General features: G+C 34.1%; 4 protein-coding genes and 1 pseudogene across 9 annotated transcripts; 2 read left to right on the top strand and 3 right to left on the bottom strand.

Annotated features, from left to right (window-relative positions):
• Positions 1 to 4,198: 4,198 nt before the first annotated feature.
• Positions 4,199 to 4,627, top strand: LOC115986010 (secreted RxLR effector protein 161-like). The gene has a single exon (XM_031108880.1). The coding sequence runs from the start codon at positions 4,199 to 4,201 to the stop codon at positions 4,625 to 4,627; it is 429 nt and encodes a 142-aa protein (XP_030964740.1).
• Positions 4,628 to 22,967: 18,340 nt separating this feature from the next.
• Positions 22,968 to 24,272, top strand: LOC115986009. The gene is made up of 2 exons (XM_031108878.1): positions 22,968 to 23,524; positions 23,759 to 24,272. Exons 1-2 carry the CDS (start codon positions 22,968 to 22,970, stop codon positions 24,270 to 24,272), a joined length of 1,071 nt encoding a protein of 356 aa, XP_030964738.1.
• A 1,289-nt stretch (positions 24,273 to 25,561) lies between these two features.
• On the bottom strand, positions 25,562 to 28,234 carry LOC115987667. Of its 5 annotated transcripts, none has more exons than XR_004091180.1 (5): positions 27,793 to 28,234; positions 27,414 to 27,464; positions 26,128 to 26,196; positions 25,953 to 26,040; positions 25,562 to 25,851 (listed from the first exon to the last, which is right to left on the bottom strand). XR_004091180.1 is itself a non-coding variant. In XM_031111258.1 (5 exons), exons 1-5 carry the CDS (start codon positions 27,748 to 27,750, stop codon positions 25,679 to 25,681), a joined length of 402 nt encoding a protein of 133 aa, XP_030967118.1. In that variant the 5' UTR covers positions 27,751 to 28,234; the 3' UTR covers positions 25,562 to 25,678. The 5 variants fall into 5 exon arrangements, 2 of the variants coding, with proteins under 2 accessions (XP_030967118.1, XP_030967119.1); XM_031111258.1 differs by having other exon boundaries at positions 27,730 to 28,234; XM_031111259.1 differs by having other exon boundaries at positions 25,953 to 26,030; positions 27,730 to 28,234.
• Positions 28,235 to 55,461: 27,227 nt separating this feature from the next.
• On the bottom strand, positions 55,462 to 88,983 carry LOC115986008 (annotated as a pseudogene).
• Positions 88,984 to 100,261: 11,278 nt separating this feature from the next.
• LOC115987461 (guanine nucleotide exchange factor SPIKE 1) lies at positions 100,262 to 131,035 on the bottom strand. 2 transcript variants are annotated; one of them, XM_031111003.1, is made up of 30 exons: positions 130,595 to 131,035; positions 130,352 to 130,514; positions 129,700 to 129,809; positions 129,417 to 129,520; positions 129,150 to 129,205; positions 128,915 to 129,018; positions 128,656 to 128,793; positions 126,762 to 127,073; positions 124,253 to 124,540; positions 122,285 to 122,452; positions 121,974 to 122,165; positions 121,772 to 121,815; positions 120,681 to 120,750; positions 118,227 to 118,388; positions 116,040 to 116,147; positions 115,817 to 115,854; positions 114,072 to 114,216; positions 111,156 to 111,282; positions 109,925 to 110,118; positions 108,851 to 108,981; positions 107,661 to 107,736; positions 107,336 to 107,446; positions 105,562 to 105,744; positions 104,690 to 104,833; positions 104,291 to 104,464; positions 103,806 to 104,153; positions 103,401 to 103,733; positions 102,163 to 102,348; positions 100,988 to 101,962; positions 100,262 to 100,798 (listed from the first exon to the last, which is right to left on the bottom strand). In XM_031111003.1, exons 1-30 carry the CDS (start codon positions 130,652 to 130,654, stop codon positions 100,544 to 100,546), a joined length of 5,499 nt encoding a protein of 1,832 aa, XP_030966863.1. In that variant the 5' UTR covers positions 130,655 to 131,035; the 3' UTR covers positions 100,262 to 100,543. The 2 variants fall into 2 exon arrangements, with proteins under 2 accessions (XP_030966863.1, XP_030966864.1); XM_031111004.1 differs by having other exon boundaries at positions 128,921 to 129,018.
• Between the last annotated feature and the right edge of the window lie 13,144 nt (positions 131,036 to 144,179).

The following is a 144,179-nucleotide window of genomic DNA, read 5'->3' as shown; positions in this document are numbered from 1 at the left end:
TACAACCTTATAAGGGGATGTGGCGCATTGATTATAAAGATGATTCCATAAATTACTAGTCCCATCCCTTTTCCCACGACATCCATAGTCTTTACCACAGTAATTACATGCTGCTCTAGGGTTATTAGGATCACAATCACCCATCATTGAAAAGTGATCCCAAACTTCAGATTTTTTCTTTTTAGGACGCTTAGGAGGAAGTGCATTGGTATTACCTGTGGTTGGAGACTCAGTTTTGTCATTGGGTTTTTCATTGTGGGCACCAGATGTTTCACTCTCCATCACCTATTAAAAAAATTAGACAAAGACAAAGAATAAGATGAACCGTAAGAATATGTAATATATAACAATATAACATATTAACTTGAATATACAATGAACAATAAATACTTGAATATACAATAAATTGCCTCTGCCAGAAATAGAATGGCTTTGCATGTAATATATTAACACTTTTTATATTATATAAATTAATCAAATGATGGAAACTGAAATAAGAAAGACACAAAAACTAAACAATAAAAGACAAAATAGCAAATAGGCAATTACCTTTGTGCTACCGGTGAAGAGTTGAAAGGATATAAAATAAGTTTCAAAAAAGTTAAAGAAGAAAAAGGGCAAAACAGTGGCTGAACTGAAGGTGTCGGCAGTGAGAAGAAAAAGTGAGACTTAGAGCATATAAATACCAATAGTATAAATATAATGTATATACGGCTGAAGCAAATGGGGTGGGTGATAGGTAAGAGTGTTTAGGGTTTCAATATTGACTTTTTAGATTTTGTTTAAGGAATTTTTTGAAGGCTGATCTGTTTAGGGAATTGATGATTAATTAGCTGTAAAAATTTATTAGGTGAATTGATTAACTTTAAATACTTAACAATTTCAACTAATATATTTTTTTTATGTATGTAAAATTATTAATTAAGCGGGCGGGTTGGGTTGTAGCAGGTTGGCAATTTTTCAATCCATAACCCAATCCAATCCGCAATTTTTGGGGTCTAACCCGCCCAACCCAAACCGCCTAACTTAATGACCCGTACATGGCGGGTGAGTCGGTTGCGGGTTGGACGGGTCGGCGGGTTAAGCGGATATTTTGCACACCCCTAATTTTATTAACTTTAAAAAATCATTATTTTTATTTTTACATAAAAAATTTTAAAAATAATTTTTAAATCTGGTATATTAGTTAACTTTTCCCAAAAAGCAACTAAAAAATGAATAAAATAAAAATTCTTCGGAAGCAGAGAGCCAAAGACAGGAAATCTATACTAATGTCTCATTAAAAGCCTCTTTCCATAGTTCCCAAATTATAGACGGGAGAGGCTTGTGTCCAGTGGTCAGTTTCACTGGACACATTGGAATGTAGACACGTGTTCAGTTTTAGACATGTGTCTGTATCCTAGCATAATGTTCCACCATCCACTTCCACATGTACAGCTATCCGGAAGGCACAACTAGTATTTTTTATTTGGCTGAATTGAAGGTAACAATAGTGCTTGCTGAACGAGAATTCCTAGATAGCAATCTTTTTTCGTAGCGAAGCACAGGTAATAAAACACATGGTTCAATGCGAAGGGATATATTTTATGTATTTGTCTATGGTTCTTGTTAACGAGTGCTCTTTAAGATATTTCTTATTTGGTCATTTTAAGAAAGTTTTAATACTATTTTCTTGGAAATATAAAAAAATTATCAAAATATTTAGCTACTTTTTTTTCTAATAAAAAATTTCTAAGAATAGTTTCTAAACTAATATGGCATCCATTAACTTTTATCTTTGTATATTATAATATATTATAATAATATTATATTATAAAACTATTATATCTTATTATAAGCATGGTTAATGGGTCCTCTTGGAAAAATTATTAATAAATCAATACTCTTGTGGTGCGTTTAGATGACATGATTTGGACATTTGAATTTGGATTTAAGTGATTGAAATTCAAATATCTTGTTTGGACAATTTAAAAACGATCAAGGATTTGGATTTCACAAATCTACCGAGGATTTTAAACCTTTAAAATGCTTGAATTTAACATAACTCCTAAAATCAATGAATGGGAAATCAAGACATTTAAAATCTATTAATTTAAAATTCAAATCCAAGTCTAAATCCAAGTTTCCAAACACAACCTTAGGTTGCATTTGGGAACTTAGATTTGAATTTGGATTTTAAATTAATAGATTTGAAATTAAGGGATTTCAAATCCATTGATTTTAGGAGTTATTTCAAATCCAAATCTTTGACCTTTCTTAAACTTCCCAAATAAGTTATTTGGATTTTAATCATCCAAATCCAAATCCAAATCCAAATGCCCAAATCATGTTATCCAAACACACCATTAGGGTATTTGTTACAAAATTCTATGATTATTAAGGGAAAAAAGCACTTTCTTTTATGTTTGGGAGAATGTTACAAATTTTCCCCTAAAATTTACAATCAAACAATTTTATTCTTTTTGGAAATAAGCAAATATTTTCATTTCGTTACAACCTTTTGTCTATCTTTCCCACAATTTTACAAACGCTCTTTGGACAAAATTTAGCTACAAAATTTATTGTAGCCTAAGGCTACAACCTTACTCAATAAAATAAACATTCCTGCGTATTTTGAAAATTTAAATGCTAAATTACATATTCTTTACGCTCTTAATACATATAACAAATTTAGTGTCAATCAGATATTATTTACTATATGATCTATAAGCTTATATTTTATGTATAATTTTAAACAATAAAAACTTGCAATTTAAACAATTTATTGATGACATAGCTATTTGTAGGGTCGCAGTTCGGGGTCCAGGCCCAACAGGTATAGGGTTCTGGCCCAAGGAGCCCGAAACAATGAATTTATAGAGAGTGGGGTCACAGAACTAGGCCTTAATGAAGTGCATACTAGTTAGCATTGGGCCATACAACAATTGAAAATAAGAAAATCTTCTTCATGTCCATTAGATATTCAGTCCGAGGAGACGTGGAGGATGTATCTCAAGAACTTAGAACAGAAGAACAGGGTGAGAACCATAGCCTTTGAGCAGGAACAGAGATACATCCTCCACGTCTCCTTGGACCGTATATCTAATGGACATGAAGAAGATTTTCTTATTTTCAATTGTTGTATGGCCCAATGCTAACTAGTATGCACTTCATTAGGGCCTAGTTTTGTGACCCCACTCTCTATAAATTCATTGTTTCGGGCTCCTTGGGCCAGAACCCCATACATGTTGGGCCTAGACCCCGAACTGCAACCTACACTATTGATCTTTAATTTTCTAGAAATTTTGCAAGCATGGAGAATATAAGAAGAAAATGTAATCCAATGGTGAATTTGTCAAAATTCATCTCCAATAAAAAGATATTGAGTAAGGTTGTAGCTTTAAATTACAATCAATTTTGTAACTAAACTTTGTCGACACTTTTTTGCAAACAAAATAAGCTGACCCTTTCCAAACTTAGCTACCCCTGCTCTGAGCCAATTATTGCCCAACTTATAGATAGCGGCGAGGACTTTAATACATAAGCTATTTTTTCGGGACAAACACAAAACCCTCCATGTAAGCTTCGCTAACAAAACAAAGTTACCAAAATTTTTAAACCCCAATTTTCCTTCATTCATTGGTCCACAATGCTCAGACTTGGCTGAATGAGCATAAAAAAACTACCTGTGTCTTTCTTTGGTATCCACCAAAAGCGTCAAACCAAAGAATCCTTATCAATATAAGCATCAAACTAAAGAATGTAACATCGTAGACTAACAAATGCGTTCAATGTAAATCTTACATTTTTAGTACAATGTAAACCAATAATTATCCTTATATAAATAGGTGAGACTTGTACCACTAAATTAATGAGAGTTGCTCTTCCCATTCACGAAAAGCTTTTGCTTTTCCGTGAGCTAATTTTGCCTCCAGTTTTTTTTTTTTTTTTTTTCATCAAGAAAGTTGATAGAGAGTCAGTCATAGCTCAAGTCTATGTGGATGACATCATCTTTGAATCTACAAAAGATGAACTTGCTCATTTCATTTCAGGCATGATGTAGACTGAATTCGAGATAAGTACGATTGGAGAGTTGAATTACTTTCTTAGTATCTAGATTTGATAAAGTAACTCAGGTATTTTCATCTCTCAATCTAAATATGCAAATAATCTTGTGAAGAAGTTTGGTCTAGAGTCTACTAACTCTGTTGTAACTCCTATGAGCCCAAATGTAAAACTCACTGTTGACTTGTTAGGAAAAAGTGTTGATCCCACTCTCTATAGAAGCATGATAGGCAGCCTCCTTTACCTTACTGCTAGTGGACCTGACATTAGTTGCAGTGTAGGAGTGTGTACTAGATATCAGGCTAATCCTAAAGAATCTCACATTACTGTGTTGAAGCGTATTATCAAATACGTTAAGTCCACTAGTAATTCTGGAGTTTGGTATGATAAGGACACTAATGATGTGTTAGTTGGATACTCTAATGTGGACTGGGCTGGTAATGCTGATGATCCTAATAGCACCTCCAGAGGGTGTTTCTACTTAGGTAATAATCTTATTTCATGGATGAGTAAAAAGCAGAATTCCATCTCTCTCTCCACTGCTGAGGCAAAATACATTGCTGTTGGTAGTTGCCGCACTTAACTCCTTTGGATGCAAAAACTTATTCTCGATTACGATATTTGTCAAAAACATCTCACCATATATTGTGACAATATCAGTACCATCAAAATTTCTAAAAATCATGTTCAACACTCTCGAACCAAACATATTAAAATCAAACATCATTTCATTCGTGAGTTTGTTGAAGATGGTATTCTAACTCTTGAGTTTATTCACACTGATGATCAAAAGGTTGATCTTTTAACAAAACCCCTAGTTGGTCATCGCTTTGAATTCTTGCGCCAAAACATTGGTGTTACCTCCTTGGAGTGATTCTCTTCTCTTCTCCTCTTTTCATGCATTTGCATTGTCAAGTTTTTGGTGTTGTTTTTGTTGTTTGTTTTCTTTATAATTAAAAAAAAAAGGGAAATTTGGAAAAATACAAAAACAGTGTGTGTTTGTGTATAGTGGTACTTGTGTACCTTGATGGCCTTGGAAACAAAGTTTTCAACTTTGTATCTCTTGTAGCTTAGATGAGCATCTTTATGCACAACTGAGAAATGTGAGCTTTATGGCTCATTATGTGATTTGTATGATTATGGTTAATCTTTTATCATTCATATATGCATCACTCTTTTTGACAGGAAGGACTAAAAAATCCTAAGAAAAAGGCATACATAACCATCTCACCACTAAAACTCGTTAAAAGCTCAGATTTGTGCTAAAACATAAGAGCTTGTTCAGACTCCCAATTAAAAATTACGGCTAGATTGGTTTTACTCTAACTTAAACTAAGTGTGGAACAAAAGTAAATAAGCACAATGAACCAATAGCACTACCCTAAGCCATATTCATCCATAATCAACAATAAAATGAAAGTTTAAAGAGTAGGGAAGAGAGATGCAAACACAAGATAACACCAAGACGTGTTATCGAAGAAAAAACCAAAGAACTTGGCGAAAAACCTTTCCGCGACCCTCCAAGTCGAAATCGATCTATTAGTGAATAAGTTGGAATACACGAATAACAAAAAACCCTCCAAGCCTAGTTTACCCAGTGTACTTGAGCCCTCTAAGCTCCTGCTACCAATGGACTTCTCATAGTTTTGTCTTCACTAGTTTCCGGATCCCGCAATACCGCCCGATTGCATCCACCAAGCCTCACCGGCTTCTTTTTTGAAAATTCCCAAAGCTTCCCAAGCTTCAAAACACTCTCTATACTCTAAATAGGTGTGAGTTGTGTTTGGGTACAAATCTTCTCTCAAGGTATGACAATGGGAGAGGAAAGGAGAAGAGACTACAATGATTTCTCACTAAAGATGAGTAGCTCTCTCTCTAAAAGGTAGGTGTGTTGTGTTGTAGAAACCTATCTAGGATTTTCTCTCTAAATAACTGGCTTTACTTTTGTGAGTAATAAAGGTATATATAGTATGGGAGAAAGGTAAGAAAGTCACATCTAAAAACCTCTAGGCAAAGCGTTTCGCAGATACCTCACAAGATGGCCTATCTCGCGAATTACTCGCGAAATACAACCTGGCACTTGACTTTTTAGCTTCCAACATGTGCTTCTCACGTGGTCTTTTCGCAGGAATCTTTCTCTCGAACTTCTTGCGAGCTAGTCGCAAAACTGCACTAATCTTCATTTCATGCTTGATTCTTCACCAACTTAATACTAAACTCAATACAATAAAATCCCACAAATACAAGGGACAAAAATAATGCAATTACCACACTTTTTTTCATAGAATAAAGCCAACATAAAACATGGCTATAAATCACAACTTTACCCTTGTCAATCATGAAACATCTATGTGCATTTCATAAAAGTTGTGCTCAGTAAGGTATAGCACTTGCACAGTAAGTAAAGAATGTTTGGCTAACATAATTGGGTATTTCTTTTCTTTCTTTTATATGCTTATGCATGATATGTCTTTATGCGCTTAAAAGAAAAATATGCAAAGAACATGAAAAGTAAAAAGAATCAAAATACTTTTACATATGGTAGTAAATGTGTTTCTAGGAGATGTGGGAGTTATATAATGTACCTCAAAGGTGATGGTCCCTATCAAATAGTTATGATTATGTATGGATGTTCTTGATTTTCTTGTATCACTACCTGCATATGATGAGACACTTGTGCTTTCTTGCAAAAGTTGCACATACAGCACGCGTACTTTTAACTACTTTCGATATTATTATACAGGTACAATGTGATTTGGCCATCACAAGGGATACATGAAATATTATAAGCTTACTAAACTATCATAACTTGTTTTTGAAAATAAAATTAGTTAGACTTGTTTAGTATGTTGGATCTAGGATTGCTTAGCATCTAGAATGCTAAAATGTTTAAGTGCTTAAAAAGCTTCTTTGATAGTTGTGCTGGTATCTATCTTGCTTGCTATCACATCATGTGTTTTTCCTCCTTAAAAACCTTATTTTAGCCTGCTCGACACATTCTCGATACCTCTCGACACATACAGTTTCTATCGAGGTTTTTTGGGTTTCTCTCGACGGCTTCTCGACATATACCCCAATCTATCGAGCCTCTTTTCACAAACTCTCTGGTTGCTTGACAGCATCTCAATACATTCTCGATTCGTCAAGATTTTTCTGGGTTTTCTTGATACCACTCAATAGATATCTCGATACATCGAGCTTTTTCTTTTGAACACTCTGTCTACTCGACACATCCTCAATACATTCTCGATTTATCGAAGCATTTTCGCCATCGACACTTGTTCGATACCTCTCGATCTATCGAGCTTTAGTTCTTGATACATCTTGATACATTCTTGATCTATCAAGCTACGCAGATCTATATATAATTGAGGTTCGACACGGCTCATTTCTCACTCAAACATTTTGATATCTCTCTCTCTTCTCTCTCAATCTAAACCTCACCTTTTCACCAAAATCCTTCATTCCTTCAAGTTTTTGGCCAAAACCAAGCTTCAATTCATTGGTACGTGTTCTAAAACTCATCTTTTCTTCATCATTCATGCATTTAGACCTAGATTTCAGGTTTTTCATGGGAAATTTTGGGTTTTTGTGACTTTGTGAAAATTTTGGGTTGGGTTTTGATCTTATGGTTATCATATGATCATGCATTGCATTCATTAGCATTTTATTCCCATGTTCATGCATTCTAGGATTGTGTGACTGATTATATATTGTGAGTGCTATAGTTTGGATTGGGTTTTTGCCCATGATGCAATTTTCTTTGCACGTTACATGCTTATGCATTCCCATGCATTATTCTTTTCTTCTTTATCCTTCCTAAGCATCTCTTCTGCTGTGTTGGTGTTTTTTGTTTTTGTTCTCTCCCTCAAAAGTTTCTGACTATGGCACCTAAAAAAAATTTCCCTTCGAAGAACCCGAAGGTCATTTTGTTTTTGTTCTCTCCCTCAAAAGTTTCTTCGTCTCTTCCTTCCATTCTTGCTAGAGATAGGTTCCGTGATCCTGAATCCCAAAAGGATTTCATTCAAAACGCCAAGTCATTCTGCCTAATTTTCCAGACACTCTCTACTCGATGTGTTTCGTACTTAGGGCTGGGAATCTCTCTATGAGAAACTCGTGAGGTGTCCCAACGTGTTTATACAGGAGTTTTACTCCAACATACATGATATCCATACCTCTGTCCCTTGTTTTACTACGGTATTCCAAGGAACACTTATCGTAGTTACTCTGGAGCTCATTTTTGAAGTACTACATGTCCCTACGGTAGACCATCCAAACTATCCTAGTCACCCTCGTCTCCATTCCATATCTCGAGACGAGTTAGCCTTATTATTTTGTGAGCAAGTCGTGCTATGGGGTTGACTTCTAAACTTCACCACATATAACTTTGCTAAGGGTCCAAGAATCCTTAATATGGTGATGACATTTGTTCTCACTCCACGCTCTCACTATAACACCATCACTAAATCTCGTGCCCGTTTTCTTCTCTCTCTCTCTCTCTTGGTGGGTCTCTCTACAAACTTTCCTTCACACATGATAGAATCTAATATAGATGTCTATCATGACACTACCACATGTGATAAGCTAATCTTTCCTTCAGCTATCACACGCATCCTCACACACTTGCACGTCCCTATTCCTCCCTTTCCTCGCTTTCTAGGCATGGGTGCTATCAGTTAGAATTCTTTGAGGAGAAGCTGCACAACATGCAACCAAGCGGCCTCGCCATAAGCCTTCTTCAGTTTAGCATGAGGAGGCTGAGTTTCGTGATGCCAAGGATGCTGCTTATGTCCCTCGACCCCCTTCCACATTTGCTCCATCTTCCTCTTCTTCTGGAGTAGAGGCATCTCTTGCTACCATCCTGGATCAGCTTCAGCAAATGAGTGTTGCCTTTGGTAGTCAACTTGAAACTCTATTTGATGAGGTGTGTCATATCAACATCAAAGTTGGTCGTATTGCTCATTGACAGTCTCGTCTTGGCGGCTTCGCTCCCTCACCCTCTCCCATGTGTGATCCTTTCGAGGAGTCTTCAGCTAGTGGAGATGATGATGATGCTTTTGGCTCAGAGTTTGACGACGAGATGACTCTTTTTCAGTTATTCACCCTTTGTCACTCGTGACAAAAAGGGGGAGTAGTTTTGGTTATGAGAGAGTAGTCTTGTTGTTAGGGGAAGAGTATTCTGAGAGATGTAGTGAGGTTTTTATTGTAGCTTTCTCACTTCACGTACAATGGTCTTGTGACCACTTTACATACATTGTACTTCTTTTGATATATATGATGATGATGTATGTTTCTCACCTTTATCTCACACGTGTTGTTTCAATTCTCTCTTTATACACGTGTTTCTTAGTTTATATAACTTGTCTACATTTCAGCTAAGACAGGTTGCAAGTCTTTCATGTTGTGATCTCTCTTCTCGAAAAGTTTTTCAAGAGTACATTGTATTAGTTTGACTTATGTACTTTTTGTGTAATAGTTTTGGAGATTGTTGTTTTATATTTCTCTCATAATTATGCTTGTGGTTTTGTCACAGATTGACAAAGGGGGAGATTGTTAGGGTCAAGTGGTAGTATTAAGGACATGAAGATTTATCCAAGAAACAAGTGAAGAAAAGTTGTTTACTTAAGCTCGACAGATATCTTGACAAATAGCTGCTATCGAGAATTAATGGGAATCTCGAAACATAGCTTGACACAAGCTTGATCTATCAATATCTATGATTTTAAAATTTCCAGATCTGAAATTCGACTCATGTTGATGAATTTGTTTAGAGTTTCTTTTCTCATAACCCTAGACATATACAAGGCTTATTTTATAAGCCTTCATACATGGATACAAGACCAAAAGCTTAATTTTCTCTGTGAGAAGCTACTGCGTTTGTATATCATAGGATTTTGTAACCAAGTGCTTCTTGATCTGCATTGTTAATGAAGTGAAGAACTTTGTAGCCAACAACATTCATTCAAGTTACTGGAGTTAGTCACGTACTGGGATCCATGCAGAAGAGTTAGTCACAAATTGGAGATTTGTGCAACAAGGGAAAGAAGTCTACTACAAGATCAAGTCCAATTAGGTATTAAAGCGAAGGTTCAAGTATAGGTTGGTATGTGGGGATAGGCCAGGGTAGTGGTAAGACTCCTTATACTTGTAATTGTTTTATTGTTGATTAGTGGATTCTTGAGAATGGTGACCTTAAATTCACTTGGTGAGATTTTTGCCTTGCAAGAGGTTTTTCCCATTCGTCAACAAATCACCATGTCAATTTAATTTCCGCTGCATTTAGTTTATTTGGTGATTTGTTGGTGCCTCCACGATTTGCATGTAATTTAACTTAATTAATCAACTTAGGTAATTGAATTAATTAACCGGGGTCAAGCTGTCTTAACCCAACAAGCAGTATCAGAGCAGGCACACTAAGATTAAGTTTAATCTATGCTATAAGGTTTTTTTTTTTTTTTTTTTTTTTTAAAAAAAAAAAAAAAAATTGATGGTTAATGTGTGTGTGTGTGTGTGTGTGTTTTTTTTTTTTTTTTTTTTTTTTTTTTTTTTTTTGAGTTAATGTGTTATATTTTGAAAATAGGTTAATGTTAAATGTTGTTGAAAAACATAATCGAATGACATTGCTCCATTAACTTCTCAACTATTGCCTCACTAAATTGTAAATGATTTTTTACAATGTTTCTAATGTAGTGAATTTTTATACAATTTTAATGTAACAATTTCAAGAGTTGTTACATTGATCTATGATCTATCAACTTCTTCGTAATATCTTGCATAAATATTTGTACATGCAATTTTAAATAATTTATAATTTATTTGATGCTTCAAATAATGCTAATTTATATATAAATTATATTGCAATTACACCAAAGGCACTAATTATGCAGCGCTATATTATTGGAAAAATGCATTAATAATAAAAAGCATAAAAAACTGATTACAATAAGGACAAACGAATGGATGTGTAAGATTACTTGATGAATTTTAATGTATTGTTATGTGAAGTTGATTGGATTTAAAATATGTAAAACGTTCTTGCGCATTGTGCGGGTTAAATACTAGTTTTCTATAAAACTATCTCATTTTCCTATTTTTGGTAGCAAACTTAAATAAGTTGAAAAACAATCATCTAATTTAATGGGAAAAAAATCCCTAAAAATAAGCCATACTTTTTTTGTTAACAAAAGATAGTTTTCCTTTAACTTATTTTTTCTGATACTATTAAACACTGAAAAACATGGAAAATTATTTTTGCACAAGGTTTTATATCGAAACAAACAAAGCATAGCATTAGTTAATTTATGAAAAATAGGATTGAAGAAAAACGCAAAAGAGGGGAGGGGTTAACCAAAGATAGTTTTCTTTTAACTCATTTTTTCTGATGCTACCAAATACTGAAGAACACAGAAAACTATTTTTACACAAAATTTTCTATCAAAACAAACAGAATATAGCGTTAGTTAATTTATGGAAAATAGGATTGAAGAAAAACGCAAAAGAGGGGAGGGGTTAGTGTACTTAAAAAAAATAATAATAATAAATAAATGAAGCATGTCCCATTCAATTGCAATGATTCATGTTTGGTGTTGATTTTCTCTTCCATTAACATTGGCGGATTCTTTATGTTTTTTCAAGTTCGTTTGTAGTATTTTTTTAGACCCCTATGTCTTACTTTGAATTTTTATGTTCCTGTCTCTGGGAATTGATGACAAGCAGATCCAGCTACCTAAAAGTGTACGAGAAATTCACCAATGAGTATGGGCTTTGCGGTTAAGGGCTAAAAATGTAGAGGCACGTATTATTATTTCTATAGTTTCTCCTATTGTGTTTCTAATTATGGTTTTTTTTTTTTTGGTTAAAAGTATTTGTTACCCATATGCTAGCAGTGTTATCAATGTATCTGGTTAGACATGTTTTAGTTTGGTTAGAAGCTCTCCAGCCCTTTTGCTTTTTGCCTAACTTTTTATTTTAATAAAAAAGCAATAAAACCAGCTTTTTTCCAATCAAAAAAAAAAATGTAAACTTTTTATCTTTTTTTAATTTTGACTCACTTTTGACAAATAAGAAACTATGAAAAGCCATAGTTGAGTTTTGTGAATATATATGGTTTGTGTTGTGAAATTTATAAGTACTCGCAAGTATACGAACCGTGACGAAATATAGTTTGACAATAATGAGCTCAAATTTAGAGGAACTTGTATGAATATAGGAAAATTAATTAAAATTTAATCAATAAATCCTAATCTAGTTTAATAAAAATTGGATGTTTTGAAATTAAATAAACTAAAAAAATAATTAATCTAATCAAATATATTATTAAAGTAGTAAAAGATGTAAAGAAACAAGATAAAGGAATTAAGGTTTCGAAAACTACTTTGTTAATTCATATCAATATATATTCATGATCATTAATTTTTTCCAGCCCACTGCATGATAATCTAGAAGTCGTCAATCTTACTATCATGAAAAATATTATCATTAAAACCTCTATTTAAAAAATCTAAAGTATGCTTTTCTTCGCTTCCTAAATATAAAATCAAATCATCAATTGTATAAGTTAACAAACAAATCACAAAAGATATCCAATTTTAAAATCAAACGATTATAAACCAAGCATTCAATTAATTAAGATAAATCCAAAATCATGAGAAAAACATGATTATATTGAGCTCATATTAAGAATCTCATCCTAGCCAATTGGTATGAAGCAAGAACAATTTAAATCATTAAATAACAACTATTGTGAAAAAAAAAAATAAATTACATAAATAATACTGATAATCTTAACCCTTATTGAAAATTTAACTACTCATGTTCATTAAAATAAAACATAAAATAAAATACTAAGAATTAAACTAGACAAATAAATTAGAGAAAGAAATAGTCACAATACATCCCTAGCCCTTCTTCTTCTTCTTTTTCCTTTTTTTTTTCCCTGGTTCATGTACAAACTAACCTAGGGACCTCTTTTTTTTTTTTTTTTTTGGTAGGGAACTGACCTAGGGTGACCTAGGGACTTATATAAGAAAAGAGCCACTTGACACACTATCGAGGTCCAAAAAAAATCACAATGATTGTACCAAGGCCCAAAACAGCGCAAAGGATTGAAATCTCGAAAAGTAAAACATTTGGGCTTCAAGTAGGAGTGGTCCAAACACATTAAGGATCCATAAGGAGGGACCTAAATCCATGAATGGGCAAGTTTCGAACTTCATGAAACAAAGGAAAGAAAAAGCCCAACCCAGCCCAGTCCTCAAGGGTTAGAAAAATCATTGGGGAGTCCAAGAAAATAACTAGGCCAGGATACCTGGGGATTCCTAAGAGTTTGGGATCCTCAGGACATGCACCAAAACCAGGTTGGGATTAAAATAGTTCAAGGGGGCATGCAAAGAAACACAAGGAACAAGAACAGAGATATGTCCCTATCAGCCACCCAATGATGCAGAAAAGGGGTCAGAGGGCTTGGGAACCAACAACTCATGAGTAAGGGTCTGATACCTTGGGGAACCTAGGAAGAAGAGTCATGAAGGAAGGTGGCTTGGGATCTTACATCATGACAGAAAGGAATCAACTTACTTGGGAAAAATGACAAAAGGGAAAACAACCAAAAGGTGGGTTTGAAAAAGTGGAATCTAGAAGTTTTGGAGAATGAACGAACAAAAGTCAGCCTTCTAGGACCCCCAGAACGGAAAAGTCAGCAAGAGGCCTTTTAAAGAAGGAACTTCAAAAAGCTATATTCCCAAGTTCATGATGGGAGAATACTAGAAATAGTATTTGTTTTTAATTTTCCACTCAGGATCTTTTTCATGTTACTTGTAAGCTATATTCCCAAATTCATGATGGGAGAAAACACCAAGATGGTATATAATTAATCAGAAATAAAACATAAACAACTGGATAGACCACCAAAACTAACCGTAACTCATTCTTTTCCTTTTTTCTGTTTTTATATGCTGAAAGCAATTTTTATCATCATCCGTTTACAAAATCATGTGACTACCAACTATAGAATTTACACCAGTGGTAAAATTATTTCAAGTAAGGCAACCACGAAAAGTCAATTAAAGAAAAGGTTTAACCATTCTAATCCCTTCACGTTTACAACATACAAAATATATATATATATATATATGCATAATTCTTTTATATCTCTTGCCATGTATAATTCTTTCATCGTCAATTATTGTAATCCAATTGCTTGCTATGTGTTGGTATTAGTTTTGGTAAAAATATATACATATATATTACCTAAAGAAAGTTGATTTTGCTTCTGCTGCAATTGCCTTCGCTAGAAAGTTCTTCCCTTTTGCAGGTGGACCATATATATAGTAATACTGCCCTCCATGGTTTTCGATTCCCTAAACAGGCGAACAAATGATTATTTTTATCCAAAACAACTATATAATATCCACATTGGTGGTCACCATTAGTCCAGCCATTGTTATTAGCATTGAAACTAAGAATATCCGGATAAACTATCTAAAAGCGGAGATTAAAAAACCCAAAAGTTAAATACAATGATAGTTGATGGAGGAGGAACTTACTAGTAAAAAATTGAGCACACTTTTTAGGCTATAAGGTAGCTTCTGTCAAAACCTCTAAGTTAAATAAAATGATGGTTGATGGAGGAGGAACTACTATTAAAAAAATTGCGGACACATTTTAGGCTATATGGTAGCTTCTATCAAAACCTCTTTGCAAGTCTCAAGTCCGCCCACATCATTCAACTTCAGGAACGAGTCCGTAAGGTGAAGCCCGAATTCTTCTGTGAGAGTTATAGAGGATTCAGGAACTCTAATAATGGGAAAGAAATTTCTTCTCAAAACTGCTCAAAATGCCTTCAAATAAAGTTCATAAGACTCTTGTTTATCTTCGTCGTTACTGTTTTCATCTGCCTTACCTGCCTTAGCCAGTTTGCAATGAAACTATTCTCTTAAATTATTCTCCCAAAGGCCAAAGCGCTATTTTTGATAATAAATAATAAAAATAATACTATTTTTTTCATAAAAAGGTTTGGGGATTTTTTTTTTTTAAATCCTTTATATTATTTTTAAAGATATAGACTATGAAAATAAGTTTGGTATGTTTATGACCTTAGAATAAAAGTATGGAACAAATGGCGTAAGAGGAGATAAATTAGATAATACAAAAATTATGATCAAGATCACACCTAAATCAAGCACTCAAAGCCCACTAAAGACCATGAACATATCTCAAAAATATTACACAGACCCACCTACCAGCTTTTTGCAAAGTAAGTCCAAATTAGTTATTATAATAATAATAATATAATTTTTTTTTTTTAAAAGAAGGTGATGACCTGCATAACACTATATGTTTTTGCTTCCAAAAAAGCGTGGTGCTAAATCAAAGCTTTTTGACAAAGATATTGTTTGTAAGGCAAAATTTAGATATAGTATTTAGGTGCTGTTTTATAGATTCACCTCTTAAAATTCAATTATGTGACTACTTAACTAAATATAAACTTTTATCCCATAAGAAAAAAATCGCATGACTGAATTTTAAGAAGTATTCTTAAAAAACAACACTTAAGGTATTGTGGCTAAGTTTTGTTCATTTCTAATTGTGATGTGGGGTGGGATTGATATTATTTTTTAGGAACAAAACTAAAATTTTACTAAGAAAAACCGGCTTTATCAACCTAAATTACAAAAGAAAGTTGTGCAGGAACATCTTCCATCCACACAACACATTCCGAACTAGTTAAAACATACCTAGTCAAACTTTAAGCAACCTTATTACCTTCTCTCTTAATGTGAGAGTAAAGCAATTGAGTAAAAAACCTAGAAAAAATCATTGCATCTCGAACCAAAAGTTCTTAGGGAGCCAAAGACCTACCCTTCTCAACTATAGCCTTCATTATCACTTCCAGATCCCCTTCCGAAATGGATTGAGCAAACTCAAGAGCCCGAGCAGTTGCCAAACCCTCAATTTCCATAGCTTGAAAAGCTTGAGGAACCTATTAAGATAGAGATGCTATGACCATACCTTGATTATCCCTAATGATCACACCAATGCCTGATTTATTTTCAACTTGGAACACGACATCATCAAAGTTTATTTTATATAAATTAAGCTAGGGGAGGTAACCACCAGACATGAGGCTTAGGAGGCAGAGGGTGTGGGAGAGGTTGGATTGCTATGAGTTCATCAGACCTTTCCTTTGAAACCCGAGCAATCTGATCAACGCTACAACTAGGTTGGTGTAGTCTAACCTAGTTTCTTAATTTGAGTCCAAATTGACCATGCTATCATAGTAAACCATTCTAAGTTCTTTTACTTCTGCATAATCCATAAGACTAGTTCGTTGAAGTCCGAAAAGCAAGTGAAGATGCAAAAATCCCAAGAGTTAGAGGCATTCCACACATCATCTAACATAGGACAAGACCAAAGAGCATGAAGTGGAGCTTCTAGGGCCGAATTACATCAGTCACAACATGGACTATCAGTCACCATTCTATGAACCAGGTTAGCTTTGGTTGGGATAGAATTTCGGCAAGCTCTCCAAATAAGATTCTTCACTTGTTTGGAGAATGTAAAGCCTATATATTCTTCCAAAGTCTAGTATCATGTGTATGAGGATCCACTCTATGGTCAAGCTCTGTCTCCATCCTAAGAAAACGATAGCTAGACTTACAAGAGTAATTCCCATCCCGTGCTAGATGCCTAAAGAGAGAATCGGCTATTGTATGGTAGGCTAAGGGTATTTCTTGATAGCTTCAGCCTCCTATTGAACAAAGATGTCATCAATCATATCTGTGACCTATTGTCTCACAGAGGGATCAATTAACAAGTTGACTGTAGCCTCCTACAAAGATTCCACAACAAGGGAAGACACCATAGTAGGATGCTAAATTAGTAACCAGAGATGTTTCCAAATTTTCACCGACTTACCATCACCAATCCACCAACAAGCACCCCGTGCAATGACATCCCTACCTTTTAATACACTTTTCCAAGAATAAGAGCCCTTCCTTGAATCGTTAGCCTCCATTATGGAGCCATTTGGGAAGAATCATGCCTTAAAGACTCTATAAAACAAAGAGTCCCTATTATGCAAAAGCCTCCAAGCTTGTTTAGCCAACAAAGAATCAATAAAAATGGCTAAATCTTTAAAACCCATACCGCTCACCATTTTAGATTTTGTCATCTTAACCCATTTGAGCCAATAAATTTTTCTAATATCACCACATTGTCCCCACCAAAACTTTTTAATTAGGAAAGGAAGTTTGAAGTAACCTATGGCATATATTGAAATACCTTGAATGAAAGCTTTAAGCAAGACCTCCCACCCTGCTTAAGATAACAACTTGCCCTCCCAGCCTTGTAGCTTCCTCCAAACTCTCTCCTTAATGTAATTGAAACTTACTTTCTTCCCCTTACCCATCAGAGATGGAAGATCCAAATATTTCTCATATTGTTTAATCTCCTGGACCCCTAAAATACCTTTGATAATTAGTCTCGTAGCCTTCGGAATAGACTTGCTAAAGAAGATGACAGTATTATTTCGATTCACTTTCTGGCTAGAGGCACCCTCCTAAGTAGATAACATATCCAGGACTTGGTCATACTCCTCAATTCTAAGGTTGCCTTGCCAACAAAAAAAAAAAGGCTATCATCTGCGAAGAACATATGTGTTAGTCTTGGTCCCCTTTTGCATAAAGAAAAAACTTTTGTTAGGTTCTAAAAGCTTAGAACAATTGGCAAAACGTGAACACTAACTTGTCTAAGTATAGATTCCTAAGTCTATAGGTTTAATTAGAAAATGATCAAGGTGCTGCAAGTTTGAATACAAGAATATGAAAGCTACAGAAAAGAAGAATTCAATTTCTGAAGAGTTTGATCGATCAAAAAATAGGTTCGACCGATCGAAAATCGCAGACATGAAATTTCTACAGAATTCTATTTTAGCCCAAACTCTGCTTTAGATTTAGGTTTCAAGTGAAACACTTCTAGTATATAAAGGAAACTCTAAGGCACGTTTTAGAGAGATTTTAAGAGAGAGAAGAGTGCATCTTGTGCTTCCTATTGTAGATCTAAGGTTTTTGTACCCAAAGCTCTCTTAATTCTTCTACCGTGTTATTCCTTGAAGAAACTCAAGATCCGGTGTTGTAGAAGTTGCTGCCATAACAAGATCAACTACTGTTGATGATCTAGACCTTTGAGGGAGATCTCAAAGTCACAAACGTGGGTTTTTTTGTGTTGTAGATTTAAGATAGAAGAGTCTATGGATTTGGAGCTGTACGTGGTTGTAAGTTCAACAAGAGGTAGTTTTAGATTTTAGAGAGAAAATATATTGTAAACTTTCATTCTATCATAATGAATTTGTTTACCTTAAGGATAGCTAGGTCAAATCCTCTCCAGGTTTTTTAACTTGAAACTGGATTGTTTCATTGGTTTTCCTAGGTAATCATATCGTTTTCTTCTTTAGTTTTCCATACTGCATGATATGATATTTTGTTGTTTAACCTAGATCAGATAATTAACCTAAGTAACTACTTGGCTAATTCACTAGGGTTAAACAATCTGTTTTAAGGGGTCTAAACAAACAAACAACTTTAATCTCACCCCTTCTAGCTACTTGTTTAATGATCCCATGCAAACTTTCAGTGAACAAGATAAAAAGAAAAGGGCACAATTGATCTCCTTGTATTATTCCCTTTGATGGATGAATTAAACCTTTGGGCTCTCCATTAACAAGGATTGAATAAGAAATTGTTTTCAAACAAAACATAATGAGATTAAGCCAATGGTCACTGAAACCCATTCTCCTTATAAGATTCTCAAGAAAAGCCCACTCAACTCTATCATAGGTCTTACTCATATCTAGCTTAAGTGCCATATAGCTAGATTTGCTTGAATTATGAGTCTTCATGCAATGCAAAGTCTCAAAATAGCAAGAATGTTATAAAAAATAAGACAGTCTTTCACAAAAGCCATGTTGCTTTGTGATGACCCTTGGTAAGACCTTCTTTAATCTATAAGCTAACACTTTTGAAAAAATCTTATATAGTGTGGGCGCAAGCACCCCCATTGTGTTGGGCGGTAGTGGTTTCCTTATAGGAAGTACACCTCAGCCTAGTGTGGACCAAGCGGAGGGTGTAAATGGAGTCGCCACCTAGATTAGGTCTAAGAACCATTTATATAGCGCTCTTGTGGAATGACTAATCTTTACCAGAGCACGTGTTCGAAGTTTAGATATGGGGATAAGAAGGTGTTAGGCACCCAACCCCACCCAACCTGTGGGTCGGCCTCCACTCATTGTGTTCCAAATCCTAATCTTATAAAAAGGTCTCCTAACATATTATTCTAAACTCTCTCTCTCACACACACAAACACTATAATATCCATCTTGAGCATTTAACATGGCATATCATCCCCAAACCCTAAACATTAATTTATTATGGCATTCAAAAGTATATTCCAAGGGCAACAAGCATGTCACAAGGCAGTAGCATCAACAAGGCAATAATCAAGAATTATCACATGCATATTCATCATAACAAACATGTCCAATCACTCAAGCATGGCATCCTCATATCCAATCATGCCATCATTCAAAAGATGCATGTTCATATTCATATACATGACTTATCTCACTTACCTCATTGCACCACAGCACCTATGCATCAATGTATGTTCATGTCATTATCAAAGACTACCCTAATCATTCATCTAATAATCCAAGAATGCGAAACATGTTATTCTGCCAATCCTAATGCTAAATATGTGAAAACTAGGCTAAATAGAACCTAAACATGTAATTTAAAATAGAAAAAAATTGAAGAAACTTAAATCGAGGTTTCTGGGCACAAGTATGCTTGTGCATACACGGGGAGTGCGTGCGCATCCCATGTGTATGCGTACGCATACTACGAGTATGCGTATGCATGCATGAAGCATGCGTACGCATACACGCTAAAAACACAAACCCAAGAACACAACACAGATAATTTAAAATAGGAAATCTAGCAAACTATCATGCTTATAACACGAACACTAAACAAGTTAAACTAAAGACAGGGGAAATAAAGCAGTAAAACAAAACAAAAAAAAAAAAAAAAAAAAAATGAAGAGATGAAGTTTGAACCTTTACCTCAACATTAAAATTCTTTAGAGTTTTGATTTGATCATTCCCCTCAGTCAATCTAATCAAGAACAAACCAAGAAGATTAGTATGCTTAAAACTTGAAAATTAAGACCAAAATAGGTCCCAACCAAGTAAACTTTTACTTGAGAATGTTTTAGTATAAAAACTCTCTCTTTGATTCACTAGTTTCTAGTGAATTCTGCGCATATTGTGTATATTTGGTAAAAGAGCCTTTGGGTTTTTTTATAGTGATCATAGAGGGATATAGGATGGCTCCTAAATGATGTGAGATTCATTCTACATGAATTTATGTCCAAAAACTTTCCTTACAAGTATTCTGAAACCCTAAATACGTGTGCATACTCTAGCATGCATGTGCATACTCGAGCATGCATGGGCATGCTCCATGTATACGTATGCACACTTTTAGCATGCATGCGCATATGCGTGTATGCGTATGCATACATAGGGTTTTCTCTGCACATTTGCTTTACCAAATCATTCTTGAAGTCAAAGTTTTACAAGATTAGGCCCTAAATCAACCTTGGGCCTCCAAGTGATGTTGTCATTGGGGAACGGTAGCTCAAGTCGTAAGGGGTACAAAATAAAGTGTCTACATAAAGGACATTACACAAACTAATGGGGCGATATTCATGAACATGCTCGGGATTTTTGTTTTAGGTATAAGAGTAAGGAAAGTATGGTTCACAAGGTGAGGAACGATACTTGTGTTCTGCCATGAGAGAATGGATTGAGTAACATCTTGGTCCACAAATTGCAAGAAGTGTTGATAGAAGAGAGGTGGCTTTCCATCCAGGCCAAGAGCTTTAAGTGGGGCCATTTTTTTTAAAGCAATTGCCACTGTACACTTCCAAAATTTTGGGGGTGGGATTGATATAAATGATACTTATAGCAACTTGTGTCTATGGCATATATTAGAGTATCATATATTCATCCAATTTCCAGAGCAAAAGTTATTTTTTCATTTTGTTTGCTTACTTTTTCAAAAATACCTTCTAACTGACTCTCTATTTTCTCAATCCTAATTAAATATTATTTCTTTAATCTTCCTTGGTTCTTTTTTATAATCTTTCTCCATTCTTGAAAGAATAGAGGAAATAAAAACAAATATTTTTTTTGACTTCAGCAATTTTTTTATCTTGAAAATTTCTTTTGTTAATGAACAATAACTCTACAAACTAAGAGAGTGACTATTCATAAGCGAAAAACATTTTGCAATTTTGAGAGACAGTTAGAGTTGTATTTTACATCAGCCTCTCCAATTTAACATTTTAGCAAATTTTTGTCTAAACCTAACCAAGTAAGTGTGCATTAGTCTCACTAAGTTAACAAAAGTTTTAACGATGCACAATATTCTTGCTACTCGTAGTGAGGCATTAACCATCGCTAAATTAAAAATAAATATTTTTTATTCAATTCCATACTCTCTCTCTCTCTCTCTCTCTCTCTCTCTCTCTCTCTCTCTCTCTCTCTCTCTCTCTCTCTCTCTCTCTCTCTCTCTCTCTCTCTCTCTCTCTCTCTCTCTCTCTCTCTCTCTCTCTCGTGTGTGTGTGTATGGTGGGTGAGGCAATGGATCAATGATGGTGCAATTTGGTCTGGTGGTAGCGCAGTGGTGTTTTTGGTGGGTATGGTGGTGGATTGATGGTGGTGTGATTTGGTTTGTCTCTCTTCTCCCTTCACATCGTTAGACAATCAATATAAAGCATGACATTAGACTCATGTATATATTTTCTTTTATTGAATTGTATATAATTTTATTTTTTTTAAATCTAAGATAGAAAACTCATTCTAGTCTAATATAAATGCATATGTGTGTGAAACTCTCGTGGAGACTTAAGTCCTGATTCTTGCCTCCTATCTTACAAGAACTTACACTTGTAGAGAGACTATCATGCGAAGGATACACAATGATGTATATCATGTTAATAGACATATATCGCATATAAATATAATAATATTGACTATGTTTAACAATATTACCCCATATAATATTTAGCATGAAACCACAGGATTTTTTATCCATTAAATAAATTCTATAATTTTAGATAGAATCAACGTGATAATAGATAAATTAGATAGTACAATTACTAATTCTTGGAGAAAACTTACTCTGTGTTATATGTCACCCAAATAACCTTTGGGTTTGAAAGACACAATGAAAACAACTACCTTTTATAAATTGGACTGAGCTTGAATTTGAATAATTTTATGTTGATCATGTATTATGAAATAAAAGAAATAATTAGTAAGACACGGAAATATGAAGATGAATATGAACTTCTCAAGTGGTCATCAGCACTTTTTGTTTTTCGAAAAAAAAAAAGTGGTCATCCACACTTTTCAATTGATACGAGGATATAAGTTTGATATATAGCACTTGAGTACAAGTGATATATATATTTTTCAAGTGATATATATATATATATATATATATATATATTTTTTTTTTTTTTTTTTGAGAATCGAGTACAATTGATATAAACTGCTTTTTTTTTTTTTTTTGAAAGTTAATTGATATAAACTGCTTGATACAATATATTATCCCAAATATAAAGATGCTTGAAGTTGATTGGAGCTTTGGAAGAAGGGTGCCGAACAAGACAAATGATGGCGCCCATGATATTGTGATAAGATTGTTTCTTTTTTATTTTTTCCTTTTGCGTGAAAACATTATTAAAAAAGAGAAAACATTAGACCATCCTGCTTGGTTTTGGAGAAATATTGTGAATGTCAACCCAAGCCGCATCAATCTTGGTTTTGGAGAAATATTGTGAAACAGGATAACAGGAAAATGAAAGAGGGGAAGTGGTGGGTGGGTAATGGCACTAATATTCCATTAGACCATCCTGCTTGGTTCCAAACTCCTAATTTGCATAACCCAAACCTTATCACAGGTACTGTGGCTGACTTAATTGACCAAGCCACTCACTCTTGGAAACCTGATCTTGTTAGATACCTGTACCCCCCCTCTATAAGTTCTGAAATTCTAAGCATCCCAATCTCTAAGACCGATTCTGTGACAGATTCTCTTATGTGGAAGTTTTCAAACTCAGGGGATTTTAAAGTTAAAAAGGCTTATGAGATTCTTTTGGAAGATGCTAATATGTCAGCCAATGCAACTCTTAGACCCCTTGTTATCCCTGATGCTGTGTGGAACACTTTATGGAAGGTTAGACTTCCCTTGAAAATCTGCAACTTGGTCTGGAAGGTAATCCATGATAGCTTGCCAACATTTCAGACTTTAAAGGGGAGGGGAATTCCAATTGCTGCCCTCTGCCCCTTTTGTGACTGTGATGAGGAGTCTTCTAGCCATCTTTTCCTTCATTGCCATTTTGCTAGAGCTTGTTGGTATGGTTCAGCTCTAGCCCTGCATACTTCCTCCCTTGGTCCTATAACTGTTCAGCAGTGGATCATTAATTCCATTAGTAGACATCAGAGATTGGATGAGAGTGACTTGGAATTTTTGCAGCGGACTTTCATTACTCTTTGGGCTATCTGGAATCATAGAAACCGGGTGATTCATGAGGGAGTTACTCCTGATCCAATGAATGTCATTTTAACCTCTCAAAATCTGTTTTGCAGGTACCATGAGATCTATCAAAAGCATTACTGTACTGAGCATAGGATATCTAGGCAGAAAATTATGGAGCAAGGGTTTCAAGGGCAATGGAGCATCATCCTCAAGATTTCTGGTGTCAAGCATGGAAGAAAGAAAAAAGCTGCTTTTGCTTATGAGGCTAGGAACAGGCAGGGTACAGTGGTGTTCTACGGATGCAGCAGCAGTGCCGCTAACTCAGTCCCAGTTGCTTTGCTTGAAGGTCTTAGAGAAGCAGCTGTAACAGCTTTTAGGCTTCAATACAACCAGATTTTGGTTTTGAGCAATTGTAATTTTTTGGTTCAGTTGTTTAACACAGGCAAAGTACCGGATTGGGAAGGAAAAACCTTGTTTGCTGATCTGCAGTCCTTAAAGCAAAGGGGTTTTTGTCTTTCCTTCCGTTGGATCCCTGCTTTTGTGCTTGTTAATGTATATAATATGGCTGCTATGGCCTCCAGTGCTCCCATGCACTTTCAATGGCCACAGCACCTAACGTTGTAGTGCTCTGTTTCCTGGTTGTTTATCAAAAAAAAAAAAAAGAGAAAACATTCTATCAGCCTGTGGCGTAAAACCAGTGTTTTACGCCAGCCAATAGACTCCTGCCACGTGGACTCTCACTTAAATCCCTCTCCAGGCAGAGAACGAAGAAAGAAAACCACAGCCTGAAGACAAACGCTCACGCCATTCACCTCTGCTTCCTTCACGCCGAACCTCCACCACCGCCACACAGATCGCCGGAGCAGAAAGAGTTCTCACCGTGCCGTCCTTTGCTTGCCCAAACCTCCACCACACCACACACTGAAGCTCACCGCCACAGAGGCCGCCGGAGCTGTGCGTGGAGCTTTGAAACATACCGGAGCCGCCGTGACCACGATCCAAAGGTTTGTTTTTCATGATTTTCCCTTTTCCCCAATTTGGATTTTGAATTATTTTGGTTTTTCTGTTTTCTGGGTTTATGGGTTCAGTACAGTTGTGTTTGGGATTTTGGGTTTTGGAATTGGAGTTTAAGGGTTCTGGAATTGGAATTGGAATTGGTTTTCGAATTATTGATGGGTTTTCTGGGTTCATGGGTTTCTTTGGAGCCTCATGAACTCTATTTGTGTTTGTGTTTTGGTTTCTTACGGTTGTGGTTGATGACGTGGCAGGCTATGGCCTCGATTGCTGCCTCGTCTGAAGCGGATTGGAATGCTATGAAAATGAGGTACATACAAACAATTCGAATTGATTTTCAAAGCTCTCTCTATATGTAGATAGTATGAACTGTAGGGTAGGGGTTAGTAGGCATCAAAGAATTAACTAGAAAATCAAAGAGTAATGATTTGTCATTGAAGATGGAGCATTGATCCCATCTGAAATTTGTACTCACAACTTTGTTTTCCACAATATCTGTGGTGGAGTCTATACAAGTGAATACATCAAGTTACAGTTATATATTGTTAATACTTCTCATTTCTATAGTTATTTCTTCTTTGGTGATTATACATGTACAGCACAGTGAATCAAGTTATAAGTTTGTCAAACATTGGAAAGATGAGAAAATGTTTATGTTTCCCGTGTATGAACTTCCAAACATAGAGAATACACTCACCTGAAATAAAACCTATCACAATTTTTTTGTAAAAGTTTCTAATTGAGAATACATTCACCTGAAATAAAACCTGTCCCATTTTTTTCTATAAGAGTTTCTAATTGAGAATACATTCACCTGAAATAAAATCTGTCACAATTTTTTTTTTTATTATCAAAGTTTCTAATTAAGAATACATTCACCTGAAATAAAACTTGTCACAATTCAATTCATAAAAGATCATATGATTGACCATACATCTTGATATAAAATTTGTCACAATTCTTTTGGAAAATTTCTAATTGAGAATACATTCATCTAGAATAAAACCTGTCATAGTTCAATATACAAAAAAGATGACCCTACGTTGTAAATACAAAAAAGAAGATGGTTCTATTTCTATCCACCACAATTTAAACATTATATAACCAAAAAATATTTGCTTCCCAATCCATTCTCTTGGACACAAAACTTGTTTGTACATCAACTTTCTTGGAATTGTTGTAATGGATCCTACATAAAAAAAATGAACTACAAAATACTAAAAATAAAATTAGAATGAACACAGTTAAAAGAAATTCAATATGTTCTAATTAAACGCTAAGTGGTCATACCATAAATGATGACTGGTTGGGATATATATGCATAGTAGATGATGATGTAGAAGGATATGTCACAGTTGGCAAAGAGTCCTACAGATGACTGACAAATAAAAAAAATGAATAAATAATAAAAACATCTATTACAGAACAATTTATACTAAGTAAAAAAATCAAATACATCATATACCTGTACAAAACTTGTGGAGCACAATGCATTTGCTATGACTAACGGGTTCAACCTTGCCATCGAAGACTCCTAATTAAAAAAAGTAAAGGTTTATTTTTGAAAATATCAACAAATGTATGTATTATTTTGAAATTGAATAATTGTAACTAAATAACCTCATTTTGACTTTGTTGTTGATGCACTGACTCCCAATGTAAGAAAGATCTTTGAGTGTGTCTAAGCTTCAAGTTTATTGAGAGAGTCTTTGTACCACTATTATAGTTCCCTAATCAGCTCACCAATCATTTTGTCTATCATCATCATATCCTTTAGGACACTCTACACATTCACTCAATTGCTTCTCTTGATCAGCTCACCAATATTTTACTAAATCACTTCCACTAGGCTGCTTTCGCAATTATACATCCAAACTCGGTATCTCTTAACCCATCTTGAGTTCAAGTTGATTGTTGGAATATATCAAGTAGGCCCATACTATTGAGTACCACACTGCCTTGTACTTTTATACAATAGGTCTATAGGTGTAACTTATACTATCCTAGCAAGGTTAGTAGGCATATATACAGTGGCTCTCATGCACTTTATATTTAATTTTAATTATATTACTCAGTTTTTTCATTACCAAGATAAATTTTAAAAAAATTAAAGAATCTGTGATACCATCTCTCCAGAGCCACTTGAAGAATGCTACTTAATGTCCTAATCTTTTTAGTGGACAGTCTGAAATATGAGTACATTAACTTCTAAATTCACAATCCAACTGACTCTTCCTTATCAACATATGTCCTCTAAAGTTATCAATTTGGAGTTTCAATTTTGACCCCTCACCACACACGCAGAGAGACCTTAAACCAGTTTAAGGAATTCATAGAAAGAATAAAATGTGTTAATATATTAGAAAGTTTTTTTTAACTTAACCAAAAACAATTAAAAAAAGAAAATACAAATGTAACAGAAGGCTACAACCTAATTTCTTGCACTATCTCTTTCCTCTTTAAATGGTACATGCCAAGAAATTGATTAGATGACAAAGATTGTAACATGCATCACTTCCATTCATGCAAGATTTTCCCCAACTAGTTCTCAGAATTTCCTTGAATGTATCCCAATTCTTCATAAATCCAACACGCAATAATTAATAGACACAACATATATAATCAATACAATTTCTGAACCAATAAGATGACCACTAGTTGAACTGTTGCAACATTTGGACCAGAGTCTTGACAGGTCCAGGACCAATTGAAAACTGAAGAAATAAAAAAGCTAACTCTGGAGAGGATTACCTGTACATCTCCAGCAGCAAATAAACCTTCAACTGAAGTTTTTGCAATACCCTATACGTACAGCAATCAAAAAGCAATCAGAAAACAGAAAAACCAAAATAATTCAAAAACCAAACAAACCCCAATCAAGCATCCCTAATTCAAAAACCAAACAAACCCCAGATCATATCAAAACCCAACACAGCATCTTTCATTAGAACAATACAAGATATGAGAGAGCTCACATTCAAATTTTCCGGTTTTGAAACCAAATCATCAAAGCTTAGATTAACTAATAGTAGCAATCATGCAAATTCACTTAATTGAGAGAGCTCACATTCAAATTTTCCGGACACATAGAAGATTTTCCTCAAATCAAACACACCGTAACCAAACAAACCTTTGCATCGCAACACCATGCTCACGGTGGCTCCGACATGTTTACAAGCTCTAGCAACGAATCCGGTGACTTGTGTGGCGGTATGCTTCGGTGTGTGGTGTGGTGGAGATTTGGGCAAGAGGAAGTAGAGGGTGGAAGAGGGAGGAAGCAGAGGAAACCAGAAATTTTTGCCTAACTTGTTCTGGTTCTGATTTGGGGTTTAAGCGAGCTGTACTATTTAGTGGCGATGGTGGAGGCATGAAGGAAGCAGAGGAATGGCGTGAGAGCTGGTTTTCTTTCTTCGTTCTGCTCCGGCGATTAGAGGAATGGCGTGAGAGCTTTGGGGTTTTTCTGTTTTCTGGCGTGAGAGGTTTTGGTTGTTTGGAGAGGGATTTAAGCTGGGAGCTTTTTTTTTCTGACGTGGCATGGTCTGATTGGCTGGCGTAAAACACTGGTTTTACGCCAGCTCTGGACCTAATGTTTTCTCATTCTCAAAAGAAAAAAAATAGTGGGTTAATTTTACATTGAAAAATGAGTGTGAGTTAAAGAGATTTAAAGTCTGTATTGTGTATTTAAGAGTTAGACCATTTTGGATATACACCACTGTAAATTTATTTAAAAACCCTTCTCCCTTCTTTCCGTATGTATATGTTAAAAATACTTAGTATTCTAAAAAAAATTATAAATTTAATGATTTTTACTAGTTCAATAAATACAAACTGTAGTTTTTTTTTTTTTTTTTTTTTGTAATTTCTATTATTTTAGTTACCTTAGACTCAAAATTTTCAAATCATAATAATTGAATTATATATTATAAACATTTATTATATAATCATCTCCACACTTAATTATTTCAAAAATTGAGATCCTATTCCAATTAAAGGCATTAATTACCAATTTTTTCCTTCTTCGATTAAAACTCTTGCGATTGCTTTGGGGTTTAGTAGCCCCCAATTCACGTGGTCAAATGGGAGAACTGGTTGGGAAAACATAATGGAAAGATGAGATGGAGGGCTTTGTAACATGGATTGGCAAGGCCTTTCCCTAAAGCTGGGGTGAAACATGATTATTGCACCCACTTCATATCACAATCCTATTTTATTAGATAGGCACATGATGAGGAACGTAGGTGTCAAACTTTTTCGCTTTGAAGCTACGTGGTCAAAAGACCAAGCTAGTTAGAGATGGCTTAAAGTGAGAGGGGGATGCATGTTTCCGTAACACCATATATCACCTCTCAAAAATTAGCTAGCTATTTTATAGGGATGATGTCATTTTGTTTTAATTGGATGGCAAAACTGGGGGAGTCAAAAATTGCAGCTAGTCTAGACAATCCATGATAAGGAATATTTTGGACGAGAATTATTCTAAGTTTCTAAGGCTGTGTTTGTTTCATGTAAATGATTTTTCGGAAAATACTTATTTTCTGAAAATGTTATTTTCCGGAAAGGAAAATAACTTTACGTGTTTGGTTGCATTTCAGAAAATGTTGTGAAAAATATTTTCTAGTATTTGGTTATATGGGTGAAAATGCTATTTTTCTACAAAATTTCACACGGCAATTCATCCCACGGCAAGAAACACCGGCAATCAAAAACCACAACCACCAAAACACCACCACCACACCACCACAACAACAACAAAAATCAAAATCACACAGAAAACACATTTTCACACCTACCAAACAAATATTTCATCCCTCAATTCAAAAACCCAAATAAAACCCAGGAAAATTATAAATCATAATCCGATCACAGAGAGAAGAAGGAAGAGAGAGAGGACGATCGGTTTTGGGGTCGAGGACGATCGGTTTTGGGATGCGACGATCGCGATCGGGGACGACGAATCTGGGTTCACGATCGGGGACGACGAATCGGTGCTACGACTGCGATCGTGATCGGCGCGAAGGCGAAGTCGAAGGGCAAAGTCGAACGGCGAAGTCGACGGGCGAAGTCGAACGGCGAAGTCGAACGGCGAAGTCGAACGGCGAAGTCAACGGGCGAAGTCGAACGGCGAAGTCGACGGGCGAAGTCAAAGGCGAGATGGCGATCGGCGCGGCGTTGCGACGATCAGACCCGGTGCTACGACGATCGAGTCGTTCTTTCTCTCTCTTTCTCCCTTGCGCGTCTTCTTTCTCTCTGTCTTTCTCCCTTTACGCGTCGTTCCGGAAGTGATTTGAAGGTAAAATAAAAACGGAAATGATTTTCCAAAATTAGAGGACTTATTTTACGGTCAACGGAAATTATTTTCCGTTTGACCCAATTTTCCAGATGAACCAAACAGCCTATTTTACGGAAAAACACTTCCGGAAATGCTTTTCACCCAAAACAAACACAGCCTAACTCTTTTTACCCTTCGTATACAAATGCCCTTCGGCCTCTTTTTACGTACCTTTCAGATACTAGGTTCTTTTTGGGTTGATTACGATGTAACATCGGTCATGCTCCCCACTCACATTCACCGTTGATAGGAAAGTATTCGTCTGGTTATCCGATATCGATGATAGATCACACTTAGCCGATATGTCATTTGTGCGTTCTCCACACATACATCCCTATATAGAAAGAACTTGTACACCGATTATTCTACATATTCATTTCCTCCGATATCTTCCCTACAAGGAAAGATTCTATGTTCAAGGGATTTTGGTCAACCTTACATTACTCTATTAGTACAAGTCTCCCCTTCGCCATGGTACGTGAATTTTCCTAACTCTTACACTTTTGAATTTTTGGAGATTTTTCTATTATTAACTTAACTTTCGGAGGGTTTTGGCTTGACTATAAGTTCTTCATCCTTTTTGTCCTTTAGGTACTACATTCAACATGCGTGCGAATTTTCAACTTACTAACGATTTTTGTGCATTATCAATCCATAAGCTTGGATAAATCTAGTTTGTTTGCTTCAAATTAGGGGAGTTCAATCTTAGTGTCTCAAGAAATTAAAGAATCAACTAGCTAGGCCTAAAGATAATTACCTTAAAGGCCAGGAATTTGGGAGTTCCTTTGTTTTATCAAGTGAAAAATCTTAGGATTTTTTGTATGTGAAAAAAAAAAAAAAAAAAAAAAAAAAAACTAGAGGTAAAATTAGCTCATGGAAAAGCAAAAGCTTTTCGTGAATGCAAGATAATTTACATTGAACGTACGTATTTGTTAGTCTACGATGTTACATTCTTTAGTTTGATGCTTATATTGATAAGGATTCTTTGGTTTGACGCTTTTGGTGGAAACCAAAGAAAGGCACGGGTAATTTTTTTATACTCATACAGCCAGGTCTGAGCATTGTGGACCGATGAATGAAGGAAAATTGGGGTTCAAAAATTTTGGTAACTTTGTTTTGTTAGTTAAGCTTACATGGAGGGTTTTGTGTTTGTTCCGGAAAAATAGATTATGTATTAAAGTCCTCACCATTATGTATAATGTTAGGTTCTAAGACTTTAGGAACTAATGTATTAGAACTTCAATTTGTATTATGTTGGCAAATCTTGATCAAAACATTGAGTCTAGGTTTAAGCTTGCTCAAAGTATGTTTAATTGTAAAATTGGAATCGAGTGATTGCAGAATTTATTGGACTAAATCTGCAAGGCTCGATCGATCGAAAATTAGACTCAATCAATTGAACCACATGCAGATTTAATTTTCTACAAAGTTCCAATTCAGCCTAAACTCTACTTAAACGTATTTGGTTTCAAGTAAAATACTCCTATATATAAAGGAAACCCTAAAACGTTTTTATATGTTTTTTAGAGAGAGATTAGAGTGCCTCTTGTGTCTCTTTTGTAGATCTAGGGTTTTGTACCCAAAAGCTCTCTAAGGACTTTGTTGCTCCATATGCTGTGTGTGTGAATCAAGAGGTGATTGCTTTCACACATCCTTAGGGTTTCCAAGTTTCAAGATTATGTCAAGAACTTGGTGATCAATTCAGTTATTGCATTAAGAGCTTAAAGATATACAAGCGGGAGTGCTTGTGCTTGCTGTGAATTCAAGAAAGAAGTAGTCCGTGGACTCGGAGCTATCATAGGGTCGTGGTAGTAAGTTTCCTACTCGAGGTAGTAATAGGATGTTAGTGGTCTAAGTCGCTATTGTGTAAACTTCAATTCTTTCATAGTGGATTCAGTTTTACCTTAAGGATAGCTAGGTTAAATCATCTCCAGGTTTTTACTAGTTTGGTTTCTTGGGTCATCATATGTTTGTGTTCTTTATTTTCCGCACTTTACATTGATATGATATATTTGTGTTAACCTAGAACTGATAATTTGACTAAGTAATCACTTGGCTAAAAAACTAGGTTAATTTGATTGTGTTTTAAGGGGTCTAAAAACAAACATATAAGGTGGGCAATAATCGGCTCAGAGCAGGGGTAGCTAAGTTTGGAAAGGGTCAGCTTATTTGTTTGGAAAAAAAGCGTGGACAAAGTTTAGCTACAAAATTAGTTGTAACTTAAATCTACAACTTTACGCAATATCTTTTTATTAGAGGTGAATTTTGACAAACCTACCATTTGATTACATTTCTTCTTATAGTTTAAAATTATGCATAAAATATAAGTGTGGGTACCTAAGGCATGCTTGGCAACGTCCTAGGCATGCTTGCAACGTCCTCGGCCGTCCTCAGCATGCTTTGCAACGTCCTCGGCATGCTTAACAACGTCCTTGGCCGACCTTGGCATGCTTCGCAACCTAGGCGTCCCACATTGAAAGAAAACCCCCCCACTTTCTGCCTTATAAGCTGTGAAGCAAAGGGAGTAGTGTACCACCAAGCATCTTTATTGTGGGGGCCGTTCGATCAATAGGCCCATTAAGTTCAGGATTGTTGGGCCTGTGGCCCATCCGAGAATGCATATCCGTTCGAGGAGGCCAAGTCAAGTCATAAGGTAATTACTGAAGGGAGTGGTAGTCAATATCACGAGGGTAGAGTTCTATATCCGTCTGAGGACGTCATATTCCTCGGCAGTATGCGTCCGAGGACGATTAGGACGCGGTCTTGTTACAACCAGACCTCAGAACTAAGTCACCACTAAAGATAGAATAACTGACCAAAGATGAAAGAGATAAGGCAAACAAATATTTGTAACTACAGCTGCCTCCGCATTAATGACCTCTCAACCAACTCTCTAGCCGCATTAATGTGAAGGTGATACATGAACAGTAAGGAAGCAGCCTTACAGCTGCCCATAGGAAGTTCCAGGAGGTGCTAGATGGGACAGAAAGAAATCCTCCGAACCCAATCTACACGTGTGCGGTGAGGATGGAACACAAAGGGGGGTATATAAACTGAAAGAAGAACATGCAGAAAAGGGGGATCAGAACAAAAAAAAGAAAAGAAAGAAAAACACAGACAAAAGAAGAAGAGCAAAAAGAGAGAAAAAGAACTGTATTGATTACCAAAGAAAACGATCGTTGTGCCAACTTTAGACTTTCAATGTACGTGAGAGTGAATCTTTTTATTATACAAAAGTTAACCTAGTTCTTTACACCCACGCTCTACAAATCATATTGTTTTAGCATTTTTACGCGCGAACCCAACACTATTACGGGTCGTTACAAATCGTGTCCTTACAATAAACTTATAGATCATATAGTAAATAATATCTAATTGACACAAAATTTGATATGTGTATTAACAGCGTAAAGAATATGCAATTCAACAGTTAAATTTTCAAAATACGTAGTAATATTTATTTTATTGAATAAGGTTGTAACCTTAAGTTACAATCAATTTTGTAGCTAAATTTTGTCCAAAGAACGTTTGTAAAATTGTGGGAAAGATAGACAAAAGGTTGTAATGAAATGAAAATATTTGTTTATTTCCAAAAAGGATAAAATTGTTTGATTTTAAATTTTAGGAGAAAAATTGTAACATACTCCCAAACATAAAAGAAAGTGCTTTTTTCCCTTAATAATGATAGAATTTTGAACCAAATACCCAAATGGTGTGTTTGGATGACATAATTTGGGCATTTAGATTTGGATTTGAGTGATTAAAATTCAAATAACTTATTTGGAAAGTTTAAAAATGGTCAAACATTTGGATTTGACAAATCCGCAATGATTTTAAATCTATAAAATGTTTGGATTTGAAATAACTTCTAAAATCAATGGATTTGAAATCCCTTGATTTTAAATCTATTAATTTAAAATCCAAATCCAAATCTAATTTCCCAAACAACACCATAAGAGAATTGATTTAGAAAATAATTTAGAAAAAAGTGATATTAAAAACTTTTTAAAACTAATTTATTAATAATTTTTCTAAAAGGACAAATTAATAGTGCTCATAATAAGATATTGTTAGGTTCTAAAAATTTAGAACAATTGGCACTTGTCTATATATAGATCTTAGAATTTATAAGTATTATTAGACAATGATCAAGTTGATATAAGTCAATATTCAAGAATATACAAGCTGCAGAAAGAAAAGTTCAGAAACTGCCCAGTTCGACTGATCGAGAAACAGGCTCGACCGATCGAAATACAATTCTGCAGAATTCTATCTCAGCCCAAACTCTACTTAAACGTATTGGGTTTCAAATAAAACACTCCTAATATATAAAGGAAACCATAAACACGTTTTTACAAGGTTTTTCAAAGAGAGAAGAGTGTGCTTCTTTTGTATCTAGGGTTTTGTACCCAAAAAACTCTTTCATGTCTTCTACTGGTGTTATTTCTTGAAGAATCTTAAGATCTGGTATTGTAGAAGTTGCTGCATTCTCTAGTCATCAAAGATGTTGATGATCTAAACCTTCAAGGGTAGTCTTGGAGTCACAAACAGGAGAGTTTGTGTTGCTAAACCTTTGAGTGGGATCTCAAAGTCACAAACGTGGGTGTTTGTGTTTTGCAAAGGCCAAGAAAAGAGGTAGTCCGTGAACTCGGAGCTGTCACATGGTCGTGGTAGTAAGTTTACTACTCGATGTAGCAATAGGATGTTATTGGTCTAAGTTTTATTATACAAACTTCAATCCTTTCATAGTAGATCTTTTTTACTTTGAGAATAGTTAGGTTAAATCCTCCCCAGATTTTTTACCGGTTTGGTTTTCTTGGGTTATCATATTGTTGTATTATTTATTTTTCTGCTGCTTTACATGATATGATTGTCATTATTTTAACCTAGATCTGAATAATAAATCTAAGTATTCACTTGGTTAATTAATTAGGTTAAACAATCTAGTTTACAGGAGTCTAAAAAAGTACAAATATAATAATATTATATTATTATAATATAATATAATATAATATACAAAGGTAAAAGTTAATTGATGCCATATTAGTTTAGAAACTATTCTTAAAAAAATTTTATTGGAAAAAAATGTAACTAATTTTTTGATAACTTTTTTTTTATATTTCTATAAAAATAGTATTAATATTTCCTTAAAATCACCTATTAACAAATTTTTAAGAATATGCGTTAACAAGAGCCATAAACAAATACATAAAATATAGGAACTACAAGAGAGCCAGAAACAAATCCATAAACAATTAACAGTAGTCAATTGAGCCACGTGTTTTATCACCTGTGCTGCACTACAAAAAATGATTGCTATCTAGGAATTCTCGTTCAGCATTCACTACTGTTATCTTCAACTCAGCCAAATAAAAAATACTAGCTGTGCCTCCGGATAGCCGTGCGTGAGGAAGTGGATGGTGGGACATTGTAGGCAGTCTATAATTTGGGGACTATGGAAAGAGGCTTCTAATGAGACATTAGTATAGATTTCCTGTCTCTGCTCCAGAAGAATTCTTATTCTATTTATTTTTTAGTTGCTTTTTAGGAAAAGTTAACTAATATATCAGATTTAAAATTTATTTTTAAAATTTTTTATGTAAAAATAAAAATAATTATTTTTTTAATGATTTTTTTTAAAATTAATAGAAGTTTTAAGAAAATTCGTTTAAAATATATTTTTATAAACTTTTTATGAAAAAAAAATAAAAGTAATATTTTTTTTAATAACTATTTATATTTCTCATATAAATAGTATTAAGACTTTTCTAAAATATTAATCATTCATGCATTAACATGATTTATAATTTATTAATAAGAATTCAGTTGATGTATGCCATTAAGGCTCAAATTAATTATTCATTTTAGAAAATCTTTTATGAAAAATTGAAAAAATATCAAAAAAAATTTTTTTTTTTCATAAAATTTTTTCTTAAAATAGTTTAGTAATATATACCTTAAGTTAAATATGAAAGTCTATTAATAATTGGAAAATGTTATAGTGCCTGTTAAGAATGATTTATTATGATAACCATCTAATAAAATACTTATACAAATTTATAAAATAATTAAAAATAGTACTGAAATGATAAATAAAATTAAAAAATTTAACTTTATTAATTCTATGTTCCCTAAAATTGCTTAATTGGTCTAAGCAATTATCTTAAAAGTACTGCTTCTGTTTTTTCCATTTTCTTTGTTCAATGTCCTTCCTCATTAATTGCATAGATCAAATCACAGTTTTTATTGCCCAATGTGACGTGTGGTAATGTGACGTATGATTGGGAGAAGAGAGAGACGCAAGTACGCAACCATTGTAGGTCAATATATAATTTTGTAAAACCATTGGAAAATGGAAATGGAGAAGTCCTCCTTGTTGATTCCCATTTCAGGTTTTTCAAACTTTCAATAAAAATAGTCATTAAGAAAAATTAAAGTGGGGAAAAACCGAAAAAGTACTGGGTTTATCATGCATTAAGTTTTTCCCTTTGGGTTGACAAATGTACCGGTTGCCTTTATGGATTTAATGAACAGAATATTTCAGCTTTAAATTTTCAATTTCAAAAAACGAGTTTTGGCTCAAGGGAATGGAAACAAACGCACACTTACTTAGACTAGTTTGTAGTGATATTTATTGATAAAATTTTGATTTTAAAATACTCTAAGAGTCAGGAAGATCATAAGAAGCATTTGCAAACTGTATTGTAAACTTTAAAGGATAAGCAACTCTGTGCCAAACTAAAAAAGTGTGAATTTTAGTTGGCACAAATTTCTTTCTTGGGCATGTAATATCAAGGGCTAGAATTTTTGTTTTCTTTTTTTGGTTTTTCTTTCTTTTTTCTTTTTTTTTTTTTTTTTTTTGAGAATGGTTAGAATTTCTGTTGATCCAAAGAAGATTGAAGCTATAGTGAATTGGGAAAGACCAAAGACTGTCACGAAGATTCATAATTTCTTAGGCTTGGCTAGTTATTTGGCGGAGGAAAAATCGTGACTTGAGATACAATTATATGAGAGGGAAAATAATTTTATTATTTATAAATTAAGTATAATGATTAGCATTTATCACAAAAACAAAAACAAAAAAACAAAATTCAAGGACAAATTTTGACCACAAACTTGGTTATAGTTTAAAATTACAAATCCAACTAAAACAAATTAATACACTTATATATTTTGAAAATCTAACCGTTGAATTGCATATTATTTATGTTTTTAACATAAATGTCAATATTTTTGCTAATTAGATGTTATTTACTATTCAATTTATAAACTTATTTTTTATATATAATTTTATATTACAAAATCTTAAAAATTTAAACATTTGATTTAATATATAAGTATTGATTTTTGATATTTTAGAAATTTTGCAAGCATATATATAAAAGATATAAGAAGAAAATATAATAGTAGATTTGTAAAATTCACATTTAATAAAAATATATTTTCTATAAAAAAAAAAAAAAAAGACTACTTTATAAATAAATAAATAAGTAAAAAAGGATTGTGAAGTCTAGAATTACGTACACATACTGTTGGGTCATGTGTGCGATTGCATGCCATATTTACATTTACATTTTAGTACGTAAAAAAACAGTGAGTCTACAAAAAGACAGAGAAGCCTATAGAGAAAGGGTATGGATCAGGGGTGGAGGGTGGGGGGCAGCTGCCCCCGACCTTCTCAAAAATTCCCTATATATTAGTAGTAAACTTTTAATAAACATAGTAAAAGGTTATTTGCCATTCCTGATAGAAACAACTCTTTAATCTTTACTGGTTATATTTGTATTAGCTAACTTGTCAACGAGAAGACAATTTTACATTCACAAAGCACTGAAACTGCACTTTTATTAAATAATGGGTCTCACCTACTAGTACATTGTTTTTGCACACAACTTTGTCGAATAGGACTGGAAAAAAAATATATAATGATACCAAACTATAGCACCTCACCAGTCCGTCTCTTATTTCAATTTTTTTTCCCTTGTTATCATTTTCAACCTCAACCTGAGTTTTTGCTATTCTTAAAATAAATAAATAAAATAAAATAAAAAACTCAAATGTCTATATAACATTTTAAAAGCATTCATGGCATTGAGTAACATATACAACTTCATAGTAATATGTCCAAGTAAAATTCTAAACAAGCTCGTATCAAAGTAAATTTTGCAATTGGGTAAATTAAATTAGGAACAAAAAATATGAATTAAAGTAAAATTTTATATTAGATTATGTATGATAATGACTTTGGCATATATTCGTTCTTTGATTTTGTTATTAGTATCAATTAATATTTCTTAGATTAATTTTACCTTTAATCTTGTCTTTTAATCTTCCCCCGACTTAAAATCCTAGCCCGCCACTGGTATGGATGGTATATTGGTGAAGTTTTGGATTGGGAAAAATATTCTCTTACCGTAGCTGGGACCACCTACCACACAACGGTTACTAAAGAAACTATAAAAAGCATAACTTCGTGGCTATTTTAGTGCAGACAATCTTCACCTCCACCTCCAAAATCCAAATATTCCATGACCACCACCATCTCACCACCACCCCCACCCTTCCCACCATTTCCACCCCCCACTTTGCCTCCACCCTTACCCCTATTTTCCTATTTACTCCACCACCACCAGTGCCAGCATTTGAGTTTCCTCTATTCCCACCAGACAACACATGGCCACCACCAAGTCAACCTATGAGAGACCGCGCCCCTGCTCGTTTTTTGGTGTTGGGCCAAACTTACGTGAATGGGTGGAGTCGTGTTATTGCCTCTCAAAATGGAGGTTCGACTAATTATATTTTCCCCTTTAGATTAAAGGTTTTACAATGGATTCACCACTTACTTAATTATTAGAATAAATAAGAAAACCAAAATTGAAAAATTCCTCATTTTATTGATTTGCAAATGAATTTACATTGATCTTAAGAAATTACATGGCTTTAGTCCTAAATACAATCTAAGATAAAGTACATGACTTTGTTTCCTAGTTACAATCTAGAAATTGAAAATTACATGGATAAGCATTGATCTATCAACCCTTAATCTAAGTTCGGAGGTTATATTACAAGATGGGAAGGTGTTAGGCACCCATTTCACCCGGTGAAACCAGTCTTCTAGACTATAGTGACCAACATTCATATCATATCATCGAATATGTTATCAATCAATTTGCATGTTGAATTTAATGTTTGTTCATGTGATAAACCCTAATTCAATTTATTAAGTATTGCATTTGAATTGAAAAATAAAGTCTAGTGAATGTTTGTGGATGGTAATATCGTAGATTCAAGGATTTGAGAGAATCATGAAACAAACATGTTTTTTAATATTTTTGATGTAGATTTAAGATCAAAGCTAGTGTTATGCATGAACATGTGATGAACAACCAAAAATATGTGAAAAATGCATATGAACATTTAAGAACATTCAAACATATTCAAATAATTTAAATAAACACTAGCATGCTCTAATCTTAATTTCATCATAATAATATAAAAATAAATAAATAAATAAAACAAGTTAGGAAAAGAAATTATACCTGCATGTAAGATTCACACGGTGAAGGAGGAAACTTTTGATAGAGATCCTATGGGTGCAGCAAAAAAGAAGAACTAGGAGAGGGAGAGTGAGTCTTACTGAATACCTTGAGTCTCAGGAAGATCAAGATATGACAAAATCACTCTACTTCACTAGAACTTAAGAAAGGAGAAGAGATGGGGTTTTTTGTAGTGGTGGAGAAAATATGAATAGAAGGTCATTTAATGAGGGTTGACAAAGGATCAAAAGGAATCATAAACCTAGACCCTATTTCAGACTTTGGAAAAAGCTAGTGCATTAAATGTAGAGATTAATGAGAGTGATGAGAAACACATGAAATACCCTAACAAATTGTAAACTTTATGTAGATGCAACATCAAAGTAAAGAGTAGCATCTTCAATGTGCTCTGATATCCAAAGACAAAGGTGAATAAATAATATTAGAATAGATCAGCTAAATGTTGGACAAAAGTAATCACATGTCAAGTTGATCCCATCACTAAATCCAAAGCAATTGCAATATTCAACTCTACTCGGTGCCTCTCAAAGGCAAATACAAAGAAGAAACTTCAAAGTAGAAATGCATTCAAATACAAACATATTAAGAAAAAAGAAAACTATTTTTTAGCTAAACAAAAGCTATGTTAGTGATCAGTAAATTCTCATTAGATTGGTGCCTATGCCTCTAGTAATGTGTAAGGATATCAAATTTGACACACATAGAGAGTGCTGAAGGCATTATTACTCTAGGATAAAATTTGTTCAAGGTATAACTTATAGGGCATAATTTGTTTCACAACGTTCAACACATTTTGGTCTTAAACTTTGTGGTGTCTTCAACTTGAAACACAAATTCATTTAGATGCCTTATAATTGGTCCTTGTTGAAAAAGACTAAACCCTGTAGCCTAGGTGTCTCCTCTATTTTCCAAAGAAAATAACAAATGGACACTAAGAAGCAAACATCACAAACCTCTAACATATGCGGGTTAGATTTAAATCAGACTACATAAATCCCAACTCTGATTAAGCAACTCAAAATGTTCTTTATAAAATTAGAGAGCAATATATTTTACAAAAATGTTTTATATAGAAAATTCAAAGAATGATTTAAAAATCTGAGACCAAGAACTTAATTTCTACAAAATAAAATAGCCCAAAGAGAGAGGAAAATTCCCTTCAAAAACTTTTCTCCACAACACTTGCAATGCCATTATAATCTGCCAACCATTAGGGTTAAGTTGGTTGGGAGCAATGCCTAACATAGTTACAATTTCATTGGAAAAGGCATTCAAAGGAAGCCTAAGACCACCTAACATACAAGCATCATATATACCTAAAGCAGGAGAATTGGGAGTACAACACCATTCCCCAACAGCTGGAAGATGAGTCTGGACGTCGTCTCGGATTTGGTATTTATCCCTAAGTTTGTGAAGTTTATTTGCGTCTATAGAAGGTGGAATGTTCAAAGCACAACAAGCCAAAACGTCATCAGTTGGCTGAACAAGAGGAATGGGTGCTGGAAGAGCAGTAGACGGGCCAGCAGACGACCCTGATGCTGCTCTTTTCCTCATTTCTTCTTGGAAAACCTCTAAGGAAACCCTAGGTGTACCAGACGAGTAAACCTCGTCTAAATGGCTACTCTCATAATTACTCTCTCTAGTACTGCTACCCTCACTACTATTACTCTTGTCATTATACTCGTCTATCTCCCTATCATCCTTATCGCTAGACGAGGACACTATATTTTTAGCCATTTGTAATGAATTCTTAAAAAGAAAACCTATAGACGGAGAGGAAGAGGATACTTAACGCTAGACAAAGAGGACTAAGGATGGAAGAAGACTACTAGATGAAGCTTGAAGGACGAGCATAGACTAGAATGTCTGAAAAGAAAATATGAGAAAGTGAGAGGGTAAGAGAGGGATTGAGCAATTTATAGGAGACCAAGAGGGTCACTGAAGCGACGTGAACCAACCAAGAAGCACTACGTGGCAACTTTTTTGAAGAATAAAATGACGCGACGTGCAGACTGCCAGGTTCAAGTCACGTGTCTACATCCAGGACGATGAATCTCAAGCCACATCAAAAATGCCATGTGGAAAATCTATGAACCACTTGAAAATTGCCACATGTAAAATAATAATAGTAACAATCATAATTTTTACAGTGGTATGGATGACACAAGGACAAGGGGGCAATTGATGGTGGGCTGAGTAAAGTCCAATTCGTCCATGATAGTCATCCATGACCAAACCACATCCAAAACAATTCACGAGGGGGGCCAACAAAAAGTATCATGAATATGAATAGGGTTCATCTACAAACATGATGATCATCCAAGGCAACCTAGTCATCCATGCCATACAGTGGCATAGACGACCAAGTAACACTTAATAAAAATTTCAAAGGATTTTTCTACAAACTCTATGCAATCAGACCACGATCTGTCATTCTAGAATGTGGGGAGGATTCCCCGAAATCTGCTCCATTTTCTCCATTAACTCCACACATCTCCCATGATGCTATTGGATCCGAACAAGTAGACCCACTCCTAACTCTCTATAAAAGGATCAAGTCTCATTCAACCAAGGTAGGTTTTTACTATTCACTAATTCACCGTCCTTGTGTTCTAAAGAGAAAATTGACTTAACAGTTAGAGGGTCCTTGGCCAGTTCACCTCAATCACCCTTGACAATCTTCTTTTCTCTTCAAGTCATCAAGCCATCACCGCAACCTAGAGCATTCAACCTATTGATTTTTGTGCATCATTAGGTATGATAAGGACACTAATGACGTGTTAGTTGGATACTCTGACGCAGATTGGGATGGTAATGCTGATGATCGTAAGAGCACCTCCGAAGGGTGTTTCTACTTAGGTAATAATCTTGTCTCATGGATGAGTAAAAAGCAAAATTTCATCTCACTCCACTACTAAGGCAGAATACATTGCTGCTGGTAGTTGCTACACTCAACTCCTTTAGATGCAAAAACTTCTTCTTGATTACGATATTTGTCAAAAACATCTCACCATATATTGTGACAATACCAGTATCATCAAAATTTCTAAAAATCCTATTCAACACTTTCGAACCAAACATATTAAAATTAGACATCATTTCATTCGTAAGTTGGTTGAAGATGGTATTCTTACTCTTGAGTTTATTCACACTATTGATCAAAAGGATGATCTTTTCACAAAACCCCTGGATAGCTATCACTTTGAATTCTTGCGCCAAAAAATTGGTGTTATCTACTTGGAGTGATTCTCTTCTCTTCTCCTCTTGTCATGCATTTTCATTGTCTAGTTTTTGGTGTTGCTTTTATTGTTTGTTTTCTTTATAATAAAAAATAAAATAAAAAAAGAAAATTTTGAAAATTCCAAAACAATGTGTGTTTGTGTATACTGGTACTTGTGTACTTTCATAGCCTTGGAAACAAAGTTCTCAACTTTGTATCTCTTGTAGCTTAGATGAGCATCTTCATGCACAACTGAGCAATGTGAGCTTTGTGACTCATTATGTGATCTGCATGATTATGGTTACTCTTTTATAATTCATATATGCATCATTCTTTTTGACAAGAATGACTAAAAAATTCTAAGAGAAAGGCATAGATAATCATCTCACCACTAAAACTCGTCACTCATGAAACATCCGTGTGCATTTCCTAAAAGCCATGCTCGGTAAGGTGTAGCACTTGCACAGCAAGAAAAGGATGTTTAGCTAACAAAATTGGGTATTTCTTTTCTTTCTCTTATATGCCCATGCATAATATGCCTTTATGTGCTTAAAAGAAAAATATGCAAAGAACATGAAAAGCAAAAAGAATCAAAATGCTTTTACATATGGCTGCAAGCGTGTTTCCCGGAGATGTAGGAGTTATATGATGTACTTCAAAGGTGATGGTTCCCATCAAACAGTTATAATTATGTATGGATGTTATTGATTTTCTTGTATCATTACTTACATATGATGAGACACTTGTGCTTTCTTGCAAAACTTGCACATAAAACATGCATACTTTTTGCTCCTTTCGATATTATTGTACAGGTATAATGTGATTTGGCCATCACAAGGGATACATGTAATAGTATAAGCTTACTAAACTATCATAATTTGTTTTTGAAAATAAAATTGGTTAGACTTGTTTAGTATGTTGGATCTAGGATTTCTTCGCATCTAGAATGCTGATATGTTTGAGTGCTTAAAATGCTTCTTTGATAGTTGTGTTGGTATCTATCTTGCTTGCTATCTCATCATGTGTTTTTCCTCCTTAGAAACTTTGTTTTAGCTTACTCGACACATTCTCAATACCTCTCGACACATACAATTTCTATCGAGATTTTTTGGGTTTCTCTCGACAACTTCTCGACACATACAATTTCTATCGAGATTTTTTGGGTTTCTCTCGACAACTTCTCGACACATACCCGATCTATCAAGCCTCTTTTCACAAACTCTCTGGTTGCTTGACAGCATCTCGATACATTCTCGATCCATCCAGATTTTTCAGGGTTTTCTCGATACCACTCAACAGATATCTCGATACATCGAGCTTTTCTTTTTGAACTCTTTTTCTGCTCTACACATTCTCGATCTATCAAAGCATTTTTGCCTTCAATACCTGCTTGATACCTCTCGATCTATTGAGCCTTAGTTCTCGATACCTCTCGATACATTCTTGATCTATCAAGTTGCGCAAATCTATATATAGTTGAGGTTCGACTCAGTAAATTTCTCACTCAAACATTTTGATCTCTCTCTCCTCTCTCGATCCAAACCTCGCCTTTTCACCAAAATCCTTCATTCCTTTAAGTTTTTGGCCAAAACCAAGCTTCAATTCATTAGTATGTGTTCTAAAAATCTTCTTTTCTTCATCTTTCATTCATGTAGACCTAGGTTTCAGGTTTTTCTTGGGAAAATTGGGTTTTTGCGATTTTGTGAAAAAATTTGGGTTGGGTTTTGATCTTATGTTTATCATATGATCATGCATTGCATTCTCTAGCATTTTATTCCCATGTTCATGCAATATAGGATTGTGTGATTGATTTTATATTGTGAGTGTTGTAGTCTGGATTGGGTTTTTGCCCATGATGCAATTTTCTTTACACGTTACATGCTTATACATTCCCCTGCATTGTTCATTTCTTCTTTATCCTTCTTAAGCATCTCTTCTGCTGTGTTGATTTTTTTTTTTGTTTTTGTCCTCTCCCTCAAAAGTTTATGACTATGGCACCTAAAAAAAAAATTATCCGTTCGAAGAACTCGATCTCTCGTTGTGGTTCTTCATCTTATTCATCTCTTCCTTCCATTCACTGTTTGTAAATATTTTGTTTAACAAATTAGCAATGAATTATTATTTCTTTGTTATATGATGTTCCTAGATACTAGAGTAATTGTTTTAAGTGTTTACGAATATCTGATATTACACTTCATCTTCCTTATCTCATTGGTGTATTTTTAAAGATTTTTAAGAAAAAAAATTCAATTTTGTATTCAAAATTTTGTATTTATCTATTTATTATTCACATATTAGATTAGATTATGACGATATTTACACAACACTTCTTCTTTTTGTCAAAAAAAAATTCGTTACTTTTTCCTCCATTGGAATTGTAGTCTTGGTTTATTGATTTATTTTTACATTTTTATTTATTTATTTTAATATTATTAGCAAAAGAAATTTTAAAATCATTACATATAAAGCTACAACCAACACTTTTGCTTAGAATCAACCACCTATTTCTATTTTGTAACTTCAAAACCTTATTAAAAATTTTAAATTTAATTGTGCATTTGATATTTGGCTTGATTACATCACATTTGATACGTTTTACATATTGGGAAGGAGTTTGATTATGATGTGAGTTTTATTTTTCCCTTTATCTTTTTTTTTAAATTGTAGTTTTGTTGAGTTTTATTAATATTTTAGATATATTTTTTTTGTGTTTTTGGTGTGTAGGATAGAAGAAATTGGGTTTAAGAATTTTCTTTATAAACCTAAAAGAATAATTTCTAAATTTTATATACTTTTTAATGATATACAAAATATTATAAGTAAGTTCTATAATAATAAAAAAAATGAATATTTTCACTAACTTACCTTTTGAATTTTTGAGAAAAATTGTATTGTTTTCATTTTGATACAACAAAAATTATATATTACATTTGTGATTTTTCCTATATCAAATGAAAATATGATTATAAAATATGTTATTCTTCTTTAAATTAGTCCAATTTTCAAAAATTAAAAAAAAATAAATAAATAAATAAAACCCTTAATGAGACCACCCTAAAAGCATTATCACACGCAACGTGCGAAGCCACGACTACTAATAATAATTTATAAAAATAAAAAAATGTGATGACCAGTAACACTGTTTGTTTGTTTGTTTTTTTTTTTTTTTTTTTTTTTGAACCTATTTGGTAACGCTGTTTAAACAACACAACATGTATTTCCACAATACTTTATCACCCACACATATTTCCACAACACTTAAACAACATTACTAAAAAAATGTTACCAAACGGGTCCAAATTAACTCTGTTTCTTTTTACTTCCAAAAGAGCACCGCGTTAAATTAAATGTTCTGAGCTCTGAAAAAGATATTATTTGTAATTGTGGTGTGGAGGATGGGATTAATATAAATGATACTTCTAGCAACTTGCGTTAGGGGCATGTATTTAATTTTCAGGGCAAAAGTTACTTCATCAATTTGTTTTCTTATTTTCTCTCTTTTTTTCTTTTCTTTTTTTTTTTTTTTGCTATAAAAAAAAATAAAAGGTCTTCAATGTGGGATCACCAACCCCATGCCACATGATAGCAATGGATAATACCACGTGTACCACACAGATCTTGCTAGGGCTATCACTCAAACTACTTCTCTCAAAAATACTTTTCAATTGACTCTCTACTCTCTCTATTGTATTTAAATATTATTTTTTCTTTATTTCTTTATTCTTATTTTAATCTTCCTTAATTATTTTTTATAATCTTTCTCCATTCTCGTAAGAAGAGAGGAAAGAAAAACTTTTTTTTTTTCACTTCAGTAATTTGTTATCTTGAAAATTTCTTTTCTTAAAGAACATTAACCCTACAAAGTAAGAGATTGACTATACATGACTGAAACTTTTGCATTTTAGAGAGATGGTTAGAGTTGTATTTTAAGAGCATTTACATCAACCTCACAAATTTAACATTTCAGCAAAAAATTTTCTAAACACAACAAAATAAGTGTGCATCAATCTTGCTAAGTTAACAAAAGTTTAACGATGCATAATATTCTCGCTGTTTGTAATGAGGCAATAACCATCAATCACTACATGAAAAATAAATATTTTTTATTCAATTTTAGATTCTCTCTCTCTCTCTCTCTCTCTCTCTCTCTCTCTCTCTCTCTCTCTCTCTCTCTCTCTCTCTCTCTCTCCTCCTCTCTCTTCTCTCTCTCTTCTCTGTGTTGTGTATGGTGGCAAGACAGTGAATCGAAGGTGGTGCAATGTAGTCTGGTGGTGGTGTAGTGGTGGGTCAATGGTGGTGCAATTGTAGTGTGACTCTCTCTCTCTCTCTCTCTCTCTCTCTCTCTCTCTCTCTCTCTCTCTCTCTCTCTCTCTCAGATCTAGTGATTTGGTATTATTGGTGGTGGTGTAATTTGGTTTGGTGGCGGTGTGATTTGGCTATTCTGGGATTGTTATGGTGGTATAATCTGGTTGTTCTAGTGGCGGTTAGATATTTTTATTTTTATTTTAGTGGTTTTGTGATTTGGGTTCTTCATGGAAATTGTGGCTTTTGGCATTTGTGGGTGGGCTAGATCTACTAGGTTATGGTTGTGCTCAATGGTTGTTTGTGGTAGAATTTGGGATTAAAATTGTGAAAGGGAGGAAATCATATTTAATTCCTATATAGTATTGAGGCTAATGTATGTGTTTGAAAAAATAGATAGTTAAAATAAATAAATAAAAGGGTAAAGTTTTTTGGATTGGTTTAGCTAAAATTTTAAGAAAACTGATGTGAATGCTCTAATGGTTTACTCTTTAAAATAGAGATAATTTTGGCTTTAGCTAAGCTATTGGATGGTGGGGGTTATAGGAAATTTCTATAGGGTAGTCATTAAAACACTTAAATTATACAAAATGTAATAAAAAGAGAACTGTAATATATTTACATCCAAAAAAAAAAACACACAGACACAAAAATACATGAAATTTTATAATTTCTTTTAACTAAAAAAATAAAAAATAAAAAAGGATCTAATGATAGATAAAGTAAGAACTGAGAATGCTAACATGAGTCATGAGTGTGTTAAAGTGAAAGAGATTTGAAGTGATGAGAGAGAGAGAGAGAGAGAGAGAGAGAGATTAGTATAAAATTATGTAATTAGATGTGGTATTATAGCTAAGAAACTTCATAACTTAATTGGTACTTCTTAATTTTTTTTAAGACTCATTCAAAGTTCAAATTATTTTTCCGTTGAATTATCCAAAAAAAAAAAGAGGTATTATACAAGCCATGTGTCAATAGTTTTACATGGAGAGTCTCATTCTTCAAGAACAAAATTAAGAAATCAAAAATAATGGATAAAAATGGGCACCACAATTGCTACTGGTTTAACGTTGTACCTACCTCAACATTGACTAAAACTTCAAAATTGTTTCTCTTTTAAATAATAATACTATAACAGTAACACCAAGAATTTTATAGTTCAATTAGTTAATAGCTCGTAATGTTTTCAACGAAAACATCTAAAATTCAAATTTTTCCTCTCCCAACTATCGAATTATACAATAAAAAATAATTAAATATAAACCCATAAAAGATATGAGGAAATGGTTAATTGTATGAGAATTGGGAATCTTCAATGTTAGATTGGTTTATTTCAAAAACAAAGTTTGGCTATAACTTCACTCAATATCTTTTTATTGGATGTAAATTTTGACAAATCCACCATTGGATTACATTTTCTTCCAATATCCTTTGTGCTTGCAAACTTTCAAGAGAATCAAATATCAATAGCTACATCATCAATCAAATATTTAAGTTTTAAGTTTTTGTAGTCTAAAATTATGCATAAAAAATAAGTTTATGAATCAAATAGTAATTAACATCCAATTGACATGAAATTTACATGTTTGCTAAAAACATACAATTCAACCCTTAGATTTTCAAAATATATAGTCTGAGTTAATTTTTTTAATAAGCGTTGTAGCAACACTTAATCTTTATTTTGATATGATTGACATGCATTTTGGGTAAGTTGTAGTTTAATATTAAAGTTTAACACATATAATATAATAAATTCTTCCCTTTATTGGGGCAAAAAAAAAACACTCTTCCCATCAAGTTATGTGCCTAAAATCTTCACAAGGGGTGCATGTTTAGCCCCTTGCCCCTAGTTAGACCAATAATCAATAGAGTGGGGCAACGTAACGACCCAAGAAAAAGCGTTAACTACATTTGTTCTATACCTCAAAAAGATTAGTCATAATTAAGGCTCCTTATAGTTTTTAATAAAACCTAAATCTATCCAATAAATGCCTAATGTGTGACTCATCACACACCCACAAAACACACACAATCAATTAAATTGAAGCATCAAAAGTAGCATGCGAGAGCACCTTACATTTAATATGGTACTGACATTGGCTTTGGTTAATGAACTTCATGATCGTTGTGATCACTAAAATTCATTTCAATTCCTTTTTGAAGAATTATGAATACATCCCTTGCTATCAATTGTTCCAATCACGTCCATGTCCACAACTACAATTTCCTTCATAATTATCAAATGATGATCCATTCGCTTAAGGGAGTGGTGTAAATTGGTCGGGTGAGAATATTGTTTGGATTTTATTAAACACTTTTTATTTTGTATAGCCATTAGAAGACAATAAATTAGTTCTGGATATATTGACTATATTTAGGAATATTACCAAATATAATATATTTAGCATGAAACCATAGGACTTTTAATCTATTAAATAAATTCTATAATTTTAGAAAGAATCAAAGTGATAATAGATAGTGGATTCCAGTTAACTCAACTGGTAAAGTCTCTAATGGTTGTATAAGAGATTTGGGGTTCAATCCCCACCTACACCAAAAACTAATTGGTGTCTTGGTCTAATGATAAAGAGCTATCATCAAGGTTTTCAGATCTAGACCAGACTGGGAGGTTGGACCGTGAAAATAGGGAACCGGGATGAAAACCAGTTTTTTAAGCATAAAGAACCGGATTTTTTGTTAATTTCGTAAACCCCTAAAACCGAGGTTGGTCTGCACAAACCGGTGGCAAGAACTGTGAACCCCTTAGTAATTTTTTTTTTTTTATTTATTTATAAAAACAACTTAACACAATTTTGTTCTACTTAATTAAATTATCCATCTCTTACAAGGAATAAAAAAAAAAAATTATAATTAAAATCCTTCAAAGATATTCAACTTTACTTCAAAAATTAATCATAAATTTTAATGTTTTCATGATTATTATTTTATTTTATTAACTTTCTTATTTAATTATTAAATATATGCTTGAAAATCATTAAATTTCCCTCACATATATAGATATATTGTCAATTTTGCTAGTTTTATAAATTTAATAACTATATTTAAGCTTTAATTAATTATGACGTCATCACGGTTCAACCCCGATTCGACCTCGATTCGACCTTAAAAACCTTAAACTTCTCCCTTTTACGGTTCAATGAATAGTCCGGGTCTGAAAACCTTAGCTATCATCACGAGTAAACGTCATAGGTTAAAACTCTCAACCAAAAAAAAAAAAAAAAAAGTGATAATAGATAAACTAGATAGTACAATTACTAATTCTAAGAGAAAACTTATAGTGTGTTATATGTCACACAAATGACCTTTGGCTTTGAAAGAAACAATGAGAACAACTACCTTATATAAATTGGATAGAGCTTGAATTTGGACAGAGTTTTGTCTTGATATCGTGTTGTGAATTAGAATAAATAGTTAGTGAGACAAGGAAATATGATGACATGAATATGAACTTCTCAATTTAAGAACAAAAAGTATATAAATTTCTCTGAGCCATCATCCACACTTTTCAATAGAAATGGCAAATAGGCGGGGCAGGTTACATGTCAAAACGGGTTATTTTAAGCAGGTTAAAAAACGGGTCAGGTCAGATTGACCCGTTTTTTCACATGATTTTTTTTTTCTTTTATAAAGAAAACAACATGTATTTGCTATTTGGAAAGTCATGCAACAAATTACTTGATATATAATGCATTAGTTTGAATTCTCCACTTATATCAAGAATGAGCTCAACTAAACAAATTAATACTTGTTCAATAATTTTAAAATTATACAAATCCCAACATTACTAACTAAAACAAAATAGCACAAGTGATAAGTAAAACAAATACATAAGTTTCATTTCTACGTAATATCAACATCCCAAAACATAAAACAAAATTACAAATGCCTTATTGGATAACTAACTTGATAAAGAATAAAAGCATATAAGAAAGTTATAATCTTGAAAACTAATTTGATAATCTATTATCAACTGTGGTTGACACTCTCTTTTAATTTGAGAATATATATTAAAGTTTGATTGTTTACTTAATTATACATGGTCTCTTTTATTAATATCATATTATTATTAAGCAACACACACTCTAGAAAATATCATAATTTATTTTGAAAAGCCATTTATTTTAGACATGAATTGTTACAAAATAGGCCTAAGTATTCATAATTTATGCTAATTTCATTGATACTTTGGCTTCAGTATTTTCACACTTATGAATGTTTCTCATATATGTCTATAATTTTAAATAAATGTTTTTAACTCTATTGTAACCTGATTATCTTGGCATGTACTTTGTTATCTGATATCCAAAAATCTTTACTCATTACAGAATGCTTCAATCATTCATCTTTTAATTCATTTGCATGTTGTTATGTAAATATCTCAATTGTTTCCTTAAGGCTAACAGCAAACAATTAAACCAATATTGTTCTAATTTTTTTTAAAAAAATAAATAGTTTTAAACAAAATTTCGGGTCATGGATCGGGTCGGGTTGACCTGTAAAAAAAAAAAAAAAAAAAAAAAAAAAAAAATTCGGACAAGTCACAAGTTAACTTGTTTTGCTTTAGGTTAAAAAATTTAGGTTCAGACGATATTTTTCAGATCTAGTCAGAAAATTCTGACCCATTTCATCATGTTTACTTTTCAATTGATACAAGGATATCTCTTTGATATATAATACTGAGTACAAGTGATATAAACTACTTGATACAATATATTATCCCAAATATAAAGATGCTTGAAGTTAATTGGAAGAAGGGTGCTTTCATTGTTAAGCAATAGATACCGCCTATGATATTACAATAAGATTTTTTTTTTTTTTTTTTTGCATGAAAATATTATAACAAGATTCCTGTTATGTCTTAGGGGAAAAGGTTACCAATTATTAACCATACGTCACATTACCACGTCACATTGAGTCTTAGAAACTGTGATTTCAACTACCGCGCACTTTTGGTGTGGTAGTCATTTTACAAGTACAAATACTTGTAGGGTGTGGGGAGTAAAGGTTGGGGTTCAAGTCTCTAAAAGGGAGCTTTACACACATATACACTTAGATTAAATTAGATTAGAAATTCTATCTTGCATTAAAAAAAAAAAAAAAAAAAAAAAAAAAAAAAAACTGTGATTTGATGACATTATTGAGGAAAGACATTAAATAAAGAAAATGGTTAATAAATTATTCTAAAAAATTTTGAAACTATATAAAAAATTATTAAAAATTATTATTATTATTATTTTAATCAACCCCGCTGAAGGATTAGTTAACTTTTCCCAAAAAGCAACTAAAAAATAAAAAGAAGATTCTTCTTGAGTAGAGAAATTTAGATCCTGTTTAGTAATGGTGTTTAAACAACGAAAATTGTTACTTAAACACCACAATACATACTTATACACATTTTTTATCCACACATATTTCCATAAAATTTAAGCAACTTTACTAAAAATCTCTTATCAAATAGCCCTGTGTTCTTGTCTCATTAAAAACCTCTTTCCACTTCCACATGTGCAGCATCCAGAAGGCAACTTTTGTGTGTGTGTGTGTGTGTCTTTTTTTCTTTTTCTTTTTTTCTTTTTTTCCGAGGTAACGTAACTAGTGCTTGCTGAATGAGAATTCCTAGATATCAATCACACTTTTTGTAGTGCTGCACAGGTAATTAAGCACGTGGCTAAATGTGAATGGATACATTTTATTTATTTGTTTATTATAATACTATCATATATTATTATGAGTACGGTTAATACTTGCTTGTAGGGATTTGTTAATAATTTTTTTTATATATAAAAAATTCTTATATCATTTTTAATGGAAATATAAAATAAAATTTGTTATTTGACATTTATGACCCTATTTCTGAATAAAGTTACCATTCATTAATGAGTATATTTTTGAACCACATAAAAGTCCAATTAAAAGAGGAGAATCATCTCATATATATATATATATAAAAGCAAAATTTAAGTGCTATTCATTAGGTTCCCCTTTTAAGATTCTGCTATATGTATTTTTTCTCATGAGAAGTAAGTGTATTTTTTAATTAAGTAGTCACGTGACTAAATCTTAAGAAATGAATCTAAAGAACAGCACGTAAAGTACTGTACCTAAGTTTTGTTATATATATATATATTCACATTAAATTAAGATTCCTTTTATCCTTTTTGCTATTTTATGTGACACAAACAAAAGCAACGACAAGTACTGTACCTAAGTTTTGTTATTTATATATATATATATATATATATATATATTCACAATAAATTGAGATTCCTCTTATCCTTTTTGCTATTTTATGTGACACAAACAAAAGCGACGACAATCTCAATACTCTATCCTCTAGTGGAAGTAGATTCCTCTTATCCTTTTTACCATTTTATGTGCCACAAGCAAAAACGATGACAATATCAATACTCTATCCTTCTAGTGGAAATAGTGGATTTTGTAAGACCATTAGAAAATGGAAATGGAGAAGTTCTCCTTGTTGACTCCCTTTTCAACTTTTTTTAACTTTCAATAAAAATTGTCTTTAAGCAAAATTAAAGGGGAAAGAAGTAGTGGAGTTCTTTTATTTTTTAACTAAATAATAATACTTATTAGAACAGTTAGCACATGACAAAGACTAATATATAACATACCACAAACTCCACTCAAAAGTTAACTCGTTTCTATAAAAAAAGAAAATAGTTATGTTAACTTTTAAAGAAGAGTAAAACAAGTTATACTATATACAGTACATTCACTTAAGAAATATGAGACATTTGCCCTTAAACAATTACCAACAGCTGCATCCTACATACACCCATAAAGAAACATTTCTTCCTATCACAATACCTTAGAACAACAAAAAAGCATCTCAAGAAATAAATCCTAAAAAACAGAAACTATCAATTTGACAATTAGCTAGGATTTCCCATTTATTTTGAAGTCCATATCAAAAGACCAACAATAAAAAGAATACAACCAAAAATTAAATAGAAACCAGTCTTCGAGTATAGTCCAATTGAAGTACAGAAAACCCCCAAATCTCAAACTACATGAACTATATCCAAGATAATCAACTCATTCAGTTAAACGAATTCTCTGGCTATCACTATTGATATCAAAAGACTAAATTAAAATTTGAATTTCAAAATCCCTCAATTAATCTCAGTTTCCAACTGTCAAAAAATCAAAACCAATGGGGAAAGAGTGTGGGAGAGGACTACGGTAGCTTTACCCTATTAATCTGTTAAGATAAGATAAGAAAAAAATGTTAGATCTACAATTTTTTTTTTTTACTAATTCCTGATGTAGTGAATTACTCTTGATAAGTAAAACAAAACAAAAAAAAAAATGTCAAAAGTTGGTTCAAGTGAGAATTAATAAAAGTTTATTATATCAATAATTTAGAAAAATATTATAAAAAAATTTGTTTTGTAGTGTTAGTCTAAAATAACTAAATAAGTATCAATGGTGGGTTTCAGTTAACTTAACTACTAATATTTCTGACGGTTGAATAAGAGATCTGAAATTCAATTCTCACTTACACCAAAAACCGATTGGTATAATAGGTTGAAGCTTAAAAAAAAAATAATAATAATAATAATAATAATAATAATAATAATCAATGATTTTTATCTTCCACGAAATGTCACAACATGCTTTATAAAAATAATAAATATAAAGGCCCATGTGGCAATTGCCCATGTGGGCTGTAAAGAACGAGCCTCTTGTTGAGGGGGTATTTTAGGCTTTTTGCAGTTTTAGCATAGGAGTATTAAAAAATAAACATGCTAATGCAAAAGCAAATAATAGAATAAAACATTTATCTATTTACCTGCCTTATCAAAAAAATTTCAGTTCTAACTAAATAAGTTGTTCCTATATGAACTTTAAAGTTGCATTAGGCATTAGCTTAAAAAGCTAATCTTTTTTTTACTATTTAACTTATTTTTACTATTATTAAGTTTATTTTTTACTACTATTCACAGGTTTCATTACACTTTTTGATAATATTCATGAGTTTCATTATACTATTTTAACTAATTTTTACATTTATCTACAGTACTTTTAGTAAAAAGTTTTTACTTCTCCTAACTTCTAGGATTTCACTCCTGCACTCCAGATTCTTGAAATGGCTCTTTCCATCCTTCTACGGTAAAAGAATATGTCCAAACCTCCATGTTTGACCAATAAATAAGCTGTTCTCCATATTCAGCAAATAAAAAAAAATTGCTGTTCTCCATAGAATAAGACTGAGAAGCCCACAAGGAAAGAGTAACGCCGGTGTGAAGGGCCTGTTTTGGAAAGGAAAAGCATTCTCTTACATTAGCTGAGACCACCCTACCAAACAACGGTTAGCCAAGCAACTATAACAAGCATGTCTTTATGGCTAATTCAGAGCAGACGACCTTCAGCTGAATATCCTCCACCCCAAAAATCCAAATATTTCACCACGTTTGCCCTGTTAATGTTGTTTACCACCATCACCACCTTCGCACAACCACCACCACCACCCTGCCCCCCACCTCCCCCCCTCACTCTGCCTCCACCTCTACCACCATTCCCCCCATTTTCCCCCCTTACTCCACCACCGCCAGCGCCAGCATCTGAGTTTCCTCCACCCCCACCTTTTCCACCATTGCCCGATTTGCCGCCTTTCAGTGCATCACCACCACCACCACCACCACCCAAACCTCCGTCACCACCAGACAACACATGGCCACCACCAAGTCAACCACAACCACAACTACAACCCGTGCAGCTTGTGCTGGGGTGTATCTTGGCTCTAACAATAGTAACCAGCATCCTCACGCTGATGATGTACAATCGTCTACACAACCCGCCTCAGAGACACGCAGAGAGGACACGGGACCAACAGGGGCTACAGCTTCCACCGATACCTGAATTGCCTCGGATCGAGGCAGTGAATACACTTGAACTAAACAAGCTACCGGACCCTGTTATACTTGAACAACCTAATTGGCCTATATGGGAGACCGTGTATAAGGGTGCCGGACTCGATCACACAGTGACCACCATATATAGTGACTGGTGAAGGTAATTCTTTACCTCCCTGTTTGGACTTTTTTTTTCTCCAGATTTTACCATTTGGTCCGTTATGACTATTTGAGTGTTAGAGGTTCTGTAATTTTTTATTTTTTTTTAATTGGAATTTAGTTTTGGAGTTGCTGTATTTGGGTGAAATGTTGTATATGAGTTTGACAGGGTGAGAAGAAGTTGGATAGTCTTTTGTGTCGTAAAGTGGGATCTTTAAGGGGATAGAGCTGGAACTTAGAATTAAGGGAAATGGGCTTTGCTGGGTAAGAACAAAAATTATTTTGCTTAAAAATTTATAAATGGTCGAATTGTTTGTTTTGGATAAAATTGGTTGATTAGGTTTAATTTGTTTTAAGTTTTACTACTAATAATTTTGTTGTTGAGCTATTTTTTTTAAGCTTGTATATTTTATTTTAAATTTTAGATCTATAAGTTTTTTGTAAAATGAGGAAAATACTAGAGTTGCAAATTTTTTTACAAATTGCTATGTGATGAGTAGTTATTTTTTTTGAGAATGAGATGAGTAGTTATTGGGAAGTAAAAATATAATATAAGTGGTGAGTCCAATGCGAACCAATAAAAATTTGCTATCTTAACAGTTTTTATAAAAGTGTAGTAAAAAAGTTTGTGACTAAAGCAATACTCTTAAAAGAACTAATGATATTGTTAAGGGGGTAAAGTGTAATTTTATAAAACAAAATTGCTAAAATTAATACTCATGTATATAAAATATTTATAAAAATAAAATTAAAAAATAATAAAAATAATAAAAATAAAAATAAAAAAACCAAAACAAAACTTGGGAGGGGGCATTGCTTGCCAAGTCCAGCAGTGGCTCCGTCCCTTGGCTCTTTCCTAGGAATTACTAGGACCTATGGAGGACAGTTGTCCTAGTCCTAACCAATAATAAAAGGCCACGTGTTTAAAATAACTCTGACTCAACATCCTAAATAACAAAACGAAAGAAAACAAGAAATGTTTTGTCCATAATATTTTCATAACAAATTTTAAGTGGTATATTGTTATTGGTTTGTTATGGGTAGGTAAAAAAATAATTTAAGTTGCGGATTCAAATTAGAACTAATAAGTAATAATAACTTACCATCTATGATTTATTTTCTTGTGAAAGTATTGTGAAAAGCCATGTTAGATTTAACAACACAAATTTAACTCTAATTAAAAAAATTAACTGGAAAAACACAAATAAATTTATAAACAAGCAAGATTCAAAAACATGAAATAAATTTGAAATCCAAAAGTTCAAACCCATCAGTTTATATTTAGTTTTAGTGACCTTTGTCTTTTCAAAGAGGTCTTTCTCTCTCAAAACTCTAGATTAGTTTCCTTCTTTCACTCCACAACCATTTCCTTGTGTGCTTACGCAATCCATAGAAGTTTGTTTCAAAAGAATGATGAAAATGAAGAGCAATTTTTTTCTTTTTCATCAAGATTTTATTCTTGTGTGTGTGTTTTTCCAAATAACTATTTATTCACCTACTTTCTTTTTGAATTTATTTTTACAATTACAGTATCAAAGAAATGGCGCAGAGATTGATGTCAAAGTTTTGAATTGAAGATTGCAATTGTTATATTCGGTTGTGGGTTTGCTATGAGCTTTGAACATTGGTTTTGATGTGATTTACTTGTGTGGTTTGGAATAGTTGTTTTAATTTGGAATTGTAATGATTTTAGCCTATAAAGATGGTTGGTGGTATTTACAGAAGTTTTTAGGTTAGTATTTGCAAATGATTTGTGTTTCAGGGTGTACACACTTGATTTTGCACCCATGTTTTAATTCTGAAAAATTACCAAAATGACAATTTCAAATATCCAAAAATCATAGTTGCATTACATGCATTAAATCATTCATTGCATATCATAAAAATGATATTGAGATTCTAATGGTCACAACGGTATGTCTGATTCTCGAATCGGACCGTCGGATTGAAATATATCATAAGATCAAATGTTCACGGTCTACATGCACTGTATGGGAGTGAAACCGATCACGTGTGGTTAATTGAAATTAATTTTGATTGGTTAATGATTAAAATTAATTAAATGAATTTAGTGATTAGTGGAGTATTTTTCTCAAAGTGAGATTTGTTGCATGGGATTAAAACAATTAAGCTGATAATATTTAAAGGTTGTAGGTAATTAGGCTTTCGAGATAATTATATTCAAAATAATTATTTTAAAAATCCTAATTATCACTTTGGGATGAGGTTTATCATGAAAATAACTCTATAATTCGTTCAAATACAGTTTTAGAGTTGGAAAACATTTAAAAAACGCGCTAATCAAGTAGCAAGTTTATTCACATGTTCTTGTTTGTATATATTTCTATGCAAATGATACTCACATGATATTTTATACATTGATAAATACTCACATGATATGTATATATATTGTTTTTACAAAATGTTTTTCCAAAATCAAATGCCAAGTATTTAATTTTTTCTTTTCTTTTAAAACATTAACACTGGAATTAAAATTAAAATGGGACACTATCCTTTGGATAGGCGATGTGGGGTACCTAACACCTTCCTCACCCAAAACCAAACTTCTAAATCCAAAATCTTTGGTTCAAGACGCTGGCTAACCTTAATTAATTAATAACCCTTGAATTGGTTTTTAGTTAATTACGTGAAATGAATTAGATAAATAGGTTACCAATCACACCTAATACAAAGACAATGGTTGGTGTCGACACCTTATAATGAAAATAAGAAAAGACACTCTCACACACACACATACACCTCACCCTATAAACACATGCACAAATGAGTCACATTGGCAAAGCACCCAATGTGCAACCACCCATTCCGGAAATTTTTCCGAGAGAAAGGGTGTCCACAACCACCATAACCCAACCACCACCAAAACCAACCTAAGCCAATCAACCTGCAATTGGAACCCACAACCTACAATCTCCCTCAAAATCAAGGCTTATTTCTACTTCTTCAAATCAAAGTAGGGATTTTCCTTCAAGTTCCTTTTGATCTAGTTTTGGATTAATTCAACGGCCCTCAATAGCAAATCAAATACATCCCACACATCCAACTTGGAGGCATCAAAGCACGATTCAAGATCAAGTTTCGTAGCCCTTTGGATCATAAAGCACCATGGAAATCAAATCAAAGAAGTTTATTGTATTCTTCCATTGTAAAGAGTCATATAGAGAACTGTATTCACTTTCACATAATTAAATCAATATAAATTGATAATTTGTTACACTATTTCATGATTGTGTGATTTATCTTTTATGAAATTTGCGAGTGGTGACATAGATATTTGATCAGTGGTGGTTTCAGACTGAGACTGAGGTGAGTGTTGTTAAGGGAGGTAGAGAGACAGGGTGAGCAAAGAGGAGATGGTGAACAAGCAGAGAGAGAGAGAGAGAGAGAGAGAGAGAGAGAGAGAGAGAGAGAGAGAGAGAGAGAGAGAGAATAAGAATGGATTTTTTTAGAACATTCTACAATACCCTTTTACTAGCAAAAGGATATTGTAGTATGTTCTAAAATATTTTGGGATTTGGCACATCTCATGAAGGATGAAGCATAGTTTTTGGTGTTTTGTGTGCTAAGAGTTTATTTGGGAATAACTTATTTAGCTAAAATTAAAAAAATTTTACTGAAAGTAATATAAATAAAATTAAAAGGTAACTGAAACAGTACAAGAGAACCCATGAATAGCATCAAAAGTGCAACGGGACCCATGAATAGTATAAAAAATAAGCTGAATAATAGCAAAAATAAGCTAAATAGTAAAAAAAACTGGTTTTTTAAGCCAATGTCAAATGCAACCTAAATATTAAAAATATAACATTTAGCACATATGATAGTGCTTTAAGGATTGATTAAATAGTTAAAGCCTTTTAAAAATCATAACTACTATAATTAAACGGGGAAATAGTAAGTAAGTTCGACTAAAATATTCCACCTTCTTTTGTAAAAAAAGGAAATTACATTTTATAAACTTAAACTATATATACCCTAAATTATACTTTGCACCCTAACTTCTTGAATACATGTTTTTTATCCTAAAATTATGACTCTTGTTACACTTTGCACCTCAACATCAAGTTTTTTACGTGCATTCGAAAATTTTAGGATGCAAAGTGTAATCAAAGGTATATTTTAGGGTAGTAAAATGTAATTTTTCAACCCAAAAAAATAAATAAATAAAAAAATAAATCCAAAAGTAAGTTTGACTAAAATATTCTAACTTCCTCAAGAAAAAGCGTTAGACTAAAATAGACAAATGGCAAGTAAGTTTATTATATTCTTTTATATTTAATTTAGTTAATACGTTGTTGGTGATATTGTTGATATAGTCAGGATTGTTAAAATAATTTTATTTACTGAGTAGATTATTTCAAATTAAATTGTTGAGAAATTACTAAATAATTAATTATAATATAGAGATTAATGTATTTATATTTAAAAAAGTATATCAATAATTTTATGCCAAATTTTTTTAACATATTTATCTTGAAAAATGCCAAATTATATTTATCTCTCCATATACTTATCATATTATATGCATAACATATTTTACTTAAAAGTAATGCTACAAATACAAACTATTTTAGAACATTTTTACAAACTGCTGAAGTGGTTTTAGTAATTTTCAAATAATTATTGCTAAATATAAATATGATGTTAGTGGTAGACCTATATTAGAATTAATAAGAATTTTTCATATCAATAGTTTGTAAAAATATTGTAAAATAATTTGTGATTATAGCATTACTCTTCACTTAATATGGTCTCAAGATTCTTAATTAATATAGAATTTCTTCGTCTTTGATAAGTAAGCCAGCCAACAACCCATACACACCAAGAACTTGCTAAAGATATAAAATATAAGACAACAAGCAAACGGACTGGAAAACCTCTAACCAAACTCTCACATGTATAAATTATTTTCAGTTCCCACTTTCGGGTCGAATACTCATTACCCAATGGTTTGGCCATCTCTATTTAGATACATTCAGATAACATTAGCATATGGATGACAAATTCTTTTCCCTAGTAAAAAAAAAAAAAAAAAAAACACACACACAAACATAATTATTTTCATCCTTAACCGTAAATCCAAACTCCTTGGTGAAAGCATCAAACTTTTGAAGGTCAACTTTAGTTACAGTCGCCTTCTGATTTTTTCGCACCTTCTTAAAGTGTGCTACTGTGCAGGGTGGTACCTCGATCTGCAAGTCATCAATTCCCAGAGACACGAATGAATATCAAAATTCAAAGTGGACGTAGGGGTCTACAAAAATACTAGTACCAAAAACAAACTTGAGAGAAAAAGAAAATCAACACCAAACATGAATCAATGCAATTGAATGACACGCTCTTTTTTTCTTTTTCTTTCCAGAATACTAAGCCCCTCCCCTCTTTTCCGTTTTTCTTCAATCCTATTTTACATTAGGACTTTTATAGGTTTAAGAATTTTCTTCTACGGACTTTTATAGACTTAATTACATTGTACTTACTGCATGTACACATTTTAAGTGTCTACATTGTAGACACTTAAGAGTAATGCTACATATTACAAAATATTTTACAACATTTTTATAAATTATTGATGTGGCTTTAGGATTTTCTAAATAATTATTGATAAACAAAAATGTGATGTTAATGGAAAACCCATATTAAAACTAGTAAGAGTTTGGTATATCAACAGTTTGTAAAAATATTGTAAAATAGTTTGCGTCCATGACATTACTCGTAAACTAAGGTTGTGTTTAGGAACTTAAATTTGGATTTGGATTTTAAATTAATATATTTGAAATGCTTTGATTATTTCAAATCCCTTGATTTTAGGAGCTATTTCAAATCCAAGCATTTGAAAGATTTGAAATCTTTAGTGGATTTGTAAAATCCATATCCTTGATATTTTTTATACTTCACAAACAAGTTATTTGAATATAAGGGCCCGTTTGGTACATGTGTTTAAACAACAGTTTTCAATTTTTTTAGAAATACATGTGAGTGAAAAAGTGTATGAAAATGTGTGTAATGCTGTTTAAAAACTGAAAACATGTACCAAACAGCCCCTTAATTACTTAAATCCAAATCCAAATGCCAAAATCATGTCATCCAAACACACCATAAGAGATTTCTTTTTCATATAAATTAACTAATTACTAAAGTAAAGGAAGTCTACCTATGTTCAAGAATTCTACCTAGAAGTTACTAATATTCAGCCACAAATATGATTTTTGGAATGATTTCATGTGTTGAACATCAGTTTCCTAGCTAGTCCATACCTTTGAATTTTCGCCTCTATTACCAATATCCTCCAAGGAAACTCTTCCTTCTTCATTATCTTGGCAAGGGACCCACATTTTATCGGATCTTCTGAAGAATTCAGTTGTAAGAGTTGCACGAACAACCTCATATAGTGCATCTTTAACCTAAAAGAAACTACCAGTTTTAGCTATATAATCACTTTGGAGACATACTGATATCTAATGTAAAACCGACACTTACGAAATAGGATATATCTGAACCAGAGAAACCGTCTGTAGCTTCAGCTAAATCGTCAAACTCATCTACATTTATTCTTGCAGGAGTGTTCCCTATCCGGACCTGCTCAAATAAAAAAATAGAGGATATTAAACAAGACATAAACTACGACAGCATTAATCACAATGGGTTTATAACTACATTGCTTTGATTCTGCAAATGCATTGCTTTACAGAAACTGAAGTACCTTAAATATGTGTTTCCTTGCCTTCTTGTCTGGGAGACGGACATAGAGTCGCTTATCAAAACGCCTCCTTATGGCCTACATTAACTTTGCATTAGCCTCAACCCTAAAGCAATGTAGATCATAAAATATCTTCTATCCATGGCCGTAGGTTAGAAAGATGGTATTTTTTTTCTCACCTGATCCAAATCAGAAGGAGTATTTGTGGCTGCTAGAATCAGAACATTTTTCACACCGTCGCATACACCCTGAAATGTATTGAAGAAAATTTCCATTTCAAGATTACATGTATATAAGTGGAAGGAACCAATGTATGACAATGCCATGTATTAACTATTTAATAAAAGAACAACGTATGACAATTCCACGTATTAACTATTTAATAAAACATAAAGTTATTATGAACTGCATTGCAAACTAGATTGCCATTTTAAGGCCTACAAAGAAATGGTTGGTCATCTTCTCATCTAGTGTATGTTAATGATTCATTTTCAAAAAATAAAATTTAATTAATAAACTTAATCACAAATAATGCATAACCCTAGTACATTTTGTTAGGACATATGTGAATCATGTTAGGAACATATGTAAATATAGAATTGGCTAATCTTTTAACAAAACGTATTTTACTTGTAATTGGGTAGATCTAGGATGTGTTTAATGCTTCAAGGAATAAGGTTTCAAGTTCAAGTGTTAAAACCATGCAAATCTGTCCAAGAATCAAGTAAAGAAGTGCTGGATTTTAAAACTCGACAGCTAGTATCTATCGAGGTTTAAAAAGTTGTTTTAGCCTGACGCTTGACAGTTACTCAATAAATAGGGTATCTGTCGAGGTTTATGAAAATCAGTTTTTCAAATCTGATTTCATTCCAATCCGTGAATCGATGTTTGGGCTTTCTTTTCTCACAACCCTAAACATATATAAGGATTGTTTTAAGGGCCGTCAAATGTTGCACAAGTGTGAAGCAAAGTTGTGTTTATGCAAATTGTGACCGGAGATAGAATTTGCCCTAGTTCATCTTTTTCTTGGAGAAGCTACTATGTCTGTACATCATAGAATTTTGTAACCAAGGAGTTTCGTGATCTTCATCGTGTGATGAACTGAAGAACTTTGCAACCAACATTCTTTCTCAAGTTGGTGATTAAGTCGCATATTGAGATCCACGCATCTATTTGTTAGTCACGTACTAGGAGCCGTACATTAAAAGGAGAAATTGTCATTATAAAACAAGTCCAATTGGGTATTGGGGTAAAAGTTCAACTGTAGGTTGGTATAAGGTACTGAGATTCCTTTACTTGTAACTGCTTGTTGTGATAATAGTGGATTCTCGGAAGTGTTAACCTTAAAATCACCCAGTGGGATTTTTGCCATGTAGGTTTTCCCCATTCGTAAACAAATCATCGTGTCAATTTATTTTCCGCTGCATATATTTGGCTAATTAATTGGTTAATTCATTACAAGGGGCCAATACATTCTTGAGCTATCAAGTGGTATCAGAGCAAGCACACTCTGATTGAGTTTTAATCTTTGCTATGTGATCCATTGACCTTTATTTGTTATAGATAGAGGACGGTCTCTTATTATACCTCCTCTATTTGATGGTACTAACTATGCATACTAGAAAGCACGCATGAGAGTTTTCTTGCAGTCTTTAGATGTGAAGGTGTGGCAAGCTGTGCAGATTGGCTAGACTAAGTCCAATTGGGTATTGGGTAAAAGTTCAACTGTAGGTTGGTATAAGGTACTGAGATTCCTTTACTTGTAACTGCTTGTTGTGATAATAGTGGATTCTCGGAAGTGTTAACCTTAAAATCACCCAGTGGGATTTTTGCCATGTAGGTTTTCCCCATTCGTAAACAAATCATCGTGTCAATTTATTTTCCGCTGCATATATTTGGCTAATTAATTGGTTAATTCATTACAAGGGGCCAATACATTCTTGAGCTATCAAGTGGTATCAGAGCAAGCACACTCTGATTGGGTTTTAATCTTTGCTATGTGATCCATTGACCCTTATTTGTTATAGATAGAGGACGGTCTCTTATTATACCTCCTCTATTTGATGGTACTAACTATGCATACTAGAAAGCACGCATGAGAGTTTTCTTGCAGTCTTTAGATGTGAAGGTGTGGCAAGCTGTGCAGATTGGCTAGACTAAGTCCAATTGGGTATTGGGGTAAAAGTTCAACTGTAGGTTGGTATAAGGTACTGAGATTCCTTTACTTGTAACTGCTTGTTGTGATAATAGTGGATTCTCGGAAGTGTTAACCTTAAAATCACCCAGTGGGATTTTTGCCATGTAGGTTTTCCCCATTCGTAAACAAATCATCGTGTCAATTTATTTTCCGCTGCATATATTTGGCTAATTAATTGGTTAATTCATTACAAGGGGCCAATACATTCTTGAGCTATCAAGTGGTATCAGAGCAAGCACACTCTGATTGGGTTTTAATCTTTGCTATGTGATCCATTGACCCTTATTTGTTATAGATAGAGGACAGTCTCTTATTATACCTCCTCTATTTGATGGTACTAACTATGCATACTAGAAAGTACGCATGAGAGTTTTCTTGCAGTCTTTAGATGTGAAGGTGTGGCAAGCTGTGCAGATTGGCTGGACTAAGCCAAAGGAAGGACCGGTCAATTGGGATGATGCCAAGATCAAGGCGACAAACCTATAAGGGAACTAAGGCTGTCAAGGATTCGAAACTTCAGAGGCTCACTACAAGCTTCGAAGAGATCAAGATTGAGGAGAATGAGTCATTTGATAAGTTCTATGCCAAGCTCAAGGACATAGTGGACTCAGCCTTTAATCTTGGGGAAACCATTCTTGAACCCAAGATTGTTAGAAAGATACTCAGATATCTACCCGAAAGATTCCATGCCAAGATCACTGCAATTAAGGAGTCAAAGGATATTGACAAAATTCCTTTGATAGACCTGGTTCGTAATCTATAGACCTATGAGTTGGGTTTGTCTAGGATCGGGAAATCGAGCAAAAGCAAGAGCAAGAGCAAGAGCATGGTACTGAAAGCCAAGAACAGTGATACGGACGAGTCTTCAGATGATGAAGATTTTGAAATGAAGTCCTACATCACGAGGCAATTCAAGAAGTTCATGAAAAATGCCAATGGAAAGTGCTTCGACAAGGACAGTAGGCAATCTAGTTCTTCTAAGTTTAAGAGCCAAGACAAAGGGAAGAAGGATGCTAGGGATGGCGGTCAGTACATTGTTCCCTCAGGACCAAAGTGCTTTGGGTGTCAAGACCGTTGGGAAAAGCAAGGCACTTACTACTACCTTGAGCAACACCGAGCCCAAAGATGATCTGGACAATAAGGATAATGGAATCTTAAATGCCTTCACTGCCACTGTAAATCCTATTAAGGAGATTGTTAAAGATGTGGATAATGAAGAGGACTTGGTGAACTCTAAGTTCAAGAAAATGGAAAATCAAGATGATATCCATACAGCCTATGAGAAATTGTACAAGGTTTCTGAGAAGCATGAGAAACTATATAGGCTGGCCACCAAGAAACTAAGTGATTTGGAGCTTGATTGAGAAGAGCTCTCCACAAATTTTGATGAAGCAAATCAAACCATTGGAGTACTGAGATTTGAGAACAATTTCTTAGCTAGGAGGACAAGAAGCTTGAAGCGGAGCTGTTCCAAGTCAAAGCTCAATTGGAAAGGACTTCAACTGCAAAGCTTGATGAGATGCTCAGTCTTCAGAAATCTACTTCCGACAGAACTGGTTTAGGGTATAATTTCTCTTCTCCTAATACTGCTTCCTCTAATACTACTGTTTTTGTTTCTCCTACTAATAATGTTGAATCTGAGAACAATGATGTGAAAAATGTGTTAGCTAGTGAGAACATAGACAAGGGTAAGTCTATCTTAGAAGCACCCCCTAAAATTGCTAAGAAAGAGACTAAAAACCCTAAAGCTAAGAAGGGCAACACTCAAAAGCCTAAATAGAAGAAGTAGTATCTCTATCATCACTATGGAGCAGCTGGACATACTCGACCTAATTGCTATAAGTGGTTAGCCAATCAACAGAACAATAGTACGATCTCATCGGGAAACCAGAATCAGTTTCCATCCCCTTTTGCTTCTCTTGGAGATCTTCTCAAAGCTCTCATATTCCTTTCGAACTTGAACGATTTTAATTCTTCCCCCTCACCGCCAGATCAAGAGTTTGCACAAAAGAAAGGTTCCTCCAAGGGGTGGAAGAAAAAAGGCTCCAAGTGATTTAATCACTCTCTCTCTCTCTCTCTCTCTCTCTCTCTCTCTCTCTCTCTCTCTCTCTCTCTCTCTCCTTTTTTTGTTTTTGTTTTTGCATTACTTGTGTGTTTTGCTATCCTATTTCTGAGTCAGTCTAGTTTTTATGCATTGCTTTGTTTAACATGTTTTTGTTTGTTTATTTTTAGTTTTGCTTTACTTTGTTTTTCATAAAATTAAAAAAAAAAATTTGAAAAATCAGAAAAATACAAAAACAATGTGTATTTGTATACATTGGTACTTGTGTACCATGGATGGCCATTAAAACAAAATTTTCTAAACTTTTTATCGTTTGTAACTTAGATGAGCATCTCTATGCACAACTAAGCAAGTGAACTTTGTGACTCGTGTTTATAATGAGTAAGATTAAGTTATCTCTTGTACTTAACACTCGTATCACTCTTTTTGACGAGAAGGACTAGAAAATTCTAAGAGAAATGTATAAATAACGATCTCACTACTGTTGCCTGTCAATCATGAAATGACATATGAATGCTTCGACATAGCAAAAGTGCAATGTCAAAGGCTTAACATAATTGGGTATTTTTTTTTCTTTCTCTTATATGCCCAAGCATGATTTACTTAACAAAAGAAAAATACGCAAAGAAAAATAAAAGCAAAAAGAATAAAAATGTTTTATATATGATTGCAAGCGTGTCTTCTAGGAGATGTGAGATTTATAGGATGTACCTCGAAGGTGATAGTCTCCATCAAACAGTTATGATTGTGTGTGAGAGTTAAAGTGATTGTCTCATATCTCAAATCGTCATAACAAGTTGACACGTATGCAATCTTGCTATCGTTTTCACACACAACACGCAATATTCTCTACTACTCTTGATACATGTGCAGGTACAATGTGATTTAGCCGTCACAAGGAATACATGTATTAATGTATACCCACTAAACTGTCGTAACTTGTTTTTGAAATATAAAATTGGTTAGACTTGTTTAATGTGTGTGTGTGTGTGTGTGTGTTTGGATCTAAATGCTAAACATTTTTCTGTTTGAGAGATGATTTTGTGAGCTTACAATGTTGCTTGGATCTTTGGTTGAGTAACATGTTTGATTGCATTCATGTCTGTGTTTTTCCCTTCTTTGAAAAACTGTTTTTAAGCAATCTCAATAGCTTCTCGATATCTCTTGATAGCTAAGCTATCTATCGAGCTCTTCAGCTTCTTGTTATCACATTCTCGATAGCTACTCGATCCATCAAGAAAATTTCTGGATGCTCAATAGATTCTCAATAGCTTATCGATCCATTGAGACCCTTTTGCTAAGGACACCTCTCGACAGATCCTTGATAGCTCTTCGACAGTTGATTCACGCATTTTAAAGCTCGACACCTCTCAATCCATCGAGCTTTATAAATTTCTATATATACCATTCAACGCAATTTTCTCTCATTCCTCCCTAATCTTCTCAACAGGTCTTGTCTCTTCACCTCCCAAAACCTTTCTCTCTCATTCTAAACTTCATTCCCTTGTGTTTTTCAGCCTAGATCTTATTCTTCTTCACTGGTAAGGGTTCTTAATCCTTCATTCTTCATGCATTTCATGCATTAGACCTAGGTTTTTCGTTTTTTGAAAAATAATTTTGGGGTTTTTCAAAATTGATGAAGTTTTGGTGAAATTTTTAGGTTGGGTTAAGTTTAAATGATCCTATATGTTCATGCATTGCGTCACATTTTCATTATAACTATATTTTTTCATGCATTATAGATGTGTGCTATATATGTTGAGTTGCTGTGTGCTATTAGGGTTTGGATTGGGTTGAGCCCATGATGCTTTTTATGTTGCATGTCATATGTTCATGCATACATACCTTCATTTCTTTATATTCTTATTTTGATTTGTTTGGTGCTTTTCTGCGTGTCTTTCTCTCTCTCTTTCTTTCGTTAGTTGCTCTATGGCACTTAAACGAAAATCTGCTCCAGGGCATCTTCTTCTTCTTCTAATCCTACTCCTTCTCACGTACGATTCCGTGATGAGAAAGCCTGAAAGGACTTTTCGGAGAACTTTTCTAGACGAGGCATTCATTCAGAATGCCAAGTCATCCTATCGGATTTTTTCGATGCTGACCTTCCCACTGTCATCTACAGTTAGGGTTAAGAGTCACTATGTGGCATCCCAGTCACTTGTCCCTTCATGATCATACAAGAGTTTTACTCCAACATGCATGGATTCGATACTTCTATACCCTAGTTTGTCACTAGCGTTCAAGGTATGCGCATCATAGTTACTCCGAATCTTATATTCGAGGTGCTACACATTTCTAGGGTAGCGCATCCTGACTACCCTGGCTGCGATCATCTGAGGACTCTGTCCAAAGACGAACTCATGTCTCTATTCTGTGAGACACCATCTTCATGGGGTGACCGTCAAAACACCCGATGCTCAACCTTTGGTAAAGGTCCGAGATTCCTTAACATGGTGATGACATTCATTCTCCATCCATTGTCTCACTATAACTCTATCACAGAGCCTCGAGCTCGATTTTTGTTATCCCTCATTAAGGATCTTTCTATTGACTTCCATTCTCACTTTATTCTAGCCCTTATAAATGTCTATTGGGATACGGTGACCCGTGATAAGCTCATCCTTCAGCTATCATGAGAATCCTTCGCCATTTTTCTGTCTCCTTTCCCACATCTAATCACTTTTTCATCATGGGTGCCATTAACGCTACTACCATTAGACAGAGTGATGCTCAGCTTCGCCCGAGGCGGACGCAAACTGAGACGGTAGATCCTTCGACTTCTTCAGCTTTATCCACTTCCACTCCTTATTCTTCTGCGAGTGAAGTCACTCTTGAGGCCATCATGGCACAGCTTATGTGCATGGATGCTCGCCTTGACACTTTCAGTGATGAATTGTGTTTAGTGAACACCCGTGTTGGTCGTATTGCACAACGATAAGCTGTCATGGGTGGTTTCACTGCTTCTTCTCCATCTCCACCAACTTCAGAGAACGAGAGTAATGATGGCTCCGGCAGTGATGATGGTGATGAGGACGATGGTGCTAGCTCGCCCAATGATGATGAGATGTCTACCTATGTACTTACCCTTTATCACTCACGACAAAAAGGGGGAGTATTTTTTATATGAGAGTAGTCATACACATAGGGGGAGAGTTAGCATAGGAGATTCTTTTTGTTAGGGGGAGTGTTCATATTTTTTTTTAGGGATGTAGTGAGGACTTATGTATTTTTTTTCTTTTCTTCTTTTAGTGATACATTGTTCTTACATTGTGATAGCAAACCTTGTACTTATGATGATGATATATATATATATATATATATATATGATGAGGTTGTTATTACAGTTCTTTCACCTATCTTTACATGTGTTGTTTCTTTTCTCTCTTTATGCATATGCTTGTTATATCTTGTATGCAATCTTTTATTTTTGTTTCACACTAAGATGCCTTGATGAGTTTTGTTTAAAGTGTTTCAGAAATACAGGTTGTCAAAGTTTTCTTACCATAAACTCTCTTCTTGCAAAGTTTTTCAAGAGTTTGTGTTAGGATAGATTTTATTGTATTCAACAAGTTAGTATGAGTTGAGTGATTTATGACTTCTCTCATATGTTCATTTGTTTGTTGTGGTTTTGTCACAGATTGCCAAAGAGTGAGATTGTTAGGACATATGTGAATCATGTTAGGAACATATGTAAATATAGAATTGGCTAATCCTTTGACAAAACGCACTTTACTTGTAATTTAGTAGATCTAAGATGTGTTCAATGCTTTAAGGAGCAAGGTTTCAAGTTCAAGTGTTAAAGCCATGCAACATATGTAAATATAGAATTGGCTAATCTTTTGACAAAACCCACTTTACTTGTAATTTGGTAGATCTAGGATGTGTTCAATGCTTCAAGGAGCAAGGTTTCAAGTTCAAGTGTTAAAGCCATGCAAGTCTATCCAAGAATCAAGTAGTACTGGATTTTAAAACTCAACAACTAGTTCGACAACTAGTATCTATCGAGGTTTAAAAAGCTGTTTTAGCCCGAGGCTCGACAGCTGCTCGATAGATAGGGTATCTGTTGAGATTTATGAAAATCAGTTTCCCAAATCTAATTTCATTCCAATCCATGAATAGATGTTTGAGTTTTCTTTTCTCACAACCCTAAACATATATAAGGATTGTTTTAAAGGCCGTCAAAGGTTACACAAGTGTGAAGCAAAGTTGTGTTCATGCAAATTGTGATCGGAAATAGAATTTGCCTTAATTCATCTTTCTCTTGAAGAAGCTGTTGTGTCTGTACACCGTAGGGTTTTGTAACCAAGGAGTTTCGTGATCTTCATCGTGTGATGAACTGAAGAACTTTGCAGCCAACATTCTTTCTCAAGTTGGTGATTAAGTCGCGTACTAGGATCTACACATCTATTAGTTAGTCACGTACTAGGAGCCGTTCATTAAAAGAAGAGATTGTCACTACAGAACAAGTCCAATTAGGTATTGGGGTAAGGGTTCAACTGTAGGTTGGAATAAGGTACTAGGATTCATTTACTTGTAACCACTTGTTGTGATAATAGTGGATTCTCGAGAATGGTGACCTTAAAATCACCCGGTGGGATTTTTGCCGTGTAGGTTTTCCCCATTCGTAAACAAATCACCATGTCAATTTATTTTCCGCTGCATATTTACTCAGTTGATGATTTGTTTGTGATACCACACAGATTGTATGCTAATCTGATTAATTAATCAACTTGGCTAATTAATTGGTTAATTCATCACAAAGGGTCAATACATTGTTGACCTATCACATTTGATGTATACAAGAATAAAAACAATAGCAATAAAAAGGCCTTAGTCCCAATTTTTTTGGGTTAACTAAGGATCTTCAATAGATTAATTTGTGTACATTATATGTATTATTTTTCTCCATTTTATTTTATTTATAGTTCCACACATATAAATAATTAAGGAGACTTTCTCCTTATCAATGTGGAATTCCCCATTTGACAAACTATTTATCTTCCATAATAATTCTGATATCTTTACATTTTAATCATTATTTTAATTCATTTTAATTACAAAATATTAAATGTTAGAACACTATTCAAACTCATACTCTCTCGATTTGTCACTTCCTTAATTGATGACATTTTTTACTAATGCTAACATTATTTTTGGTCTTTCTCTATTATTTTTCTTTCCTTCAACCTGAATTCATCTAACTCAATCTTACTAGTGCAGTAGTTGCTCTTCTCTGAGGATGACCAAATCATTTTAAGTGACTCTCTCTCATCTTTTCAACAATAGAGGTCACCCTTATCTTTTTGTGGATTTCTTCATTTTGAATCTTATATTTCCATCTATTTCCTCTTATCTATCTTAACCATCTCATTTCATTTAACTTATTTTATAAATATGTTACTTCTTAAAACCCCAACATTAGCACCATAGAGAATATTTAGTCTTATAACAATCTTATAAAACCTTTCCTTTAACTTTATAAGCATTGTACTATCACAAAATAATCTTTTTTATGTTTCTCCCCTTCTTCCACAATGCTCTTATTCTATAATTCACATCATTTTCAATCTCTCAATCCTTATGAATTTTTATCCAAGATATCTCAAGCTCTTATTCTATAATTTTTCTTGACCATTAAATTTTATATCCCTTTCATCTATTTATAATTTTACTAAACTTATATTCCATGTATTATGTTTTAGTTCTATTTAATTGAAAGCCTTTAGATTTTGGAGCATCTCTCCAAATATATAGTGATAAGTTCTCACTTCTGATGCCTCCACTTGTCCTCACACTATTTATAGCTCCATCAAACACTTAAAACTTACTATACTTAGAGGAAAGCCTTTCTTTTCCAAAACTCATTGCATAAACTCTAGAAACCATAACATATGTTTTCTCTAGGTCAATAAAAACCCCATGAAGATCTTTACAAGCCTCTATATTTTTCCATTAGATGTCTAAGTAAGAAAATAACTTCTATGGCTGATTGTCCTGCCATAAAACCAAATTGATTTTCTAATATTGTTGTTTTATATCTTAACATATGTTCAATCACTCTTTCCAAAGCTTCAAAGCATGACTCATAAATTTAATTTCATGCTAATTTGTAAAATTTTTAATATCTTCCTTGTTCTTGTGGATAGGTATTAAAGTACTTATCCTTCATGAAAGTTCAAATACGTGTATAAACACCCTTGAACGTTTAGTCCCCCAAATTACAACTTAACCAATTCAAGCATTATGTCAAACAACTAGTGTGCGGAAAATTAACATAAGCTATAATATGGAATTGGAAAAACTATCTAAGTCAAATTAAAATCACAACCCACAGCAGATAAAAAGGCAAAGATAAAAGGGAAGGAAGATGCAAACACAAAGACAACATGCGATGTGTTATCGAAGAGGAAACTGAAGCCCTCGGCGTAAAACCTCTCTGCCGCCCTCCAAGCGGTAAACAATCCACTAGAAAATATAGTTGGGATACATGGATAACAATAAACCCTCCAAGCCTAATCTACCCAGTGCACCTAAGCCCTCCAAGTTTCTTGCTCCAACGAGGTTGCGCCGAACCTTTTTCTTTTCTAGCTTCTCGGATTCCGCTACTAGACCGTAACATCAACCAATGTAGATTGGTTCCTTCCTAACTGCTTCCCAGAAATCCAAACAGCCCTCTGACAGTCATGAATATGGTGAGAACAAGGTTTGGTAAAATGCCTCTCAAGAATTTGACAATGGAGAGAAAGAGAGTTGAGGAATTTGAAGAGACTCTAATGTATAGATTGTGGGTGAATCAATCTTGTTTTTCTTTAGGGTTTCTCTCTCAAAATTCTCTCTGGAAGCTCTCTTTCATTTGTGGGTAAAAGGGGTATTTATACTGGAGTGAGAGAGGAATGTGAAACGTCAGGATTTACAAAACAGGGGTGGCTCGTGACTTGACTGAGTCGCGAGATCCAGTCGCGAGATAACCGTATGGCCAGTTGTCCTGTTTTGTCCTGTAGTACTCCAGCTAGCATGACTGTTCACCTTCTAGCACGCTTGGCACGTGTGCTGCGTCTGGCGGCTTGAAGCCGCGAGCCACCCGCGAGAACAAGCCGCGAGTCTCTGTTTTCTTGCACACTCTTGAGCAATCAACACTCTATCTCACTCACTACCCTTACAACAAACCCACCTAAATACAAGGTTATTAAATGCTGAAATATAAGCAAATTTGGCACGGAATAAAGCCAATAAAATGGTTGATTAAATTCAACCTTACAATCTCCCCCTTTGGCTATTCCGTGACAAAATCCTAAAACAGACTCTAGACTTAACATGTGAGTTGGGAACAGTTGAACAAAACTCACTCACACCTAACTCTAGAAGCTGTGAAGCACTTGAATCATAAGAACATGAAACTCCTGAAACACAACAATACACCATGATCATTGTATGCAAAAAAACATGAAATGCATATGAAACAAGCTTAAGGTGATCAAGCAAAGATGAAGTGAAGATTCAAATCAAGGCTTGATCAACCAAGTAATCACCACAAGGTAGTGATCACAGTGCTCATTCACACTTGGAATGAACACTTGAACATACAAGTTAACAAGAACAAGGCAAGATACTTGTATGCTCAACACTCAACCAATGCATAATACACAAAGTATATGCATCTAGGAACAATCCTACAAGGGCACAAGAGTGACAGTACATAAATCAAAATGCAAGACATTTAGATAGAAGTACTGATTTCAACATAGCATAAAAGGCTGCATTAAGCAAGGTACAAACCATAAAGCCTACAGAATATGCATAAAAACATTAACCCTAAAAGCTTACATAAGCACATGGGTACAAACAGGTACAAAACACAATATATCCTGAATAACATCAACAAAATATATAAAAGATTAAACCAAGATTATAAGTTATGAGTTAGAAACAAGAATACACCAAAACCACAGTGTATCAAACCCATATAAACACTAAAAGTCCAAAAACAGAATATAACCACAGAAAAGACAATGTCTGATTTTAACTGCTCCCCCTCAACATATTACTCCCCCTTTTTAACCGAAATGGCCAAAGGGTCACTGTCCATGCTGGGTGGTTAAGCTGTCAAGTTTTGCAGACAGAATGTCTATCTAGTCCTACATGGCTCTCATTCTCTCAGAGTGCTCGGTCTAGACCCCTCTGATTCCATCAAGTCGTTCCAGAATGACTTGAAATGCATCTGGAGCTGTATCTGAAGAAGTTGATGCTCTAGTCCTTTTGCCAGTCCTCCTGGGTGTTGAGGTTAATGCATGCCCTGCTACCTCTGCCTCAGTCTCCATTGGGACACCCTCTCCTTCATCACCTTCATCTTCTTCACCTGGAAGCCGAACACTTATCCTTTTGAAGGTAAGCTTGTTAATTGCAGAAGGTGTGGACATGGGACTGATGTCTCGAGGGATTGGAACACCCTTCTTTCTAAAGATCCTCATCAGCAAACTAGGGAAGATCAGTTTTGGCCTAGAAGTGGTTCTAGTCTCATCCACAATAGTGTCATAAATGTGGGAACTGATGCCAATGAATGACTTTTCTTTGAGATCCATCAAAAAAATTGCTCTTGCACAGTTGATTGTAGTCAACTTCCTTATAGGATATAGGTTAAACATCATGATTATAGTTAGCCACCTCATGTCCACTAGAAAAGCTGTGGTATTCAGACATTTCCCTTCTCTCTGTCCACCTATCCTCTGTTGAACGGTTTCAATAGACACAATCCTATCTTTGTAATTGACAAACTCCTGATCCTCTAATCCTTCAAGACCTAGCACATCATCAATGTCATGTGCATCCAAAGTGAACTCTTTACCTCTAACCCAGCAGCTTAGATCATCCTCCCTTATCACAGCATTTGAATAAAATTCCCTAATTAGGGGTTCACACACTACAGGGAGATCACTCAGAAGTTTTTCCCATCCTCTCCCTTCAAAACAGCTGGGGATAAAAGTGTTCCTTAAATCCTCCAAATCTACAAACCTTTCTTGAATAATTCCTGCTTTCAAGAAGAAATCCTTGTATCTCTCAAAGTGGGAAACAAACCTGAACAAGTTAGGGTCCATTTTCATCCTCTTATCTGCCTTCTTTGCAGGTGTTTTCTTCTTTGGGGATGAATGTGCCATCTATGAACAATCAGAAAAGGCCACAACAACATAGAGCAATACATGTGCAGAACTAATCAGTACTATGTCATTAACAACAACAAAAAAAATGCAACCACACAGATGAACTTAAACACTTAAACCTTATGCTACTTAAATCATCCACATGGATGAACAAGCCTAAAAGAGAAAACACAAGAACAACAGGGAGAATGCAAGGGAGTATTAAAGCAGCAGAGATAGAAAACATCCTAAAGACAGATATATGTCAATGAGACATACAATGTGATGAGAATGACATGACTCATAAACAGCATAGTAAAACTCATAGATGCTCTCAATAGATTCACACAATAGAACATGCACATTCAGCACAGTAAACTTCACATCCACAATAGGAACATTTTGAATCAACTCATCAGCACAAGTTCAGATAAAATGAAAAAAAAAAAAAAACCTTAGCTAAGCACATGATGAAGACCAAAAAACAACAACTAAAATAATTTCAAACTCAAGCAACAGCATCCACAAGCTAAGCATGAACATAGAGCAATAGCCGAAACACAAACCCATCTCAAAAACATAAACAAATGCGAATAATCAAGGGGGAAAAACACAAAATCAAGTAGAAAGGAGTTCAAGAATGAAAACCTATACCTGTTACTTGAAGATTTTGAGCAGAAAATACGCAACAATGGAGTTTGGAAATGGGAGCACGGAGTGTTAGGGAAAGAGACAGTTGAGAGAGAAGATGAATAGTCACAAAAGTTCGAGGGAAAAACTGAAAAAGATTTAAAAACTGCCCCTATTTTTGCCAAACACGCGTTTTTCGCGACTGAAGTGAGTCGCCACCAAGTCGCCAGTTCAAGCCACCAAAACATTCAAAGACAAAAGTTTGAAAAAATTTTCTAAGTGTTTTTCGCGACTAGAAGGTCTACCCGCGTGAGAGTCGCGAGCTGAGCCACGAAAATCTCTGAGTAACCCTCGCGACTAGACCTTCCACTCGCGAACAAGCTGTCAAAAATGACCCGCGAAGACGCGACTGAGGCTCACGACTTGACTTACCCGCGAATGAGTCGCCAAAACAGGGCAAAAATGGATTTTTGAAATTTTCAGATTTTTTAAACAAAATATTTTCTAAAAACACCTAAAACACTCAAAAATCTTTTTGTGCTTGAATTAACAAAGATTGAGCATGTGAAAACACATTTCATCAAGTACAATCACACAAATGATTATGGCATTTATTGAACATAAACTTGTGTGTTGTGTGTGGATATCAACAATGAGATAGTCCTTAGTCTAATGTGAAGCTTCAATGATCAATTCAACCAAGGCATACACAATTAGCACTAGATCATGTGATCTATCTCAATTATAGAAATATGTATATATGACCTCCCACAAAACTTGATAACATATCTTGGAGCTTTACATTTGACTCCACTTTTAATTATAACATTTGATCTTTTTGATCCTTTGAGACAATTACCTCTCATTGTGAGAGTGATATATGATATTTCACTTTAAAGAACTAGCCTTTGGCTTTTTGCATAAATATTCACTTTAATATAAGGTCGTTTACCCTTTTTCCTAGTCGAATACTAGAATGTGCAACAGGCTTTTGCAGTTCAATATCTCTTTTCATTTGGAGATTTACATTTGGTGAGCTATTTTTAGCAAAAACAAAAATAAAGAGTGGGAAAATATATAGACACAAGTCTATGCATGTCTCAAGATCATCATAACCATTCACTAATCATTCATGACAAGTTTGAAGATCTATTTACAATAATCACATAGATTTCAAGATTTCTCCCACAGTGATATGAGTGCAAAGAAACAAGCAATGCTCGAAAATGCACAAAGCCATTAGCACAAAGGTACAAGGCAAAACAGGTTTTGAGACAAAAGCTCAACAATGTCAATCAAACTTTTTGATTTTCTAATTTTTATGTGATTTTTGGATTTTTGACACTAGAAGAAAAAGATTGATCAAAAACAAAAAAAAACAAAATCAAAAGTATGCACAAGTAGACAAGCAAACAACCATCAGCAAAAACAACAAGCAAACAAACAAATATCGTCCCAAAGCATAGGAAGTATTAATGCATGGACATGTTGTAATGCTTATGCATGAGTACCCTTTTTCACCCACACGTCACTTGCGTTTGGAATGATTTCCTTATAGGATTGGATACGGGAGTTAGGACTTTCAAACCTTCGTGAGAAGCTTTCCAAGCAGTTGGTGAATGCACTAATCATCTTCATCACGTTCATCATTCTGGGATCACCATTTTGATCTCTAGATTGTTCACCTGCCCAATTTCTTCTATCATTTCTAGGTCCTCGTGACCTTTGAGGAGTTGCACTATTCTTTGCTCTTAGCTTTTGGCAATTTGGTCTAGTATGCCCTTGAAGTCCGCAATAATGACACACATAAGTTGATCTAGGACCTCTTTGTGGTCGTGAACGAGACTTGGCACGAGATTCAAACCTGCCCACAGATTGATTATGGGAATTCAACAACTGTTCGTTCCCCACATTTCTCTTCTCCTCAATCTTGGGCTTCTCAGCAGTAGGACCAACATCGGTTGATTCTTTAGCCTTTATAAACTTCACTTCTTTAGTGACATTTCCAGATGAGCTACTTCCTCCGGTATATCCCAATCCGGATTTGTCTGAAAAGCTCTTTTGAGATGAAATAACATCATCTAGCTTCTTGGTGGTGACCCTTTCAATTTTAGCATTTGCTTGCACAACCTCTTGCTCAAGAAATCTCACTTTTGTGTAAGCTTCTGATAGCTCACCATTCAGTATTTCTATCTCACATTTGGGCTCCCTATATCGAATTCGGAGACTTTTGTAATCCTCATCTGCCTTCTTCATTTTTCTCACAGCAGCACTGACCACCCTTGTGTACTCACCCGACTTTTCCAAAAGTGAGTTATAATTCTCTTGAAGATTGGTTGTACTTTCATCTTCTTCAGCATCTGATTCTTCAACAATTCCCAGTGATTCTTCGTCACTATGTTCTCCAAGGTCTCGTACAAGCAGATTCAACTCGTCTGAAGACTCAACATGAGCAATAGTCATAAAAGCTTAGTAGTTCCCCTCTCCATCACAGCTTTCCTCAGATTCTGAGTCGGATGAATTCGAGTCACTCAATGTTGTGGCATACACTTTGCCTTTCAATTTCAAATAATTCGAACATTCTTTCTTAAAGTGTCTATACCCGTTACATTCGAAACAAGGGACACCTTATGTAGGTTGGGATTCTTTTCCATCTTTCTTTTTGAATTCCCTTTTCTCCCTTCCTGAACTTTGGAATTTTCCTTTATCACCAAATTTGCCATTATTTTTGAATTTCAAGAATTTTCTGAAATTTTTAACAAGGTATGCAACATCTTTGTCAACCACATCTTCTCCCGATGAGTCATGATCTTCCACCTTCTCATTAATGGTCTTAAGAGCAAGAGATTTACTCTTCCGTTGATTGGGCAGCGACATCTCATAAGTCTAAAGAGAACCAACCAGCTCCTGGACTTTGATGTCATCAAGGTCCTTGCTCTCTTCAATCGCTATCACTTTAGCACGAAAACTTTCCGGCAAAGATCGAAGGATCTTCCTTACAATTTTAGAGTCCTCCGTTTTCTCTCCCAAATTAAACTTGCTGACAATTACTTCATTCAGCTTGCTATAGAAAGAGTCAAAGGACTCATCCTCACTCATTTTTAACTCCTCAAACCGAGTGGTTAGCATCTACAGCTTGGTGTCTTTTACCTTCTTCGTGCCTTCGTACATGGTCTCCAATATTTCCCATGCTTCTTTAGCAACGGTAATGTGAGAGATCCTGTGAAATTCATCTGGAGACACATCATAGAAAATAGCATTGAGTGTTTTACTGTTAGCATTAGATGCAGCAAGTGCTACCTTAACCCATGTGGATTTGGCATCCTCAGGCCTGGTCCAACCTATCTCAACAGCATCCCAAACAGATTCATCAATAGAACACAGAAAAACTCTCATGCGAACCTTCCAAAAAGCATAATTACTACCATCAAAATATGGAGGTGCATTTAGGGATTGAGACCGATCCATCTCAAAAGGGAGTCAAGGATCACACAATGGTAATGAAACCACTAGAAGTGTACACACTCTAATACCAATTGAAAGTTCAAATATGTGTATAAACACCCTTGAACGTTTAGTCCCCCAAATTACAACTTAACCAATTCAAGCATTATGTCAAACAACTAGTGTGCGGAAAATTAACATAAGCTATAATATGGAATTGGAAAAACTATCTAAGCCAAATTAAAATCACAATCCACAGCAGATAAAAAGGCAAAGATAAAAGGGAAGGAAGATGCAAACACAAAGACAACACGTGATTTGTTATCGAAGAGGAAACCGAAACCCTCGGCGTAAAACCTCTCCGTCGCCCTCCAAGCGGTAAACAATCCACTAGAAAATGTAGTTGGGATACATGGACAGCAATAGACCCTCCAAGCCTAATCTACCCAGTGTACTTAAGCCCTCCAAGCTTCTTGCTCCAACGAGGTTGCGCCGAACCTTTTCTTTTCTAGCTTCCCGGATTCCGCTACTAGACCGTAACATCAACTAATGTAGATTGGTTCCTTCCTAACTGCTTCCCAGAAATCCAAACAGCCCTCTGACAGTGATAAATATGGTGAGAACAAGGTTTGGTAAAATGCCTCTCAAGGATTTGACAATGGAGAGGAAGAGAGTTGAGGAATTTGAAGAGACTCTAATGTATAGATTGTGGGTGAATCAATCTTGTTTTTCTTTAGGGTTTCTCTCTCAAAATTCTCTTTGGAAGCTCTCTTTCATTTGTGGGTAAAAGGGGTATTTATACTGGAGTGAGAGAGGAATGTGAAACGTCAGGATTTACAAAACAGGGGTGGCTCGCGGCTTGACCTCGCGACTTGACTGAGTCGCGAGATCCAGTCGCGAGATAACCGTATGGCCAGTTGTCCTATTTTGTCCTGTAGTGCTCCAGCTAGCATGACTGTTCATCTTCTGGCACGCTTGGCACGTGTGCTGCGTCTGGCGGCTTAAAGCCGCGAGCCACCCGCGAGAACAAGCCGCGAGTCTCTGTTTTCTTGCACACTCTTAAGCAATCAACACTCTATCTCACTCACTACCTTTACAACAAACCCACCTAAATACAGGGTTACTAAATGCTGAAATACAAGCAAATTTGGTACGGAATAAAGCCAATAAAATGGTTGATTAAATTCAACCTTACACTTCACTCATTAGGCATATACAAGAGTTTAAACCAAAAGGAAAAATTAAAACCTAAAATTCAAAAGAAAACATTGCCATCTTTGGACCACACACATGATTTCAAGTTACCTAAGCTTAAATACCATAAGTTAGGTCACCCATACTAAACATTTCAGTTCAAATTTTCTATCAAATCCCTCAATTCCATTTTATAAGTATGAAAATGTTCAATAAGATGCCTTTCAACTCACATCATGAAATGTAAAAAATTCATAACGAATAGAATAATAATAAACTAAAATAAGTTATTGACAAACTACTTGCCCCCAATCTTAATCTAAGCATGTGAATTATAATAAATAAAAATGAAGCTTGGAGCAAATCACTCTAAATCTATTTCCAGGGAAAACAAAATACCTGCATATGTACAAGAAGTTCTGATTTGATTCGTCGAGATGCTTCATTCTCATTGTTTTCACCTTGTATGCCACATAAGGAATCAATTTTCGTCAATAAAAACAATGGAGGGAGCCTTTTCACGAGCCACTTGGAAAATATTTTTGACTTGCTTTTCACTGTCTCCCATCCATTTTTAGACACAATGTCCGATGGAGAAATTCATATCAAAAAAAAAAAAAAAATGTCAGATGGAGAAATACTGTGTATAGACAGCACACGTGTTAATGTGTTGGCAACATTCCATCTATATAAAATGATTGGAAAGCCAATACATCTACATCTATGGGAAATATGTGCATGAACTGTAATAAATGCAGCTGAAAAAAACTGGTTGTAAAAAGTAGAGAATAAAACAATCGGAGATGGGAATCAATTGAAGCATAATGACGTAAATGATGAATTCACAAATCCAACACATTCCAATAATGTGATAATTGCAATGAAAAAGCTTATGAAAGGAGCCAAACACCCAACCATATGAAGTAAGGAAACTACATCAACAATATAAAATATTAAGAACTCAAGTCCATATTTGCTGAAACTCAAATTATCTTAGATTTCAACAAGAATATTTAATCTATCAAACCCAAATTTAACGACTTTTTGTCCATCATCTCAATTATTGGACATTGTATTTCTACTCAATTATTGGACATTGAAAACAAGAAATTTGAATGGTGTTGGATGCATCAAAGATAAAAATCAAAGAGTGTTTGTAAAATAAGAGGAAAATAAAGAGAGAAGGAAAAGTTATTTTGATAAACCAACGGAGGATAAAAATCATAGGTTTGTTCAAAGAGTTAAGGGAGCCTCCGATTGAGTAGTTACTATAACAATAGGGACACTATTTAACCCAAAAGATTTAAGCCTATGAGTTTCAATCCAATTATGTAATATTGACCACTCCCTCTTTTCATTTTTATTCAATATGAGATTTCACTTACTTGTGTATATCCAACACTGAGGTAAAAAATGTATTAAAGATGATGAAAAAGGAAAAAGCTATGGGATCGGATGGAATCCCCATTAAGGTTTGGAAGTACTTGGGTGATGTGGGTGTATACTGGTTGACAAAATTTTTCAATAAGATCTTAAGTGTTAATAAAATGCCTATGAGTGGAGGAGAAATAATGTAATACCTATTTATAGGAACAAGGGAGGATACCCAAAACTATACAAACTACCATTGTTAGGTTCTAAATATTTAGAAATAAATGTTTAGGTTTTAATTTTATGTAAGTTGGCAAATCAAGTACAAAAACATGTCTAGTTTAAGATATTTATGTCTTAGAACAATGTTAGACATTGCTCAAGTAAATTCAAGTCAAGATTCAAGACTAGTCAAGCTACAGAAAGAAGAATTCAAAAACTGTAAGGCTCAACCAATCAAGAGAAAGGTTAGACTGATTGAACTGTGTTTTTTGCAAATTTTAAATCAAACCCGAAAACCGGCGAAACGATTAGGGTTTGAATCCAACACTGCTAGGTATAAAAGGAAAACCCTAATTCACATTTCAAAAGTCTTGTGAGTTACTCCTATGAGATTTGAAAGGTTCTATGACCTTCTAACTCAACAAGCATCTACCGGAAAGAAGATCCAAACACAAGAACCGATGGAGCTAAGTTGCTACATACAAGATCAACTGCTGCTGATGATCTAAAATTTTGAGTGAGATCTCAAAGTCACAAACGAGGGTGTTTGTGCGCAACAAATTCAGATAGAATAGTTCGTGAATTCAGAGATGTGTGTGGTCACATAAGTAAGTACTACAAGAGGTAGCATTAGATTTAGGGAAAAATCTATTGTAAAACTTCCATTCTATATAGTGAATTTGTTGCCTTAAGTATTTTTTTAAGTTAAATCCTCCCCAAATTTTTTACCTTGAAACTGGACGGATTCATTGGTTTTCTTAGGTCATCATATCGTTTGTTTTCTTTAGGAATATTTAGGAATAAATGTTTAGGTTCTAATTTTATGTAAGTTAACAAACCAAATACAAAAACATATCTAGTTTAAGATATTTATGTCTTAGAACAGTGTTAAACATTGCTCAAGTTGATTCAAGTCAAGATTCAAGAACAGTCAAGCTAGAGAAAGAAGAATTCAGAAATTGCAAGGCTCGACCGATCAAGAGAAAGGTTCGACTGATCGAACTGCATTTTCTAAAGATTTTAAATCAAGCACGAAAACCCAAAGAAACGTTTAGGGTTTGAGTCCAACACTGCTAGGTATAAAAGGAAAACTCTAATTCACATTTAAGAAGTCTTGTGAATTACCTCTATGAGATTTGAGAGGTTTTGTAACCTTCTAACTCAACAAGCATCTATCGGAGAGAAGATCCAAACATAAGAACTAGTGGAGATAAGTTGCTGCATACAAGATTAACTACTGCTGATGATCTAAAGCTTTAAGTGGGATCTCAAAGTCATAAACGGGGGTGTCTGTGTTCAACAAATTTAGATAGAAAAGTCCATGGATTCAGAGCTACGTGTGGTCACGTGAGTAAGTACTACAAGAGGTAACATTAGATTTAGGAAAAAAAATCTATTGTAAAACTTCCATTCTATATAGTGAATTTGTTGCCTTGAGGATTGTTTAGGTTAAATCCTCCCTAGGTTTTTTACCTTGAAACTGGACTATTTCATTGGTTTTCCTAGGTCATCATATTGCTTTTCTTCTTTACTTTTCCGCACTTAGTGATATGATTGTTTGCGTTTGACCTAGAACTAAATAATAAACCTAAGTAACAACTTGGTTAATTAATTAGGTTAAACAATCTTAGTTTATAGGGGTCTAAATAAACAAACAACCATTAAATTAAACTTGAGTCACATTATGAAACTTTGTGAAAGAATGATTGAACATAGGTTAAGAATGAAACAATTGTATTAGAGAATCAATTTGGTTTTATGCTAGGTCGATCTATCGTGGAAGCTATTCACTTACTTAGATGTCTAATGGAAAAATATGGAGAGACCTATAAAGATCTTCATTTGGCTTTCATTGATCTTGAGAAAACATATAATAGGGTTCCTAGAGATGTTAATGTGGGTTTGGAGAAGAAAAGAGTTCCTCCAAAGTATATTAATTCGATTAAGGATATGTATGACAAAGCTATAATTAGTGTTAAAACAAGTTGAGGAATCACAAGTGAGTTTCCTATCGCTATAGGCTTGCATTAAGGACCAACATTAAGCCCATATATCTCTGTACTAGTGAGGAATGAGCTCACTAAATCAATTCAAGAGGAAACCCCTTGGTGTAGGGATTATGCAGATGATATAGGCATAGTGGATGAATCTAGAAGTGGAGTTAATGCCAAGTTAGAAATTTGGTGAGATGCTTTAGAATCTAAAGGCTTTCGTTTAAATAGGACTAAAATGGAATAAATGAAATATAATTTTAGTAAAAGTAGAAATGAAAACAAAGGGACGGTAAGACTTGATGGTTAACAGATACTAAAGAGAGAGAACTTCCAATACCTTGGATTAATAATTCATAAAGATAGAGAGATTAAAGAGGATGTCAATCATAGGATAAGAGTAGGATGGATGAAGTGGAGAGGTGCATCAAGAGTATTATATGATCGGAGAATACCTATTAAGATAAAGAGAAAATTTTATGAGACTGTTATACAATCAACTATCTTTTGTGGTACTGAATGTTGGGTGATTAAGAAGTAACATCTCCATAAAATGAGTGTAGCGGAGATGAGAATGTTAAGATGGATCAGTAGGAATACAAGGAAATATAGGATTTAACATAAGGAAATATGTTTAAAAATAGGGGTAGCTCCTATTGATGAAAAGATGATGAAGAGTCCCTTAAGATGGTTTGGTTATATTTAAAGGAGAGCGAGTAATAACCCTGTAAGTGTAATTAACAACATGTATTGCCTTTTACACGTCATTTGGGAGGTGGGAATGGAATGAAAAGAATATTTTTAGAATATTCCTTCATTCCCTTGTTTGGGAGTGGTAATAGATGGAATAGAAAGTCAATTTCCTTTTTTGGAAGTTTAAGGGGAAGGGAATGAAATGGGAAGGAGGAAACACTCATTCCTCTCTATTTTCTCAAAAGCTCAATTTTTCATTCCCTCCAAAATTTGAAGGAATGGAAGGGAATAAAATTAAATTTAACGAAATTTTAACTAAAACTTCCAAAATATCCATATATAATCAATCATTTATTTTTAAATAGGGGTCTAATCATAGTTGTCAAAACGTGAATCATATCGTGAATTGATTTTTTATTTTTCTGTGTAGTGTATCATAAGATACACAAATATTTAATAAAATTTATTAAAAATTATAGATATACATATATGAATGGTATATTAATTATAAATTTTAATATACTTAATAAATCTTGTCTAATCAACTCCATCTAAGTTAATGTTATTATCACGTTCATCATTTTGCAAACTTATTTCTTCAACGAAATTTTCTTTATCATCATTAACATTTACTCAAGGTTTTAAAACCCGGACTGTTCATTGAACCATAAAGGGGTTCAAGGTTTTTGAGGTCAAACCGAGGTCGAACCGTGATGACATCACAATTAATTTAATAATAAAATAAAATAAAAATAATAGATAAAATTTAAAAAAAAAATGAGCAATATTGATTTAAAAAACATTGATACTTTGAAATTAGAATCATAAAGCTTCTAGGAAGCTCCACTCCCACCAAGTACCAACTACCCACGTGCATTGGACTCATAAATATCTAGATATCACATTCTAAAGCTTTTTTATTCAAAGCCTCATAAAAGTCTCACAATTCCAGTGTCTACTTCTCAGATTTGAAATTTTGTGTCTTTCTCTCCCTACTTCTCAGTCTCTCATCTTCGGTCTTCCTCAGTTCTCAAGCAAATAATAATAGATCTGAAGGTAAGACTCTTTTTCACAGATGTTGATGACGGCGACAAAGTAGAGTGAGAGAGAGGCAGAGAGTGATTAAGAGAGTGAGCTACGATCTGGGCAGAGAGTGATGGCCGACGGCGACGAGAGAGAGAGGCAGAGATGAGAGATATAATTGAGAGAGTGAGCAGTGAGGGAGAGGCAAAGAGCTCAGAGAGTGATTGAGATTTGAGAGAGTGAGGCGTGGGTTTCAGGGTTTCTATTCGTTTCACGCATATGCCACCCAAACGATGCCGTATAGGGAAAAAAAACAGAGAAAAGAGTCCAACGATGCCGTTAAAGGCTTGAAACAAAGGAACCATGTGAACTAGCTGAACCAGTCACAGTTCATAGAATCGAGCGGTCGGACCGCGATTCGTACAGGTCCCTGCTTTTTTTGCATGGAACGATTCTTCACCTTAAAAAAACCGTAAATCTGAGTGGTTCGAGGTTTTCCCAATCAGACCGTACGGTCTAGTCCGAGTTTCAAAACCATGCATTTACTATCTCTTTTTTTTTATAAAATATTTTTAAAAAATTTTCTTCTTGACATTCTAGTTTCTTAGACTTATAACAGTAATAACAAAAATAATTATTATTATTATTATATTGTTAGTTAATACCTTATTTATAGTATAGGAAAAAATATGTAAATATGAAAGTGACGTGTAAGTATGTAGTCCAAATTTTGTAGGAGAATTGAAAATTGATTATGGACATGCTATTTTATTAGGCTAAATTAAGTAACCTAATAATTGTGTATTAAAAACAAGTCTAACAACTTGTTAGATTCAAATAAAAGTACAGATTTTAACAATAAATAAATAAATAACACATTTTAAAGCATATGTCTATATATCGTACAATACATATGATTTTACAATATGATATGATTCATACGATACATACACTATATTGTACAATTCATGAGCACTTACATACACTCTTACAATACGAAACTTTTTACACACGATACGAAACGTATCGTACGATACTAACAACTATGGGTCTAATAGTAATATTGGTAAAAAATGATTTCATTCATTTCTCTTAATGTTACTCACAAATAAGGTTACTTACCTTCTATTCCTTTCCATTCATTTATTTTAAAAATCCAAATAAAATTATTTAATTCCATTTCATTATATTCTTTTCCATTTATTTACGTTACTTCAAAACATTATATTCTTTTCTATTCCTTTATAATTTACTCATCTCATTTCTTTCCTTATAAATTTCTAAACAAGGTGTAACACTTGCTAGAAGATGAAGATTTGTTCTTTTATCTCTTGCCATGTATAATTCTTTCATCATCCGTTATTGTAATTCACTTAAAAATATAAATAGGAAAATTTTATGTTTATTTTGTACTTGCAATGTAAATTTACATTTTAGACACATAAAAGGTGGTAAATGTAGTACACATTTGCAGAAAGAGTATAATATTTACCACTTTTTGCAAATATGTACAACAATTTCGACTTTTGTGTGTCTATAATGTAAGTTTACATTGCAAGTAGAATGTAAACATATAAAGTTCTATATAAATATTACCTAAATAAAGGAAACTTTGCCTCGCCTGCAATTGCCTTTGCTAGAATAGTCTTCCCTGATCCAGGTGGACCATATAGTAATACAGCCCTCCATGGTTTTCGATTCCCTAAACAGGAGATCAAAACCCAGCCATTCTTATTAGCATTGAAACTTAAGAATATCCATATAAACTAACTAAAAGCAGAGATTAGAAAACCCACAATGATGGAGGAGCAACTTACCAGTAAAAAAGTGAGGATACTTTTTAGGCCAGATGGTAGCTTCTCTCAATACCTCTTTGCAAACCTCAAGTCCGCTCACATCATTCAACTTCACATCACTGAACCTCACAGGACGCAACTTCGGGCGCGAGTCCGCAGGGCCTTGCCCGACTTCTGCTGTATGAGTTGTAGTGGATTCAGGATTTAGTTTTTCTTTTATTACTGTTGCTCTTTCATAATATCTCTGAAGTTGCTTATTAAACTCCCCCAATGCCTTCACATAAAGATCATAAGCTGTTTTCAAATCTCCTAGTCCATCTGCTTCAGTTGCCCGATGCAGATCATCCATAGCATCCTTGAGGCTAGTGGAACTAGTAGTCATCTATAACAGAGAGATATATATGTCAATTAATTCACTCATACAGTTAATCACAACGATGAATTTGCAATAGATATACGCATGAGCAATAAATCTAATCAGCGTATCTAATTTCCCTTGACCTGGTCTCTCTATCGGGTGAGAGGGGATCGGAGGCCTGGGCTAACGAACCAATCATCACAATTTATTTGGGTAGTAAATTATTTAGGAGAATAACCTCATGATAAAATCGTATTTTCAACATAAAATTTTACTTAAAATCATGTTTTACAAACATAATTTCAATGTAAAATGTTGAGTTGTAAGTGCAATAATACCATGCATTTAAATCAATTAAATCTTAAAATTTCAGTTTATACTAAAATCGTGTTTTAAAAACACGAGTTCAAGGCAACCACGCTTTTTAAGATGAAGCTATTCTCCTAAATTATTCTCCCAAAGTGCTATTTTTAATAACAAATAAATAAAGTAATATTATTTTTACAAAAAAGAGGTTTTGGGCAAGGTTATTAAACCCGGACCGGACCGTACGGTCTGACCGGAAAACCCGGGAACCGTTCAGATTCACGGTCCATTTAAGGTAAGGAACCGTTCCATGCGAAAAAAAGCATGGAACCGTCCGGACCGCAGTCCGACCGTCCGGGTCTGTGAACCGTGACCGGTTCACACGGTTCGAACGGTTCCCTAATTTCAGCCTTTTTTTTTTTTTTCCCCTATACAGCGTCGTTCCACCTTTTTTTTTTTTAACCCTCTCTCAAAAATCACTCTTAGCCTCACTCTGAAACCCTCTCTCAATCACTCTCAATCCTCACTCGTCTCTGCCTCTCTCAAAAATCACTCTCAATCCTCACTCTCTCAAGTCTCAATCACTCTCTCGTCTCTGCCTCTCCCTCGTCACCGTCGCACTGTCGCAGCTCAGCCCAGATTTCTTCCTCAATCCTCACTCTCTCAATCACTCTCTCCCTCGTCGCCGTCGCACTGTTGCAGCTCAGCCCAGATCTCTTCCTCACTCTCTCAAAGTCTCAATCACTCTCTCGTCTTTACCTCTCTCCCTCGTTGCCGTCGCAGCTCAACCCAGATCGCAGCTCACTCTCTCACGCTCATCTCTGCCTCTCTCCCTCGTCCCCGTCGCAGCTCACTCTGTGCCTCGTCGCCGTCGCCGTCGTTGGTACTTTAATTTGTTTTTTCTTTGTTAATATTTGCAAGTTGATTGTGGATGATGATATAGATTTGAAGTGTTGGTGTGTAAATTGATTTGGGTCAATTGAAAATTGATTGTGGATGATGATATAGATCTGAAGTGTTGGTGTATGTGAAGACAAGGCTTGTGATATTATTGTAATTGTGAAAATTGATTTGGGTCAATTGGTGTTTCTGTCTGCCAAAATTACTTTGTTGTGTCTGCAACTTCTTGCTGCATGTTTTTTATTTTTTTTTTTTGTATTTTTTATTGCTGTTGGTTTCAATAATATTTACATTATTCTCAAATCATTTGCCCCATTACTAAAAGCAATCTCAACATAATTGAAATCCCAGAATTAACATAGCATCTGAATATGCTAGATTTCAAATTTACTTAACTACAGCTATCAGACCACATATTAATAAAAAAATAAAAAGAGAAAAAGAAAAATGACCCTCAAGAATAGAACAGGTGGACCATGGACCTGTTTCAAAATGAGTTCAGTGATAGAACAGGCAGACGCCTTATAGTATCTTAACTAGCTTTTTCTTATGATGGTGTCCTGAAAACAATTGGCCCTAATGTCTCACATACTTGACAAGCACAATGAAGAAGAAATGACTAATCAAAATGTGAATCAAAAGTAAGCTAATAGCTAGTCAAAGTGAGAAGAAGCAAAAACAGTGTGAAACAAAAGTAAGCTAATAGCTAGTCAAAGTGAGAGGAAGCAAAAACAGTAATACAAGTACCAATGACTTGCAGAAACCCTGTGCTTTCCCAGATAAGAAGACATTATTCTCAGAAACCCTATGCTTTCCCAGCAATACAAGTTAATTATTTAGTTTTTTTTTTTTGGATCTGTTGCATAATGAGTAGGTTCTGTGGAAAGTTGAAAAGGAAAAGTGAATGTGGGATTAGGATGTTTTAGGGATCAGTTTTTGTATTATGGTTCAATTAACTTGTGGAAAGGATGTTACATTTGAAAAGTTTTTTTGTCTAGTGACTTGTTTCTTTCATGCATTTTTTATGGGAAGGAGTTTTTTTTGTCTAGTGTGTAACAATGTGTAATTGTGTACTGTATTTTTGTAAGTTTTATGTATTTTTTAGAAATAAGCTTTTCTAAATGAATTAGGCTATTTTAGTTAATTTTTCTATTTTTTTTATTAATTTAATGTTTTTATATATATTTAAAATAATTATTAAATTAATTATGACGTCATCACTGTTCGACCCCGGTTCGACCTCGGTCCAACCTCAAAACCCTTGAACCTCTCCCTTTTACGGTTCAATGAACGGTCCGGGTCTGAAAACCTTGGTTTTGGGGGGAGAAATTTTTTTAAATCCTTCATAATTAAAAAAAAATCTTTTATAATATTTTTAAAGATATAGTCTATTATGAATATAAGGGTCACGTTTGATTAGTTTATGATCTTGGAATAAAAATATAGAACTAATGATCTAGTAGGAGATAAATTAGATAATAAAAAATTTATGATCAGGATCACGCCTAAATCAAGCACTCAAAGCCCGCTAAAGAACCATGAACATAGCTCAAAAATATTAATCAGGCCCAGTAACAGCTTTTTCCAAAGTCCAAATTAATTATAAAAATAAAAAATAAATAAAAAAAGCTGATGATACCTGTAGAACGCTGTTTGTTTTTACTTCCAAAAGATCGCCGAGCTAAATCAAAGGTTCTGACAAAGATATTGTTTGTAATTGAGGTATGAGGGTGGGATTGTTACAAATATGATACTTAAAAGTAATTTGAGTCGGTGGGAGCATCCACAGCAGTGGAGTTAAATTTTTAGCAATTTAGCTCCACTAAAAGTTACTTTATCTATTTTACCTACACACATGCCGCAGCAGTGGATCTATTTTAGCTTTCAACACAATAAAATAATATATTCATCACAATAAAATAATATTTTTACTACAATAAAATAATAATATTTCTACTACAATAAAATAATATATCACCATCACCACCACCACAGCACAAACATCCTCCACCACCCCCACACAGCACAAACATCCTCCACCACCACCATCGGCCACCAGTCCACAGCAGGAAAGAAGAAAAAAAAAAAAAAACACCAACCCAAATCGAACCCACAAATCCACAACCACCACCTCCACCACCAGCCACCAGTCCACAGCAGGAAAGAAGGAAAAAAAAAAAACACCAACCCAAATCAAACCCACAAATCCACAACCACCACCGGCCACCAGTCCACAACAGGAAAAAAAAAAAAAAAAAAAAAAAAAAAAAAAAAAAAAAAAAAAAAAACCCCACGACGAGCAAGCACTGATCACGTCGGCGAGCTGGGTCGGCAGAAGCGGTGGATCGGCGGCTTGGGCGATCGGAGTTGAGAGAGTGAGAGCGAGAGGCCAGCCGGAGTAAGGGAGTGAGAGGCCGACCGGAGTGCGAGAGTGAGAGACCGGAGTGAGGGAGTGAGACTGGAGAGGGACTGTGAGAGACCGGATTGAGGGAGAGTGAATGTTCAGACTTCACAGAGACAGAGACAGAGAGAGAGTGAATGTGAGAGAGAGGGAGAGGTATTATTTTAATCATCCGAATGATTAAAATAATAATATTTTTTTTTGCTCCTCATGAACAGTGCACATCTATTTTTAGATGTGCACTGTAGCAATGGAGCTAAATTTTTTAGATTTAGCTCCACTGCTGCAACAAGGTTTTTGTGTTTGTGGAGCTAAATTTTAGCATTATAGCATTATAGCTACACTGCTGCAAATGCTCTTAGAACTTCTCCAGCTGTTTAGGTATATTCCATCCAATTTCCAAGAGTAAAAGTTCATTTAGCTTACTCTTTCAAAAGTAGTTTCCACCTAACTCTCTGTCTATATATATATATATATATATAAATATATATATATATATATATTTTTTTTTTCTATTCTATTTAAATATTGAAAAAGTTAATTAATGTCCTAAAGGTATTAATTTATAGAATATTTTTAAAATTATTTTATGAGAAAAGAAGAAAACAACTTAATTTTTTAAAACTTCTTATATTTCCTTAAGAAAGTGATATCAAAAAAATTTTAAAATAGTCTATTAATAAATGTCTTAAAAGCACCCACTAACAAGCATGTTTAAATAATTATTTCTTCATTATTTATTTATTCTTACTTTAATCTTCCTACCTTCAATTTTTTAATCTTCCTAACTTATATTTTATTTTGACTTCATCAATTTTTTATCTTTTCTTTTGCTAATAAATAGTAACTCTTCAAACTAAGAAATTGACTATTCATGGTCATTTTCTTTTTTGCATTTAGAGAGACCATTGAAACTGTATTAAGGATTTACTCTTTACAATAGAGATAATTTTGGTTTTAGTTAAGCTATTGGATAGCGGGAGTTCTAGGATATTTATTAAGAAACTTAAATTATACAAAATATCACCGCATACTCTTTGTACGATAGTCATTCTACAAGTATAAATGTTTACGGGATGGGGGAGAAGGTAAGGGCCAAGATTCAAGTTTTTAGGAGGGATTTTTACATACATATACACTTAGATTAGATTAGAGTAGGATTTTTATCTTATATCAAAAAAGCACTTTGATCTATCAACACAAATAAATAAATAACACAAAAATACGTAAGATTTTACAATTCCCTTATACTAACAAAATTAAAAAGCAAAAAGAATCTAATGATAGATAAAGTAAGAACTGAGAGTACTAAGATGAGAATAATAAAGTAAGAGAGAGATGAAATGATGAGAGAGAGAGAGAGAGAGAGAGACTACTATGAGTGTGAGTTATGAATATGAATGATTAGGAGTTTTATTTTTATTTTTGAATAAGTTTATTGTTGAATGTTTTGTTTATTTCTTATTGTTCGGGCTATTTTTACTGTTATTTGAGCAAGGTTTTTTGTTCTTATTTGGGTTATTTTTTATTTTTTGATTGAGGATTATGTTTTGGGAACCAAAATTACTTTTATAAATAATGCTACGGACACAACATTTCTAAATTAGCATAGCAAAAAAATTAAATTAGAGATTGTGGTGGATCCATATGTGAGTTGGCAAGTTAATTTTAAAAAGTTATGATATTTTATTGTGTCCATATCATTACTCTTTTTTTAATTATTGATCCCAAAAGGAACTTACTCATTGATATACTAGGTAAATTGTGTTATGCACCGAATAAATTTTATAAAAAATTATACTACCTAAACTTTGTCAGAATTTTTCTAACTTAGAATCTAATTAGCATATCTCATAGATTCTTTTTTTTTTCTTTTTTTTTTTTAAAGAAACAAACACGCATACACAAGGGAGAGGGAAAAATGATTCTAACACAAATGCACAGCACGACTCCACTCAAAAGTCATGGTAACTTTTAAAAGAGAGTGGAGCAAGTTATACTACACACAATACACTCTCTTAAGTAACGTAGGACAATTACCCATTCTTTAAAAAAAATAAAAAAAAATAAAAAAATAAAAAAAAATAAAAAAATAAAAAAAACAAACACACACACACACAAGGAAGAAGGAAAAGAGTTATAACACAAAGGCACACCACAATTCCACTCAAAAGTCATGTTTTCTAATTCACCGCATACCCTTTATGCAGTGGTCATTCAACAAGTATAAATGCTTACGGGATGTGGGGGAGATAAGGGCTGAGGTTCAAGTCTCTAGGAGGGAGTTTCACACACATATACACTTAGATTAGACTAGAATAGAATTTCTATCTTGTATCAAAAAATAACTTTGGTATATCAACATAAATAAACAAATAACACGAAAATACATAAGATTTTACAATTTCCTTATACTAACAAAATTAAAAAGAAAAAGGAATCTAATGATTAATAAAGTAAGAACTGAAAATACTGAGATGAGAATAATAAAGTAAGAGAGATCTGAAATGATGAGAGAGAGAGAGAGAGAGCAACGGATGATAACTACTATGAGTGCGAGTTACGAATATGAATGATTAGGAGTTTTATTTTTTATTTTTGAATGTTTTGTTCATTTGTTGTTGTTTGGGCTATTTTTACTGTTATTTGAGTTAGTTTTTTTTGTTCTTATTTGGGTTATTTTTTATTTTTTGATTGAGGATTGTGTTTTGGGAACCAAAATTACTTTTATAAGCAATGCTACGAATACAACATTTCTAAATTAGCATAGCAAAAAAATTAAATTAGAGATTGTGGCGGATCCATGTGTGAATTGGCAAGTTAATTTTAAAAGTAATGATATTTTATTGTGTCCATATCATTACTCTTTTTTTAATTATTGATCCCAAATTTTTGCAATTCTCAAGTGAGAGTGTTCCGATGTAGAACAGACAGCACATGTTTTCCTAGAGCAATAAGGGCGCAGGAAGTCATAACGTAAGATCCAAGGTGGGTGCTAGTAAAGGCCATCGGGGTGACAGTGTCGAAATTGCATGAAATTTGGTAGGTTGAAGAGAAACGGTGTTCTAATTTAGATTTATAAAGCTACCAAAATTTAGGCGAATTCCTTCATTAAGGCCTCGGAAACAATGTTTTTGCTATTTATAGTAATATTGGTTTTTCTTTAATAACTTTTAGTTTAAAAGTAAGAATAAGGTCTCATCTATTTTGAGACAACCCTTAAAGTCAGTAGTTTATGATTCAGCATTTAACTTAATTTTGCCATTTTTATTAAATTTTGGTATTTTGTCACCTAATCGCGTAATTAGTGCAAATTAGGGTTTTAGACTTTTTTTTTTTCTTAATATTTATATGTTTTGTAGCCATCAAAGGCAAAATCAGACTATTATCAATAAACACAGACTTTTGTCAAATTATTTCTCTGGTAGATTCCAGTTTTCTTCTCCCTATGGATTCAGGGAAACCCCTTGTGGATTCAAGGTTTACTACCAAGAATTAACAATTTAGTTTTTGTTCCATCAAAAAGCATTGCGTGTGCTTTCTTTAGGAAGGGAAGCACTGATTTGCGGAAATTTGCAGTGGAATTGATATGAATGAGAATGATACTTGTAGAAATTTGAGTGTTCCATGAGTCCTACTTATTTTCCAAGCAGCAAGTAGCCAACCTTATTCTATTATTATTTGGGGAGCACGCTTCGAAAGTAAGTAGCCAACCTCATTTTTCAATTTGGGTTTTTTTTTTTTTTGGTGGGGGGGGGAAGAATCCACTCATTCAAAAGGAACTTATTTACTCATTGATATACTAAGGAACTTATTTACTCATTGATATACTAGGTAAACTGTGTTATGCACTGAATAAATTTTATAAAAAGTTATATCACCTAAACTTTGTCAGAATTATTCTAACTTAGAATCTAATTAGCATATCTCATAGATTCTTTTCTTTTTCTTTTTTTAAGAAACAAACACGCATACACAAGGGAGAGAGAAAAATGGTTCTAATACAAACGTACACTACAACTTCACTCAAAAGTCATGGTACTTTTAAGGGAGAGTGAAGCAAGTTATATTATACACAACAACACACTCTCTTAAGTAATGTGAGACAATTACTCATTCTTTCTTTTTTTGATAAACAAAAACACACTCACACAAAGAAGAGCGAAGAGGTTCTAACATAAAGATACACCACAACTCCACTTAAAAGCCATGGTAACTTTTAAGGAAATGTGAGACAAGTTATATTACATACAACATATTTCCTTAAGTAATGTGAGACAATTACCCATTCTTAATAAAATTAAATAAATGGACCAGATTAAATAAGCAAGATCAATGACTAAGATTTAAGTGGGTCCCGTACCCAAAAAAAGAAAAAAAAAATAGAGGATACAATAAAATGACCCCTAATTAGCATATCTCTAAATAGCCGACCTCATTTTCCAATTTGAGTGGGAAGCACTCACCCACTCATTTGGATTTAAACATCAGAAGGAACTTACTCATTTTTATGTTATATAATAAATATATTAGTAGTCAAACCCATACACTGTGCAGGTAAGTTATCGGAATCATTATATTTGAGTTGGAGTAGTTAACATTGTTTAGCTCACTTTTTATGTTATATAATAAATATATTAGAGTAAAAGTTACTTTTTCATTTTGTTTAGCTTACTTTTTCAAAAGTAGTTTTCAACTAACTCCCTGTTCATTTTTTTCTCTATCCGACCTCTTCTTATACGCTCTAAAAAGGGGTCATGGACTCCTTTTTAGTTTAGGATCCTCTTTCTACGTTCGATTATTTATTGAATCACGTTACACATTCATTGTTGGTCTGACTGCTGATCTAGCGATCCCTCTTAGCCGCCGCCTAGAGTGCTTCTTTTATATATATATATATATATGAGAAGTTGAGCGATGCCAGCAGAACCTAATACCAGCTTTTTCCACAGTCAGTCCAAATTAATTATAATAATAATAATTAATTAATAAAAAACACCGAGCTAAATCAAAGGTTCTGACAAATATATTGTTTGTAATTGTGGTATGGGGATGGGATTGTTACAAATATGATACTTTGAGTCGGTGGAATGTATTAGATCGTTTCCAGCTGTCTCCAATTTCCAAGAGTAAAAGTTCATTTCGCTTATTCTTTCTAAAGTAGTTTCCACCAAATTCTGTCTATTTTTTTCCCCTCTATTCTATTTAAATATTGAAAAAGTTAATCAGTGTTTTAAGGGTATTAATTTATAAAATATTTTATAAGAAAAGAAGAAAACAATTTTTTTTTTTTTATAGGTTCTTATGTATCAAAAATTTCTTAAAATAGTCTATTAATAAATGTCCTAAAAACACCCATTATAAGGGCCTTTTTGTATTGTTGGGGCTTAACCCCTTCTGCTGCACATTGACCCGTTAATCTGGAGTAAAAGAGTTGCTAAAATTGGTTTCAATCTAGCTTGTGCACAAGTTAGGCTTACCCAATGTAGACGTGTCTTGATGTGAGCTAGACACAAGGTATGGTCACAACAAGAGTAATTGTTACAGATATCACAGCAGGAATATACTACAGTAGAATTAAAAAATAAATAAATAAAAAACACGTGCTACATAAAGCTAACACCGTGAACAAAATTAGCAGCGCTTCAGCAAAGTAAACAGGCTTGTTTCTCAAAAAAATTTAATTCACCATACATGCATGGCTAGAGAGAGGATTATAATTTTTAAAATAGCAAAATGTGATTTTCCAATTAATATGATCACACAGCTCAACCAGTGAGGATTATTTTTTTGAGATAACCAGTGAGGATTATTAATTTCCTTGGAGGAGTTTGTGGAAACTAAAAGTCCCTTCATTGCCGGTTTGTTAGAGGCTAGAGTGGTGTGGTTCGGCGCACACCCCTGAGGATAGACACCATGTTGCTACCCAATTGTTAAAGAGATCTTTGGGCTTGAAATAAAAAAACTAGTCAAGCAAATACAAAAACCCGCAAATGGATGTGAAGTCCAAAAATGGGTGCAAAAAGCTATAAATGAAAAGGCCCATATAAGAGGCCACAATAGAGCCGAAAGGAACTCATGAATGGGTGTAAAGGTCCATAAAGTGCTTAATTTCCAAAAGCATTAACCACGGGGTGGAAACATTTACAATTTTGCCGAAAAGGGATGCAAATTACAAAATACCTATCCTATTTTTAACCGGACTTATTAGGGACCTTAATTTAAGCTTAATGAAAAAATATCTACCTCTAAATTCTTCAGAAATAATTTCTTTCAATTGAAAAAAGTATCGACACACAATCCAAGACGGGCATATATATATATATGAGTTTAAGGCATCCTCTGAAGCCATTGCTAAAGATGATAATCCATATTATTCTTATAATTAGACTCTTTTTGGGCATGACTCAGCTGCAACTCCATCTTTAATTGAAGACTGATTTCCTATTTCAACTCCATAATTGCAAAAGATGATACTATCGGCACATATCAACAAAATTGCTAAAGCCACTTGTTACATCACTACTGTCGGCACATTCCAACAAAGCTGTTGAAAACCTGCTGTGAATAGAAAAAAAGTTAAATTTACTATTAACAACTCACTATTCACTATTCTATTAGTGTCTAATTTTGCCGATAAAAAGGCTGCTTCCCTTCTGTTGTAATTAGAACTCAATTTTCTAAGCTTTTTAATTCTCCCTAGATTTTCCTTACCTTCCCAGTTTTTAATCTTGTAACCTTAGCCCTTTCCTACTTGGAAAACCTTGCCTCTACTTATATTTGCTGTAAGTGTTTATTTAAATAACTTGTGATGTCCTACTATGTCTAATTATAGATGACATCAAAGATGTTTTCATCTCTAAAGTTATGCTTCGTAATGATAGTCTAAAATCCTATTAGAAAGAAAAGTTCATTGATGGTCTGCCTCATCTTTTTGCTCATAAGGTATAAAGAATAATTAATGAGTACAACTGGTATAATTAATTATGAATTATTGATGACGTCCTTCTCAACTCAGTCTATTGATGAACGTTGAAAGCATTTGTTTTTGTTTCTTGATTTTATTAAACATAATGGTCTCGTTGTTTCTGCTAAGATAATCAAGCTATTTCAAACAAAAATTTGTTTCCTTGGTTATGAGAAGTACAAATCCGTCCTAGTGATAGAGCCATCCCATTCACTGATAAATTTTCTGATTATATCACAAATAAAACACAAATATATATATAGACACACATCCACAATCAATTGCTGTTGGTAGTATACCACTACAATCAATGTTTTTCCCTAATGAAAATTAGACGATATTCATACATCTAATTCTACTCTAAAGTCTTAAAACAAATAAAATATAAAATTGAAAGTCATTGATGATGAAAATGATAAGAGTATCAACAAAGCTATTCGATCTCCTGAACAAGTGACATTAACTTACCCACAAACTCAAATCCCATGATGAAAGAGGAAGTGCAGTTTTGAACAAAGTAGCAACCTCAGGAGTTTGAAAAATAATCCAAGTCTTTCCGAGGGATGCTTTGCTGCCACGGCCGAGTGATGCATCATCAAGTGACGCAGTATAATCAAAAATAGATTCAAGAGGAAGGTTTACTCGGTACGACAAAAATAACGAAGGATGATGCAACGTGTGCAAGATAAAATTGCACATAAATAGTAATATAGGGAAATATCTAATTGCAGCTTTTGCACTTCAATTTTTTATTATAAGCTTTCTTTGTTTACTCAATCCTCCAAACTATGATATCGGCAAAAATTACGGCTGCAATTTTACTATCCCACCAAATGGGAATTTTCGGTATAGAGAGAGAGAGAGAGAGAGAGACTAGCAAGTTTCATTTTCTGAACATCACCTACTAAAGTTAGTATACACATATTTGTACATCATTGAAAAAAATAATAAGAATACAAATAATATGGACACATCAAGCAGAACCAAAAACAAATAATGCTACAACATTGTCAAAGCTCTGAGAGAATGGCAGGGATGTAATGAGATAACTCTGCAGTGAGGGACTGAAATCCATTCACAAGCTGTGTGTGGAATTCTTGGTCTTCTTCTCCGATCAATCTGAAGTGTACCCGAATGGCCCGCTTGCAAACAGCCATGAATTCAAGGAGTGCAGCAATGAGTTGCTGCAATTCCTGTGAACGCAGCCTCGTTGCAGGCTCACCAGACAGGAAGGCCGTACACACACTTAGGACTCCACTGTTCACCTGCACATGTAGTTGGCCAAGAGCAATTAGAAAATAATAAGCAACGTCATAAGTTTGATTCCAGCGCATTTTCAAAAAGAACGGGCATAAGGTAATTCTAATTACTCAGAATCTGAAGGTCAGCAATATATATTGTTAAAACTGACAATACAGAAAACAGAAATTAAAAAACCGAACTTAACAACTTACTTGAACAGCAACACTGCCTTGAAGAATTCTCTGTAGACTCTGGAGACGAGGGAGTTGATCGCCTTCAGAGCTTCGAGGCTCTTCAAGCTCATTTCGTAGTGCAGCTGTCCGAGTTTCAATCATTCCAATTGCATTTTCTACTGGGGAGAACTCAAGAGATTCAGATTTAATTACCAAGAGCCTATTCACAAGGGCAGGGAAGGAGCCCTCAGTCTGAAGCACACTTCGCCTCTTCCATTGGTCTTCCAATCCACCCTGGGTCTTGCCATTTTTCGTAAATGGGGTATCAAACAAAAAGCGGTCAAACACACGTGCACGGACACTTCCAGTGGAAAGTGAAAAGATCCTTTCCCTTCTACTTCCCAAATCTTCATCCTCCATTACTGCATCAACAGCAGTTATCTGCAGGTAGCAAACTCCAGGCTGTAATTCGTCTGCCTTCACTTGTCTTGAATCTGGAATAATGTGTAAAGTGTGATTGCCGTCCATCCTAGACTCATATATATGACTAAGTTTCTCCATTATGTCACCTAGCCGAACGTCACGGGGCTCCCGGTATACATACTCCTTTCTATCAAGCTTCCCAAATCTATCACCATAGAATCCCACCCGATAGTATGTGGCATCAGTGAATGGAATTGGGCTTGATTCCTGCTCAAGAATTGATTCATAGATAGTAGTGAGTAATGTGTGACATTTAGCCAGCTGCCCATATGCCCTCCTGCTTTTATAAACTGGAATTACAAGCTCAAGAATGCTGGCACAGAAGTGATAGAGCTCAGCTTGAGAGAAAAGCTTATTAGCAAGCTGAAGGTACTTCACTGCAGAGTCAACTGTGAGCTTTGAAGCACCATATCCCTCTACCTCAGCAGCAGAAGCCTCTGATGTGATCTCATTGCTCACCATTGGGCAAATTTTACGAAGAGCAGTTACATGATCCTTGCTCCAAACACCATCATTTCGAGCCACAAGGGCCTGCAATAAATTTAATTAGACATATGAGCAAAAGGCAGTTAATATTTAAGCAACAGTAAGCAAATCATGAAGTCATTTTTACAGCTCTGCACTGTACAAGGTAAGAAAATGGGGAAATAGTTAGGCAGATTTTCTAAGGTCAACTTTCCATATAAGGACTGAGGGTGGTTGAACCACAAGCCCCAATAACAGTTTACTACCTGCATCACAACACCAGCAACAGCCACAGCACACTGGGCAGCTTCAGCCCAAGACTGCATTTCCTGATGTGCATCACATAAATGTAGCAACCACATTATGTGAAGATCTGGGACGGGCGCAAATGCCATTGCAAGTTTGTAGAAACTTTCAGCAGCTGCATATCTATCCATAGTCATCACAGATCCCTGTGAGAGAAGGGGGAAAATGATAGTATTATTTTTGCTAGTTCAATAACATTTACTCATCAGGACAAGAAAGTAGGAAAGAAATGACCACATTCAGAATTGGAAAAATTCCTTCAATCCCCATTTGCGCAAATATGCGCAAACTTCCTTAAGAGTAATGGTAAAAAAGATATGTCTCTGTGTGTATGAAGCTCCTCTCTTTCTTATCAACCCAATATCCCACAGCATCCACTCCATGGCAGTTGTCAATTATAATTGAATTTGTAATAATAACTTACCTCGTGTTTCAAAAGCACTCTATCAAAAATCCACATAAATTTGACTAAACACTATTGGGTTGGTACTGCAAAGACCCTATCTTGACCTTAACCCTATTCCTAAAATCTATATCTGCCACTTGCCCAAATAGAATCCCATCCCTGTGCCAATAGGGAGTAGAGAATCAGGTCACCTCTTTAAATTGATCCCTCACCATTCCAGCATACCTGGCACGGGCCTACTTTAAGGTGGGAAGTGTGGGGTAAGGAGTGGCGAGGGAAGGGGCTCCCTATCAGTTTATAGAAAGGATTTTTAAGAATATTTAAGTTTGTTTCAAGTACATGTAAATTGTCAAAGTTACTAGTACTTCTAGGAAATGTGTCCTTTTAAGTGTCCAATTTTACATTTGTCTATAGGTTACTTTTGACTTTGATGAAAGAAGACATAACTCTGCCAAAGCAAAAATACTTATACTATAACCTACTGATAAAATTACAAACCCAGATAAGTAATATATGGAAATAAGCAGCTTTATAAGACTTATCTCCCACCATGAATTAGAAGCAATGTTAAATGTCCACACAAGATGTGCCAGTTACAATGAAAGCAAGAATGTAAAACAGAAGTTTAAAAAAGATGTCAGTCTTGTCTTGGGATGTGAGGTATCAACCCTTAACCCTGATTAGTGCAACATTCCCATCCTAATAGGGTCAGGGCGTAGTGTTTATTAATTGAGTAATTATTCTGACTGTTTCTCAAACTCAAAGCTGATGCAAATATTGCTAAAAACTTACCAATAGTGCATGCTCCAAGCTTCCATCAAGGGCAAGAAGAAGACTATCAGAGAGATATTTCACCTCTGACCAGGACCACCTGTTCTCTTCCGATCTTTCTGGAATTGTTACCAGAGCACTATCAGAAAGTCCACACTCCCTCGATAGGTTGGGGCTTTTAGCTTCATCTGACATTTCCTCCAAAGACTTTCTAAGCCGTCGTGCCTCACCACTTTCCTCTAGCGTTCCGTCAGGCTTCATCTGAGTCACTTGCACATCAGACATCAGCTCCGATAATGTGATAATCAGCATGACCCTTAACCTTGCTGTCTGCATGAAGCAATAGAACGAACTCTGCAAAACATATAAATAAAATATCCTAAGTTAAGAACAAAAGCAGCAATCTATGAACTTCAAATGTCATACCTTCACAAGTATCTGGAGCCCAATAACAGCCCTTTTCCTGACGCTTTCATTTCGGAAAACCGCAAGTCGAAGTAGATGGAAAGTCACTTGCTTTAAGAAACGATCATTTTCCCTTGCCATTAGAGTTCCTCCATGAAGATCAAAGACATTGTTGAAGACAGGAAACAAAGCTTTCCAGAAAGACAGAGGTTGATTTCGGGAAAAGAAGCTCATTAATATGGCTGTGATACAATCAAGTTTTCCATAGTCAGTAGAGATGCTATGGGAGGCAGCCATCATGGAAAATTTCTCTGTTATTTCCAAAACCTGGAGATTGACAGAAGCACTCAAGTTTTCTTCCCAAAGCTCCTGAAGTGAATGTGAAATTATCAGTGGCCTAAAATAGCTACAATAAATGTAAAACAAAAATAATAGTCATTTCTTGGAGTAAATGGTGCTGTTGCAGCAATCAAACAAGTAATCTATTTTTCTATCCAAAACTGTACCAATTTTTGTCTCAATATCGGGTGCAAAGATTCTCGAAGTGCTTGTGCAGAAGCTCCAATCCTAGAAGACTGTGCCTGAGCCAGAGCTTCTCTCAAGGAATATGGCTGACTAGGGGAGCTTAATTGGGAATTCACTCTCTGCCATAAATAACCATTTTCAGGTGTTCCCTGAGGCTGCATTAGAGTTTCAAGGCGTATTGAGGATACAATGAATATGTTCTATATCATAAATATAAATAAATTGCACAAAGAATAACCAAGAAACTACTGACCAATGAAGGTAAATATTCAATGGATGTAAAGTCAACATTACAATCAATGAATGAATAACAAAAGGCAAATAATAGACAAAACACCGAAACATTGATTTTCAGAACTTCAACAGTATAATTAACTTACTCTGACTTCTTGTCTTGATGCCTCAGATAGATAATTGTTAACTGCAGGAGAAAGTCTATCAGAGTACTTGGGGGAAGCAGGCCCATCCCCAACTGGGCTGCGAGAACTACAGCCCATGAGCATGCCATCAGCAGGTTTTCTATGCTGTAAAAGTACATAATCAACAATTAGTTTTAAGGGTAATGTAATTAGAGCAGGAGCCAGAACAACAAAATGTGATACAAAATACAACTTCAATAAGGACTCATACAAAAACATATATCAACTGTGAAGAGCCCAAAAAAAAAAAAAAAAAAAAAAAAAAGAGCTTCAAAAATATTTTGTTCATGAAAGAGACAATAAAGTACATAATTTCCAAAAGCATTAACCACAGGGTGGAAACAGTTACGATTTTACCAAAAAGGGATTCAAAATACCTGTACTATGTGGACTTCTTTGAGACCCAAAATTTAAGCTTAATGAAAAACATCAACCCTCTAACTTCTTCAAGATAAGTTTTTAAAATTGGAAAAAGTAGCAACACACAAGCCAGGAGGAATATATATATATATATATATATATGTTTGTGTGTGTGTGTCCACACAGTCAATTGCTGTTAGTAGTCGACCACTACAATTTGTTGGAAGTAACTCTATTATCTTCAATGTTTTGCCTTAATGAAATCCGACAATATTCATACTTCTAATTTAACTTTAAAGTCTTAAAACAAATAAAATATAGACTTAAATATAAAATTAAAAATCAATGATGATGAAAATGATAAGAGTATCAATGTTGCTATGCGATCACCAAAACAAGAAGTAAAATTAACTGACAGACAAACTCAAATCACATCATCAAAGAGGAAGTAAAGTTTTGAACAAAGTAGCAACCTCAAAAAGAACTAAGCATTCCTCCAAGAGTTTGAAAAATAATCTAGTCCGAGCGATGCTTTGTTGCCACGCTTTTACAAGTGATGTATCATCAAGATTGCGCACAATTTGCAAAATAACAATTAAAACTTCACGCTTTTCCACGGCATTTAGGTTGTAAAAGACAGGCATTTCATCTAGGATCTGCATAGACCACGGGATCATTAATTAACAAAATTTAATAGGAAGAATCACAATCCAAAGTTGATAACATGAATAATATAATGTAATGGAACCACCTTAATCAACCCATGACATTAAAAAATATAACCAAGTCTTAGTCCAAAATTTTGGAGCTGGCCATGGATCCTCAACAAATTAATTAGGGTTGGCCACATGTATTCTTTTCTGCCATTTTATTTCATCCAAAATTATACTCTTTGGTACCTCCCTAATTGACAAGTAATTTTGTTACTACTTGTACTGTCATTTTTTTATTAGTACTTCTAGTATTGTTATTTTAAGTCTTCCTCTTATCTTTTTTTCATTCCCTCAACTTAAATCAACTTAATCGCTCTCCTCTGCACAAGACTAAACAATCTCAAGCAACTCTCCCTCATCATCAATACGGCAACCCCTATCTATAAACTCCTATTTTTAAACGAATTTTATCATTTTGAATCTTATTTTTATTTTTATTTCCACTAATCAATCTTAACATTCTCATTGCAGCCACTCATTTTATAAACATATTGTTTCTTAACAACCCAACCTTGGTACCAAAGGGCAGAGCTAGTCTTATAACAGTCTTAAAAAGATTTTCTTTTAACTTAATAGGTATTTACGATCACACAATAATCTTGATGCATTTAAAATATAAATTTTAATGAATTGTTGGGTGAATCAAGATATTTAGCAAACTTGGAAGTCATGCCATACATACTAGAGGCTAGCAAATCAATATATTTAGCAAATTTGGGAGTCATTGCGTGGTTACATGGGTTAATTTCTATGCCATTGTAGTAATGAGATAGAACCCTATTTTCATTTGCAGGTTCCAATAAGCTTGCTGATAAAGTTCCTGTACTCACTAGTGTATTGCATCTTCAGACATCACTCTTCAAGGGAATGAAAGGGATTTCAACTGTTTTCCTTTTCCTTCATCCTTTGACTCTGGATTCATGTGACTTGAGGTCTTAGTTATTAGGCATTTCTTGTAATTTTATTTTAAATAAAGTTTCCTAATACCTATAAAAAAATATTAAAAAAAAAAACATTCCAGGCTGATCTCCTCATCTTGATTCTGCAAGCATGTGCTGACACTAAGACTATTTAATTCTGTTCATAACTTATTTTGACATAATTTAACTGACTTATGCTCAGCTACAATTAAATTAGATTAGTTCTACAAAAACAACTACCCTAAATTTTTTCATTTTTGCTATAACTGCATAGTCTATGACCATAAGTTGATACACATAATTTTGCATTGGCATTATTACTTATAATTTAATATTTTTATTTGGGTGGTGAAAAGAGATTGGTTTTAAGGTGAGAAAATCTACAGCTTCAATAAAGAGCTTTGAGGTGCTTTTTATTTTCATATATGCAAATACATTTCCTATACCAAAACAGAAAGGAACCTTAATATTCCCAGCTAGTGGTACAATCACAACCGCATAATTCACCTTAAAAACTTAGTGAATGCAAGCTGAGATTTAGAATGGGAATATATTCAATAGAAATAAAAAAGAAATGAATAAATAAACTGCTTCAAAAATTTAACAATATGCACCTGTCCAATAAGTGGAAAATATAACTGTGCAATATATAGCTTATCTTCAGGCTTTTGGTATCGAGCATCAAACTCATGCTTGCACAAGAGGACTACTAATATTCTAGCTGCCTACACATGGGAAAGCAAGTATTACAACAAAATAATAATAAGCGCATGTTTTCCACAATAGTATACAGTACATAGCTAAAAATGAATAACAGTCACATTTATGCAAATTGTGCAGGACACAAATACATCTACCCTCTCAAACGATATATATATATATATATATATATATCAAATGAAATTAAGGTCAATGCAAGAAATCTAAATTAGGACTTACCTTTGCCCGCAGAGATAAATCGTCATGATCCCAAGTAAGGAAAATCTCCTGTATCAAGACAGACGAAAGGTAGTTCCTACGACATGAACATGCATTTAAGTCAAGCACACATCACAAACCACCTGAAGTAGCTGAGCCAAATAGATTGAAATCTTTAAAAGTAATGAAAATAGAGATTTTTTTTTTTAAAAAAAAAAAAGGAAAAGAAATTGTGAAGGCATTCCATTCTTCTCAGAAGCATAAGTATGCCATCTGTAAACACTAGAGGTGATGTATCGTCAGCTATCCCATAAAATCTAACACAAATTGTAATTCAAAATGGAAGAGTCACACCTTTTGGAAATGTATTATAAAGGAACAGTATTCTGGATATTGCATGGGAATACATCTATCAGTAATGCAAGAGTCAAGTTTTTCCAACCTTCATTGTAACAATAAATGTATTTTAACAAAAAAATAAAATTAATTAATTTTCAACATCTATGATAAGGATAGCAACACATCTGAGAAATAATTAACATGCATGTGAAATCACAACTATTGTTAATTTCTAGCTTCCGTACAAAATGCAGCATTATACTCCCTACAACATATTTTGTTAAACCTCCGTTCCTTAATAGGATGTCTGCAAACATGTCCATTTTCTGCAAAGGCGTAAAATATTTTATTGCCTTTTCTATATTACCCTTACTTTTTGAAATAAAATACAATAATACTAGATGAACTCAATAAGTCAATAAAAAGAAAATGTATAAAAACAATGAACTCAATGAGTCAAATGCCCCCGTTTTAATACTAAAATTCAATCTTGTCAAATTTTGGAGCTTATTAGCATTACAAATATGCTTATAGCCAAACAACTCTGGATGTTCTAGTATGATCAAACCAAAGGCTCTAACCAGTAGTGGCATGATGTGGTTTCCGCGATTTTGGAGAAAAGCAGCAGGCCTCCTTGGATGGATCAATTAAATAAGCAGAATATCATCAATTCCAATGTCAAAGTTTGGTTTGATATTATTTTACAGAAATTATATGCTTACAGAGAACACCATACCACAAAACAATATCAAATAAGCAAGTTACACAGAAATTTGAGCTACTTTGAGATGCTAAATTCACCTAGAATTCCACTGTTATCTATATAAAAAGTGATGAAGTACCAAAGAAGAAGTGTCACATTGATGAATTACCTATCTGAAGGGTCTCTCCCAGGCATTTCCACAAAAAGGTCATGATCACATATAATCTGCAAAAATGTAAGCTTGCAGTCATGCAGAACCATTTGGCACACCCCAGAAAACTTGTCCAGGTACAAGGAAACCTGCAACATACAGAAGAAACTGTGTAAAGAGAATATAGAAAAAGGGCAACAACAAAGTCCACCACTTTCAGGCCAATAGAGCCCTACTGCTTTAGTACAGCTGTACAAATCACATTTTGCATTCCCCTACAGCTAAGGTATGTTTCTTTATCAATGTTAATAAGTTGGTGTCATTTGTTAACTCAAAGGTCATCGTGCTTATTGGTCTTCACCTCATCCTAGTAGCTAGCAGAGAGAAAAAAAGACAATTATACAAACAGAAAACCCAAAACAAAACAAAATAAAGAGGATTGATAAGGCATGTCTCAAACATTCAATTAAACATCCCAAAAGCTAATCATCAGCCGTATAAGCACTCTCATAAATACATTCCAGTTGCCCCTATTAAAACAATGTCTTATACAGTAGCAATTTGGAATTCAGCCACAATTTAAATACAGCAACCAAAACCACCAAGTAAAATATGGAGGAGAAATAATGCCAGCACCAGCAAAACAAAGTATTTTGCAGTGCAATTCACACTGAATTGTAACAATGAGTAATACAAGGAACATATCCAGTGGTGTCATTTGACCCAAGCTACAATGTCTGTATTGCATCAACTTTTAGAACAAGACTGCTGGTGCATTCCTTAAGCATGGTAATCCATTTTATGAGAAGTTTGTGACTCTCTCCCTCTCCCTCTCTCTCCCATTTATTACAGAAAAGTGGATGATAAGTTGGCATTGCTTAAATTCTCCCAAAGTTACTCTTTTATCTAATTCTAATTTTCTAAATGATGAACAAAACTACTGAGTATTTTTTTTATACGTCACCATGTTTATCATCAAAAAGTGTTCTCAAAACACATTCAACATTCTGGGTCTATGGTAGATTCAAAAGGATCAATCGTAGATTCTTACAAATACATATGTGCTACATTAAAATACAGCAGAAAGCATACCAATTCAAAAACTTGGCGAGGTTCAATGATGGACAAAAGATCATAACAAAAGAAGGCCAAACTGCTATTCAAACGTTTTGCCAAGCTCAACCCCTTCTTACAGCGCTCATGCACTTCTGTTAGAAGGCAATCATACAACTGCATTATACATCTAAAGACACCTTCTTTCAATTGCATTGGAGGGATATCTTCATCTGTACCAAAAGGAAAATAATATTATTAAAATAAAATAAAATAAAACTCACTCAAAAATTAAACCAGATTATAAGCTGATTAGAAATGTGATGCTATGATTTGATGGCAGCGACATGGAATTAAATTGTACGATCAACAAAGAATTTTAAACAAAAGCAACTATATATATAACAAAAGAAGAAATGGCATCCTAACATAATTCAGTACTACAATCTATCAAAAAAAAGTGCAGCAAATAGAATGGCAAAAATAACATTTTTTTAACACCAATCAAAGATATGTGACTCTAAGCAGCAGAAAAGGATATAAATTGTTACTAAAATTTACTAAAAACACCATATGGTACCATCACTACTACATGATTCACTTGAAGTTTAGACTATAGACAACAGCCAGTAAGCAAGGATGAGCAAGTCAAACCAATTTTTAAAGGAAATATCACTCCTTTGGACATGGAAACTGCTGCCCAAAAACCAAAGAATATGCTTGTTGCCATGATAGATGAATCATTCCAATATTTATTCACGCTTTATATAATATTAATGAGCTCAAATTTAACAAACAAAATATTATTCAACATACATCTTAAGATTGAAAGCATGTCCTATCAAAGGCCACAAATTAAATTTCTTTCCTAACATGTTAAATTACATATTTTATATCTAATTTCTTGGATTTTGGACATGTATGCAACTTAGCTAGATATTATTTATGATGAAAGAGGCACAAAGAGATTTGGGAAAATCCCTTCAACCTAAAAAATCCAATTCGCCATTAAAAAATGAGGGACACATCCAATGCACAAGCTAGCTTTCACTTGGGAAGCTACACTATATATTAAGCTAGGTAACCATGCACCTAAGTAGTATTATTAAGCTTTCCAATAATTTAAGCTTGACCAATGGCCTTCTCTCCTGCCAAATAACTTCTTAGTAATTCAACATCTACTAAAAATATAAATGCAGAAACAACATGGATATTAGCAAAAGCCATCTTAGGAAATGGCATGAATAAGATTCACGGAATTCAAAAATACCTGTGGGAAGGTTATGATAGAAAAGACGAGTCTTCTCCAATGCCATTGACTTGACAATTAGCTCAAGGAAAAACCAAGCCATAGCCAAAACATCATCATAGACTGGTCCAACACGGTAGCCTTTAGCCTGCACAATAAAGTTAATACTGTTTAAGAAATTAAAAACAAACAGATATATAAGCAGAAAACACATTTTTTTTATAAGTAATAAGATTATATAAATCAGGAAAAGAGAGTCACCCAAGTATACACGAAATATACTGGGGTAGACAATCAATTACAAAAATTGCATAATCTAATAAATCAACATTAGAAAATAAAGATATGTTCCTCATGGCTGTCGGCAAAATCAATTATATATTGGCACAAACAGGATAGCAAAAACCAGGATTTCGGTTTGAATTAATAGGATGACATTGAAAAACAATTATATAATTAATTTATGTAAATATATTTGGATTGACATCTTCACCAAAATAATCTCTCTTTCTGCTTCTATTCTATCTATCATTTTTCAATATTAATTAAGGATTAGTGTAGAAGTCTTGTAAGTAATTGGCTTAAGTGTGATGGGAGATTGGGAACAGAATATAGAAGTTTGTTTGGCTCTGTTCACTGGAAATAGCTCTCTGTAGTAATGGTAATAAGAAGTTTTTGTCCAAATGCTGTTTTTTTCTTCTTTTTTTTTTTCTTTTTTTTTTTTGAGAAGTAATTGGTAAGCTATGCATGCATCCAGTAGGTCTTTATATATATATATATATATATATATATAGGTAATAAAATGCATCAAATGGATCTAAAAGCCACGACCTTACCCTCCACCCAATCTTATACTTAGGGAGGAGGTATCATTTGAACTAGATTTCATTGGCTGTTTGGCTGAAATTTTAAATCTTGAGAGTTACTGGTTTTTGAGAATTTGAATCCACAATAGTAGACTTTATTGTGTTTAAGCATGCTTAGAATTTGAATTCATATCGCACTTTCATTGCTCTATATTTAAAAATACACTTTAAATGATGAAAATAATCTTTTAAATTGTTCACTTTGTACTTTTTAAAAGTCATAAATTAATACTTTGAAAATTACGTGTAATTTTCTTATACCCTCAATGATCAAAAAATCATATTTTTGTTATATTACTCAAATATTTTGTATAAAGTTCAAATTAATAAGTGTCATATCAGTGATGTGAGAATTGAGATTTCTTTGGTAGAATGTCAAATTCTCATATTTCATGAGTACTGTAATTCTTAAGTTCATCAAAGGAACAACCAAACTATCACAAATTCTCAGAAATTACAATTTTCCAACTTGAAATCCTACATCAAGCACATACCCTAAAAAAATTGATGAAAAACATGTTTGAGAATGTATTTTTGGTCATTTATTCTTGAAAACAGAATGGTCATAAAGTGTTTTGCATTCAACAATGGGGTTCTTCACTGGGATTTACACTTTATTGAGGCCTTACAATGGGAATTGGAGTCCTTGATGACTTTCATGGATACCATTCATGGTTTTAGATTTAGGGGGATTGGGGAGGATAAGATGTGCTAGAAACCTGATAAGAAAAAGGGCTTCAAGGTTGGTTCTCTTCTGGATACAGCAGGAATCACCAGTGAGCATCCTTCCCCATGGAAAATCATCTGGAAATCAAAAGCTCCTCCGAGAGTAGCCTTCTTTGTATGGACTATAGCTTTGGGGGTAGATTTTTTTACTATTGACAACTTAAGGGAGAGAAAGGTAAGGATTAAAAATTGCACTATATGCGTAAATGCAATGGTGAATCTGTTGATCACCTTCTGCTCAATTGCCCTATTGCTTCAGATTTGTGGTCAATGATTTTGGTTTTATTTGGACTTTCACAGGTGATGCCAAAATCTGTAGTTGAGCTCTTAGCTTGTTGGCAAGGTCATTTTGGTTGTCATCGAAATGGTCATATTTGGATGGTTATCCCCCATTGCTTGATGTGGTGTATTCGGAGGGAAAGAAATAGCAGGAGTTTTGAAGACATTGAAGGTTATTTGCCTAACCTTAAGTTGTTCATTTTTAGAACATTATTGGATTGGCTGACAGCCATAAGGAACTTTTCTTTATTTTCTACTGTTGATTTATTAGATTTATGCAATTTTTGTAACTGATTGTCTACCCCAGTATATTTCCTGTATACTTGGTGACTCTTTTTTCTGATTTATATAATCTTATTACTTATAAAAATAAAAATAATTATAATTATAAAATAAAATAAAATAAACTGAAAGCAATAAAAATAGCATGTCTCCAAACTTTCTTGTAGTTGTATTTTAAAAACCAAATAGGGCCTAGCATTTCAGAGCTGTTTAATGATTTGCCGGAAGGTTTTATTTTAAACAGCAACCAATGATTGAATTTAAAAAATTTATCAGGATAAGATTGTGATCCGTATTGCATTTAAGAAACAGGCTTAGGTTTTTATGGCTGTTTGTTGATTTGATGTCAATGTTCACATGTTCAGATTTCTTTAAGATGCTCGTAGACAAAGAAGAGGGCAAAACAGAGATGGTCAAAACAATAAACCGAACCATTTGATGTTAATGTTTCCATTTCCAAGCTGACAAAAACAATATACTGAAATGAATCTATTTTTACTTGGTCAAAAGTGGGCACCAGGACCTATTTGCAAAAGTGGTATGCTAATTACCATTGCATGTAATTTACATACTACACTTGCATGCTAAATTGTTCCCGTCAATATAACATTCTGGACATACACTCAATGGCGGTTTACAGAGAATTGTACGTTGTCACTTTTGTTTTTTCTCAGTCCCATGCACTTCTTCTCTACATCGCACTTAATAGTTATAAGTTCTGAAGTAAATTACCTCACTAGAACTAGCATCGAAGATTAAAGTGAGAGCAGTGAGATAGAATTACCTTACTTCGGGCCAAGCTACCCCAGACAGTTGACAAACCAGGATATACTGGTGCTTGACGACCCCCAAAGTCATCAAAAGTATAATCAACATAGTTAACTAGAAAATGATTTCGTTCAGCATCATCAGCCGACTCCTGTTGCACCCTACCAAAAAAGAAAATATTACACACTATTAAATGCTAAATTGGAAATGCAATCGTAGAACTACAGGAAAAAGAGAGCAAAAGAGAGAGTGGGGGCTGTTAGTTGTTTTTTTTTTTTTTTTTTTTTTTTTTTTTGATAAGCAAGAAGGCTACTTTATGCATGAAAAGCACAAAGCAAACCACAAAATTAAAAAGAAAAGAGAACAGGAAAAACAAGAAAGAAAATTAATTACAAAAGAGGAAAGAACAAAGGAACGAAGGGAGAGATTCACTAGACGCAAGTCCTCAAGCCCGAGACCAATCAAATAGAGATCCGCTAAAAGAAGCACACAACTGATCTCTGGAGCTATCCAAGTTCTCAAAAGTCCACCAATTACACTCCTTTCAAAGAGACCACAATAAACATAACGGAACTAAATTCCAAATATTAGACGAGTGCTTCCCCAACCAATTCTGCCAACCAAAAAGCAAACCTGTAACTGTTCTAGGTAAGCCCCACAAAAACCCAAAAGATTGAAAAGCAAAACTCCACAACTGATGAGCCTTCTCACAATGAAGTAGTAAATGATCCACAATCTCTACACAACAATGACACATAATGCACCAATCAACAAAATCGAAACCCCTAAGTCTCAAATTATCACCATAAGAATCTTATTCCACGCTACAGTCCAAACAAAGAAGGAGACACGCCGAGGAGCCTTAACTTTCCAAGGTAAGACAATGGAAGAAGAACAGCTTGTCATAATACGTACGAATGTCAAAATCCCTATTAGTCTTCAACTTCATCTCATCCAGTCACCATTATCTGTTAAAGGAATATTGGATTCCAAGATACAATTAAAATCCTCCCAAGTATCCAACTCCCAATCATTAAGATCTCAAAGGAAACGAACATTCCAACTTCTCCTTTCCCCCACTCCCAACCTTAACAAAGAAAACTCAACGAAGGGCTCCCTATAAGTGGCAATACCATACAATCTCAGGAAAGCCAATTGAAGGGGTTGATCCCCACACCACACATCTTGCCAAGATTTCACTCTACTCCCCACCCCAACAACAAAGTGAGGGTTTTTGCTAAAATCCGCCCAGCCCATGCAAATACCTCTCCATAAACCACACCCATGAACACCCCTACCCAACTTAGAAGTCCATCCCCTCCCACTCTTCCCCAAGCTTCCTCGCTACCACCCTCCTCCAAAGCCGTGTCTCCTCATTCCCAAACTGCCATAGCCATTTCCCTAGTAAGGCTTTATTGAAAGTAGTTATTTTCCTTATACCTAACCCACCATTGGCAACAAGCGCACACACTTTGTCCTATCCTACCAATTGAGTCTTATGCAAACTAGTCAAACAAAAAAATAAAGAAGAAAATTGAAGATATACACAGAAGAAGAAGGAAAAAAAAAAAAAAAAAAGAAGGAAGAAGAATAGGTGATTGCACACAGCACTCAAAAGCCCTTCATATTTTTGTTAGCATGGAAGTATATACATATTAAGTGTTTGCATGGATACACGAATATACATCATATTGGTAAAGACCTCAAATTTCTGTATACGTGTGCATGGTACATAATTCTGACCATAACTGAAATACATACCGAGTTACAATATTAACCATGGCTCTGAAGGCCGCAACCTGAAAGAAAATTAAAAAGAAAATGAGATGGCAACATAGAGCAAAGAACCCAAGAGAATATCGAGGTGACACTCAAGTGAAGATATCAAGGAAATTATGAAAAACGACACAAGAAAATATGAACATTAAATTCACAAGTACAAAACAGAGACAATAAAAAGCACTAGTAGAAGTTTCCTGAATACCTGTAGGGTTTCTCCACCATTGCCAATAAGATGGAGAAGCATATTCAAAATTGGGTGAAGAAACTGAAGCAAAGCTGTGGAATCAACATTCTTCAAACTATTAATGGCCTGCACAGAAATCAGTACATATTGGAGTCAAGCCATTCAATAAAGCTGGTCAACCTCTATTATATATACACTAAGAAGCCTGGACATGGACATAGGGCATGGGTATGACACTGACACTGACACAAACAGAAATTTTTGAAAAACTAAAACATGACATGGCAAAGGCATGGAATAAGTAATTGATTAACATATTTTTAGGTATATTTTAAGTTTGTTATAATTTTTTTAATATTAAGAATTAAGTTCTAATAAGAAATAAAGGAATGCATCAAATATACAGGACATGTCACAGGAATATCACAAATAAGCTCTAAAGTTATAATGCTCAATAAAAATTGATAAGTTTGAAAGGGGGAAAAAATCTTGACGCTGCCATCCATTCAAACAAAGTTCTGAAAAGCTGCAGTTTCATATCGAAAATATCCTGTTCACACCCAACCTTTTGTCTTTTGTACCTCCAGTTTACCATTGAAAACACGTGGCACACACAAGAGTACAGTACATTAGGTGGGGTACCTCCGGTTACCATTGAAAACATGCCACATGTTGCACACACAAGGCATGCTTACAGCTTGCAACCAACTTTACTTTTCCATATAATGTTCTCTCTCTTGGTCATGATGAAAAAACAAAATCCCCATTTTGTTCCTCTGTTACTATCAAACCTCAATCTCACTCCCACTGGAAATACCACTGAATCTAATTTCAAAATTGATCCCAGCACCAGCTCTAAGGGCTCATTACAGTAGACGGCATTGCCATCCAAAGCCTTCACAGCTTTTGCAGCATCGCCATGCATAATGATGGCAGACTCTTTACTACTGTTCAAAACGAGAAACAGACTGTCAATGAGTTTGGATAAGCACTGATCTAACTGTTTTGAGCGCCGATGAGAGCAGATCGAGAGAGAGATTACACTGAGGGTAAAACAAGCTGTAGACTGGACAAATTTAAAAAAAAAAAAGAAATTGCTAGATGCACAACAGACATGCAGGCAGCCGTGTCCCCAACATGTCCAACAGAAACATACCTGGGTTGTTGCCATGTAGGAACTTCCTTGTTTCTACACAGTATTTGTATATCTGTTTCTATACTATAGAAGTTGGGTAGCTTGTCACACAATGGCACAACCACCCATGCCAGACCCAAGCTGCTGATATAATATACTACATCTAAGTGATTCAGACTTGGGTCCCAACCATTAATCATGCTCTGATGATTCCTGTCTCCTTTAAACTCAAGGACACATAGCTATCAAAAAATAACTCAAGGACACAGATGCGTGGCCCTATAGAACAGATCATGTAAGGCTTAAGTCTCTAGATAGCAACAGTATTTGTGAATGTATCCTAGCCCAGAGGCAGGGTCAGCAAGGTCTATCCATTGCAAGCTTCGATGCTGCCCATTAGGTTTTTCACAGACATTTTGGGACCTGCTTGAGAACTGAACAGTCCAAACTAGACCTTCACTGCATCTTTTCAGCAATATGGTCAGCATCAGGCAGGCAGCTGTATTTTGAATCCCATCCCAATAAAACCTTAAACTGATATAGTAGAGTACTAGCCTAGACTTACGAAGACACATATCCAGGTAGTTTTCTACCTCATTTGGTTTTAACATTAATTGGAGAAGCAGGAAAATAAAAAAATAAAAAAACAAACAAACAAAAAACAATAAGGGAAACATATGGCACAAAAGTAGTACACGACTCTTCAAGATGTTGTATTTATGTTGTTGGGAAAAGGAATTTCCTTCGGGAACAAAGAGGTATAAGAAATACATAAGAAAATAAATAGATAATAAAGTTTAAAAAAGGGGGGAGTTTTTGAAAAAGAATGAAACTTTTTTTTTTTTTTGGATAGGTAATCAGAAAACTATTATTAATGAAAAAATTAGGGAAAGTACAAGTTGTTCATGATGATGAACAACGGGAAAAAAAGAACAAACAGCACAACAAAAGAAGCAATCAGGAAACTAAGCTAAGGGAAGACATAAACTCAGAGAGAGAAGAACAATAAGTAAAACCCCAACAACGAGCCTAAATTACTGAAAAGATTAAATCATAAATTCAAACAATACCTCCAGAAGTTCAGAACCCCAAGGTGGGCTTGTTCGCAGCGTGTGTCTGTCATATTCAAGAAAAAAGTCTCTAATGCGCTCATTGATGGGGTATAAAGATGAACAAAGTTTTAAACGCAGTTTAAAGACATTTTTTCCATCTTCCAAATAATCCAGCCTCTCCTAAAAAAAATGAAGAAAAAAGGCAATGTCAGGTCAGAAAACCAAATATCTAAATGCTGAATCACTGTGGAGTTATAAGTTCAAGATAATAATTATTTTTTTTTATAAGTAAGAAGAAAATATTATTAATAAGGGAAAAGCATGAAAATACAAGGGGTTCATGGTAGTGAACAAAAAGACACAAGCAGCCACTAAGAAAAACTAATAGACGAAAGGAATTCCATAGGGGTAAAACAATCCGAAAGGCCTCAACACCGAGACCAATCAAAGAGGGTCCGTTGGCACAAATCTAATAACTGAACCATAGTTTTCCCCTTATCCTTAAAAGAACGTCGATTCCGTTCAGTCCAAATAGTCCACATTAAACAACCTGGAACCAAATTCCAAATATCGGAGCTATGCTTCCCAAGCCAATGGTACCAACAAAATAATAAGTCTGCTACTGAACCTGGCATGACCCAATCGATCTCAAACAACCGAAGCATATAAGTCCACAAAGAATGAGCTATCGGACAAAAAAGTAACAAGTGATCCACAGATTCCTCAATACAACATCACATACAACAACGATTCGCCAAAGGGCGACCACAAAGCATAAGGTTATCCAAGGTTAGAATCTGACCATGAGCTGTTGTCTACATAAAAAATGCCTCCCTTTTAGGAACCTTGACTTTCCAAATGCCCTTCCAAGGGAAAGTGGAAGGAGCTGCATTTCGAATCTTATGATAAAAAGACCGAATGTCAAACTTCCAACTTCCATTAAGACCCCAACGAAGTCTGTCACCCCCATCACCCCTAGGAATCCGGGTTTGGATGAAATGAAGTAGGGAATAAGAAGCCGCTAACTCCCAATCATTGAAATCCCTAAAAAAGCTTAAACTCCACACTCTATCGTTATCACCCATTGAAGGGCTTAACACTTCGAAAACATAAGCTTCTTTATTGGCAGAACACAAAAATAACTGGAGATAAAGAATTTTAAAAGGGACATCCCCAGTCCATTTGTCATGCCAAAAAAGAATACGAGAACCATCCCCCACTACAAAAGACAAATGCTTAGCAAAACTTTCCCACCCTTCACTAATACTCCGCCATAAACAACAACCATAAGCCCTTCTAAAAACTCTAGAGCACCAACCCTCTTTCCCCTCCCCATATTTCATGACTATGACCCTCCGCCATAGATGAGTGATTTCATGGCCATACCTCCAAAGCCATTTCCCTAATAAGGCTTGATTAAAAAACACCAAATTCCAAATACCCAAACCACCCAACTCGCGCGGTAAACAAACATTTTCCCAAGCCACCAATGGATATTTGAAACACTCAACTGAAGAACCCCACAAAAAATTCCTCTAAATACATTCCAATCTAGTCGCCACAGCTTTAGAGATAGTAAAAAGGGAAAGGTAATAAGTCGGAAGGCTTGAAAGGGTACTTTTCAACAAAGTGAGTCTACCACCCTTTGACAAGTAAAGCCGCTTTCAGCCTAAAAGCTTCTTTTCCAACCTCTCAAGAATCGGATTCCAAATAGCAGCTGTTTTATACAAAGAACCCAATGGCATACCCAAGTAAATCATAGGCAAACTGCCCACCCTGCACTAAAGAATATTAGCCAATGACTGGATATTGCTCACCTCCCAATAGGGACAATCTCACTTTTCCCCACATTCACCTTCAAACCAGTAAAGCTTGAAAACAGGTCAAAACCAGCCTAATGGAAAAGATCTGCTCTCTAGAAGCATCGCAAAAAAGAATAGTATCATCAGCAAATAATAGGTGAGAAATACAAATACCAGTATGATTATTAGGACCCACATGAAAACCCTGAATAATTATAAAATAATACAAATGATTCCATAACAGGAATAATTTTTTGCTTATGTAAACCCACTCCCAAACAAAACAACAAAATTAGAATTAAAATTATTAAAAAAAAATTAAAACAAAAAAACAAAGAGATGCCTTTTGTTCATCCATGCACGTGAAAGACAGCAAGTAATTGAGAAATTTAGCACTCTAATAAACAAGAATGAAATCAGTATAAAACTTTGTGAGTGTGCGCACGTGTGTTTGTGTGTGTGTGTGTGTGTGTGTGTGTGAGAGAGAGAGAGAGAGACTCAACAATCAGGTGTTTACTTTGTAATCATTAAATAGCCTAAGTTTGATTTGCACCAAAAGTATGAACTAAATCAAAGAGAAAAAAAAATGCGGGAAAACAGATGAATGTTTAATTTAACAAGTAAAATGTTCTATATAAGCGCACAGAAGAAAAGGTTCTATGGAACATACCCTTCCCGTGTCCTGGAGATAATGTGGAATCAACTCCTTCATAATCGGCAAAGAAATTTCAGATCGCAACCTGAGCAGAACCATATCCATTATAGCTTCTAGATATCAATTGACCAGTAATTACCAATTACACTAGTACTAAATTTATAATTGTGAAACAAAGGATAAAATGGTCATAAAATCAGAAAAATCGCATTATTTAGTCTGTTTCTACAACTCAAAAATTAACAGGAAAGAATGCTTACAAAGCATGGATCTGTTTATGATCACATACTTGATGAAGTTTTAACATCAAATACAATTCAAAGAGAGGAAACCAATCCTATGGGAAAGGATCCAGTTGAGAAAATCACAATTTATTGGTTCACTGGCAAGCATGCCAGCAGCATCTTTTTTAAGTGATCCCACAGCTTACATTCTCACTTCTCAGGAAGGTTGAGTGTACTGCATTAGGAAGTCCCCTTTCATTAGACAAGAATGTGACATGTACTCCCTTGAAGATGTCACAGGAGGATTTTGAATTCAGTTCATTATTCTTGACTTGACATCTAATTCTCTCTGTTTCTCTTTTACCCAGCTCAAATAATAGTAAAACGGAGCACAGAGCCATACACAATAGTCAATTGCTAACAAGCATACAAAACCTCCTTTTTTTTCTAAATGCATTCCCTATGCATTTTCCTGGTCATTAACCTCTTACAAATATATCTGATTCCAGGGTAGAAACAATTAATTCAACTGCTATCAAGTCTACAGGTATTTGCTATTAATTTTTATTTAGATAATTATGGCGTGGTAGTTCATGAAGCATAGACAGACAAGATATGGCCAATGAAATCACTTTTTAGCCACCAGAAAGGCAGACTACGTGTGGCTACCCAGTAATTCCAAGGCTATGCCCAAAAATTAGACAAAGATAAGCAGCTGCCACAATTAAAAGTAGATATAAACATGAGACATTTAATATAAGTGTCTGTTTAATGAATTACTAAAGAAACAGCAGCCATATGGAAAAAACAAAAGACAAGATGGACTCTTCTAGCTACTAGGACAAACAAGGAGAAAGATCAGATTTCAAGGAAAATACATACTGAGCATGTGTAGATAATGGAAGTGATGCATATCCAACAACCACCTGGAAAACACATGGACCAAATGATCATTTCAATGAAGTAAATATGATAAAACTGAAGAAGCCTCACAACACAAGCCATATAAATACAAAAATCAAGTAAAGAAGATATGACAAAATAAAGCAGTAGTCTGAAATACAAAAACACAAACAGAACTCACTGGCTTTGGAGCTTCTAGTTTTGTCTGAAGATCAATATGGAAGAATGTGAATAAAAGGTGATGTGTTGGCGTCCAGATAGCAGGGAGGGCAATTTTAACCTCGTCATGGTAAGAAGGCATTCTAGCCCCAACAGCAACTTGCGTGTTAACCCACTTCTGGAGTGATGCACCTATCTCCCTCGGATACATTGCCTAGTCAAATTAGTCATGCATGTAAACAATATGACATTTAGAAAGCATACTGCTTTGACTTATCACACAAAGAGGGAATAAGCGTACTGCTGTGAATGTATAACAATTGACAGATTTACCTCTAAAGGCTGTCTACGAATATCAGCATCATCCTCTCTCAGCTCAACCCGTATGAACAAATTTCTCTTCCGACTTAAACTAACCGTCAAGGGATATACATACAGACAGTGAAAAAGCTGCAGGAAAGGTTCATTTCTCGACGTTGTGCGGAAGTCGAAAGCTTGGAACTGCAAGTTAATCATATGGTTATTTTGGAAAATTATATGCAAAAAAAAGAACATTAACTGGACACAGTATTAAATGTCAACTGCTATTCTGCATGTTACAATTTTCAGAATACATATAGCGTTGCAAGGATAAGTAACATTCATTCAAGAACAATGAACCAACTGAAGCACATTGTTTGAGAGGGGCCACTGAATTAGGGTATATTCAATTTGCGTACAGTTCAAAAATGTGGACCCTCTGATCTATTCCCCTAAACATTATTCTTGAAGGGATGGTTAAAATTGAGGTACATGTATAAATAACTGACTCTCCTCATACTATAAATGAAAATTCATGGGACCTTAAATCCAATCATTTCTCAAAGAAGATAAAAACCAAAACTGAATGATAGCCATAAGATCTTAACACTTGACAAAACATTGATTGGGTATAGAAAATTCAATGCTTTGGTGTGCTGCTATACACTTCCCAACCCTCCAATTTTACAAATTTTATAAGATAAAAAAATTTTATTTCAATTTATACGATTATTTCATTACTTGATTATTGTATTTACCTTTTTTTTTTATATATAGGTAAAATAGAATTTCAACTTTTGGCGTCTGCTCCATGATAACTCTTTATCATCAGGCTAAGATACCAATTGGTTTTTTGTGTAGACAAGGTTCAAGTCTCAGATCTCTTATTTCAAATTTATCAAAAAATAAAATAAAATAAGTGCGCTTTACTTCAATCAAGCGCTCACTTGCGCTTTTCGCCTAAGTTCCAAAAGGCCTTTGCACTTTAAGTGCTCCCACACTTTACCAACACTGGACCAAGAGCCCAACTCCATTTTGATTACACTACACTACCTAGTTCAAAAAATCTAAATAATAAGAAGTGACAGGAAATATAAAACTCTAAACAAAGTGCCTAACAAGAGAGGATCACAATTAAGACCCTAGAAGGTTGGTCATCTATTTAGGCATAAAAAAGGACTATATTGATAATAAAGAGACTACTATTATCAACATCCACCAAGATACCAAAAGAAAAATATGTGAGGCATAAAGTTATTTTGTTCTAGACAAATGATTGTATAATAAATAAATATCAACCCTTGCTTCAATTAGAATGCTCGTTCTTTGATCATTCACTACTCACTCATCTTTGTACATTATTTTCATTTTCTAGTCATAGACTTCAAATATCCCAACCAGCAATTAGCTGAGAGTAAAAATTGCAAATTAGCTCACTCCATTTCAGCTTTAAATGCATCTGCAGCCTGTGCCTCCATTACAATATGATGGATCTATATAATTTTTTTTTTTACACATAGAGTATGCTTATATTCTTTGTTTTTTATATAGGCAAACACCACACATGCACCCATAAAGGATAGAACCCATAGTCTCACCCTCCAACCCTTGTTTACGATGGGACCAGATACAATTTGGTCCAAAGACTATTGGCTTTGTTTTCCAAAAAAGAAATTGAAAAATCAATGATGAATAGATCCACCAAACACCGGATAGATGAAGACAAACAAATATTTTAATACAAGATGGAAGTAATAGGTTGAGAACAACTGCATTCACCCATGTTTATAAGCACGCGTGCGGGGAGACTGAAGTCACTGAACCATAAAAAATAGGTTAAAAATATATAGGAAACCTGATGCATGCATCAAAACCACAAAAACCTTCATGGTGTATTCATGGCATTTCAATCATGATGAAACAGCTGTGAATTTTCAGATGGACTCACTCAATAAAACCAAATGGACAGGATCCTAGTTTGTACAAGGGCATCATACTTACATCATCAACACTGAAATCAGCATTTCCATGCAAATTCGATCCATTTCCAGAAATTTCTTTCCCATCATATAAATTCCACTTTGAGTTACTACTCTGAGGCCCATCAGAACCATTATTGGTGAACTTTCTGAATGTGGAATCAGCAATGCGGTCCCCCAGGTCAATGGAATCATTGGTCACACTCCCAGTTTCTGATATATTGTCCAAGTCAGCTTGGCCAATCTGGTGCTTCTCAATTTCCAGTCGCAAAACACCTTTCACAGGTTTATGAACCTTCCGTTTCGGATCCTATGCATACCCCAACAACAACAACAACAACAACAAAAAGGTTATTGAGCAGTATATTAATTAAACTTTTAATGATAGGTGAAAGAGAAGACTTCACATGCTCACATTTAGGGGGAAAAAAAGGAAGAAGAAGAAAATAAAAGAGATGCCTACAGAGTATCCATAAATATTCACATGTCCAGCAAAGAACTAACATACAAACGATCAATTGAAAAGGCAAGCCCACTAAGGACTCACTCATCATATATTGATGGTAGACTAAGTCATGTCTGGCTCTTAGCCTCTCACTCTTTTTTGATTGGTAAGTTACACACACATCCTATAGATCTTGAACTCACAACCTTACCCTCCATTCCATTATTGGGGGAAGAGGAAGTGTTGTTTGAGCTAGAGCTAGAGCTTATCAGCACCTAGCCTACCATTCCTCATCAATGCAATAATTTGAAGCTTAGCTACTAAGGTACCTTCCTCTGGCTTTTGGCTAGCATCAAATGCAGAATTTAGCAACTAAAACTTTCAGTGGCAATATATTGGTTAGGAGGAAGAAGATGATGATGAAAAGTATCCCTTTTGCATTCTCTGGAATTTAAATAAGAAAAGAAATAATAATGGATAATTATCACATTCAAGTGATACACTAATCCTCTCAGGGAGCAAGACAGTGCAGAGCACCAACTTTTTTGAGAAAGGGATATAGGAACTTTCCTTGTAGATCAATTTAGCAAGCCAAAGTCCCTGTGTGGAATTCTTTGCTTGGACAGCTACAAAAGGAAAAATTCTAACAACTGATAAGTTTGGATTGGTGTTGCATGTGTAAAGCAAATGGGAATTCACCAAATCATACTTGTCTTAATTGTGAGGTAGCACTTGGTTCTCTTCTTTATTTACACCCCATGAACATGTGTAGTGCCCCTTTTGCACCCTTTAATCAAAGTTTTTATTTTCTGGTCAAAAGAAAAAAGATATTATTTTACCTATCCAGAGAAATTGTCTGGAAAAATCAAGCTATTATAGCAGGTCCAGAACTTAGTTCCGTAATGCTTGATGTGGACTATTTGGCATGAACACAATCGGCGTACATCAAGGATGCGGAAAGTACAGGGACTCAGTTGTTAGAGATGTTTACTAGTTCTTTGTTCGATTGGCCTCACACATGGGGGGTTCACTAATAGTTCTTCTATTGTGGAGTTTATAGATTTGTTGCCTTTTTTCACATAATTTTTACTGTTGTAATTCTTTGGGCTTCTTTGTGTCCATTCTTCATGAAGTAGTCTTTTTTCAATAAATTGATTATTACCTATCCAAACAAGAGAGAGAGAGAGAGACAGGTTTCTTTCAGTGGGCTCACCCAAGGCAGGTTACATGTTGACAAGCTTCTTGGCCTTTATGATAGAGTGCAAATGATATCTGGAAAATTGCAATGGATTTGGAGAATCTATTTTTCAAGACTTCAGTATCAGCAAATCTAAAGAATGAAGCTCAAAAGAACAACATGCAGGCACACTTGCATGTCTGGTTCTGCCCAGGCTTTTACCTAATAACCTTGCTTCCACTCGCCACTAGTGAACTAGTGAGCACGTCCCGATCATTCCCCATATATTCTAGAGTAATCTTTTAGAAGGTGCAATTTTACATATTCCAGCCATATCCTTCTCATATATTTGAACTTAAGTCGTTCCAAATCAGTAGTTAAAGTTGAACAACAAGGGTATAAACCAAGTATCAAAGCATAGCTGTGAATTCCACCTGATTCCTTAGCGATAACATAAGATGCCTAAGGGCAAATCAAGGACAAAACTAAATAGAGACCCAAACTTTATGTAATATATCAACGAGAATAATAACAAGACAGCTAACCAACATGCAACATCACTGTTTGAAAAAAGAAAAAGAATATGGCAAAGTGGTGATAGGAATTACGGGAGGCAAAGTACATAAAAAATTAATAGCAGGCAATAAATCTTAGGGAAGCTGTACATAGACAGTCAGAATAGGAGGTGGACATAAAGTTCACAATGATTTAAGCAAGTGAATGACACCAAAAATTTTGCCAATGCATCATGGGGGGACAATCAATCAAAGGCCAAGTAGTTTAAATCAATTCATTAGCATATAATAATGTTAACTATAATCTCATGTATTATTTCTAAACCACCACAGACAGGAACCTTAAAAACCTACAAGAATAAGGCCTCAAAAATACAAATAAATCTCTTACTACCTGAAGCGAGTCCTCAGTATAGCTTTCCTTAACTTTACTCAAGTTTGAAATTTCAACAATGACAGAGCTTCCACTTGAATAACCCAGCTTTCCATCTAATGTGATCTTTGTACTGGGCTCAAACACACCCTCATGGGAACTTGAGCCAGATACACTAGGAGCAAGAGGGCTGCTGGGGGAAGCAGACCCTCCAGTAGCTGCACCAATGCTGTTATCAAATAACGAAACCATAGCCCAGGCAAAGGATTCTCTGAAAGGCATGATTTGAGACCACACCTGCAGTTTCTGCCTTTCTCTCTCAGACAAATGCCCCTGTTCAGATAGGATAATGCAATGAATTTACAAAAACAGAATAGTTCAATCAAGCAATCAATGAAAAGAATAAATTTGTATCAGATTATTGAAAGTAAGGAAAAGAAAAATGCTATCAACAACACACACACAGAGAATTTTGCAAAGTCATTTCAAATAATTCACAGAAAAGTGTATTCAAGGTGTCATGACATCCAGGACTGAAAAGAGTGATGATCAATACAAATGCCGAGATCAGGTTGAAACCCAGCAGATCATGGGGAGACCAGAGCCAGCCTATGATGCACAAGTACGGATACAAGTATTGATACTATACAAGTACGGGTACGGGGATACAACATTTCTTAAAAAACTTAGGATACAATACGTAGGGGATACGGCAATTATTTAATTAATTAATATTTTTTTAGGTATATTTAAATAATTTTGGACATAATTTTTGTTTATTTTTGGTTTTAAAATAAAGTAACAATAACATGTTTGAAAAATTATCTAAAATTAATCTAAAGGAAAATTTAAAATTAATTAATAAACATAAACACTATTTTTAAAAATAATAAATTTAAAACTATATACAAGATTTTTTAGGAAAAAAGAATATATAAAAACATGATAAAAACTATATATGACTGTAACATAATAAAAGAATATTAGGCTTATGCTTTAAAATGTTTTTTATATTCAATTTTCAATATCCATTGAGTGCCGAGATGATGATGGTGCTGTCTTTTTTGGGAAAAAGAAAAGAAATAAATAAATGTACTCCTTGGGAATAGTCGACAGCTGGACTTTTTTATTATAGCTGTATTCGTTGGGAATACACATAATACTATTTGAGCCAAGGCACATAAAACAAAAACAAGAAAAAGTTGAGAATAAGGAGAAAGATGAAGAAGGAGATGAAAGAAACAAATGAGGAGAAAGACGAAGAAGCAGGAGCAGGGAGACGACGAGGGGATGGGAGCCTGGACCTGCAGTGACTAACAACCTCTGGCAACCTGTGGCAGTACTTATTTCGACCCAAATCTCTTTGTTTTCCACATTTTTTCCCTTTTCTTTCCTCTCCCGTGTCCGGGATGTAGCCCGCCTTATCATGGATGTATCTGGGCCATACCCAGAATAAAAAAACATTTTTTTTTTGCTTTGATACGCTCTGGCTACATTTGTACCCGAATCCAACCTGTATCTGTATCCGATACATATCGGAATTGGGTACAAAGCCAAAATTCACATATTTATGCTTCCCAGGAGCCAGCACTGGCACAGTTGGTGGTTACTCTAGCCCCAACTTCATAATCACATCAATGACCAAGAATTCTAACAAAGGTTAACAAAATTAAGCAATTTGTTAAATACAGACAAGGCATTAATTTCTCAAGATGTCAACAAAACCAAAATTGAAAACAAAAAAAAGTGACAGTGAATGGACATTTTTTATTTGAAGGAGAGAGAAGAAACAAAAAAAGGCCCACCAAGAATGTTGCTGACTGATAATCCACACAGATATCAAATTTCAGTTCATTAAGAAACAAGTTGAGGGCAACTGGTAAGAATGGAAATTTAAGGATTTATTTGGATATACCGGTTCTTTACGTGAATAAACAGAAGATGTAACTCCGCCTTCTTCAGTGGCATGCCTTTCTAACTGGATTAAAAGACAAACTGATGCGGATGGAGCATCCAAATAGAAGATTCCTCGTGGTTCATAAGAAAGTTTTTCCTGGAAATGGTGTCAATGAAAAAACATTCCCTTGGTCATAATGTAAGCAATACCTAACTCTATTTGCTAAAATAAAAGGATATAGAAAATTTTGGACAAATTAGTGCTAGATTGGTCTTACACTTACATCCTGCATTTCAGTTGGTAACACACGAAAATGGAAATCCTCAGACAACTTTTCTCTTCTCTCCTTATTATATAAGCATATTGTACCATAGAATGGCTCTACAAGAGAGAGAGAATCAAAATTCAGAAATCTTAAGATGGCTTAAACCAATAAATCAACTACAGTAACATAACAATGATAAGATGAAGCAACTATCAGAGGACTGCAGTACCAAGAGCAAAAAACTCACCTAATAACCCCGCTTGAAATGATAGGGACTGAACCTTGACAGAGATCTTCAATCCACTAAGGCCATCCAAAAATGAAACAAAAAAAGAGAAACAGAGAGTTAATGAGTAGAAAACTTCAAGAGCAGAAATGCAGATTCTACTCCTTAATAAGACTTTAAAACTGCGTCCTTTTCAACAAAAACAACAACAACCAAGCTTTAGTCCTAAATAAAATTTCCATACTCCTATGGCTGGGAGAAGGAAAAAAAAAAAGGTGGGGGGCATACTGTGAAAGAGGAGCTTCTGAAATCCTTTGACCAAATATCATCGACCTCTCATTTTCCCAATCAAACGCTGGTTCATAAGCAGGGAGGGGAGACGGGCCAAAATGCTGCAAATTAATCAATAAAAAAAATAATTAAATGAAACCCCAGAAAATTTACTAGATATAAAAATAAATAAAAACTAGAGTAGCATGCATTTCACCAAATTCCAAAAAGACATGAGAAAATAAATATACCAGTGCTACATTTGTTCTTAATAAAACAAAGAGAGACAAATGAGCACAACCTTTGGAACATCAGAGGTTGTTTCAGTAAATTGCCTTCCTGAGGTACTCGGAAGGTCATCATCAGTAGTATCTTCCGCCTTTGTTCGCCTTGCATTAGCAAGACGCATTTCTGCAAATGTTTAAAAACAATTTCACAAAACACTCTGCACAAATTTCACACAAACATATAATAATTCCCTATAACCGTTCGACTTTTTTCAAACCGCTAGGATTACTTGCACAATAAGCAACATCTTAAATTAAAAATACACTTCATTTTAGTCCATCAACTTTGATCAATTGTCAATTTAATTCACCAAGTTTAAAAACTTGTCATTTCAATCCACTAAGTTTTAAATTTTTCATTTTAGTCCATCAATTTTGATCAACTGCATCCACCAAGTTTAAAAATTATCATTTTTTTCTAGTTTAAATTGAAAATGTGAAACAAAATGGACTAAAATGACAAGTGATTAAAATTATAAAATGTAAAGTGAAATTTTCACCTTTGTTTTTTACCAATCTATTTATGTCAATAAATATCTTACACAAACTTCCTTTAACTGTTGATTTTTTATTTTATTTTTTACTTTTTACTATAACATTCATTTCAATAAAAATCTCACACAAAAATTCAAAATCATAAATTTAAAAATAAATAAAATAAAATACCAGTCTCAATGTCAGTATCGGGGCCTTCATAAATCTGGTTAGAAAACGACGGCGTTCCAATGGTGTCGTAGTGGCCGTACTTGTTGTCGTCTTTAACCCAATCCGCCGTATAGCATTGTACCAGCTCGTTCAGATGTGGCCACTGCTCCAAATTCTCATCGAACTTCAACAAAACCAAAAAACAAAAAAAAATTTAATTAATTTTATTTTTTGTGTGTGGAAATGGAAATGCGAAGAAATTACCTTGTTGTGCCACTTGGTGGTGGCCGGAGTGGAGTCGCGGCGGTGCCGGAGCTGGAGCATTGTTTGGGTCAGATCTAGGGTTTAGTTTTAGAGCTGAAAGTGGAAATTTTTTTTTTATGGTTTTGGGTTTTTGGGGGAATGGAAATGAAGAGAGGTTGAAGTTGGGGGAAGGGGAAGTAGAAGTGTAATGAGCGGTAGTGGAAGTAGTTGGATTTGTTTATGTGTAAAGTAAAAGGAGTTTGCGTATTTGGTAGATCTAAAAGCAAAGTCTAAGCTAACAAAAATTATAATATAGAAAATAGAAGAGAGAGTCGGAAAGAGTGAGAGAGAGAGAGAGTGTGTGTGTGTTGTACAGAAGTCAAAATAGAGTCCAAAGAGAGCAAACACCAGAATGGAGAGAGAGTACGGGAGTAGTAGTAGTGGGGGTTGGGGTGAGGTGTCTTTCTTTCCTTTTCTTTTGTATCGCACCCCTGGTGACCCCGCATATTACTGTATCTCTTTTTTTTTCTTCTTTTTTTTTTCTTTGGCTAAATAGTATTTTTGTTCATATATTTGAGTTGAAGTGCTACTTTCTCTGCAATATTTTTAGAGAAGTACTAGGCTTACAATATTTTCATAAGTGGTTAGTTGTTATTAATTTAAATTTGAATTTAGTATTGAGATTATTTTTTTAACCTAATAATAATAACCAGTAATAACTTGCTACTTCGAATTTGTTGTAAAAATGTTGTGGACATATCATTTTTCATATTTTTATAACAAATCCTAAATAACAAATTATTACAGGTTTTTAATTTGAATCAACTACTGAAATAACTTTCTTATCCACTAGTAACTAACAACCAACTATTTAAGATTTGTTGTGAAAGTGTTGTAAAAAAATATTTTGAACGTAGCATTTCTTATATTTTAAGGTCACTGTTAATTTAATTCCTACATTTTGGCAATATTTAATTTGATCTCAGATAGTTAAATAAGAGATCTGGGATTCAATCCCCTCCTACATAAAAAACCATTTAGTGCATTAATTTGATGATAAAGAGTTATCATCAGAAGCTAACAACAAATTTTGAAACTAAAAAATAAAAATTACTCAAATTAATTTCTACCAAAATGTAGGAACAAAATTAACAATAACCCTAAAATGTAAGGACGAAATACCCAAACTTTGGCTTTTGGTTATTTTGCTTCTAAGAAAAGAAAAGCCAGATTTTGCTTTTGGACGGTGGAATTATTAAAATTTAAAATTTTGCTTTTTGTTTCTTATCTAGTAGTAATAGACAATCTTCTAAGAAAAAAAAATAGTATATACAATCTTCTAAGAAAAAAGTAGTAATAGACAAATAGTATATACAAGCTTCTAAGAAAAGCTAAGGCTTTCTTTTTTTTTAGGTATTGATAAGAAAATAAAAGAGCCCATTTGGTAATGTTATTCTAATAATGTTGTTTAATTGTTTTAAAAATACGTGTGGGTGAAAAGTGTAATGAAAATATATGTTGTATTATTTATTAAGATCACATCATTTACTACAATTTATTGAAGTGGTCAACTCAACTATAAATAGTTGACAATTATTTTCATATGAACTCATCATTTTTTTTTATCGCTCATAATCCACCAGATTATACTGAAGAGCTAGAATTAGTGTTGCTCATGGGTGAGTGCATGTTTGGCCAACTTATTTATTGTTGTTTTTTATTTATGTGAGACAAAAAGTGATTTTAGCAACTAAGCCAGATGAAAAACCTCACTACTCCCAAGATGAGTGATATAAATGAGCTTGTTGATCGAAAAAACTGTTCAAGCTAACTATTGGATTTAGTCAAAACCAGCTATAATTAACTTCATGTTTTTTTATCAGCAGAGTTTGCAAGCATGACTAGTTAATGAGCAAGTTGGTCAATGACTAGAAATGGGGCCAATTGCGAACACAATGGCATAATAATGGTGGTAGGGGTCGCAATGGAGAAAAGAATTAATAGGGCTTTTCTTTAGTACAACTAGCTGATAAGCAAAATTGTTAGAGAATGTGTGTTAAAATGGCCAAATACTACTATTTGACAAAAAATTTAGGGATCTATCACTATTTTGAAAATATATATAGACGTACCACTCTTTTGGAACTCAAGTTTGTAAAACTCGAGTTTGTCTTGTAACTTGAGTTTCATAAACTCGAGTTCTTTGAAAAAATAGCCTTCAAGTTTGCCATACTATTTTTATGGAACGCGAGTTACATAAAAAATTGGTGGTTATTTTTCATGAAACTTGAGTTAGTGAAACTCAAGTTACACGGCAAACTTGAATTTTAAAAAAGTAGTAAATCCCTAATTATTTTACAAACAATGGTAGATTCCTACATATTTTGCCAAATAGTAATACTTAGCCATTTTACCAAATAGTGATACTTGTCCGAGAAAGCGATATGTCACTAGAGATACAACTTCCATAGTCACTTCCGATTTTCCAATAGGACCAATAGTCAAATATATGCTCGAGTAGTCAGTTGGTTTGGGTTCAATGGCTTGAGTTTTAATCAACCTAATACTTGATAAAATAATGGTCAGGTTTAAGGATTTAAAAAGTTATGTATACACACAAAATTACTAAAACTAAAACCTCAACCAAATCGAGCCAGATACAATTATCGGGCTCAGTTCCTACCTCAACCAAACCTGTATGTGATCAAAAAAATAAATTATAAATTTATCCAACCTCCCCATATACTATATCAGAAAGTTGTGTGGATTTCATATTTTTAGCACCTGCACAATAATTTGTCGCTGACTGTGTACTATTGAAATAATATCACTCTCTACAACTCCTCATATAAATATATATATATATATATATGGATAAAGTTTAGTTACAAAATTATTTGTAGCCTAAAACTACAACTTTACTCAAAATTAAATATTAATAGCTATGTCATCAATAAATTGTTTAAATTGCAAATTTTTGTAATTTAAAATTATACATAAAATATAAGTTTATAAATCATATAGTAAATAATATTCGATTAACACAAAATTTGACATATGTATTTACAGTGTAAAGCATATGCAATTTAACGGTTAGAGTTTCAAAATATATAATAATGTTTATTTTATTGAAAAATGTTGTAGGCCCTAGACTACAACCAATTTTGTAATTAAACTTTGTCCTATATATATATATATATATATATTGTGAGGTGTCCAAGGACCGAGGAGAATAAAGAGTGGGATGTCCTGCACCCAATCATTTGTAAAGTGCATCTAACCCAAGAAGTTGATCTGCCTAAGAAGAAGATGGGGAAGGTGCTTAAAACTTGATGAACGCCCGAGTGGGAGAAATAGCATTCTAGGAGAGGATCAACATGGTGGGAGGAAGCTTCATGAAAGGGTATACCTTCACCTCCACATTGAATGCTCTATAACAACTTCATTAGCTGCATTAATAAAGAAGTGACCCTTGAACAGTGTCTTCACAGCTAGTAACCCCTTCTACCACCTTCAGCAGAACCTTGATGGGACAAGTATCCAGGGAAGAGTTTTGGGGAGTACAAGTGAAGGGTCAGGTTGCCAAGAAGGAGGATAGATAAGGGGAAAGAAGCTCAACAAAGAGGGGGATTTTTTCATCTGAGAGAAACAGAGTGAGAGATAGAGAAATGAACATTGTATTGCATAATAAAACTAAAGCTTGACATATTTAAGAACTTTTCCTCGGAAGTGACCAAGGAGCACTTATTTCAACAGTTACTTGACTCGTTCTTCCTTATCTGTGAACCATTTCATTAGCCCTAAGCTTAGGTAGCAACTTTATTATAATTGCCTTCCCACCTCTACACAAAAACAATTCTATTGTCTGGGCTTGGGCTGAAGTGCGAGGCACTACTAATCTAAGTGGACTTGGGCTTCCAAATCTAGTTCTTACATATGTATATATACACACTTTCCTTGTTCAAAATTATAGGTTGGGAAAATGAGGTTGTAAGAATCAAAACTACCACATGGACATCAATGAAATGAAAAAAATCATCTAAATTATTTTCACACAGACACGTTTAATGTTCAAATCTCTTCTCCTCTAACTATGAAAATGAGGTTGTAAGAATCAAAACTACCACCTGGACATCAATCAAATGAAAAAATCATCTAAACTATTTACACACGAACACGTTCAATGTTCAAATCTTTTCTCCCTCAACCATGAAAATGAGGTTGTATGAATCAAAACTACCAGATGAATATCAATCAATTGAAAAAATCATATAAACTATTTCCACACAGACACATTCAATGTTCAAATCTCTTCTCCCCAAACTATCAAATTATATATATATATTATGATTCAATTCAATTACTTTAGCATAAAAATAATAAATATCACAATTTTTAAGATGATTATTGTAAAAATAAAGTTTATTTTAAAAATAACCATTTTGAACCATCATATATTGCTTTACTAAAAAAATTTCAAATTTATAGTCTTATTGTTAAAAAAAATTATTTTTCATATAACATTTAAATGGAAATAATATATATATATATATATATATATAAAGAAGTAAAATGCATCCATATCCCTCCAACTTTGACTACTTGCTAATCACACTCCAGACCAGACATTTTATTATTATTCTAACTAGAATCATGTGGCCTTTTATACATATATCATGTGACTTGGGATTGATTTAATCACACATTTTTTATCAATGATTTCTGAAATATTATCATTGTATTGAGGTTCACAAACTCGAGGGAGTGTTTTTTGTATTTAGGTCTTCCTTATAGGGGAAGGGGGAAGCGGCTTTGTGAAGCCTTATGTCGTTGCTGTAGTGGTTCCTTAGCTTACAACTCCAAAAAGCTCGTAACTATAACAAATTGGTCACGAAAGGAAAATTTTGGAGTCTCCTACTCTCTTTTCTTGAGAAACTAGTCTCCTACTCATTCAATCACAAAACCCATGTACCTATCTCCACATATTTCTTTTCCTTCGATCACTATGCAACACTAAGAGACTAATTTAAAAAGCATAACCCATGGTACAAACTAAATGCTGATGGTGCCACTTTTGGTGTTGATCAGTCAGCTGGGGTCAGGGTGCTAATTCGGGACTGTGCAGGCTGTGTGACAGCACTACCCATTGGGACCTTAGGAGGGCGAGGCGATGGCAATAGGACGTGGGCGTCCATGATGTTGTTTTTGAATGTGATTCAAAGATTGTTTCCGATGCCTTAAATAGTTCTACTGAAGCACAAACTACGATTGCCAATTACGTTCTGGTTACACATATTAAAAGACAAGGCAACCGCCCTGCTCAGTTGGCTCAACATACCAAGAATATTAGCAATTATGTTAACATAGATGGAGGACTTTCACTCAAGATGTAATGTTTATATCTTTATCTTAATAAAGTTCCACTTTTTTGTTTTACTTATGGTTTTGTCCTCAAGCGACATGGGAAGACTTTGATGTCCCACATCGGCAAGAGAAGCGTCCCACTCATGCTTTATAAGTGCTTGGCACAAGCATGAGTGGTAGCACTTATAAAGCATGAGTGGGGCGCTTCTCTTGCCAATGTGGGACTGCATTTAAAGTCTTCTCATGTCGCTTGAGGACAAAACCGTGCAGGCTTGGCTCCCCAAAGCGGACAAACAAGCTTGCGGGTGGCCAGGAACAAAATCCTCCCCCACACTTACCTATTCTTTTAAATATATTTTTCAATAGGCTCAATATTTTTACTCTATCTCATTTAATATATATATATATATATATATATATATATATATTTTTTTTAATCTTATTGTGAGAGAAGAGAGATAGAGAAAAGAGAAACTATGTTTTAACTCTTTGCACATTTATAGTGGCTCTCTTGGTCAAGAGAGCCATTATTCATGAGCAAAAAACTATCTCCCTTTTAGAGAAACCATTGGAGGAACATTATATGGTTTTGTTCTCTAAATTAGAAAGGATTTTGTTAATATAGTATATGTTGGAAATGATCTTGTATACATTTACATGGCTTGATATAGGGGTGTGTAGAAAACCCACCAACCCGCCAAATCCGACCCAACCCAATCCGATCTGTTGGGTTGGGTCGGTTTTTACGGCTTGGTGGGTTGGGTTGGGTTACAATTTTTTTTTTTTAGTGGGTCAGGTTGGGTTTGGGTCATAAAATTACAAATCTACCAAACCCGACCCTACCCACCCATATTTTAATATATATTTAAAATATATTATATATTTAATAATTAAAAAAAAAAAAAAAAAACCAGCTGTAGAGCACTTCCTCAGTTCCTACTATCATATATTATATAAAATCCTATTAGTTCTTTAAATATATATTTAAATATATTATATAATTAATAAAAAAATTGTAAAAATTTTAGATATATTTTGTTTATAACTGAGTTAGGAACTCATATATATTTTGTTTATAAGTGAATTAGGATACTAGTCTATTTATATTTTGTTTATCAACTCAGTTGGATACTTAGATATATTTTGTTTACAGCTGAGTTGGAATATTAGTTTATATATTAATGTATATTTATCAACTCAGGTGGCAAGTGTGATATTTTTTTTTTACTCAATTTAATAATAATAGTAATAAAAAAAATTGTTCAACCCATGGGTTCAACCCGACCCAACCCAACCCATGTTGGGTTGGGTTGGGTTGGGTCGGGTTGAACTTATGTGATGGGTTGAATTTTTTTTAACCCATCATGGTGGGTTAGATCAAAAAATCCTCTCAACTCGATCCATGCACACCCCTCACAAATAAAAAAGAAATGAGTAAAAGAGTAAAAGACTACACCTAATGGTTCCTATAAACGGAAGTTTTTGATAAAACTATAATTTTAAATTTTAATATATTTAAATGACTTGAATAAAGCATGAAAGAGTAAATTTTTCTAATGATAAAATTTATGAATTGATTTAAGTTTTATTAATATCTAGTTTTGAAATTATTAGTTGTAAGATGTTATTTTAAATCTAGAACATCATAGGTGTTTAGTTTGGTCCTTACAAATGAAATTTATAATGGATTGTTAAATTTATATGAAGTTATTTATATTTTTTTTTTGAATTATTTAATTTTAAATTCTCAAATCTAAAAACAATTTTATGAAATTGTGTACCGTGTTGCAAATAGAGTGGCAAAATAGTATGGTATGAATTTGTTCCAGTTAATACAATTCTTCAAAACCCAAATTTTGCCTTAATCATTAAAAGGCTAGTCAATGAGTCCAATATGGTAAAAGCATTATAGGCCCACGTAGAAGATCTATAAAGTAAAGAAGACAGCAATGTGGGAAAATTAAAAACATGAAGAGGACCCAATGATGAAAAATTGAAAACAACTAGGCAGGTTTAGATACAGTTTACATAGTAAAGTCATTTAATTGTGCCACTATTGAGAGGAAATGTCATTCTAGAGCATAATTTATCTCTATTGGATGAGACTTGACTGTAGGGGTGTGCAGCCAACCCACAAACCCTTCAAAAACCGGCTCGATTGATCCGACCCAATTCTTCGTGTTGGGTCGATTTTTAGAGGTTGGTGGGTTGGATTAGGTTATGAAATTTTTTTTAATAGTGGGTTGGGTTGGGTTGGGTTTGGGTCATAATAATCACAATCCCGCCTAACCTAATCTGACTTATCTATATATTTAAAATTTAAATTATATATATTTAATATATAATTAATAATATATTATATAATTAATAATTTTTTGATAATTTTTTTATCAAAAAAATAATTTAATTTAATTTTTCCCCTGTTCGGCTCTTCATATATAAAACTCAATTACCTCTCAAACCCTAATAATCTTATTTCTCTCTCTATCACTTCTCACTCCTCTCTCCCACTCCACTCTTATTTGTTTATAACTGAGTTGGGATACTAGTTTATATATATATATATATATATATATTTTTTTTTTTTTTTTTGTTTATCAATCAATTGGATTTTTTATTTTTTTTTTTTTATAATTGAATTGGAATACTAGTTCATATATATTTTGTTTATCAACTTAGGTGGCAAGTGGGATATTTTTTTTTGCTCACTTTAATAATAATAGTATTAAAAAAAGCTATAAAACCCGTATTCAACTCGACCCAACTCGCTTCATGTGGGTTGGGTTGAACCCCTGTAATGGGTTGGGTTGAGTTGGATTTTTTATAACCCATCATAGTGAGTTGAGTTGAAAAATCTCCTCAATTCGACCCAACCCAATCTATGGACACCCCTACTTGAGAACGATGAGAGCTATAAAAATAAAGGTAAAAAATAACTTGTCTGTGTCAAACCTAACCAAGAAAGCAAGAACATTTTAAATAGTAATATTTGGAATCACGTATATCCTAAAATCACTCACCCACATTGAGGGTGATAATATTAATGTTATGGGCAAACTCTCTCTACGGGGTATGGATTATTCACTACTTGGACATATTTTGGAAGAAATAAAGACATTAGTGGCTGATCTTCGCAATAACTATTTCTAATGTGTCAGGTGATTTGGTAACTCAATGGCACACTCTTTAGCTAAGTTTGTTAGTTTATCTCTAATGATATAACTTGGATGAAAGATCCTCCTCCTCTTTTTTTTTTTGTTTTGATGAGAAGATCCTCCTCCTCTTGCCTTAGAGGCTCTATTCTTTAATGTAAATGTTTCCCTTTTATAAATGATAGTCTTTTTAGCCTAAAAATAATATATATATATATATATATATATATATATAAACTCAAATTAGCTAAGTTTCACTTTACCTTATCAAGAGTAGAACTTCTATTCAAATGCCAAAATTGGAGCTAGCAAATGATCCACCCAATAGAGAGATTATTGATATATGTTGTTATTATTATTATTTTTTCTTTGCACGTAAAAAGGTAAAACAAATAAAAACACGTATTAGAGCATGTGCCCACAAAAAATCAAATGATGCAAAAATTGTCACAATTAACAAGAAATTTTTTTAAGCCCCCCCCCCTCCCCTTTGTTAGTGAATTTAATCATGATTAATGCATTGTAAAATTAGTGTTAGTAGTGAACTTAGTGAAAGTGATGTTATTATAATCGGACTTGACTTCAATCCAATGCATTGAAGCACTGAACTAATGCTTTACCGATTCTAATTACAATTTATTACTTCAATAAATTGTAAAAAAATTTACATCTCTAACATGACACTATTCCATGTGATCATATTTACCCTCACTTCACGCTTCTATTCAACAGTGATTGCCAAAACTTTGCATTGTAGGGGTTTCAAATTCTATTACCCCTACATGCCTTAAGTGCAATTCATTAATCATTAGCTTCGGAATATCAAAAGAAAGGGTGCCAGAAGGGGGGGGGGGGTTGATTTGAAAAAGTTGACCTCTTCTTATTGGATGATCATGATACCTCTCGGAAATTGAAATTCTTAGATAGTTATATTTATGGCTGTTGATCACCCAAAGAATATTTGTTTCAAATAAATTGAGCCAATATATAATATGAACTAAAAGAATTCTTCGTGTTACATGTTTTAAGTGCAATTCTTTAACTACCTTGAAAGTTGAAATTAGTAGAGATCAAAATTTTGGAGCCACTAAAAATATCAATTATTTTTCTTTTTCCTTTTCTTTTTTGTTTCTTTATTTGGATGTTGTATGTATTGCATGTTAATTTGGATTCAACTCATTCATGAAATAGTCCTATTTTGGAGGGATTTTTGGCTGCCATCCGGTGCTTTGAGACATCAAATGGTAGGTCCCCTCACAGTTAATGATGAGAAGCTCACAGTGAGAGATGTGCTCAACTCTAGAGGAGACCTTGAAAGTTGTATTTCCTTTACTATTCTTGAGAATATTCTGCTCCAAATGAAAGCCATTCCTCTGGCTAATGATCCTAGTATGCAAGACACATTAATTTGGGCTTTCTCTAAGGATGGCTCATTTGATCTCAAATCAGCATACCTTTTGGCAAAAGATTTAAATCTTTTGAACCTTAATACTTCCAACGGAAAATGGGCTTGGAAAGCAACTACCACACCTAGAATTAAGTTCTTTCTTTGGCTGTGTTACCATAAAAGTATTCCAACTCGTGAAGTGTTAGGTTCAAGGGGCATAAATCTTGACACGGCATGTGAACTATGTGGCCTGGCTACGGAATCCATATCCCATGTCCTAGGGGATTGTATCGTCGCAAAAAATTTTTGGAAGTTGCTTGGCATCCCTAATAAGCACCATGATTTCTTCCTACTCGATCTTGAGGAATGGATGAAAGTGAACTGCTCCTCAAAGAGTATATCGAGGCACCATCAGCTGCCTTGGAAGATAGTCTTTCCTTTTGGTATTTGGCAGTTATGGAATCAAAGGAATTCTTTTCTATTCTCTTCTGGTACGGTGACTAGAAACATCCAGGACCTTTGCATTAAAAAGAGTGCTGAATTCTTTGCAATTGTCGGTGCTAAACCCAACAAGAATCCAAGAACAAATATTCAGGTGAAGTGGAACAAACCTCCTGTGGGGTGGCTGAAACTAAATACGGATGGATCTGCTATTGGTAATCTTGGGGTAGCAGGTGGTGGAGGGCTGATCCGTAATGAGAATGGTGATTGGATTATGGGATTTGTTAGATCATTGGGAATTACTTCTGGAGTCATGGCAGAATTATGGGCTTTAAAGGATGGTCTCACACTAGCTTCTCAACTTAGAATTGCTGACATTTGTGTTGAGCTTGATGCTGAGCTTATTGTTTTACTTCTCAATAATTACTCGATAAATAATCTCATGCTAGAGCCTTTGCTTGGTGATTGCAGGACCTATTGAAGAAATTCCATAGTACAAATGTCCAGAACATTTTCAGGGAGACAAACCAATGTGCTGATGCATTGGCTAAGTTTGGAGCCACCCTTTCGTCGGATTTTGTTAATTTTGTTAACCCACCGCCTGTGGTGGAGGATTTGCTGGCTTTTGACAAAGCCGAGCTTTTTTGTAACAGAATTATTAGTACTTAATCTATTTCAGCGTTGGTTTACCAAAAAAAAAAAACTCATTCATGAAATTAAAATTTTTGTTTTAATTTAACTAAATGGGATGACTCAATACATTTTGGGATATAAGGTGATAAATTTAGTAAATTTTTTAATATTTAAATATTAATTATTCAATTATATATATATATATATATATATCTTTCTTTTAAAACCCATTCTTCTTGCTTTTGGAGATACAAAATTACTAATATAGTTTTTGTATTTAGATTTTATTAATATAATTTTTTACAAGTTTTTAGGAAAATTGATTGTCAATAATTATTTGACATATTCATAATAATTAAGCTCATAGCATTTTTTTTTTTTTTTTCCTTTTTGTGAAACAACTGTGTTGGATTATTGGCCCAATATTTTTGAGGCCTTCTTAAAGTTATGAAAAGAATGTAAAATCTTTATAAAACCCTAGTATGGAGGTCTAGTGTTCTAGCGCCATGTCCAGCTCGCAATCATATGAGACTCATTAGCACTAGGGTTGTTGGCTAATGAGAGAATCCTATGGTATATCTTGTTAAATAGGGTATGACTTGCTCTGATGTTTACCCTTTTTTTTTTTTAGGAAAAAAATAAAGAATTATATATCAGAATACCTATCCAAAGAAATTGGTATGAAAAAAGTAAATAACAAAATTAAGTCGTAATATCACATTTGTAAAAATAACATTATACTAAGAAACAAACAAACACTAGATGGAGTCGGTCATCTCCATAATAGCATATTAGCATTGGGTCAGTCAGAAATGAAATTTGAACTCACTAAAAAAAAAAAATCAAAACACTTTTTCACACGTTGCAATCATATATATATATATATATATATATATAATTTTTTTTATATGAAAATTGTAACTTTATTAAGACGAAAATAAAAACATTACATCTTGAGTCCAAATGTACTTAATGAATGAAGGATTTTCCTTTGTCTATGTTATATAATTGCTAATATTCTTGGCTTGCTGAGTCAAAAAATGAGTAAGACGATTGTCTTGTCTCATAATATGTGTAACTAGAACCAGGTGAAAGTCTTTAAATTTGTGTTGAATCCCATCAATTATATTAGCAATCGTAGTTGGGGCTTTACTGCAACCATTTAAGGCGTCGAAAACAATCTTTGAATCACGTACACACGGCACAATCAAATTGATATACATCTTTAAACAGAAATTCAAATAATCCATATGAAGGAATTTCATCCCATATTATTATTGAGACAATAATCGAGACCTAACTTATCTTTAACTTAGGGTACGTATGTGGCTATATATATGCCATTTGCATTTATGTATGAAATAGGTACCACATAATTCTTGATTCCTCGTACTGTAGAGTGTAGACTTTGTAGTGCCTTAGAAGAATATAATACCCGAAAAGGTTGAGAAACACAAAATGTTTGCCACTTCTTTACCAAGCATAATTGAGCCAACTCATTTAGCTTGCGTTTGGGTAAGGGTGAAAAATGAAAATTATTTCACTATTTAGCTTATTTTTGCTATTATTCATGGGTTCTACTGTACTTTTTGACACTATTCATGTGTCTTACTGTACTATTTTAACTAACTTTTACTTTTATCTATAATACTTTCAGCAATAATTTTTCAATTTTAGCAAAATAAGCGATATCCAAACACATCATTAATGGTATTTACTGTATATTTGTCGTATTAACATCAAAAGGCTATCAAGATCCAATTGTCAAATACTTGAGGTACCTTCAAATAAATACTTGAGAGGTACTCTTCAAATAGTAAAAATTAGGAATGAAACTTAAAATAAGGTACAATATTATGTGTGTTGTGGAGTGTTTAACACATCCCTTATGTAATTAAATTTTTGAGTCCACGTCTTTAGTTCAAGACTACATTTATCTTCCTTCTTAGTTTGTGAAACTTTCTTGTCAAAAAAATAAAAAAGTTTAGTAAACCTCACAGCAACCGTTAAAGTTTAATTCAAGACATGTGCTGCAATTATTGATCTATTAAACTGGGAAATTTCATAAAACACTTATAGTCTCAAAGAGTGACTTAATTCGGGCCTTAATTAACTCCACCACCTTTTATTAATAAACTTATTTGATGCAAATAAAAAGAACGTTCAGGTAATATTTCTTATATTTATTTCCAATATATATACAATACTTAAGATCATTTTGTACAATAACATGAGTATACGACACATGTAAATATTATGTGGTATTTTAATGTTAGAAAACCGATAAGCATATCTATTATATTATATTTTATATATCTGAATAGGTTGTGTAGTAATTATTTTTCATAGTAAAAATCAACTTTTATTTCTTATATAATGGTTTTTAGTAATTAGATAAACCTTAAGTACAACTTATCAGGTTTTGTCAAACTCATAAAATGATTAAATTATAAAAAAAAAATTTGAAATTTTTTTTTTTTTTGAACTATGTAGTAACTTTTTTTTTTTTGAGAACATATATAGTAACTATTTTGAGCGTTTGAAACTTTAAAGTGTAACTTAAAACAATATCTGTTTATATTATATATGTAGGGGTAAGAGCCCAAATTATATATTGGGCCTTGGGCTG

The sequence above is a fragment of the Quercus lobata genome, chromosome 4 (assembly GCF_001633185.2).
Source record: "Quercus lobata isolate SW786 chromosome 4, ValleyOak3.0 Primary Assembly, whole genome shotgun sequence".
Lineage (NCBI taxonomy): Eukaryota > Viridiplantae > Streptophyta > Magnoliopsida > Fagales > Fagaceae > Quercus > Quercus lobata.
This window is presented reverse-complemented; position numbering and strand designations above follow the sequence as displayed.

What these genes read in the sequence shown, in the direction of transcription:
- LOC115986010 (XM_031108880.1), top strand. Translation starts at nt 4,199, where the DNA reads ATGAGCCCAAATGTAAAACTCACTGTTGACTTGTTAGGAAAAAGTGTT.
- LOC115986009 (XM_031108878.1), top strand. Translation starts at nt 22,968, where the DNA reads ATGAAAGAGGGGAAGTGGTGGGTGGGTAATGGCACTAATATTCCATTA. An exon ending in CATTTTGCTAGAGCTTGTTG is followed by an intron (nt 23,525 to 23,758) that starts GTATGGTTCAGC and finishes TCTGTTTTGCAG; the next exon opens with GTACCATGAGATCTATCAAA.
- LOC115987667 (XM_031111258.1), bottom strand. Translation starts at nt 27,750, where the DNA reads ATGTGTCCGGAAAATTTGAAT. An exon ending in TTGCTGCTGGAGATGTACAG is followed by an intron (nt 26,197 to 27,413) that starts GTAATCCTCTCC and finishes TTTTTTAATTAG; the next exon opens with GAGTCTTCGATGGCAAGGTT. An exon ending in GCTCCACAAGTTTTGTACAG is followed by an intron (nt 26,041 to 26,127) that starts GTATATGATGTA and finishes TTTATTTGTCAG; the next exon opens with TCATCTGTAGGACTCTTTGC.
- LOC115987461 (XM_031111003.1), bottom strand. Translation starts at nt 130,654, where the DNA reads ATGCTCCAGCTCCGGCACCGCCGCGACTCCACTCCGGCCACCACCAAG. An exon ending in TCAGAAGCTCCTCTTTCACA is followed by an intron (nt 129,206 to 129,416) that starts GTATGCCCCCCA and finishes GGATGGCCTTAG; the next exon opens with TGGATTGAAGATCTCTGTCA. An exon ending in ATGGTGGAGAAACCCTACAG is followed by an intron (nt 115,855 to 116,039) that starts GTATTCAGGAAA and finishes ATTTTCTTTCAG; the next exon opens with GTTGCGGCCTTCAGAGCCAT.